The sequence below is a fragment of the Oncorhynchus clarkii genome, chromosome 18 (assembly GCF_045791955.1).
Source record: "Oncorhynchus clarkii lewisi isolate Uvic-CL-2024 chromosome 18, UVic_Ocla_1.0, whole genome shotgun sequence".
NCBI classification, from domain to species: domain Eukaryota; kingdom Metazoa; phylum Chordata; class Actinopteri; order Salmoniformes; family Salmonidae; genus Oncorhynchus; species Oncorhynchus clarkii.
This window is the reverse complement of record NC_092164.1, coordinates 58,398,208-58,542,386: the sequence shown is the minus strand read 5'-3', so window position 1 is coordinate 58,542,386 and position 144,179 is coordinate 58,398,208. Positions and strand designations below refer to the sequence as shown.

The 144,179-nt window shown below is 42.0% G+C and overlaps 2 protein-coding genes and 1 pseudogene across 2 annotated transcripts; 1 reads left to right on the top strand and 2 right to left on the bottom strand.

Moving 5' to 3' along the window:
* The window catches only part of LOC139372382 (syndetin-like), a 284,096-nt pseudogene extending 259,289 nt beyond the window's left edge, over positions 1-24,807 (top strand).
* A 63,190-nt stretch (positions 24,808-87,997) lies between these two features.
* LOC139372381 (coagulation factor V-like) lies at positions 87,998-95,125 on the bottom strand. The gene is made up of 2 exons (XM_071112092.1): positions 95,015-95,125; positions 87,998-89,152 (listed from the first exon to the last, which is right to left on the bottom strand). Exons 1-2 carry the CDS (start codon positions 95,123-95,125, stop codon positions 87,998-88,000), a joined length of 1,266 nt encoding a protein of 421 aa, XP_070968193.1.
* Positions 95,126-95,176: 51 nt separating this feature from the next.
* On the bottom strand, positions 95,177-143,342 carry LOC139372744 (calcitonin gene-related peptide type 1 receptor-like). The gene is made up of 15 exons (XM_071112540.1): positions 143,298-143,342; positions 137,974-138,133; positions 137,389-137,496; positions 126,163-126,266; positions 125,130-125,490; positions 123,885-123,995; positions 123,481-123,593; positions 122,597-122,688; positions 113,169-113,295; positions 106,050-106,203; positions 102,019-102,079; positions 101,805-101,871; positions 101,248-101,466; positions 100,137-100,178; positions 95,177-95,405 (listed from the first exon to the last, which is right to left on the bottom strand). The coding sequence occupies exons 1-15, from the start codon at positions 143,340-143,342 to the stop codon at positions 95,181-95,183; spliced, it is 1,989 nt and encodes a 662-aa protein (XP_070968641.1). The 3' UTR covers positions 95,177-95,180.
* Positions 143,343-144,179: the final 837 nt, after the last annotated feature.

Genomic DNA, 144,179 nt, shown 5'->3' with positions numbered 1-144,179 from the left:
GAACTGCTTTAACTCGGGGACATTTGTTGGTTTTCATTGGGTGTTACATAAATTAGTTTAAGAAACAAATGAAATAATTAATTGTTGTGTTATTGTTCACTCAGGTTCTCTTTATCTATTACATTTTGGTTGAAGATCTGATAAAAAAAATGCAAAAATAGAGAACATTTGAAATGGAGCAAATACTTTTTCGTAGCCCTGTACGATTGAAGTGGATTTAACAGATTCAATCAATAAGGGATCATAGTTTTCACCTGTTCAGTCTATTTCATGGAAAGAGCAGGTGTTCCTAAAGTTTTTCACACTCTGTACAGTTATAGTTATATATACAGTACCAGTGAAAAGTTTAGATCCACCTACTCATTCAAAGGTTTTTCTTTATTTTGACTATTTTCTACATTGTAGAATAATAGTGAATACATCAGAACTATGAAATAATACACATGGAATCATGTAGTAAACAAAAAACTGTTAAACATATTAAAATATAGTTTAGATTTTAGATTCTTCAAAGTAGCCACCCTTTGCCTTGATGACAGCTTTACACACTCTTGGCATTCTCTCAACCAGCTTCATGAGGTAGTCACCTGGAATGCATTTCAATTAACAGTTGTGCCTTCTTAAAAGTTAATTTGTGGAATTTCTTTCCTTAATGCGTTTGAGCCAATCAGTTGGGTTTGACAAGGTAGGGGTGGGCATACAGAAGATGGCCCTATTTGGTAAAATACTAAGTTCATATTACAGCAAGAACAGCTCAAATAAGCAAAGAGAAACAACAGTCCATCATTACTTTAAAACATGAACTTTGAAAGTTTCTTCAAGTGCAGTCACAAAAACTATCAAGCGCTATGACGAAACTGTCTCTCATGAGGACCGCCACAGGAAAGGAAGACCCTGAGTTACCTCTGCTGCAGAGGATAAGTTCATTAAATTGCAGCCCAAATAAATGCTTCACAGAGTTCAAGTAACAGACACATCTCAACATCAACTGTTCAGAGGAGACTGCGTGAATCAGGCCTTCATGGTCAAATTTCTGCAAAGAAACCACTACTAAAGGACATCGATAAGTCCAAATTTGAGATTTTTGGTTCCACCCGCTGTGTTTGTGAGACGCAGAGTAGGTGAACGGATGATCTCCGCATGTGTGGTTCCTACCGTGAATCATGGAGGAGGAGGTGTGAGGGTGCTTTCCTGGTGATTTATTGGGCATTCAAGGCACACTTAACCAGCATGGCTACCACAGCATTATGCAGCGATACACCATCCCATTTGGTTTGCGCTTAGTGGGACTATCATTTGTTTTTCAACAGGACAATGACCCAAAACACATGTCCAGGCTGTGTAAGGGCTATTTTACCAAGAAGGAGAGTGATGGAGTGCTGCATCAGATAACCTGGCCTCCACAATCACCCGACCTCAACTCTATTGAGATGGTTTGGGATGAGTTGGACTGCAGAGTGAAGGAAAAGCAGCCAACAAGTGCTCAGCATGGAAACTCCTTCAAGACTGTTGGAAAAGCATTCCTCATGAAGCTGGTTGAGAGAATGCCAAGAGTGTGCAAAGCTGTCATCAAGGCAAAAAGGATGGCTAATTTGAAGATGCTCAAGGATAAAATATATAAAATATATTTTGATTTGTTTAACACTTTTTTTGGTTACTACATGATTCCATATGTGTTATTTCATAGTTTTAATGTCTTCACTATTATTCTGCAATGTGGAAAATAGTTAAAATAAAGAAAAGCCCTTGAATGAGTAGGTGTGTCCACATTTTTGACTGGTACTGTAAATAATTGTATCTTACTGCTGTAGCTCACTGTTTGAGCTCTGTGGTAAAACCAACTCCCATATCTGGCTGATGTAGCCTGTGGTCATAGCTCACTGCTCCAGCTTTAACAGTTGGCCACTGAGCTAATGTCTGTGGTGCTATTAGCCTGTATCCAAAGAATGTCTATCTCTGTGTCTCCTGGTCTGTCAAAGCCAGCTCATCTATCCCTCTCTCTCTCTGTCACTGTTCTTTCAAAGCTAACTGGTGTATCCCTGTATGTCTTTCTCACTCACTGACTCACTCACTCTGGGCGGCAGGTAGCCTGGCAGTTAGGAGCATTGGGCCAGTAGCCGAAAGGTTGCTGGATCGAATCCCAGAGCTGGCAAGGTAAAAATCTATCATTCTGAGCAAGGCAGTTAATCTACTGTTCCCCGGGCACTGATGATGTGGATGTCTATTAAGGCATCCCCCCACACCTCTCTGATTCAGAAGACACATTTCAGTTTAATGCATTCAGTTGTACAACTGACTAGGTATCCCCCCTTTCTTTTCTCTCTCTCTCTGTCTCTCTTTCAGTCTCTCTGTCTCCCTGTTATCGCAAAGTGAATGTGTCTGTCCCCTTCTCTGAGTATCTGTGGTCTAACTCTCCGCTCTCTGTGTGTGGGAGGAAGGAGCAAGTCAAGCTAACTATTCCCTCTCTCTGTCCCCCTGTTATAGGAGTCTCTGGGGGAAGGCGGATCCAGCATCCAGGGTGGCCCGGTGGAGGAGAGGAAGGAGAAGGTGCCCAGCCCTCACCTCAGCCAGCTGGTTGTTCTGACAGCCAGTGAGACACTCTACGGCCTGGCCCAGAGGCTGGTCGCAACAGAGTCACTGTAAGAGATGGTCTTTAGACCCCCATTTGAAATCCTGTTTATATCTATTTAGAAGTCCCTAGAGGGTGGTGGCCACTGAGGGTCGTTCCAAATTAAATTATTCACAGAGCTCCAGAGTGTGACACTCTGACTTGGCTGTGCGAGTTATAAACTGTATTGGTAGCATCGATGCAAGCTGGACATTCTACACGCTCACCTCACTCCAAACCATGATTTGGTCAAACAATAATGTGCATTACCCTCATCATTACTGTAATAAAAGTCTCTGCCCTGCCCCTGTGCCTGTTTCGCTGGGGCCTGTTGCTGAGCAACCCACTGTCCTCCACACTCCGGGACACAAATGTTATGATTGTAGGCTGTAACATTTCAAAATCCGATTGGGAGAAAAACACAACTTTTAAAGTAACTACTGTTTTCACTGTTGAAGAGATCAGGGCTTAGGCTCTTAAGGGGTTTTAAAGGAAGGAAGAACGGAATGGTTCTTAGGGGAGAAGACATACAGCTGTCTAGCCCTGTGTGTAATTGTGCCGATCCCCCCCCCCCCCCCCCCCCCACACACACAGAGCAGTTACTGTAGCGGTGGAGGGGGCTTACACACCACCTAACCCCTCTGTCCTAGCACCCAGACATGCTCAGCATACAATACGCCATTTTGAATAAAGCCATTACTGACTATGGGAGCCTCGTAAAGGGCTGCTCTACCTTTAACAGCTCATTTAGCCATGCTTTAATGGAATAATCAATGAGGGCCCGCCACCCCAGGGTCCCTAAGCAAAGATCAAGATTATAGTTGTGAAAGATAAGTGCCTCTTGTCATTGTCTAAATTTATATAGGCATAACCCGATAAATGTCAGGGCTCTGCTTGTTATCTCTCCCTGTGGTAACCATGAGATTTGTGGTCATGGTGGGCTGACGATTCACAGATAATGTAATTTTTCGAGTCCATAAAAACAAACGTGTTTGCCCACTCTTTTGTGGGAATGTTGTCATATTAAAGCGAGGCAGGAGCAAGCTGTGTGTATGTCTCGTGGCATATTGGACATCACTTGCGCTCGTTAATGTTTGATGGTTGAGTGTAATGCAATCTGGAAAGGTAATGGTCTTTGTTGAGGTTCGAATTTTGTCCTAGATACTCATTTATTTGGCCCACATAGATTTGCAATTCGTTTCGATGTGTTTCAGGCCCGCTTTCAATTTCTTCTCAGTAGGCAGCTAGTTTCTACTGCAACAAGCACTTATTAATAAAGAATGTGTCAACACAATGTGGTTATGTAAGGATCATCTTGGATTACACATAACAGACATTCACATGTTTCGTTCATTTCTCTAACATCTGAAGGGGGCGTGTTGCATCACCAAATGAAAAACCCTGCAAGTGCAACTGTTGGTGCATGGATAAACGATTTCGATTCATTCTCTCCTTCTCTCTCATACGTATCTCTTCCCAACTGAACTTTCGGCTCCAGCTCCAGCCTACTAAATAGCATTTCCTGCTGCCCTAGGATGTATCCTAAATGGCACCCTATTCTCTTCATGGTGTACTACTTTTGACCAGAGCCTTGTTTGTCAAAAGTAGTGCACTATATAGAAAACAGGGTGTAATTTGGGACACATCCCTAGTCCGTAGTATACAATATTGTTTATTTAACAGTTCCCATACTGTTATAATGAGGTCCATTCATCTCTATGCCTTCCCCTTGCCTTGCGTTGGCCTTGTCGCACGGCCAGTCATTAACGCTTATCACCAGATTTGCACACTCAGTTGACTCTCTGCCCATCATTTAACTGAACTTATTTTCTTGAATTTTGTTTATGTAAAACAATTCAAAGGATAATAATAGCGTTGATCATGCTGACACATTTGAAAAATGTCTTCAATCCCCCCGTGCTCCATTTTTACACTAGACTAGCTTTTATTTTTGTTTCTATTGATTTTAATTAATAATTTTTTCCCCCACAACTATTCTATGTGGCTCAGTGTTTGTTAATGTATAGCTGTAGTGATGAAAACCCAGTGAATGTAAATACTCCCACTGTTTTAGGCTTCATGGCCTGATATGGTGCTGATTTAAACCAACAAGAAGGTGCATTATGACCTGGCCAAAACTCAATTTCAAGCTACTGTACATCCTACATCCTTCCACCTCCATCTGATGCTAGGACTGAAACTACCTCATTAATAAGCACAGGGGATCAAGAGAAGTTTCTAAAGCTCAGGAGAGAAAGGGGAAAATGGTCTGTCTGCAATATATCAATCCATTCAGCTAAAGCCCCTGCTCCCCTCTCCCCTCCTACCCCTCTCCGTACCCCTCTAACACTGCTTCAATCTCTGATTTGGTGGGCTTATCCGCCTAGCTAAAAGTCTGTACTGATTTCACTCTCTGCCTCTCTTCCCAGGGTGTTTCTGGCCGAGCAGTTTGAGTTCCTTCACTTTTCACCTGGATACTATGATGCCTGCAGCCAAGAAGCCGTTCCTCCAGCAGTTCTACTCACAGGTCAGTCAATCCACAACTCTATGGATGTATCCCAAATGGCACCCTGAGTAATCTTTTTTCAATGTCATCAAGGTATGAAATTATTGTTATTTTCAAATACAATCTCTTTTCGCGGTTAATTGTGAACCATTTTTAGTGTACAAATTATAATAATTATTACCCGCCCCCCCCCGACCATTTGCGCCAACAAAAATAGACCCGTGTCTGAATCTAGTTGCCTACACCTGTTATAGTAATTAGGATGCCAAATTACAAACGCACCCTACACTACCCTTCAAAAGTTTGTGGTCACTTAGAAATGTCCTTGTTTTTTAAAGAAAAGCAACTTTTTTGTCCATTAAAATAACATCAAATTGATCAGAAATACAGTGTAGACATTGTTAATGTTGTAAATGACTATTGTATCTGGAAACGGTTGATTTTGTATGGAATATAGGTGTACAGAGGCCCATTATCAGCAACCATCACTCCTGTGTTCCAATGGCACGTTGTGTTAGCTAATCCAAGTTTATAATTTTAAAAGGCTAATTGATCATTAGAAAACACTTTTGCAATTATGTTAGCACATCTGAAAACAGTTGTTCTGATTAAAGAAGCTATAAAACTGGCCTTCTTTAGACTAGTTGAGTATCTGGAGCATCAGCATTTGTGGTTTCGATTACAGGCTCAAAATGGCCAGAAACAAAGACCTTTCTTCTAAAAGTCGTCAGTCTATTCTTGTTCTGAGAAATGAAGGCTATTCCATGCGAGAAAGTGCCAAGAAACTGTAGATCTCGTACAATGCTGTGTACTACTCCCATTTTGAGCCTGTAATCGAACCCACAAATGCTGATGCTCCAGATACTCAACTAGTCTAAAGAAGGCCAGTTTTATTGCTTCTTTAATCAGAACAACTGTTTTCAGCTGTCATGTTATTAACTAGTGGTCGCGATCTCCTCTGACACACATGACCTTATCAGTGAGAGTGGAAATGACTGTTGACCACAAACTCTTCTCTATCAGCTTGATGTTTTTCAACGTGTGTGTACCATTACAGAGTCTTGAGGGTGCGTCAGAGTTTCACATTTTCAAAAAGGGACTCAAAATCAATATCTACCCTAAACGATTTTACACTTTCTAAAGTTCAATGCCTGGAGAAAATAACATTTGAACATTCTCAAATCTTTCTACTGACGTTTTTCACTTTTTCTGTCCTTACTTACTTTGTACACTGAGTAAAATGTACTGAGTGAGTATTGAATTGACACTGTCCTTGTTTATGGATGCGTCCTAAATGGAACACTATTCCATATACAGTATACTTCACTACTTCTGACCAGGGCCCTGATCAAAAGTAGTGCACTATGAAGGGTGCCATTTATGACACAACCACTGTTCTTGTTTATACCATTCTCCTTGTTATTCGCTTATAGACTGTCTCCACGGCCAGTGAGCTACGTAAACCCATATGCTGGGTTGTGGCGGTCAAGGCTTTAGACTACGAACAGATGCTGCTGCTGATGGCTGCAGTTAAGTGGGACATTAGGGAGATAATGTCGCAGCACAATGTGTACTTGGACGTCCTGTTAAAGGTAATGTGGCATGTGTGTTTTAGTATGTGTGAATGTAATGACTAAAATATGGTGAAGGACGTGTATGTGTATATTCCAGTAATGGATTACTTCATAAGGTCATGTCTGTTTGTCATGTCATTGCTGTAATAATACAGTGATGGATCAGGGTTCATGGCTGATTTTCCTGTATATATTTCCTGTAATAACCCTAAGAAGCTGTAAACTCCACATATAGAACGCATGCTGGCCTCTGAAACATAGTGGCGGTGTCACACAATCATGTCCAATGAGTTTATGTAGAGCTGACTTACTTACTTAACTTACTTAACCTGAAAAAGAGGTTTGTCTCTATAACGAAGTAGATAAATATAATAATTCCTTTAAAATGTATTTATTTCTATACAGTACCAGTCAAAAGTTTGGACACACCTACTCATTCAAAATGTTTTTCTTTATTTTAACTATTTTCTACATTGTTAAATAACACATGTGAAATCATGTAGTAACCAAAAAAAGAAACGTCCCTTTTTCAGGACCCTGTCTTTCAAAGATAATTTGTAAAAATCCAAACAACTTCACAGATCTTCATTGTAAAGGCTTTAAACACTGTTTCCCATGCTTATGAATGGACCAATGAACCATAAACAATAAATGAACATGCATCTGTGGAACGGTCGTTAACCTCTCTGGGATATGTGGGACGGTAGCATCCCACCTCGCCAAAAGCCAGTGAAAGTGCAGGGCGCCAAATTCAAAACAACAAAAATCTCATAATTAAAATTCCTCAAGCATACAAGTATTTTACACCATTTTAAAGATACAATACTCGTCCAGCCACAGCGTCTGATTTCAAAAATGCTTTACAGCGAAAGCACCACAAACAATTATGTTAGGTCACCACCAACTCACAGCAAAACACAGCCATTTTTCCGGCCAAAAAGCACAAATAGAGATCAAATTAATCACTAACCTTTGATGATCTTCATCAGATGACACTCATAGGACTTCATGTTACACAATACATGTATGTTTTGTTCGATAAAGTGCATATTTATATAAAAAAATCTCATTTTACATTGGCGCGTTACGTTCAGTAGTTCTAAAACATGCGGTGATTGTGCAGAGAACCACATCAATTCACAGAAATACTCATAAATGTTGATGAAAATACAAGTGTTATACATGGAATTAGAGATATACTTCTCCTTAATGCAACCGCTGTGTCAGATTTCAAAAAAACTTTATGGAAAAAGTAAACCATGCAATAATCTGAGTACAGCGTTCAGACAACAAAGCCGCCAAAAAGATATCCGCCATATTGTGTAGTCAACATTATGTTGAAATAGCATTATAAATATTCACTTACCTTTAATGATCTTCATCAGAATGCACTCCCAGGAATCCCAGTTCCACAATAAATGTTTGATTTGTTCGATAAAGTTCATAATTTATGTCCAAATAGCTTCTTTTGTTAGCGCGTTTGGTAAACAAATCCAAACGCACGTTCAGGTCCAGTCGAACGTCGGATGAAAAGTTCAAAAAGTTATATTACAGCCCTTAGAAACTTGTCAAACTAAGTATAGAATCAATCTTTAGGATGTTTTTATCATAAATGTTCAATAATGTTCCAACCGGAGAATTCCTATGTCTGTAGAAAAGCTAACTCTCTCGTGACCGCGCCTCAGAGCCTGTGGCACCCTGCCAGACACCTGGCTCAATCCCTTCTCATCCACCCCCACTTCACAGTAGAAGCTCAAAACAACGTTCTAAAGACTGTTGACATCTAGTGGAAGCCGTAGGAAGTGCAATATGACCCAATTTACACTGTATATTGGAATGGCAAAGAGTTGAAAAAGTACAAACTTCAGATTTCCCACTTCCTGGTTAGATTCTTCTCAGGTTTTCGCCTGCCATATGAGTTCTGTTATACTCACAGACATCATTCAAACAGTTTTAGAAACTTCAGAGTGTTTTCTATCCAATACTACCACTAATATGCATATATTAGCATCTGGGACAGAGTAGCAGGCAGTTTACTCTGGGCACCTTATTCATCCAAGCTACTCAATACTGCCTCCCTGTCACCAAGAAGTTAAGACACTAACAGCTTACAGATGGTAGGCAATTAAAGTCACAGTTATGAAAACTTAGGACACTAAAGAGGCCTTTCTACTGACTCTGAAAAACACCAAAAGAAAGATGCCCAGGGTCCCTGATCATCCGCGTGAACATGCCTTAGGCATGCTACAAGGAGGAATGAGGATGCAGATGTGGCCAGGGCATTAAATTGCAATGTCCGTACTGTGAGACGCCTAAGACAGTGCTACAGGGAGACAGGACGGACAGCTGATCGTCCTCGCAGTGGCAGACCACGTGTAACAACACCTGCACAGGATTGGTGCATCTGAACATCACACCCGCGGGACAATCCCTCCATCAGTGCTCAAACTGTCCGCAATAGGCTGAGAGAGGCTGGACTGAGGGCTTGTAGGCCTGTTGTATGGCAGGTCCTCACCAGACATCACCGGCAACAACGTCGCCTATGGGCACAAACCCACCGTCGCTGGACCAGACAGGACTGGCAAAAAGTGCTCTTCACTGACAAGTCGCGGTTTTGTCTCACCAGGGGTAAGGGTCGGATTCGCGTTTATCGTCGAAGGAGTGAGCATTACACTGAGGCCTGTACTCTGGAGTGGGATCGATTTGTATGTGGAGGGTCCGTCATGGACTGGGGCGGTGTGTCACAGCATCATCGGACTGAGGTGGTTGTCATTGCAGGCAATCTCAACGCTGTGCATTACAGGGAAGACATCCTCCTCCCTCATGTGGTACCCTTCCTGCAGGCTCATCCTGACATGACCCTCCAGCATGACAATGCCACCAGCCATACTGCTCATTCTGTGCGTGATTTTCTGCAAGACAGGAATGTCAGTGTTCTACCATGGCCAGCGAAGAGCCCGGATCTCAATCCCATTGTGCACGTCTGGGACCTGTTGGATCGGAGGGTGAGGGCTAGGGCCATTCCCCCCAGAAATGTTCAGGAACTTGCAGGTGCTTTGGTGGAAGAGTGGGGTAACATCTCACAGCAAGAACTGGCAAATCTGGTGCAGTCAATGAGGAGGAGATTTACTGTAGAACTTAATGCAGCTGGTGGCAACACCAAATACTGACTGTTACTTTTGATTTTGACCCCCTCCCCTTTGTTCAGGGACACACTATTTCATTTATGTTAGGCACATGTCTGTGGAACTGGTAATATTTACACATGTTAAGTTTGTGAAAAATGAACGCAGTTGACAGCGAGAGGATGTTTATTTTTTTCCTGAATTTATATGTTATATTTTAATTTCTTCAAAGTAGCCACCCTTTTCCAACAGTCTTGAAGGAGTTCCCACATATGCTGAGCACTTGTTAGCTGCTTTTCCTTCACTCTGCGGTCAAACTCATTTCAAACCATCTCAATTGGGTTGAGGTCGGGTGATTGTGGAGGCCAGGTCATCTGATGCAGCACTCCATCACTCTCCTTCTTGGTCAACTAGCCCTTACACAGCCTGGAGGCGTGTTGGATCATTGTCCTGTTGTAGGTTCTAATTCTCAGAGTATAAAACTCAATGGACACTATGAAAGCTTAACCAAGTTTATTCTCCCAGGGGGTCAATACAGCTGCATTAGACAAAGACATTTTCACACAAGCACTGATATTTAACCGTTCCTCAAGGCTGAGTCTCCTCTTACACATCTGTATAAAACATCATTCTTTACTGCTAGGCAGGCCACTAAGTGATATTGGCCATAAACTTTTGTTTCACCCTTAACGTGACCTGACCTGATCTCAACCCCTGTCCATCACTAATCCATGGCTCTCTCCCCTTATCAATGCCGTCAACATGTGATCGCTCCCCTACACTCAACACACAGCTATCATGGTGCCTGGTACCAGACTGTGTCTCTTCTCCTCCCAGAGTATCCCTCCCATAGGATCCCTGATAGCTAACAATAACATATCCTGACATAATGTAAATGTTATACATGACCCTCTCTCCCTCAGTGACATGAATAAGTATATTTCATGTTCTCAGAACCCAACAGCACAAACCAGAAGGGATGGCGTATCGCTGCATAATGCTGTGGTAGCCATGCTGGTTAAATGTTCCTTGAATTCTAATTAAATTACAAAGTCACCAGCAAAGCACCATCACACCTCAGCCTCTATGCTTCACGGTGGGAACCACACATGCGGAGATCATCCGTTTACCTAATCTGCGTCTCACAAAGACATGGCTGTTGGAACTAAAAATCTCAAATTTGGACTTACCAAACCAAAGGACATATTTCCACTGGTCTAATTGCTTGTGTTTCTTTCTTTGCGGCAATTTGACCATAAAGGCCTGATTCACACAGTGTCCTCTGAACAGTTGATGTTGAGATGTGTCTGTTACGTGAACTCTGTGAAGCATTTATTTGGGCTGCAATTTCTGAGGCTGGTAACTCTAATGAACTTATCCTCTGCAGCAGAGGTAACTCTGGGTCTTCCATTCCTGTGACGGTCCTCATGAGATACAGTTTCATCATAACGCTTTATCTTTTTTGTGACTGCACTTGAAGGAACTTTCAAATTTCTTGAAATTTTCCGAGTTGACTGACCTTCATGTCTTGAAGTAATGCTTATTTGAGCTGTTCTTGCAATAATATGGACTTAGCCCTATTTGGTAAAACACCATCTTCTGTATACCAACCCTACCTTGTCACAACACAACTGATTGGCTCAAATGCATTATTAAGGAAAGAAATTACACAAATTAACTTTTAACAAGGCACACCTGTTAATTGAAATGCGTTCCAGGTGACTACCTCATGAAGCTGATTGAGAAAATGCTAAGAGTGTGCACAGCTGTCAAAGGCAAAGGGTGTCAACTTTGAAGAATTTCAAAAATATATTTTGATTTGTTTAACCCTTTTGTGGTTACTACATGATTCCATATGTGTTACTTCATAGTTTTGATGTCTTCACTATTATTCTACAATGTAGAAAGTAGTACAAATAAAGAAAAACCCTTGAATGAGTCGGTGTTCAAAACCTTTTGACTGGTACTGTATATATTTTAATAGAATTGATTGTGTGGTGGAGCTGCGGACCCCTGACCATATCAGATTACACAATATACTGTATTGACATTACTTCTTAGCAAAGCATACTGTAACGACCCTAGCCTTTGTAAGCCCATTACCAAAGGAAATAGTAGTCATTCTCCTGGGGTGACCCATGTTCTCACCCCCCTAGGATGGTACTCTCTTCCACTGTTCCCTACTACAATAGCATTAAATGTTATATATCAACCCAAGTAAAGATCTCCCCAAGGCACTAGCAATTACCATAAATATTCTACAGGATTATGCAAGGCATCCTTTAGTATAGTAGCTCTCACTCTGTTGAAGATTGATGAGTTTACCATAGTAGTTAATGGGTTGAATTTACACTGAGCTTCCCCTGTTCTCAAAGCACTTTACATTGTCTACAGACAACTCAATCACAGATCTAATCTCATCTACAATACATGGCCAAAAGTATGTGGACACTTGCTTGTTGAACATCCCATTAATATGAGGTTGGTCCCCCCTTTGCTGCTGTAACAGCCTCAACTCTTCTGGGAAGGCTTTCCACTAGATGTTGGAACATTGCTGCAGGGACTTGCTTCCATTCAGCCACGAGCGTTAGTGAGGTTGGACACTGATGTTTGGCGATTAGGCCTGGCTCGCAGTCGGCGTTCCAATTCATCCAAAAGCTGTTTGATGGGTTTGAGGTCAGGGCTCTGTGCAGGCCTGTCAATTTCTTCCACAGCAAACACAACAAGCAATGTTTGTATGGACCTTGCTTTGTGCACGGGGGCATTGTCACGTTGAAACAGGTGCCACAAAGTTGGAAGCACAGAATCGTCCAGTATGTCATTGTATGCTGTAGTGTTAGGATTTCCCTTTACTGGAACTAGGGGGCCTAGCACAAACCATGAAAAACAGCCCCAGACCATTATTCCTCCTCCACCAAACTTTAAAGTTGGCACTATGCATTCGGGCAGGTTGCATTCTCCTGGCATCCACCAAACCCAGATTTTTCAGACTGCCAAATAGTAAAGCGAGATTTATCACTCCAGAGAAAGCGTTTCCACTGCTCCAGAGTTCAATGAGCTTTACACCATTCCAGCAGACGCTTGGCATTGCACATGGTGATCTTAGGCTTGTGTGCGACAACTTGGAATGGAAACCCATTTCATGAAGCTCCCAACGAACAGTTATTGTGCTGACGTTGCTTCCAGAAGCAGTTTGGAACTCGATAGTGACTGTTGCAACCGAGGACAGACGCGCTTCAGCACTCGGCGGTCCCGTTCTGTGAGCTTGTGTGGCCTACCATTTCGCGGCGGAGTCGTTGTTGTTGTTGTGCCTAGACTTTTCCACTTCACAATAACAGCTCTAGCAGGTCAGAGATTTGACAAACTGACTTGTTGGAAAGGTGACATCCTATGACTGTGCCACGTTGAAAATCACTGAGCTCTTCAGTACGGGCCATTCTACTGCCAGTGTTTGTCTATGGAGTTTGCATGGCGGTGAGCTCGATTTTCTAAACGGATCAGCAGCAGGTGTGACTAAAATAGTCAAATCCTCTAATTTGAATGGGGTGTCCACATACTTTTGTGTATTTTAGTTAAGCTAGACCACGTGACTATTTTGTGTTATCTTGAAAAGGGATTGGTACTACTGTTTCAATGCATTTGTTTATCTGTTTATAGCAAGTTTATAGCGGTTTCCCAGTTGGACAGCTTTGTATTTGTACCACAGTAGTTCAAGTTAAGTGCTGTTCTTATGGATCCCACAGTACAGCACACTTACAGTACCTCAAGGGAAACCAGCTAGGCACCACACATCCCCCATACATGGCCATCTCTCTCCTATTCCCCCTATGAACATTCAGTTGCACTGCAGGAAGAAAAACATCCCAAATACTTTTTGTAGTTGCAATGGCATTTTTTTTTCAGTGAGGCTTCCTGGTTAGGAACTAAAGATGACACCTCTCTTTTGAGACTGCCTATTTGAAATGTATTTGAAATGCAGTGAGATCTTTCAAATATAGATTATTTTTTAAATCAAATTTTCCAGTAATTCCGGAAGCACAAGGTCATCGATAACTTTTAATCTCTTTCAACATGTCGAGATCTTTGTTTAAAGTTTTCTGTTCTCATTCCCGTAACCACTCCGAGAGGTCTTCCGATATCAATTATTTGCCAGTTAGGATTTGAATAATTCATATAATGGAAGAAGTTTGGGGAGTTTAATGTAGATTCAGGAAGCTAAGTTTGAGGTTTGTTAAGGAAAGGTGAGTTTCTTAGGTCCTCTCTTGTAACTATCTCCAGGCTTAAAGTTCTCTTCCCAAATGAGTATCAAATCGTTATTCATTCCTTCAACTTATCCCATCATGCATTTTGCATGGGGACGTGTGGCTCGGCGTGGCGTGATGAGCATGAAGCCGGAGCATACGGAGAGAGGGGGCCCTAGTGTTGAGGAACAGATGGGGGTTTTGCAGTGGTAGCGTGACCGTGGGCCTTATTTGCGAGGCGGAAGCTAAGAGAATCCCCCAAATATGCATAAGCATTTCTGTCTGAGCAGCCATAGCTTTAAATCCCGAACCACATCGAGCAAACCACTACACAGCCTCCAATTCTAATGAAAAACTCAGGCTCACCTTTCTGGATCTGTGAATCGGCTGGCTGGAAGACGGCTCTCTGCGAGCATTATTAAGCCGCTCTAAGCCAAACTAATTATGTTGAAGCCAAATAGTCAGAGTAAAAGTGTCTGCCTCACTGACTTGATTTAAACGCATTTGCCATATTGATGATAGCAGCGGAGCTAAGAGTTTAATTTACACGACAAGATGAGAGTAACGGTCAGGCTGAGATGTATGCTGCTCATCCAATCTTTTTCTGAGGTAGACATAGTATGGTAGTGGTGTGCGGGTCAGCTGTTTGTTCACCTGCCCGCAATTGCTAATAACCCATCCCCCCGACTATATTTAATAACGTGAAAATCGGAGGCCTGCACCCAACTAATATAGAATATGTGCTCTAGGCTACAATCACAAAGGGAAAAACAATTTTTGGACACGGGGTGCAGGATTCCTTTTTACAGATTTAAATGTTTCTGCTTATAATTTGACATTTTAGTATGCTATTTGTTAGTCAACTTGTCTATAATTAGATACATGCAGCTTCTCATCTGTCATTATACGTATGTTGCCGCCAAATGTCCTAGAAGACTAAGTAAACCCTTGCTCACCAGAATATCATAAATCGATAGAATAATTACTTCAATCTAGTTCAACTTTCTGCTTCTTTCACAGAGCCAAGACATTTAGGGACTTGGGAGAAAATGCAGAAACTCAACCCTCCAAAAAACATAACTTTTTTTCTGTGCAAAACCGAAAGACATCAGTTTGACCGGTTGTAAGGAAATAGAAAGCTGTGAAAACGACCCATGTTTCTGATAAGGTTTCATTATGGCTTGGATGCATGTTTTATATGGCACTATCAGCTTTTATGATGCTGATAAAGATAGCACCTATACAGACAGTATCTAGCTGCACATTCACATTCTCTCAAGATCTGAAATGAATAAATAATATTTCAACACCAAAGAATGTGCCTACATTTGGTGTATCATTGAACTGCAAGAAATGCTGAGAGGTTATAGACCTACAGTCAGTGTCCAGATTTCAGTTTCCATTTAACCCATCTAAACAGTAGGCTACGGTTCCCTTGACGTGCGATAGGCCTATTTGAAGTCCCTTCTTGTGACTGTCGAATTTGTATAGCGCCTCACAATCATCACACATAACATAGCCTGCTATCATCCTCTTTTACCACTTCAACAAATCTTTCCCAAACATGACTTTTCTGTCCCTCCCTTCTCTTTATTTTCAACTCTCTATTTCACAGCTTTTCTCTTTTTGAATTAAATTCGGACCTTTTTGCCTCCGTGTATCGACGTTATCTTTTTCTGCCCGTTACCAAAAGCACTTGGCGGTTGGCGTGTAGGTTATTCAGCGTGCGTGCGTACAGTTGGTCCCTAAAGCTTAGGCTAATGCACTAATGCCAGATGGCCTAAAATAATAAAATAAAAACCTCAACGTAGCCTATATATATAAATTACACAATAATTACACTTTTATGGACTTTTTAAAGGTATTGTTTTATTTTTATTCAGCCCGCCCGCCCGTCCGCCACCCACCCTTCATCCACACAATATTTAATGACCCTAAACCCACCCGCACCGTGGATATAAGCGCGGGGAACTGCGGGTTATGAGTCAACCCATGCAGTATGGTTTATGATTGACAAGTTATTGATACAGGGTTGTATTTTAGAGGAGATTATGTATGTTGTATTCATGAGTTTGTGTTGAATATTAGCATCCGATATTGGCATATATTTGCATTTAGATTGGAAATTGTGTCAGGGCTATTCAAAATGTGAGCGTTTGATGGCACACATTTGTTGTTTGAAAATACATTGAATACAGTCCTTGGGTACTTTCATGCATCAAAATAATGTGTGGGAAAATCCATTTTTAGGTTTATGACTGTATGATGATTTTCAGATGCATTTTATTTCTCCTCGTGAATTATGCCAGTTCAGATGCAATAACTTTGTGACGGTTTTCTTCCGCTGAAGGATAGGAGGACCAAAATGCAGCGTGGTTAGTGTTCAACATCTTTAATATCGACGATAAACGAGAACACTACAAAATACAAAACAACAAAAGTGAAAACCGAAACAGTCCTATTTGGTGCAATGACACAAAGACATTGGACACAATCACCCACAAAATACCCACAGAATATGGCTGCCTAAATATGGTTCCCAATCAGAGACAATGATAGACAGCTGCCTCTAATTGAGAACCAATCTAGGCAACCATAGACCTACAAACTACCTAGAAAGGGGACAGCCCCATAAACATACAAAAAACCCTAGACCAGGTTAAAACACATAAATCCCCCATGTCACACCCTAACCAAAATAAATAATAAAAACAAAGATAGCTAAGGCCAGGGCGTGACAAACTTGTACAACCTTTTTAGTGAAAAATGTGTCACCTTCAATTCCCTTTCCGGTGTTCTGCAGTTTGCCAACATGAACCACTCCACCCTTCACCATAATTACCTCCATTCAAATCTAATTGAAAATTGCAGACTGTGTAACAAGCGTACAAGCTTCTGGTACAGTGAGTGAGTGAGGAAAACATTTCACCTTTTTTTGACACCCCAGTCTGTACTATTGTGGCGTTTGTATCAGCAACAAACAAGGTGTAAGAACACGGTGAAACATGTAGCTTTTGGCATATGGAGAGCGTCAGAGCGATGGGTCTTTGTGTCTAAAAAGCAACATACATTTTTTGGGGTGAAATGAAAGAAAAATGAAAAAGGCCTGACCAGCTGCATCAACACGTCCATGACTGATGTGTCTCTGCTGCTCATGTTGGAATGGAGCGCGGCCAGCAGCCATCTTGTATGGCAAGGGTTGCTAGGACATCTGTGGTGCAGGGGGAGTATTTGAGGGCTGAAAGTTTGGATGGATGTCTGCTCAACTGTGTTAATGAGAACTCATGTCGACTAACATTATTCACCAGCTCAGCTGTAGAACTGGGTGTTAGCTCATCAACACACAAAATACAAAGTACAATCAACAATACTAATGAAAGTATCTCTGCTTTAAAATATAGCCAACTAGTCGTGAAACCCAGAATGATGTCTTTGTAAAATATTTATCAGTTGACCAAAAAAAAACGAACAAAATGTTATGGTTTTTCTATTCCTCAGGAGTTTGAGGAGTTTAACAAGAGGCTGGGTGATGTGTCCAGACACGTCCGGGTCCCTCTGCCTGTGTCTAACGTCCTGTGGGAACACTGCATCCGTCTGGCCAACAGGACTCTGGGGGAGGGGTAAGTTGTTTACTTGCATATGAAAATACAGTGACTGATTTCTACATAAAACCAGGAATGTTTCATCAGATATCACCAGAGAAGCCAGTAGGCTTCAGAAGAAGAAGGAACAACTCCTGCATCCTTACTTTGATTTACAAAACAATTTAATTGATTTCTAGATAAAACACAGCAGATACAGTATACTGCAGCCTTCATCAAGGGGCTGAGTGGTGCCTGATGAGTCATGTTCATTCCATTTAATAAAACCTTTCCAAAAATAGTAAATAATGTCTCTCTGTACCCACTTACAGTTTATGTGATAGTATATTTCAAAGGTACGAATCAGCGATTTAAAAAAATATGTATATGCTTTTAAAAAAAATATATATATAATAAATATGTGTATGCTTTTTTTTATGAGCAGCAAAATGCTGCTGACTAGTTGTAATGCCAGCAAATATATTATGATAAGCACAGCAGGAAAAATAATATCTGTGAACATAAACCTACTGCTCATTCAATTATGGTTTATAGTGAGTTTATTACCACATGCTAATATGTACCTGTGGAATTGCGGGATTTACTGCCAGTGGATAGGAGATGTGTGGACATTTTAGCTGCCTCGTTCATCTCTTATTTTGACGTCTTTTTGGTCGAGGGGCCCGTTCCTTGCTCCCGGGGTACACTCGTAAATATCAGCTGGGACGCATGTCATAGGCTGAATACCTCAAGTGAGTTATTGAATAAGGCCGTATTGGAGCCCCTGTCGTCTCCCGCAGTAAGGTACGACCATAAGGTGCTTCGAGCCCCAACATCGATCAAGAAAAGTTTGATTCTCTGTTCTTTACTCCCCCCCCTATTTTTTTCTTCTCAAGGTTTGAACATCCTCTTGATGGAACATCTGCTTGTCATAAATAAGTAAAAAACAAAATGTTAGAGTACCGCAAAGGAACGCGCTGATTGCCTAGATAAGCACTCAAGACATGAGTGCTCCCAGCTTTTCTCCAGCTTTCTCTGACATTCTCCCGAGACAACTCCTCTTCAGTCCTCTTATCCCCTCCATATGGTAGCAACTAGCTAACTCTCTCTGCCTCCTTCTCCCCAACCCCAACACCATCCCAGGACTGTTATACGTTCTGTTATAGAGACCCCACAGGGAACATGTCTGACACGAGGCTGGCCTGAGTCTCCTCTAAACACTTGACACATCCGAAATGGCTCCCAAAACCACCTGCTCCTCTCCATTGCTAGTGAGTCAAAGGTTTGGGGCCTAATGTATTTTCCCTCAAATCAGCACTTGTACCCTTTCTCTGCACAGTGCATTGTTCATGGTGGTGTGTGTGGATGTATGCGTGCGTGCACTCTTGTCTGAGTGTGCGTGTGTGAAAGCATCTGTGAAATATAAGTACTGGCAGGCAGAGTTTTATACGGCCAGGTGAGACATCCTCTTTATGCCTGAGAGACATGGCATTAATAGGGGGGAGGGGGGGTAAAAAGCTTTCATAATGCCCCTGACCATCTTGTGATGAAGTGGGAAAAAGATGAGGCACAAGCACAACATCTATAAGAGTGTTAAATCGTGAAACCGGCAGGGAAGTGCGTACAGTGTTTTTTGCACCCAGGTTGATTGTGCTGAGCTTTACTGAGCCGGAAGTTCAGGGTTTTAGTTCTAAGGACAGAACTAGGGTTAGTTAGGGTTTTAGTTCTAATGACAGGACTAGGGTTAGTTAGGGTTTTAGTTCTAAGGCCAGGACTAGGGCTCCGGAGTGGCGCAGCGGTCTAAGGCACTGCATCTCAGTGCTAGAGGCGTCACTACAGACACCATGGTTTGAACCCAGGCTGTATCACAACCGGTCGTGATTTGGAGACCCATAGGGCGGCGCACAGTTGACCCAGCATCGCCCGGGTTTGGCTGGGTAGGCCGTCAATGTAAATAAGAATTTGTTCTCAACTGACTTGCCTAGTTAAATAAAGGTTCAATTAAAATAATATATAAAAAATATCACAATACAGTAGGTAGGAAAAGACACCCAAAAGTGTACAACTAACATGTAATAAACTGTACAGGGTCCTCTTCATTCTCTGCTCGACACATCACCATGGACATGATCTGTGTATCAGTATTAGACCTGTGAAGCTACTTCACAAGAGTCTGCCTCTCTCAGCTCCCCATCCCAGACTGGGATTAGTCTAGTCTCTGGTGCTCCCTCCCCTCCGTATCCCCAAGGTCCTGGTCTGACTGCATCCCAAATGACTATATATTCATTCCCTATATAGTGCACTAGTTTGGGCCATGTGGGCACTGGTCAAAAATAGGAATAGGGTGCCATTATAGACACAGCCTGAGTGTCACGGTACTGTGCATCCTATCACCTCCATCCCTCCACTATGGTAGAGTGGCCAGGCGTGGTCTGTTTGTCTGATACAGTATCTTCGCCTCCCACTCCCAACTGGACTCCTCAGAGAGGAGCTAGAGCCGCTTGACAGTCTGACTCACCACTCACCGTCTCACCCCAGGGGACTCTGGAAACCTCAGAGAGAGGAGGAAGGAGGGGGGAGATATAGATGTAGGGAGGTAAGGAGAGAGAGAAAGAGAGAGGGCAGGAGAAGGATGGAGAGAGAGAAAGCGAGAGAGGAGAGAGATGTAGACTCTGGCCGTATCTATTTCCCCCTGAAAGCAATAACAGCTCTGTCAGGACCAGAAGAAACATGGATGTCAGCAGCCACTGATCTGGTGGACTTGATTCCACTCCGTTACACACATACACAAACACAGACATACACAATCACACACACTCACAGACACACACATACACAAGGGAACAGTCAGATGAGACGGGCACTCCGACTGAGGATCCTCAAATCCAGATCTCCACACGGTGTGAAGAGACAGTTTGTGAAGTTATCAAGTGAACAATGAATATTAAGTATTTACTTGTTGGCCTTTTTACAAAACAAACCCTTGAACTGTCCGAGACAAAGAGTGCCTTGAAGAAAACTGTCTGAGCAGAATTAAGAGTTATTAGATTTATTAACTCTCTGTCGATTTCAGATTTTCTCCTTTGACATTTTTGTTTTTCATTCTTGTGCCTTGGGCATCAAGATTTCAAATGTCATGTTTTTAGAACGTTGCTCATAAACAACTTTGGATTCTGAAACGTCTCTCAACAAAAACTAAACTTATGTAACTTATTCTGTATCTTATTCTGTACTGTCTGACAGAAATAATACAAAATTCAACAAAGTCAACTTGTGTCTCCTGTTCCGTCATGTAGCTATGGTAATGTAAAGAAGTGCAGTACTGAAGGGCGGCCTCTGATGCAGCTGGACTTCCAGCAGTTCCTGATGAAGCTGGAGAAGCTGACAGACATGAGGCCCATCCCTGACTGAGAATGACATGGAGCAGTTCATCAAGAACCACAGGGTGAGGAATGCTCACGGCAGCTTTGGAGTTATCAGAATAATTATTCACTCAGTCTGCTCAATGTGCTTCGATTAATTCTACTTAGGAGGACGGGACTCACCCCGTTTACCAGCAATGTGTAGCACAAACATGGATATGTGTAGTAAAAACAATAATTAATCAGTTACTATAGCCAGCTGTGACGAAAGACTAAAGACTATCTGAGACTAAAGGCTATCTGAGATTGTCTGAGACTAAAGACTATCTGAGTCTAAAGGCTATCTGAGACTAAAGGCTATCGGAGACTAAAGGCTATCTGAGACTAAAGGCTATCTGAGCTTGTCTGAGACTAAAGGCTATCTGAGATTGTCTGAGACTAAAGACTATCTGAGATTGTCTGAGACTAAAGGCTATCTGAGCCTAAAGGCTATCTGAGACTAAAGGCTATCTGAGACTAAAGGCTATCTGAGACTAAAGGCTATCTGAGGCTAAAGGCTATCTGAGACTAAAGGCTATCTGAGAAAAGGCTATCTGAGACTAATGGCTATCTGAGACTAAAGGCTATCTGAGATTGTCTGAGACTAAAGGCTATCTGAGACTAAAGGCTATCTAAAGCTAAAGACTATCTGAGACTAAAGACTATCTGAGATTGTCTGAGCCTAAAGGCTATCTGAGACTAAAGGCTATCTGAGACTAAAGGCTATCTGAGACTAAAGGCTATCTGAGACTAAATACTATCTGAGACTAAAGGCTATCTAAGACTAAAGACTATCTGAGATTGTCTGAGACTAAAGGCTATCTGAGACTAAAGGCTATCTGAGACTAAAGGCTATCTGAGGCTAAAGGCTATCTGAGACTAAAGGCTATCTGAGAAAAGGCTATCTGAGACTAATGGCTATCTGAGACTAAAGGCTATCTGAGATTGTCTGAGACTAAAGGCTATCTGAGACTAAAGGCTATCTGAGACTAAAGACTATCTGAGATTGTCTGAGACTAAAGGCTATCTGAGACTAAATGCTTTCTGAGACTAAAGGCTATCTGAGACTAAAGACTATTTGAGACTAAAGGCTATCTGAGATTGTCTGAGACTAAAGGCTATCTGAGACTTAAGGCTATCTGAGACTAAAGGCTATCTGAGATTGTCTGAGACTAAAGGCTATCTGAGACTAAAGGCTATCTGAGACTAAAGACTATCTGAGACTAAAGGCTATCTGAGACTAAAGGCTATCTGAGACTAAAGACTCTCTGAGAATGTCTGAGACTAAAGGCTATCTGAGACTAAAGGCTATCTGAGACTAAAGACTATCTGAGACTAAAGGCTATCTGAGACTAAAGACTATCTGAGACTAAAGACTATCTGAGAATGTCTGAGACTAAAGGCTATCTGAGACTAAAGACGATCTGAGACTAAAGACGATCTGAGACTAAAGACGATCTGAGACTAAAGACTATCTGAGAATAAAGGCTATCTAGGACTAAAGACTGAGACTAAAGGCTATCTGAGACTAAATACTATCTGAGAATGCCTGAGACTAAAGGCTATCTGAGACTAAAGACTATCTGGTTTGTCTGAGACTGACTAAAGGCAATCTGAGACTAAAGACTATCTGAGACTAAAGGATATCTGAGACTAAAGACTCTCTGAGAATGTCTGAGACTAATGGCTATCTGAGACTAAAGACTATCTGAGACTAAAGGCTATCTGAGACTAAAGACTCTCTGAGAATGTCTGAGACTAAAGGCTATCTGAGACTAAAGATGATCTGAGACTAAAGGCTATCTGAGACTAAAGGCTATCTGAGACTAAAGGCTATCTGAGACTAAAGACTATCTGAGACTAAAGGCTATCTGAGACTAAAGACTATCTGAGATTGTCTGAGACTAAAGGCTATCTGAGACTAAAGACTGAGACTAAATGCTATCTGAGACTAAAGGCTATCTGAGACTAAAGACTATTTGAGACTAAAGGCTATCTGCGATTGTCTGAGACTAAAGGCTATCTGAGACTAAAGGCTATCTGAGACTAAAGACGATCTGAGACTAAAGGCTATCTGAGACTAAAGACTATCTGAGATTGTCTGAGACTAAAGGCTATCTGAGACTAAAGACTGAGACTAAATGCTATCTGAGACTGAAAGGCTATCTGAGACTAAAGACTATTTGAGACTAAAGGCTATCTGAGATTGTCTGAGACTAAAGGCTATCTGAGACTTAAGGCTATCTGAGACTAAAGGCTATCTGAGACTAAAGGCTATCTGAGATTGCCTGAGACTAAAGGCTATCTGAGACTAAAGGCTATCTGAGACTAAAGGCTATCTGAGACTAAAGACTCTCTGAGAATGTCTGAGACTAAAGGCTATCTGAGACTAAAGGCTATCTGAGACTAAAGACTATCTGAGACTAAAGGCTATCTGAGACTAAAGTCTCTCTGAGAATGTCTGAGACTAAAGGCTATCTGAGACTAAAGGCTATCTGAGACTAAAGACGATCTGAGACTAAAGACGATCTGAGACTAAAGACGATCTGAGACTAACGACTATCTGAGAATAAAGGCTATCTAGCACTAAAGACTGAGACTAAAGGCTATCTGAGACTAAATACTATCTGAGAATGTCTGAGACTGACTAAAGGCTATCTGAGACTAAAGACTATCTGAGACTAAAGACTAACTGAGACTAAAGGTTATCTGAGACTAAAGACTATCTTTGACTAAAGACTATCTGAGATTGTCTGAGACTAAGGGCTATCTGAGACTAAGGGCTATCTGAGACTAAGGGCTATCTGAGACTAAAGGCTATCTGAGACTAAAGGCTATCTGAGACTAAAAGCTATCTGAGACTAAAGGCTATCTGAGACTAAAGGTTATCTGAGACTAAAGACTATCTGAGATTGTCTGAGACTAAAGGCTATCTGAGACTGAAGACTGAGACTAAATGCTATCTGAGACTGAAGACTATTTGAGACTAAAGGCTATCTGAGATTGTCTGAGACTAAAGGCTATATGAGACTTAAGGCTATCTGAGACTAAAGGCTATCTGAGACTAAAGGCTATCTGAGATTGCCTGAGACTAAAGGCTATCTGAGACTAAAGGCTATCTGAGACTAAAGGCTATCTGAGACTAAAGACTCTCTGAGAATGTCTGAGACTAAAGGCTATCTGAGAATAAAGGCTATCTAGGACTAAAGACTATCTGAGACTAAAGACTAACTAAGACTAAAGGCTATCTGAGACTAAAGACTATCTGAGTTTGTCTGAGACTGACTAAAGGCTATCTGAGACTAATGACTATCTGAGACTAAAGACTATCTGAGACTAAAGACTAACTGAGACTAAAGGCTATCTGAGACTAAAGGTTATCTGAGACTAAAGACTATCTTTGACTAAAGACTATCTGAGATTGTCTGAGACTAAGGGCTATCTGAGACTAAAGGCTATCTGAGACTAAAGGCTATCTGAGACTAAAGGCTATCGGAGACTAAAGACTATCTGAGACTAAAGACTATCTGAGATTGTCTGAGACTAAAGGCTATCTGAGACTAAAGGCTATCTGAGATGGTCTGAGACCAAAGACTATCTGAGATTGAAGGCTCTCTGTCCATAATATGTGTACGTCTGTCGTCCCACAAGGAGTACTCCATGAAGCAGCTGGCCAACCTGGTGCACGTGTGTCTGGGCTCTCACATAAACAAGAAGGCCCGGCATAAACTCCTGGCAGCCATTGACGACATCGACAGACCAAAGCGATAGAGACAGACAGACATAGTTATTGTATTTAAGGTGGCTTCTAAACATGAGGCTCAATTTTAGAATGCCGAGGGTTAGAATCCTCACAAACCCAACAGGAACAGAAAAGAAACAATGAAACAAGAACTTCTGCTTATAAATACACTCATACAAGCATGTTTCAGTTATCTGACTAACTCAGTACATATAGGCTACAATTCTACATGCCCCTCGTGGATATCCAATATGTCATGTACTGTCATGTTGTGTCTTGTCTCTGTCCTTTCCCTTCACCCTGTCTCCCTCTGCTGGTCGTTGTTAGGTTACCTTTTCTCCCCCGCTTTCCCCCAGCTGTTCCTTGTCTCCTCTGACTACCCATTCACCCCGTTTCCCACCTGTTCCCTTTTTCCCTCTGATTAGGTCCCTATATCTCTCTCTGTTTCTGTTCCTGTCCTTGTCGGATTCTTGTTTGTTGTGTTTCATGCCTGAGCCAGACTATCGTCATGTTTGCTGTAACCTTGTCCTGTCCTGTCGGAATCTGCCGGTCTATCTGAGCCTACCTATGTTTGGTTATTAAAGAAGCTCTGTTTAAGTTAGTTCGCTTTTGGGTCCTCATTCACTCACCATAACAGAAGAATCCGACCAAGAATGGACCCAGCGACTTCGGATCCTCTCCACTCAGCCGTCGGGATCCAGGGAGCGATGCTAGGCAGACACGAGCAGGAAGTGTCTGCTGCTCGACATGCCGTTGAGACCCTGGCCACCCAAGTCTCCAACCTCACAGAACAGGTTCACCATCTCCGCCTCGATCCACCGGCCACTTCCAGGGCTTTCGAATCTCCGGAGCCCAGAATCAATAACCCGCCGTGTTACTCTGGGGAGCCCACTGAATGCCGCTCGTTCCTCACCCAGTGTGATATTGTGTTTTCTCTCCAGCCCAACACTTACTCCAGGAGCACTGCTCGTGTCGCCTACGTCATATCTCTCCTTATTGGACGGGCTCGTGAGTGGGGCACGGCAATCTGGGAGGCAAGGGCTGAGTGTACTAACCAGTATCAGGACTTTAAGGAGGAGATGATACGGGTTTTTGATCGATCTGTTTTTGGGGAGGAGGCTTCCAGGGCCCTGTCTTCCCTATGTCAAGGCAATCGATCCATAACAGACTACTCTATTGAGTTTCGCACTCTTGCTGTCTCCAGTGGCTGGAACGAGCCGGCCTTGCTCGCTCGTCTTCTGGAGGGTTTCCGCGCAGAGGTAAAGGATGAGATTCTCTCCCGGGAGGTTCCTTCCAGCGTGGATTCCTTGATTGAACTCGCTATTCGCATTGAGCGACGGGTTGATCTTCGTCACCGAGCTCGTGGAAAGGAGCTCGCGCTCTCCGTCGCCTCCCTCTCCGCATCACTACCATCTTCCTCTGCCGGCTCGGGTGCTGAGCCCATGCAGCTGGGAGGTATCCACATCTCGACTAAGGAGAGGGAACGGAGAATCACCAACCGCCTCTGTCTCTATTGCGGTTCCGCTGGTCATTTTGTCACTTCATGTCCAGTAAAAGGCCAGAGCTCGTCAGTAAGCGGAGGGCTACTGGTGAGCGCTACTACTCCTGTCTCTCCTTCAAGATCCTGCACTACCTTGTCGGTCCATCTACGCTGGACCGGTTCGTCAGCTTCCTGCAGTGCCTTAATAGACTCTGGGGCGGAGGGCTGTTTTATGGACGAGACCTGGGCTCGGGAACATGACATTCCTCTCAGACAGTTAAAGGAGCCCACGGCCTTGTTCGCCCTGGATGGTAGTCCTCTCCCCAGGATTCAGCGTGAGACGCTACCTTTAACCCTCACTGTTTCTGGTAATCATAGTGAAACCATTTCTTTTTTAATTTTTCGTTCACCTTTTACACCTGTTGTTTTGGGCCATCCCTGGCTAGTTTGTCATAATCCTTCCATTAATTGGTCTAGTAATTCTATCCTCTCCTGGAACGTCTCTTGTCATGTGAAATGTTTAATGTCTGCTATCCCTCCTGTTTCCTCTGTCTCTTCTTCACAGGAGGAGCCTGGTGATTTGACAGGGGTGCCGGAGGAATATCACGATCTGCGCACGGTGTTCAGTCGGTCCAGGGCCACCTCTCTTCCTCCACACCGGTCGTATGATTGTAGTATTGATCTCCTTCCGGGAACCACCCCCCCCCGGGGTAGACTATACTCTCTGTCGGCTCCCGAACGTAAGGCTCTCGAAGATTATTTGTCTGTAGCTCTTGACGCCGGTACCATAGTCCCCTCCTCCTCTCCCGCCGGAGCGGGGTTTTTTTTTGCCAAGAAGAAGGACGGGTCTCTGCGCCCCTGCATAGATTATCGAGGGCTGAATGACATAACAGTGAAGAATCGTTATCCGCTTCCTCTTATGTCTTCAGCCTTCGAGATCCTGCAGGGAGCCAGGTTTTTCACTAAGTTGGACCTTCGTAACGCTTACCATCTCGTGCGCATCAGGGAGGGGGACGAGTGGAAGACGGCGTTTAACACTCCGTTAGGGCACTTTGAATACCGGGTTCTTCCTTTCGGCCTCGCTAACGCTCCAGCTGTCTTTCAGGCATTAGTCAATGATGTCCTGAGAGACATGCTGAACATCTTTGTTTTCGTTTACCTTGACGATATCCTGATTTTTTCACCGTCACTCCAGATTCATGTTCAGCACGTTCGACGTGTCCTCCAGCGCCTTTTAGAGAATTGTCTTTTTGTGAAGGCTGAGAAGTGCACTTTTCATGCCTCCTCCGTCACATTTCTCGGTTCTGTTATTTCCGCTGAAGGCATTAAGATGGATCCCGCTAAGGTCCAAGCTGTCATTGATTGGCCCGTCCCTAAGTCACGCGTCGAGCTGCAGCGCTTTCTCGGCTTCGCGAACTTCTATCGTCGTTTCATCCGTAATTTCGGTCAGGTGGCAGCTCCTCTCACAGCCCTTACTTCTGTCAAGACGTGCTTTAAGTGGTCCGTTTCCGCCCAGGGAGCTTTTGATCTCCTCAAGAATCGTTTTACATCCGCTCCTATCCTTGTTACACCTGACGTCTCTAGACAGTTCGTTGTCGAGGTTGACGCGTCAGAGGTGGGCGTGGGAGCCATCCTTTCTCAGCGCTCCCTCTCTGACGACAAGGTCCACCCATGCGCGTATTTTTCTCATCGCCTGTCGCCGTCGGAACGTAACTATGATGTGGGTAACCGCGAACTGCTCGCCATCCGGTTAGCCCTAGGCGAATGGCGACAGTGGTTGGAGGGGGCGACCGTTCCTTTTGTCGTTTGGACTGACCATAGGAACCTTGAGTACATCCGTTCTGCCAAACGACTTAATGCGCGTCAGGCGCGTTGGGCGCTGTTTTTCGCTCGTTTCGAGTTCGTGATTTCTTATCGTCCGGGCTCTAAGAACACCAAGCCTGATGCTTTGTCTCGTCTCTTCAGTTCTTCAGTAGCCTCCACTGACCCCGAGGGGATTCTCCCTGAGGGGCGTGTTGTCGGGTTGACTGTCTGGGGAATTGAGAGGCAGGTAAAACAAGCGCTCACTCACACTCCGTCGCCGCGCGCTTGTCCTAGGAACCTTCTTTTCGTTCCCGTTCCTACTCGTCTGGCCGTTCTTCAGTGGGCTCACTCTGCCAAGTTAGCCGGCCACCCTGGCGTTCGGGGTACGCTTGCTTCCATTCGCCAGCGTTTTTGGTGGCCCACCCGGGAGCATGACACGCGTCGTTTCGTGGCTGCTTGTTCGGTCTGCGCGCAGACTAAGTCCGGTAACTCTCCTCCTGCCGGCCGTCTCAGGCCGCTTCCTATTCCCTCTCGACCGTGGTCTCACATCGCCTTAGATTTTGTCACCGGACTGCCTTCGTCAGCGGGGAAGACTGTTATTCTTACGGTTGTCGATAGGTTCTCTAAGGCGGCTCATTTCATTCCCCTTGCTAAGCTTCCTTCTGCTAAAGAGACGGCACAAATCATCATCGAGAATGTTTTCAGAATTCATGGCCTTCCGTCAGACGTCGTTTCGGACAGAGGTCCGCAATTCACGTCTCAATTTTGGAGGGAGTTTTGCCGTTTGATTGGGGCTTCCGTCAGTCTCTCTTCCGGCTTTCACCCCCAGTCTAACGGTCAAGCAGAACGGGCCAATCAGACTATTGGTCGCATCTTACGCAGTCTTTCTTTTCGTAACCCTGCGTCTTGGTCAGAACAGCTCCCCTGGGCAGAATACGCCCACAACTCGCTTCCTTCGTCTGCGACCGGGCTATCTCCTTTTCAGAGTAGCCTCGGGTACCAGCCTCCGCTGTTCTCATCTCAGTTCGCCGAGTCCAGCGTCCCCTCCGCTCAGGCTTTTGTCCAACGTTGCGAGCGCACCTGGAAGAGGGTCAGGTCTGCACTTTGCCGTTATAGGACGCAGACTGTGAGGGCTGCTAATAAGCGTAGAACTAAGAGTCCTAGATATTGTAGCGGTCAGAGAGTTTGGCTCTCCACTCAGAACCTTCCCCTTAAGACGGCTTCTCGCAAGTTGACCCCGCGGTTCATTGGTCCGTTCCGTATTTCTCGGGTCATTAATCCTGTCGCAGTTCGACTTCTTCTTCCGCGATACCTTCGTCGCGTCCACCCGGTCTTCCATGTCTCCTGCATCAAGCCCGTCCTTCGCGCCCCCGCTCGTCTTCCCCCCCCCCCCCCCATCCTTGTCGAGGGCGCACCCATCTACAGGGTCCGTAGAATTTTGGACATGCGTCCTCGGGGCCGTGGTCACCAGTACCTCGTAGATTGGGAGGGGTACGGTCCTGAGGAGAGGAGTTGGGTTCCCTCTCGGGACGTGCTGGACCGTGCGCTGATCGAGGATTTCCTCCGTTGCCGCCAGGTTTCCTCCTCGAGTGCGCCAGGAGGCGCTCGGTGAGTGGGGGGGTACTGTCATGTACTGTCATGTTGTGTCTTGTCTCTGTCCTTTCCCTTCACCCTGTCTCCCTCTGCTGGTCGTTGTTAGGTTACCTTTTCTCCCCCGCTTTCCCCCAGCTGTTCCTTGTCTCCTCTGACTACCCATTCACCCCGTTTCCCACCTGTTCCCTTTTTCCCTCTGATTAGGTCCCTATATCTCTCTCTGTTTCTGTTCCTGTCCTTGTCGGATTCTTGTTTGTTGTGTTTCATGCCTGAGCCAGACTATCGTCATGTTTGCTGTAACCTTGTCCTGTCCTGTCGGAATCTGCCGGTCTATCTGAGCCTACCTATGTTTGGTTATTAAAGAAGCTCTGTTTAAGTTAGTTCGCTTTTGGGTCCTCATTCACTCACCATAACACAATATCCACAAACATGCTGCTTACAGTTTCACTGTGTTTTGTAAGTTACCACAGAGATGCTCCATTCTCCTGTCCATCGTGAATAGAGTGTACATGTTTATGAGGAAGGACTCTGGGTTTTTAAGATAAACTACTTGAAATGCTGAATGATACTCCATGACGTTTTATTTTTCTCCTACTGTTTGTCTATAGCATAATGTGCTTCTGTAAACAGCTCAGGAGCAACGTTGACCCTGGGGAAAAACTGAATTGTTGAACATTTTCTTTTTGACTATAATGTGACAGATATGGCTGAGTTGAGAAAACAGACACTTTTCCATAGAAATCCAGATAGTGTATTTCTCCAGGTATAACATGCACTCACAAACACAGTTTCTGAAAAAGCATGGTATGTTAATTGAAGTACTTCCCTTTCATGTTACGCCTATGGAGACATCTGGTCTAGTGCCCTTTAAATGTCCATTAATGATGATGATGATGATGACAGCACTGTTTTTTGTGTTGTTCCAGTGGTGTGGGATGAAGTTACCCCAGACACTGAGCTTCGGTCAGTTTTGCGTTTCCCCCATTAATGGTTAAGGTTAGGATTGGGGGAGCGAAAGCTGATCCTAGATCTGTACCTAAGGGTATCTTCACCCCTGAGCTTGTTCCAGTCCAGGACTATTACTGTACCTGGGCTGTTTGTTATGTCCAAAAATGATTTATCCTGATACACCAAGTTAAAATTATATGTTGTCATCTTGTCTCTAATAAAATGTTCTGTTTTACACTGAGTGCACAAAACATTATGAACACCTGCTCTTTCCATGACATAGACTGACCAGGTGAAAGCTATGATCACTTGTTAAATACACTTCAATCAGTGTAGATGAAGGGGAGGAGACAGGTTAAATAAAACAATTCAGACATGGATTGTGTATGTGTGCCATTCAGAGGGGGAATGGGAAAGACTTTGCTGGGTTTTTCATGCTCAACAGTTTCCTGTGTGTATCAAGAATGGTCCACCACCCAAACGACTTCCAGCCAACTTGACACAACTGTAGGAAGCATTGGAGTTAAAATGGGCCAGCATCCCTGTGGAATGCTTCCACACATTGTAGAGTCCATAACCATTCAATATGTTCAAAGTCAACATTATACACAGTGTACAAAACATTAAAGGCACCTTCCTAATCTTGAGTTTGCCTTTTTTAAGGGCCAAAGGGGGTCTGCAACTCAGCAACTCAATATTAGGAAGGTGTCTTTAATGTTTTGTACACTGGGTATAATGTTGATTTTGAACATATTGAATGGTTATAGATGATATACTAGGTCTAACGTGCATCCGCTGCACTGATTTAGTTCCTAGTCATATCATAAGAAGGAGTTTAATTGTCCAAACACACAACCTCCACCATTGTCTCTGCATCTCTCCTTGTGATAAGATGACGAAAAATAGCAGTTTTTGACACCGAAACAACGTAACTGATTCAATAGTTTTTTGTTGCATTACGGTTCCAAGATGATAATGTAAATACGTTTTATTTCTGTTGTGTCAGTTTGGATTCCAGACTTTTTATACACGATATGTACTGGAAGTGTGCTATCTGTTTACTGGCGGTACTCTGTATCTGGTTGCCAAATGTAAAATAATATAAAATAAACGACATTATGATAAAGCTCAAGTGCACTATTGTAATTTTTTTAAATATATATTAAATCTTGGTGCTGTAGCCTAAATCAAGGTGATTATACCTGAACACAATAAACAGAGTTTAAATCCAGTCTTGTGCATGTTGTCTGACTTCTCCTTATTCTGCAGACAGCCAGACTTTATTAAAACTCAAGACAAAATGTAATCTCAACCTTTATTCCTTTACCTCGGTCAAGAATACCTCCAATCACCCATCTGTCATATGGCTGTCAACTAATACAATTATATTTTCAAAAACTATAGAATATTTCGTTCCAACCACACTCCTCAGCACCAGTGCTTTGCTGGCAGTTTATAATAGTTTTTATTTTCAATCACAATCCTTCTTTTCCCTCTGATTCCTGTTTCTGGTGGAATATGGGCAATGTAAGAAGAAGTAATGAATTTGCCTGCAGCGGGGGGGGGGGGGGGGGGGGGGGGGGGGGGGGGGGGTATAATCAATGACCAGTCAGAGAGAGAACAGAGCTGAGCTTCACACGCCTGGCTTTAATAGGGGAATGCTAGTAGCTGGCTGGTGGTCTGACTGACCTTGCTCCACTAGACACATTGCCCCTGGTCTGGTCCAAGCATTGACAGTGTGGGTGTTAAACCTGGACTAACACTACCCCTGGGGTCCTATCACTACACTAGGAAATGAGAGAGGGAGAACTTTTGGGAAACGAAAAGAGGCCGTATCTCAAGCGGCAAGAGGAATCCTTGAGAAGATTGAAAAGAGTAGGGTAAAGGGACGTGAAGATGAAATTCTGTTAGATGTCTTATCTAAAACCATTTCAATGGCTTTGCCTGACAATACATTAATCTCTTTAACAGTGTATCTATGGTGCTTTACTGGGCTGCACAGAGAGACATCTTAGCTCAATGAATGAGTCTCTCCTCCAGCTGTCCTAGGCCCTTAACCTCCCTGTTAAAGATGTACAGTGTAAGGTTGGAGCAGAGGCGGCGGTACGGAGGACTATTGATTTGGGAGGAGTCGTAAGTGGTGGGTTACTTTTCAATGACTTCGTGGAATACGTGCTCTTGCACTCTTGCACATTGTTGTGTGTGTCTGTACCTCAGGTGTTTGTGTGTGTGTGTGTGTGTGTGTGTGTGTGTGTGTGTGTGTGTGTGTGTGTGTGTGTGTGTGTGTGTGTGTGTGTGTGTGTGTGTGTGTGTGTGTGTGTGTGTGTGTGTGTGTGTGTACCTCACTGTGAGCGACAGGTCACATTTAGTTGCCTGTGTCATTGCAGTGTCCACTGGCATTAAGTCCTGCTTTAGTGTCTAAGACAGGACATGCAGACTCATAGATAGGCTACTGTGTACTGGCGTGCATCAGGAAAACTATTTATATTGTGTTGTGTAAACACTCTCTCCTTTTCCTCTCTGTCTCTAATGCACACACACACACACCGCTTACAACCTGTACAAACACAGATACCAAGAGATGTACCTGGACACCCAAGCATGACGTAGAACACCTCAGAAACACAAATAGCCAGGCGCAGCATACATCCACAAACACTCAGACAGAGACAGGAATACTGTTTTGGCTCCATCAACATGGTCATTCTGGTCCATTAGATGACTGTCACGGTCGCTGTCCAAAATGGCACCCTATTCACTTGCTAGTGTACTACTTTTGATGAGGGCCTGTAGGGCACTATAAAGTGCCTTCGGAAAGTATTCAGACCCCTTGACATTTTCCACATTTTATTAGGTTAAATCCTTATTCAAAAAAATAAATATTCCTCATCAATCTACACACAATACCCCATAATGACAAAGCAAACATTTTCTTCCGAAAAAAAACCCGGAAATAGCACAATTACATAATTATTCCGACTTTTACTCAGTACTTGTTGAAGCACCTTTGGCAGCAATTACAGCCTCAAGTCTTGAGTATGACGCTACAAGCTTGGCACACCTGTATTTGGGGAGTTTTTCCCATTATTCTCTGCAGATCCTCTCAAGCTCTGTCAGGTTAGATGGGGAGCATCGCAGCACAGTTATTTTCAGGTCTCTTCATGATGTTAAATTGGGTTCAAGTCCGGGCTCTGACTGGGCCACTCAAGGACCTTCAGAAACTTGTCCCGAAGCCACTCTTGCATTGTCTTGGCTGTGTGCTTAGTATCGTTGTCCTGTTGGAAGGTGAACCTTCACCCCAGTCTGAGTTCCTGAGCACTCTGGAACAGGTTTTCATCAAGGATCTCTCTGTACTTTGCTCCATTCATCTTTCTCTCAATCCTGACTTGTCTCCCTGTCCCTGCCGCTGAAAAACATCCCCACAACATGATGCTGCCACCATGCTTCACCGTGGGAATGGTACCAGGTTTCCTCCAGACATGACACTTAGCATTCAGGCCAAAGTCTTCAAGACCAGATAATCTTGTTTGTCATGGTCTGAGAGTCTTTAGGTGACTTTTGGCAAACTCCAAGTGAGATTTCTTGTGCCTTTTACTGAGGAGTGGCTTCTGTCTGGCCACTCTACTATAAAGGCCTGATTGGTGGACTGCTGCAGAGATGGTTGTCCTTATGGAAGTTTCTCCCATCTCCACAGGTTCTTGGTCACCTCCCTGACCATGGCTCTTCTCCTCCGATTGCTCAGTTTGGCCGGGTGGCCAGCTCTAGGAAGAGTCTAGGTGGTTCCAAACTCCACTGTGTTCTTGGGGACCTTCAAAGCTGCAGAAATGTGTTGGTAATTCCTTCAACCTCATGGCTTGGTTTTTGCTCTGATATGCACTGTCAACTGTGGGACCTTATATAGACAGCTGTGTGCCTTTCCAAATCAATTGAATTTACCACAGGTGTAATTGCAATCAAGTTGTAGAAACATCTCAATCGTGATCAACGGGAACAGGATGCATTTGAGCACCCAGCAGGCTGGGGCTCTAAGAAGGGTGAAAATACCCAGGAGACTGGGGCTCTGATGAGGGTGAAAACACACAGTGGCTTTCTCTACTGGGGTGTACTGGCTCAAAGAGCTGCAACGGCAATTCAACTTTTGGCGAAATTCCACGCAAGCTTGGGGGCTCCATGCCTTTGTAGGCCTAACTCCCAAGCCTCTCATCCATTCTATTCATTCCTATGTGGCCGACACAATGCTGTATCCTGGCACTGAATGTATTCTTCCACTAACACAAGGTCAGAGGAAATCTGTACTTAAGTCATTTGTAGCATGATGACAGTGTCTGCCATCAGTGACCTGTCAGGCCCCTGTCTGTCTGGATGTGTGGTACTGTTTTGACAGCAGGACTATGACTGGAAATGGTGATGCAACAGAGGAGGAGGAGAAGCATCCCTGGTCAATCAGAAATTATATAATGGCTCAGTGGTCATAGATCATAGGTAATCCCTCAAATTATATGTGAATCCCTCATGTGACCTGGGGATAATGGATACTCTTAGCTCCTAGTTCTCTAGCTTGTATAACAGGCTGGACAGAGAGTAGAGAGGGGTGAGAGCTGTATATCCTATGGTGAACCCGGCCAGCTCAATGACACCATCAGTCACTCACTCACAGTCAGGAGAGGAGTTAGTCAACTTGTCAAGCGTCTAAAATACGGACAGACAAGGTGGATACTAAGGGTTGAGGGGGGCCTTTAGATGGAGTCTGACAGAAATGTTCAAGTTAATTCCTTTATTTTACCAGGGAAGACATATTGAGACTTTTTTTTTGTGTGTTTTTTTAATGTTTAATTTTATCCCCTTTTTCTCCCCAATTTCATGGTATCCAATTATGAGTAGTTACTATCTTGTCTCATCGCTACAACTCCCGTACGGGCTCGGGAGAGACGAAGGTCGAAAGCCATGTGTCCTCCCAAACACAACCCAACCAAGCAGCACTGCTTCTTAACACAGTGCACATCCAACCCGGAAGCACCAATGTGTCGGAGGAAGCACTGTGCACCTGGCGACCTTGGTTAGCGTGCACTGCGCCCCGGCCCGCCACAGGAGTCGCTAGTGCGCGATGAGACAGAAACTATAGTTATGGCAAGTCAGTTAGGACATCTACTTTGTGCATGACACAAGTAAATGTTCCAACAATTGTTTACAGACAGATGATTTCACTTGTAATTCCAGTGGGTCAGACGTTTAAATACACTAAGTTGACTGTGCCTTTAAACAGCTTGGAAAATTCCAGAAAATTATGTAATGGCTTTAGAAGTGTCTGATAGGCTAATTGACATCATTAGAGACAATTGGAGGTTTTTCTGTGGATGTATTTCAAGGCCTATATTCAAAGTCAGTGCCTCTTTGCTTGACATCATGGGAAAATCAAAAGATGTCAGCCAAGACCTCAGGAAAAAAAATTGTAGACCTCCACAAGTCTGGAATTTGATCACCTACCAACCAGTAAGAATTCTGGCTTTCACAGACCTGTTAGTTTTTCTTTAAGAGGCCCTCCTGTTCTCCACTCATTACTTGTATTAACTGCACACTCAATCAAACAGACTCCAACCTCTCCACAATGGCCAAGACCAGAGAGCTGTGTAAGGACATCAGAGATAAAATTGTAGACCTGCACAAGGCTGGGATGGGCTACAGGACAATAGGCAAGCAGCTTGGTGAGAAGGCAACAACTGTTGGCGCAATTATTAGAAAATGGAAGAAGTTCAAGATGACGGTCAATCACCCTCGGTCTGGGGCTCCATGCAAGATCTCACCTCGTGGGGCATTAATGATCATGAGGAAGGTGCGGGATCAGCCCAGAACTACACGGCAGGACCTGGTCGATGACCTGAAGAGAGCTGGGACCACAGTCTCAAAGAAAACCATTAGTAACACACTACACCGCCATGGATTAAAATCCTGCAGCGCACGCAAGGACCCCCTGCTCAAGCCAGCACATGTCCAGGCCCGTCTGAAGTTTGCCAATGACCATCTAGATGATCCAGAGGAGGAATGGGAGAAGGTCATGTGGTCTGATGAGACAAATATAGAGCTTTTTGGTCTAAACTCCACTCGCCGTGTTTGGAGGAAGAAGAAATATGAGTACAACCCCAAGAACACCATCCCAACCGTGAGGCATGGAGGTGGAAAAATCATTCTTTGGGGATGCTTTTCTGCAGAGGGGACAGGACGACTGCACCGTATTGAGGGGAGGATGGATGGGGCCATGTATCGCGAGATCTTGGCCAACAACCTCCTTCCCTCAGTAAGAGCATTGAAGATGGGTCGTGGCTGGGTCTTCCAGCATGACAACGACCCGAAACACACAGCCAGGGCAACTAAGGAGTGGCTCCGTAAGAAGCATCGCAAAATCGCCAGTGTATCAAATACTTGTTCTCCCCACTGTATATCCACAGTAAAACTAGTGAATGAGGGAATGTTTTACTAGGATTAAATGTCAGGAATTGTGAAAAACTGAGTTTAAATATATTTGGCTAAGGTGTATGTAAACTTCCGACTTCAACTATATATACACTCACATATTACAATTCAAAAACACAGTCATGGGAAGCAAAATATCACAAATCACCCAGAAAATGAATACCTCAAGCAATAATCTAAACTACCAAAACATCAAGATTACATGTATTTTTTTATGCAATACGGTGCATTAAAACTAAAAGCAGATTTACCTAGCTCAATGGAGACCGTAGGAACCTCAATAGTTAACCAATCATGTGAACGGGTTAGGGAAGTCAGGTGTCTATACTTCAACAGCAAAGTTAGATAAGACAGAAGTTTATAAAGTAGGGCCTTGTAAACAAAAAGGGGTAATGCTCTACGGGTCTTTAGCGAAGTCCAGCTAAGGAGGTAATGATGAGTATCATAACTGTCAGAGAGTAAGGGTTGAGGAGACCTTCAGATGGAGTCAGACAGACAGACAGGGTGGTGACTAAGGGTTGAGGAGACCTTCAGACAGACAGACAGACAGACAGACAGACAGACAGACAGACAGACAACCAGACAGACAGACAGACAGACAGGCGACTAAGGGTTGAGGAGACCTTCAGATGGAGTCAGTCAGACAGACAGACAGACAGACAGACAGGGTGGCGACTAAGGGTTGAGGAGACCTTCAGATGGAGTCAGACAGACAGACAGACAGACAGACAGACAGACAGACAGACAGACAGACAGGCAGGCAGGCAGACAGAGACAGGGTGGAGACTAAGGATTGAAGGGGCCTTCAGATGGAAGTACTGCCATTTGGGAAGGAACATGTCCGTCAATTGATTGGTCAAACACTTGTGCGTACACACACACACCAAGGTAAACCATTACCCTTGAGAAAGTGCATTGGTATCCTTAGGCTTTGGGAATGTGGAAATGTTTATAATCAGACCAATGTATTTCCCTTTGGTCATTGGAGAGGGACATATTGAATGAGTATTTTATTAAAGCAAAGTTATTGATCTATCACAAATCAGACTCTTTCAAGGAAAGGCGAATCTATAGTCGATGCTTTCTCAAGCCCATGACAGGAGATGGGGTCCATTAGTTCCGTGAGATTTATGGAAATCAAAACTTACAACTTCAGGAAGTCGATGAGGAAATGATATCCAATGAGCTCGGACTCCAAAATTAAAATTCAATTTGTTCAATTGTTTAAAGAGGGGTAAGCTACAGTACATTACATTAAATCTGTATAATTATTTATATCAGAACCAACCAGGTGATACCCGACAGCCCAGTGCAGTGTTATTGTGATTACTACAGTTCAGGAGAAATGACATTTTATTGCAAACGAGGACATTTTATTGTTCTGGGTAGATTCATTCTGCAGTTTATAAATAGTAAAGACAGTCCTGCACTTCGTTAAACTTCCAGACTCCTTTTTCCCTATTACGATTATATATTTATTACATTTATTATTGTGAATAACCCTTGTCCCTTTGACATAATCAGCAATACAATTATTTTACTTGTATGGATAAGCTTGTATTATAGCCCAACTGTTGTCTCGTCTCTATAGTAACAAATCAAATATATTTATATAGCCCTTCGTACATCAGCTGATATCTCAAAGTGCTGTACAGAAACCCAGCCTAAAACCCCAAACAGCAAGCAATGCAGGTGTAGAAGCACGGTGGCTAGGAAAAACTCCCTAGAAAGGCCAAAACCTAGGAAGAAACCTAGAGAGGAACCAGGCTATGAGGGCTGGCCAGTCTGAAGTGTGTTATTGAATATGACGTTCTGCAGCATAAACTTTCATGGCACTTCTAACTGAATGTCATTACCACAGGTGCTGCTAATTTGGAGCTTCATTAGCTCGGCTACGGTGCCACAAATGGATTAGTTTTGTGTATACCTGTACGGTTTTGGTTTCATATTTGGCAGTAACTTCCGAAAATACATTTGATGTAATTTTTCCAATGTGTCTGAGACAGCATGAACATTTGAGATTAGGGAAACACTTTTTATTTCTAGAAAGCTCATATAATATTCCTCTGTCCCCATTGGTTATCATCCTGTTATCAAATCAAATTGTATTTGTCACATGCAGTGAATACAACAGGGGTAGACCTTACCGTGAAATGCTTACTTACAAGCCCTTAACCAACAATGCAGTTCAAGAAATTAGAGTTAATCAAATATTTACTAAATAAACTAAAGTTAATTTTTTTTTAATGAATTATTCAAAACACAAATCAATCAAAAAAAAAAAAAAAAAAGACAAATAATTGTTTTAAAGTATTATTGTTAACCTTATTTAACTAGGGAAGTCAGTTAAGAACAAATTCTTATTTACAATGACGGCCTACCCCGGCCAGACCCGGACGATTCTGGGCCAATTGTGCGCAGCCCTATTGGACTCCCAATCACAGCCGGATGTGATACAGCCTGGATATATACAGGGGTTACCGGTACTGAGTCAATGTGCGGGTGTACAGGTTAGTCGAGGTAATTTGTAAAGTGACTATTCATAGATAATAAACAGCGAGTAAATAGTCCGGGTGGCCATTTGATTAGTTGTTCAGCAATCTTATGGCTTTGGGGTAGAAGCTGTTATTGAGCCATAGTCATGAGTTAGTCATGTTATGTCATAGTCATGAGCCAGAAGTCATAGACTAAAAGGAGTAAATTTTTGGGGGCCTCTCTCTGACACCACCTAGTATATAGGTCCTGGATGTCAGGAAGCATGGCCCCAGCGATGTACTGGGCCGCATGCACTACCCTCTGTAGTGCCTTACGGCCCTCCTTTTCCTATAGTCCACGATTAGCTCCTTTGTCTTGCTCACATTTAGAAAGGTTGTTGTCCTTGCGCCACTCTCTGACCTCCCTATATGCTGTCTCATCATTGTCGGTAATCAGGCATACCACTGTTGTGTCGTCAGCAAACTTAACGATGGTGTTGGAGTCATGTCCACGCAGTCGTGGGTGAACAGGGAGTACAGGAGGGGACTAAGCATACACCACTGAGGGGCCCCAGTGCTGAGGATGAGCATGGCAGATGTGTTGTTGTCTACCCTTACCACCTGGGGGCGGCCCGTCAGGAAGTCCAGGATGCAGTTGCAGAGGTCCCAGGGTCCTTAGCTTAGTGATGAGCATTGTGGGCACTATGATGTTTTTTTTACCTTTATTTAACCAGGTAGTCTAGTTGAGAACAAGTTCACATTTACAACTGAGACCTGGCCAAGATAAAGTAAAGCAGTTCGATACATACAACAACACAGCGTTACACACGGAATAAGCAAATAATACAGTAGAAGAAAAGTATATATACAGTGTGTGCAAATGAGGTAAGATAAGAGAGGTAAGGCAATTAAATAGGCCATAGTGGCGAGGTAATTACGACATAACAATTAAACACTGGAGTGATAGATGTGCAGAAGATGATTGTGCAAGTAGAGATACTGGGGTGCAAAGGAGCAAAATAAATAAATAAATACAGTATTGGGATGAGGTAGTTGGATGGGCTATTTACAGATGGGCTATGTACAGGTGCAATGATCTGTGAGCTGCTCTGACAGCTGGTGCTTGAAGTTAGTGAGGGAGATAAGAGTAGTTAGCTTCAGCGGTTTTTGTAGTTTGTAGTTCGTTCCAGTCATTGGCAGCAGAGAACTGGAAGGAAAGGCCTTGGGGGTGACCAGTGAAATATACCTGCTGGAGCGCGTGCTACGCGTGGGTGTTGCTATGGTGACCAGTGAGCTGAGAACTATATGTTTGGCAGCATGAGTGAAGGATGCTTTGTTGCGAAATAGGAAGCAGATTCAATATTTCATTTTGGATTGGAGATGCTTAATGTGAGTCTGGAAGGAGAGTTTACAGTCTAACCAGACACCTAGATATTTGGAGTTGTCCACATAATCTAGGTCAGAACAGTCCAGAATAGTGATGCTGGACAGGTGAGCAGGTGCGGGCAGGGATCGGTTGAAGAGCATGCATTTAGTTTTACTTGCATTTAAGAGCAATTGGAGGCCATGGAAGGAGAGTTGTATGGCATTGAAGCTCGTCTGGGGGTTAGTTAGCACAGTGTCCAAAGAAGGGCCAGAAGTATACAGAATGGTGTCGTCTGCGTAGAGGTGGATCAGAGAATCACCAGCAGCAAGAGCGACATCATTGATGTATACAGAAAAGAGAGTCAGTCCAAGAATTGAACCATGTGGCACCCCCATAGAGACTGCCAGAGGTCCGGACAACAGGCCCTCCGATTTGACACACTGAACTCTATCAGAGAAGTAGTTGGTAAAACAGGCGAGGCAGTCGTTTGAGAAACCAAGGCTGTTGAGTCTGCCGATAAGATTGTGGTGATTGACAGAGCAGAAAGCCTTGGCCAGGTCGATGAACACGGCTGCACAGTATTTTCTCTTATCATATCGTCTGAGATCCCCAAAGATTGGAAAGCTGCCTCGGTCATCCCCCATGGACTTTACAGTGTCCCAAAACGTTTTTGAGTTAGTGCTACAGAATGCACATTTCTGTTTGAAAAGTCTTAGCTTTCCTAACTGCTTGTGTATACTGGTTCCTAACTTCCCTGAAAAGTTGCATATCACAGGGGTATTTGATGTTAATGCAGTATGCCACAGGATGTTTTTGTGCTGGTCAAGGGCAGTCAAGTCTGGAGTGAACCAAGGGCTATATCTGTTCCTCGTTCTACATTTTTTGAACGGGGCATGCTTATTTAAGATGGTGAGGAAAGCACTTTTAAAGAATAACCAGGCATCCTTTACTGACGGGATGAGGTCAAAATCCTTCCAGGATACCCAGGCCAGGTCGATTAGAAAGGCCAGCTCGCTGAAGTGTTTTAGGGAGCGTTTGACAGTGATGAGGGATGGTCGTTTGAGCGCAGACCCATTACGGACGCAGGCAATGAGGCGGTGATCGCTTAGATCTTGGTTGAAGACAGCAGAAGTCTATTCAGAGGGCAAGTTGGCTAGGATGATATCTATGAGGGTTCCCGTGTTTACGGATTTGGGGTTGTACCTGGTAGGTTCATTGATAATTTGTGTGAGATTGAGGGCATCAATCTTAGATTGTAGGATGGCCGGGGTGTTTAAGCATGTCCCAGCTTAGGTCACCTAGCAGCACGAGCTCTGAAGATAGATGGGGGGCAATAAATTCACATATGGTGTCCAGGGCACAGCTGGGGTCAGAGGGTGGTCTATAGCAAGCGGCAACGGTGAGAGACTTGTTTCTGGAAAGGTGAATTTTTAGAAGTAGAAGCTCGAATTGTCTGGGCACAGACCTGGATAGCATGACAGAACTCTGCAGGCTATCTCTGCAGTAGATTACCACTGCCCCTTTGGCAGTTCTATCTTGTCGGAAAATTTTATAAATAGGGATGGACATTTCAGTGTTTTTGGTGGTCTTCCTAAGCCAGGATTCAGACACGGCTAAGACATACGGATTGGCAGAGTGTGCTAAGGCAGTGAATAAAACAAACTTGGGGAGTGTTAACATGCATGAAACCAAGGCTTTTACGGTTACATACAGTTACAAAGTATTAACTTAAGGGGGCAGAATAATTTTGCACACCCAATTTTTCCGTTTTTGATTTGTTAAAAAAGTTTGAAATATCCAATAAATGTCGTTCCACTTCATGATTGTGTCCCACTTGTTGTTGATTCTTCACAAAAAAATACAGTTTTATATCTTTATGTTTGAAGCCTGAAATGTGGCAAAAGGTCGCAAAGTTCAAGGGGGCCGAATACTTTCGCAAGGCACTGTAAGTCAACAAATGAGTGCGCCTGGAGAATGGGAGTGGAGCTAGGCACTGCTGGGCTTGGATTGACCTCTACATCACCAGAGGAACAGAGGAGGAGTAGGATGAGGGTACGGCTAAAGGCTATAAGAACTGGTCGTCTAGTAAGTTAGGAACAGAGAGCGCTGAATGCTGAATTGTAGACAATGAACAGCATTCTCACATAGGTGTTCCTTTTGTCCAGGTGGGAAAGGGCTGTGTGCAGTGGGATTACTTGTATGTGTGCTAAAAGCTGAGCTTGTATATCGTCTAAGGTAGCCTCATGAAACCAGACTGACGTCATGATAACCCACATTCCCAAGTGAATGGAAAACGTGAATGCAGCGGTCAGACTGGTTTCACAAGGATGTATAATAGTGTCTCTGAGTTGGAATATGTGTCAATCCTGAGAGGCAGGGTCTGTACATGTGTAAGATCTTAATATGACCTACATTGTCACAACAAAGTAGTCCTGCAGCAAAAGGATTTGAACGTTTAGTCCATAGTGTTGTTTGATCTGTGGTCCAGCTATTAGCTGGACAAAAGTAGGCTACGTGAAAAGTGCAATACTGTTAATATACTCTAACCATGTGTTAGTGTGAGGTTTTAGTGAATTTATGTCAATCACAAAGCTCATCTGCATTTATAAATCATCTGCATATTAAAAAAAAAAGAGACTGATCAAATAAAGATCCTATATCTGTAGTCTACAGTGGAGTAATGCTATCAGACAATCCATCACTGTAACCTGTCTCTTCAGACGGATGGAACCATGGGGGGGACATGTTAAAGGTCACCCACTCTTGTCAAATAGAGACCTTGACGGGGGTTCACACACACACACACACACACACAGACACACAAACACACACACACACACACACCTAGTCAAGGGCTTTGTAAAGGTTATAGTTTTTTTTATCACTTTGGTACTATTTTCACAAGTACAGAATGTGGTACATTTTCACAACTCTTAAAACAAAACTCAAACTGGTAACACAGCTAGTCTTTCATGCAAAATCTTTCATTGTTCATTTATTTGGATTGTAAATATTTATTTCCACACAACCATTGATTCACAATATAAATGTATTGTGAAATGTAATGACAATGTTTGTTTAATCACCAAAACACAGCATAATGATATATTTTCAATTGTCATTTTAACTACCAGTTTATCCAATTGCAAACAATGCAAGATACTCGTTACAAATTGCCCTTAGAAGTGCTGAAAGTAATACGCAACAGTACAGTAATTACAGTAGATTACATAGTTTTCACATTCAGCAATACACCAACAAAACAGAAAATCTTCAATTTCCATAATATCATTAAAATATATATATATATATATACAGTGCCTTGCGAAAGTATTCGGCCCCTAGAACTTTGCGACCTTTTGCCACATTTCAGGCTCAAACATAAAGATATAAAACTGTATTTTTTTGTGAAGAATCAACAACAAGTGGGACACAATCATGAAGTGGAACGACATTTATTGGATATTTCAAACTTTCTTAACAAATCAAAAACTGAAAAATTGGGCGTGCAAAATTATTCAGAAACCTTAAGTTAATGCTTTGTAGCGCCACCTTTTACTGCGATTACAGCTGTAAGTCGCCTGGGGTATGTCTCTATCAGTTTTGCATATCGAGAGACTGAATTTTTTTCCCATTCCTCCTTGCAAAACAGCTCGAGCTCAGTTAGGTTGGATGGAGAGCATTTGTGAACAGCAGTTTTCAGTTCTTTCCAGAGATTCTCGATTGGATTCAGCTCTGGACTTTGACTTGGCCATTCTAACACCTGGATATGTTTATTTTTGAACCATTCCATTGTAGATTTTGCTTTATGTTTTGGATCATTGTCTTGTTGGAAGACAAATCTCCGTCCCAGTCTCAGGTCTTTTGCAGACTCCATCAGGTTTTCTTCCAGAATGATCCTGTATTTGGCTCCATCCATCTTCCCATCAATTTTAACCATCTTCCCTGTCCCTGCTGAAGAAAAGCAGGCCCAAACCATGATGCTGCCACCACCATGTTTGACAGTGGGGATGGTGTGTTCAGCTGTGTTGCTTTTACGCCAAACATAACGTTTTGCATTGTTGCCAAAAAGTTCAATTTTGGTTTCATCTGACCAGAGCACCTTCTTCCACATGTTTGGTGTGTCTCCCAGGTGGTTTGTGGCAAACTTTAAACAACACTTTTTATGGATATCTTTAAGAAATGGCTTTCTTCTTGCCACTCTTCCATAAAGGCCAGATTTGTGCAATATACGACTGATTGTTGTCCTATGGACAGAGTCTCCCACCTCAGCTGTAGATCTCTGCAGTTCATCCAGAGTGATCATGGGTCTCTTGGCTGCATCTCTGATCAGTCTTCTCCTTGTATGAGCTGAAAGTTTAGAGGGACGGCCAGGTCTTGGTAGATTTGCAGTGGTCTGATACTCCTTCCATTTCAATATTATCGCTTGCACAGTGCTCCTTGGGATGTTTAAAGCTTGGGAAATCTTTTTGTATCCAAATCCGGCTTTAAACTTCTTCACAACAGTATCTCGGACCTGCCTGGTGTGTTCCTTGTTCTTCATGATGCTCTCTGCGCTTTTAACGGACCTCTGAGACTATCACAGTGCAGGTGCATTCATACGGACACTTGATTACACACAGGTGGATTGTATTTATCATCATTAGTCATTTAGGTCAACATTGGATCATTCAGAGATCCTCACTGAACTTCTGGAGAGAGTTTGCTGCACTGAAAGTAAAGGGGCTGAATAATTTTGCACGCCCAATTTTTCCGTTTTTGATTTGTTAAAAAAGTTTGAAATATCCAATAAATGTCGTTCCACTTCATGATTGTGTCCCACTTGTTGTTGATTCTTCACAAAAAAATACAGTTTTATATCTTTATGTTTGAAGCCTGAAATGTGGCAAAAGGTCGCAAAGTTCAAGGGGGCCGAATACTTTCGCAAGGCACTGTATATATATACACACACATGTAATTGCAACATAGGTGTATTGTCTGTAATCAAATGTAAGAAATTAAATGAAGCCACTTAAAATAATTAAAATAAAACAATGTTTAGCAAACCTGTCTTGCAATAATTTGCGTCAAGCCTGTCTTGCAATAATTTGCGTCAAGCCTGTCTTGCAATAATTTGCGTCAAGCCTGTCTTGCAATAATTTGCGTCAAGCCTGTCTTGCAATAATTTGCGTCAAGCCTGTCTTGCAATAATTTGCGTCAAGCCTGTCTTGCAATAATTTGTGTCAAGCCTGTCTTGCAATAATTTGCGTCAAGCCTGTCTTGCAATAATTTGTGTCAAGCCTGTCTTGCAATAATTTGCATCATGTCTCTCTTGAGCGTTTGGCCAAAAAATCTCATTCACATCACAGTGAATGTCCTCATTGTTAATGCACCGTGGGAAAAACCTTTTGGCATGACGAATCCAAGCTTGATAGTGGTATGCATTGATGTTCCACCTTGCTGAAAATAATTCCTCAATACGTTTGAGGAAAGGAGTGGGGGCAGGTACAGTGTGGGCAGGTACAGTGTGGGGGCAGGTACAGGGTCACCAATGGGCCTGGATGGACCCGAAACCTACAACTGAACCTGAAGCCTGAACCACCTGGTGGAACCTGACAAATAAAAATAAATGTATATATATTTTAATGGTCACATACACATGGTTAGTAGATGTTATTGGTCACACACATGGTTAGTAGATGTTATTGGTCACATACACATGGTTAGTAGATGTTATTGGTCACATACACATGGTTAGTAGATGTTAATGGTCACATACACATGGTTAGTAGATGTTAATGGTCACATACACGTGGTTAGTAGATGTTAATGGTCACATACACATGGTTAGTAGATGTTATTGGTCACATACACATGGTTAGTAGATGTTATTGGTCACACACATGGTTAGTAGATGTTATTGGTCACATACACATGGTTGGTAGATGTTATTGGTCACATACACATGGTTAGTAGATGTTGTTGGTCACATACACATGGTTAGTAGATGTTAATGGTCACATACACATGGTTAGTAGATGTTATTGGTCACATACACATGGTTAGTAGATGTTAATGGTCACATACACATGGTTAGTAGATGTTAATGGTCACATACACATGGTTAGTAGATGTTATTGGTCACATACACATGGTTAGTAGATGTTGTTGGTCACATACACATGGTTAGTAGATGTTAATGGTCACATACACATGGTTAGTAGATGTTATTGGTCACATACACATGGTTAGTAGATGTTAATGGTCTCATACACATGGTTAGTAGATGTTAATGGTCACATACACATGGTTAGTAGATGTTATTGGTCACATACACATGGTTAGTAGATGTTAATGGTCACATGCACATGGTTAGTAGATGTTATTGGTCACATACACATGGTTAGTAGATGTTAATGGTCTCATACACATGGTTAGTAGATGTTAATGGTCACATACACATGGTTAGTAGATGTTATTGGTCACATACACATGGTTAGTAGATGTTAATGGCCACATACACATGGTTAGTAGATGTTAATGGTCTCATACACATGGTTAGTAGATGTTAATGGTCACATACACATGGTTAGTAGATGTTATTGGTCAAATACATATGGTTAGTAGATGTTATTGGTCACATACACATGGTTAGTAGATGTTAATGGTCACATACACATGGTTAGTAGATGTTAATGGTCACATACACATGGTTAGTAGATGTTAATGGTCACATACACATGGTTAGTAGATGTTAATGGTCACATACACATGGTTAGTAGATGTTAATGGTCACATACACATGGTTAGTAGATGTTAATGGTCTCATACACATGGTTAGTAGATGTTATTGGTCACATACACATGGTTAGTAGATGTTAATGGTCATATACACATGGTTAGTAGATGTTAATGGTCTCATACACATGGTTAGTAGATGTTATTGGTCACATACACATGGTTAGTAGATGTTATTGGTCACATACACATGGTTAGTAGATGTTATCGGTCACATACACATGGTTAGTAGATGTTATTGGTCACATACACATGGTTAGTAGATGTTAATGGTCACATACACATGGTTAGTAGATGTTAATGGTCACATACACATGGTTAGTAGATGTTAATGGTCACATACACATGGTTAGTAGATGTTATTGGTCACATACACATGGTTAGTAGATGTTATTGGTCACATACACATGGTTAGTAGATGTTATTGGTCTCATACACATGGTTAGTAGATGTTATTGGTCACATACGCATGGTTAGTAGATGTTAATGGTCACATACACATGGTTAGTAGATGTTAATGGTCACATACACATGGTTAGTAGATGTTATTGGTCACATACACATGGTTAGTAGATGTTATTGGTCACATACACATGGTTAGTAGATGTTAATGGTCACATACACATGGTTAGTAGATGTTATTGGTCACACACATGGTTAGTAGATGTTATTGGTCACATACACATGGTTAGTAGATGTTATTGGTCACATACACATGGTTAGTAGATGTTAATGGTCACATACACATGGTTAGTAGATGTTAATGGTCACATACACATGGTTAGTAGATATTAATGGTCACATACACATGGTTAGTAGATGTTATTGGTCACATACACATGGTTAGTAGATGTTAATGGTCACATTCACATGGCTAGTAGATGTTATTGGTCACATACACATGGTTAGTAGATGTTATTGGTCACATACACATGGTTAGTAGATGTTGTTGGTCACATACACATGGTTAGTAGATGTTATTGGTCACATACACATGGTTAGTAGATGTTAATGGTCACATACACATGGTTAGTAGATGTTAATGGTCACATACACATGGTTAGTAGATATTATTGGTCACATACACATGGTTAGTAGATGTTGTTGGTCACATACACATGGTTAGTAGATGTTAATGGTCACATACACATGGTTAGAAGATGTTAATGGTCACATACACATGGTTAGTAGATGTTAATGGTCACATACACGTGGTTAGTAGATGTTAATGGTCACATACATGTGGTTAGTAGATGTTAATGGTCACATACACATGGTTAGTAGATGTTAATGGTCACATACACATGGTTAGTAGATGTTAATGTTCACATACACATGGTTAGTAGATGTTATTGGTCACATACACATGGTTAGTAGATGTTAATGGTCACATACACATGGTTAGTAGATGTTAATGGTCACATACACATGGTTAGTAGATGTTAATGGTCACATACACATGGTTAGTAGATGTTATTGGTCACATACACATGGTTAGTAGATGTTAATGGTCACATACACACGGTTAGTAGATGTTATTGGTCACATACACATGGTTAGTAGATGTTATTGGTCACATACACATGGTTAGTAGATGTTAATGGTCACATACACATGGTTAGTAGATGTTAATGGTCATATACACATGGTTAGTAGATGTTAATGGTCATATACACATGGTTAGTAGATGTTATTGGTCACATACACATGGTTAGTAGATGTTAATTGTCACATACACATGGTTAGTAGATGTTAATGGTCACATACACATGGTTAGTAGATGTTATTGGTCACATACACATGGTTAGTAGATGTTAATGGTCACATACACATGGTTAGTAGATGTTATTGGTCACATACACATGGTTAGTAGATGTTATTGGTCACATACACATGGTTAGTAGATGTTAATGGTCACATACACATGGTTAGTAGATGTTATTGGTCACATACACATGGTTAGTAGATGTTAATGGTCATATACACATGGTTAGTAGATGTTAATGGTCACATACACATGGTTAGTAGATATTAATGGTCACATACACATGGTTAGTAGATGTTAATGGTCCCATACACATGGTTAGTATATGTTAATGGTCACATACACATGGTTAGTAGATGTTAATGGTCACATACGCATGGTTAGTAGAACCTGTTGGATCTCTAGGGGCGCTTTTTCATTTTTGGATAAAAAACGTTCCCATTTTAAGCGCGATATTTTGTCACGAAAAGATGCTCGACTATGCATATTCTTGACAGTTTTTGAAAGAAAACACTCTGAAGTTTCAGAATCTGCAAAGATATTGTCTGTAAGTGCCCCAGAACTCATTCTACAGGCGAAACCAAGATGATGCGTCAAGCAGGAAATGAGCAGAATCTCTGAAGCTCTGTTTTCCATTGTCTCCTTATATGGTTGTGATTGCGCAAGGAATGAGCCTACACTTTCTGTCGTTCCCCCAAGGTGTTAGCAGCATTGTGACGTATTTGTAGGCATATCATTGGAAGATTGACCATAAGAGACTACATTTTCCAAGTGTCCGCCTGGTGTCCTGCGTGGAATTCGGTGCGCAAACGCCAGCTGCTTGTACTTTTCCATTTGATTGAGGGGAGAAACCATGCTTCCACGAACGATATATCATTGAAGAGATATGTGAAAAACACCTTGAGGATTGATTCTAAACAACATTTGCCATGTTTTCAGTCGATATTATGGAGTTAATTTGGAAAAAAGTTCGCGTTTTGAGGACTGAATTTTCGTTTTTTTTTTGGTAGCCAAATGTGATGTAGAAAACGGAGCTATTTCGAATTCATAAAGAATCTTTTTTGGAAAAACTGAGCATCTGCTATCTAACTGAGAGTCTCCTCATTGAAAACATCCGAAGTTCTTCAAAGGTAAATGATTTTATTTGAAGGCTTTTATGTTTTTGTTGAAATCTTGCGTGCTGGATGCTAACGCTAATGCTAACGCTAAATGCTACGCTAGCTAGCCACTTTTACACAAATGATTGTTTTCCTATGGTTGAGAAGCATATTTTGAAAATCTGAGATGACAGTGTTGTTTACAAAAGGCTAAGCTTGAGAGATGGCATATTTATTTCATTTCATTTGCGATTTTCATGAATAGTTAACGTTGCGTTATGGTAATGAGCTTAGGTCTGTAAATAGAATCCCGGATCCGGGTTTGTTAGACGCAACATTAATGGTCACATACACATGGTTAGTAGATGTTAATGGTCACATGCACATGGTTAGTAGATGTTATTGGTCACATACACATGGTTAGTAGATGTTAATGGTCACATACACATGGTTAGTAGATGTTAATGGTCACATACACATGGTTAGTAGATGTTAATGGTCACATACACATGGTTAGTAGATGTTAATGGTCACATACACATGGTTAGTAGATGTTAATGGTCACATACACATGGTTAGTAGATGTTATTGGTCACATACACATGGTTAGTAGATGTTATTGGTCACATACACGTAGTTAGTAGATGTTATTGGTCACATACACATGGTTAGTAGATGTTATTGGTCACATACACATGGTTAGTAGATGTTATTGGTCACATACAAATGGTTAGTAGATGTTAATGGTCACATACACATGGTTAGTAGATGTTATTGGTCACATACACATGGTTAGTAGATGTTATTGGTCACATACACGTAGTTAGTAGATGTTATTGGTCACATACACATGGTTAGTAGATGTTATTGGTCACACACACATGGTTAGTAGATGTTATTGGTCACATACAAATGGTTAGTAGATGTTAATGGTCACATACACATGGTTAGTAGATGTTATTGGTCACATACACATGGTTAGTAGATGTTATTGGTCACATACACATGGTTTGTAGATGTTAATGCGAGTGTAGCAAAATGCTTGAGCTTCTAGTTCTAAAAGTGCAGTAATATCTAACAAGTAATCTAACAATTTCACAACAACTACCTTATATACACAAGTGTAAATGAATAAATAAGAATATGTATATATAAATATATGGATGAGCGATGCCAAACGGCATAGGTAAGATGCAGTAGACGGTATAGAGTACAGTACATACAGTTGAAGTCAGAAGTTTACATACACTTAGGTTGGAGTTATTAAAACTCGTTTTTCAACCACTCCACAAATATCATGTTAACAACTATAGTTTTGGAAGTCGGTTAGGACTTCTACTTTGTGCATGACAAGTACATTTTCCAACAATTGTTTACAGAAAGATTATTTCACTTATAAGTCACTGTATGACAATTCCATAGGGTCAGATGTTTAAATACACTAAATTGACTGTGCCTTTAAACAGCTTGGAAAATTCCAGAAAATGATGTAATGCTTTAGAAGCTTCTGATAGGCTAATTGACATCATTAGTCAAATGGAGGTTTATCTGTGGATGTATTTCTAGATCTACCTTCAAACTCAGTGCCTCTTTGCTTGACATCATGGGAAAATCAAAAGATATCAGCCAAGACCTCAGGAAAAATTTTTTAGACCTCTACAAGTCTGGTTATTCCTTGGGAGCAATTTCCAAATGCCTGAAGGTACCACGTTCATCTCTACAAACAATAGTACGCAAGTATAAACACCATGGGACCACGCAGCCAATCTTCCATTCAGGAAAGAGACTCGTTCTGTCTCCTAGAGATGAACGTACTTTGGTGCGAAAAGTGCAAGTCAATCCCAGAACAACAACAAAGGACCTTGTGAAGATGCTGGAGGAAACAGGTACAAAAGTATTTATATCCACAGTAAAACAGCAAAGAAGAAGCCACTGCCACAAAACCAATCATGTCATGGCTTTAGAAGCTTCTGATAGGCTAATTGACATAATTTGCATCAGTTGGAGGTGTACCCGTGGATGTATTTCAAAAACTCAGTGCCTCTGCTTGACATCATGGGAAAATCATAAGAAATCAGCCAAGACCTCAATAATTGTAGACCTCCACAAGTCTTGTTCATCCTTGGGAGCAATTTCCAAATGCCTGAAGGTACCACGTTCATATATACAAACAATAGTACACAAGTATAAACACCATGGGACCATGCAGCTGTCATACCGCTCAGGAACGAGATGCATTCTGTCTCCTAGAGATGAACGTACTTTGGTGCGAAAAGTGCTAATCAATCCCAGAACAACAGCAAAGGACCTTGTGAAGATGCTGGAGGAAACAGGTACAAAAGTATCTATATCCACAGTTAAATGAGTCCTATATCGACATAACCTGAAAGGCCGCTCAGCAAGGAAGAAGCCACTGCTCCAAAACCGCCACAGAAAAGCCAGACTACGGTTTGCAACTGCACATCTTAAGGACAATAAAGTCAAGGTATCGGAGTGGCCATCACAAAGCCCTGACCTCAATCCTATAGAAGGTTTGTGGGCAGAACTGAAAAAGCTTGTGCGAGCAAGGAGGCCAACCCACCTGACTTAGTTACACCAGCTCTGTCAGGAGGAATGGGCCAAAATTCACCCAACTTATTGTGAGAAGCTTGTGGAAGGCTACCCAAAACGTTTGACCCAAGTTAATCAATTTAAAGGCAATGCTACCAAATACTAATTGAGTGTATGTAAACTTCTGACCCACTGGGAATGTGATGAAAGACATAAAAGCTGAAATAAATAATTCTCTCTACTATTATTCTGACATTTCACATTCTTAAAGTAAAGTGGTGATCCCAACTGACCTAAGACATTTTTACTAGGATTACATGTCAAATAAATTTTTCTAAGGTGTATGTAAACTTACGACATCAACTGGGCATATGAGATGAGTAATGGAGGGTATGTAAACATTATATAAAGTGGCATTGTTTAAAGTGAACTTCTTATGGCTGCAATCCCGTTAACGGGAGCGAGATGACAACAGCCAGTCAAAGTGTAGGGCGCCAATATCAAAACATCAAAAATCTCATAATTAGAATTCCTCAAACATACATGTATCTCATACCATTTTAAAGCTATTCTCGTTGTTAATCCCAGCACAGTGTCTGATTTCAAATATGCTTTACAGCAAAAGCACCACAAACGATTATGTTAGGTCACCACATAGCCACAGAAAAACACAGCAATTTTTTTCCAGCCAAAGAGAGGAGTTTCAAAAAGCACAAATAGAGATAAAATGAATCACTAACCTTTGATCCTCATCAGATGACACTAATATGACTTCATGTTAACAATACATGTATGCTTTGTTTGATAAAGTTCATATTCATAGTTACATTCACTAGTGATTTTGCATAGCCACATCATTCAACAGAAATACTCATCATAAATGTAGATGATAATACAAGTTATACACATGGAATTATAGATATACCTCTCCTTAATGCAACCGCTGTGTCTGATTTCAAAAAAACCCTACGGAAAAAGAAACCCATGCAATAATCTGAGACGGCGCTCAGAAGTAAAAAATCACAATAGCCGCAAGCATGGCGTCGACATAAACTAGAAATTACATGATATGTATTTTCCCTTACCTTTGATGATCTACATCAGAAAGCACTCCAGGAATCCCAGGTCCAAAATAAATGTTTGTTTTGTTCGATAATATCCGTTATTTATGTCCAAATACCTTCTTTTGTTAGCGCGTTTGGTATACATATCCAAACGCTTATTCTGGTCAGCGTTACATCTGACAAAAACTTCAAAAAGTTATATTACAGGTCGAAGAAACATTTCAAACAGAATCAATCATTAGGATGTTTTTAAACATATATCTTCAATAAAGTTCCAACCGGAGCATTCATTCTTGTCTTCATGAGCAATGGAACACAAGTGGGTACCATGAGGAATAAGCGTGATCAGAAAATGGCTGCTTGATGGACACCTGATACATTCTGCTCTCATTCACTCCCACAACACCATAGAAGTCTCATTAAAATGTCTATTATTGGTTGACATCTAGTGGAACACCTAGGCAGTGCAACATAATTTATATATCAAGGGGATTTCATTGGGGGCTCTGGTGAATACATACAAAGCTCAGATTTCTCACTTCCTGTTTTGATTTCAACTCAGGATATTGCCTGCCATATGAGTTCTGTTATACTCACAGACATCATTAAAACAGTTTTAGAAACTTTTGAGTTTTCTATCCAATACTAATAATAATATGCATATATTAGCAACTGAGACTGAGGAGCAGGTCGTTTACTTTGGGCAACTTATTCATCCAAGCTACTCAATACTGCCCCAAACCATAAGAAGTTAAAGTGGCTAGTGATACATTTATTACATCCCATTTTGTATTATTAAAGTGTCTAGAGATTTGAGTCAGTATGTTGGCAGCAGCCACTCAATGTTAGTGATGGCTGTTTAACAGTCTGATAGCCTTGAGATAGAAGCTGTTTTTCAGTCTCTCGGTCCCAGCTTTGATGCACCTGTACTGACTAAGCCTTCTGGATGATAGTGGGGTGAACATGCAGTGGCTCGAATGGTTGTTGTCCTTGATGATCTTTTTGGCCTTCCTGTGACATCGGGTGGTGTAGGTGTGCTGGAGGGTAGGTAGTTTGCCCCTGGTGATGCATTGTGCATACTTCACTATCGACAGGATGCTCTCGATTGTGCATCTGTAGAAGATTGTGAGTGTTTTTGGTGACAAGACAAATTTCTTCAGCCTCCAGGATCTTAAAGCTTTCCACCTTCTCCACAACTGTCCCATCGATGTGGATAGGGGGGTGCTCCCTCTGCTGTTTCCTGAAGTTCATCAGCTTCTTTGTTTTGTTGACTGTGAGTGTGAGGTTATTTTCCTGACACCACACTCTGAGAGCCCTCACCTCCTCCCTGTAGGTCGTCTCTTCGTTGTTGGTGTTCAAGCCTACCACTGCAGTGTCGTCCACAAACTTGATGATTGAGTTGGAGGCGTGCATGGCCACGCAGTCATGGGTGAACAGGGAGTACAGGAGAGGGCTGAGAACGCACCCTTGACAGGCGCCAGTGTTGAGGATCAACCGGGTGGAGATGTTGTTTCCTACCCTCACCACCTGGGGGTGGCCCGTCAGAAAGTCCAGGACCCAGTTGCACAGGGCGGGGTCGAGACCCAGGGTCTCGAGCTTAATGACGAGTTTGGAGGGTACTATGGTGTTAAACGCTTAGTTATAATCGATGAACATCCTTCTTACATAGGTATTCCTACTGTCCAGATGGGTTAGGGCAGTGTGCAGTGTGATTGCAATTGCATCGTCTGTGAACCTATTGGGGCGGTAAGCAAATTGGAGTGGGTCTAGTGTGTCAGGTGGAATGGAGGTGATATGCTCCTTGACTAGTCTCTCAAAGAACTTCATGATGACGGAAGTGAGTGCAACGAGGCGATAGTCGTTTAACTCAGTTACCTTAGCTTTCTTGGGAACAGGAACAATGGTGGCCCTTTTGAAGCATGTTGGAAGAGCAGGGATTGATTGAATATGTCCATAAACACACCAGCCAGCTGGTCTGCGGATGCTCTGAGGACGCGGCTGGGGATGCCGGCAGCCTTGCGAGGGTCAACACATTTAAATGTTTTGGAACCGGGCCGTGTCAGTGGCACTGTGTTTTCCTCAAACCGGGCAAAGAAGTTGTTTAGTTTGTCTGGGAGCAAGACGTCGGTGTCCGCGATGGGGCTGGTTTTCTTTTTGTAATCCGTGATTAACTGTAGACCCTGCCACATATGTCTCATATCTGAGCCATTCAATTGTTACTCTACTTTGTCTCTATACTGACGCTTAGCTTGTTTGATTGCATTGTCGAGGGAATAACTACACTGTTTGTATTCGGTCATGTTTCTGGTCGCCTTGCCATGATTAAAATCAGTGGTTGGCGCTTTCAGTTTTGCGCGAATGCTGCCATCAATCCATGGTTTCTGGTTGGGGAAGGTTTTAATAGTCAACGTGGGTACAAGATCACCGATGCACTTGCTAATAAACTCGCCCACCGAACCAGCGTATACATCAATGTTGTTGTCTGAGGCTATCCGGAACATATCCCAGTCCACGTGATCGAAGCAATCTTGAAGCGTGGAATCAGATTGGTCGGACCAGAGTTGAACAGACCTGAGCACAGGCGTTTACTGCTTTAGTTAGAGTCTATAGGCTGGGAGCATCAAGGTGGTGTCGACGTCAGATTTGCCGAAAGGAGGGTGAGGGAGGGCTTTGTATGCGTCGCGGAAGTTAGATTATCAATGATTCAGAATTGTTCCAGCCCAGGTCGCCCATTCGATATGCTGATCAAATTTAGGGAGCCTTGTTTTCAAATTAGCCTTGTTAAAATCCCCAGCTACAGTAAATGCAGCCTCAGGATATGTGGTTTCCAGTTTACATAGTGTCCAATGATGTTCTTTCAGGGCCGTCGAGGTGTCTGCTTGGCAGGTATATACACGGCTGTGACTATAATTGAAGAGAATTCTCTTGGTAGATAATGCTGTTGGCATTTGATTGTAAGGAATGCTAGGTCAGGTGAACAAAAGGACTTGAGTTCCTGTATGCTGTTATGATCACACCACGACTCATTAATCGTTAAGGCATACAGCCCCGCCCTTCTTCTTACCAGAGAGATGTTTGTTTCTTTTGGAACAATGCGTGAAGAAACCAGGTGGCTGTACCTACTCTGATAAAGTATCCCGAGTGAGCCATGCTTCCGTGAAACAGAGAATGTTACAAACTCTGATGTCTCTCTGGAAGGCAACCCTTGCTCGAATTTCGTCTACCTTGTTGTCAAGAGACTGGACGTTGGCAAGTAGTATACTCGGGAGTGGTGAGTGACGTGCCCGTCTACGGAGCCTGCCCTAAGACCGCTCCGTCTGTCCCTTCTGTGGCGCCGTTGTTTTGGGTGGCCTACTGGGTTCCGATCCGTTGTCCTGGGTGGTGGTCCGAACAGAGGATCCACTTCGGGAAAGTTGTATTCCTGGTCGTAATGTTGGTAAGTTGACGTTGCTCTTATATCCAATAGTTCTTCCCGGCTGTATGTAATAAGATTTAAGATTTCCTGGGTAACAGTGTAAGAAATTATACATACAAAATAAAATGCCACATAGTTTCCTAAGAACGCGAAGCGAGGCGACCATCTCTGTCAGCGACATCATTGTCCCACACAATGAAATAGGGGACCCCTTCACCTTGACAGGCCTTCTGAATTTCATTGAGAAACACAATAAGGTGTGCAGCGTTGTAGGATCCAAGTAATGGCCTACGCCCTACCACACTATCTTCAGAGATAGCTGCGTACATAGAGCTGTTTCCCCCACGTTGTCCAGGCACTTTGACACCCCTGTTGGCCGATGAGGTTCCTCCCACGGCGCCGAGTTTTGACCAGGTTGAAGCCCGCTTCATAAACAAAGATATACTTGTGATGGTTCACAGCAGCGTCCAGCACCATCACCCTCTAAAAATGTATTTTGGTTAGTTATTTTTACAGTATAGTTCCAGCGTGATGTTGTGAAGTAGCATGTACATTAATAGTAACAGTAATACAGTATATAGTTCTGTACCTGAACATACTTGGCCCACAGTTGTTTCACTCTGTCGTTGTTTCTCTCAAAAGGCACCAGGTAAATGTGTTTCATAGATACCTAGTGTCTCAGGTGATTGTTGGTAGGTTGATGGATGCCACTTTGGTAAAGGTGTCATCGTTCTCAATGGCCTGCTTTATTGAGGACAGCCATAGTCATTCCTGGCCCTCACCATTTCCACCGCTGTCCACTCCTGCTGGCCGGTCAGCACACGACCACCACCATGGGGTCTTCTGTCAATTCTGAGAGTAGAACAGAGTCTACTGTCTATAGATCATACTGGAAGAATACTGGAACATGATTTGTGAATGGACATGCATTACAATATGTTATTTACTGTAAATGTAATGGTAAAGCATAGTGCATATCCTGCAAATTTACCAGTTTTCTTGGTGAAATGTTCTCATGATCTAATAGATAGTTGATCTTTTCAGATTGGGGTGAATTAACCTAACTAATCAGCCTCTACCATGGTAAGGCCTCTGTTTACCACATGGTCAACGACGATGGTCCTGGCTTCATTAGACACAACAGATCCCTGCCGTCTGCCTCCCTATCTCTCTCTGATGTCCACCTCTTTGACGGGGCCTATGCCCAACTCTTTGACCTCTTTGATAGGGCCCTTGCCCACCTCTTTAACCTCTTTGATGGGGCCCATACCTTCCTCTTTGATGGGACCCATGCACACCTTTTTGACCTCTGATGGGGCCCATTTCCACCTCTTTGACCTCTCTGATGGGGCCCATGCCCACCTCTTTGACCTATTTGATGGGGCCTATGCACAACTCTTTGATGGGGCCCTTCTCCACCTCTTTGATGGGGCCCATGACCATCTCTTTCATGGGGCCCATGCACACCTCTTTGATGGGGCCCATGCCCACCTCTTTGATGGGGCCCATACCCACCTCTTTGATGGGGCCCATGCCCACCTCTTTGATGCGGCCCATGACCACCTCTTTGATGGGGCCCATGCCCACCTCTTTGATTGGGCCCATGACCACCTCTTTGATGGGGCCCATGCCCACCTCTTTCATGGGGCCCATGCCCACCTCTTTGATGCGGCCCATGACCACCTCTTTCATGGGGCCCATGCCCACCTCTTTGATGGGGCCCTTCTCCACCTCTTTGATGGGACCCATGACCATCTCCTCTTGTCCATGAGCTCTTTGATTTCTTCCCCTGTCCATTCTGCTCCATGTTGAAAGAAATTACAAGTGTTCATACTCCCCCTTTTATATGGTGACCAATTGTAGTTACCACTATGTAAAGTCAATTAGCAATAACCAGTAGTCATTATGTATGGTTATCATGTATCATACATGTCATTTAGATGTTTATACTTTACAAACACACATTCTATTTCTGAAGTTCTCAAAATCCATATATAGTAGACAAACCAGTTTAAAATCTATAGGTTAACCAAATGGTTAAGTGGTTAACAATTAAGCACAGTTGGATTACGTGATGGTCAAATCTATTTAAACAATATATGGAAAGTATTGTGAGCATTGCATTGTGAAAGGCAATTACTTAATATGAATGGGATTTCTAGATGAAACACTGATTAGGTTTGGTGAAAAAGTGTGTGATTTTGTGTGTTGTACTTAGTCAATTGAATTTTTTTTTTTAAATAACAGCCTTTTTGATGATCTGTTATGAGTTTTGTACTAAGAGTTGTGAGATTTTACCACATACTTGTGAAAATACTACCAAAGTGATAAACAGTAAGAGGGAGAGATGATGACGGAAAAAGGCACAAACCGTTTCGCTATGGTTTGGTTTATCACTAGTACCGGTAAACCGATTGCTCCTTCAAGCACCATTGAATCTAAACACACAGTTGTCTAAATGGGTAACAATTTTCTACAGTTTTACTGAATAGGGTATCGATGATACGGTGGATCTATTCTAAGGGATACTATTACCAAGACACGTGCTAGTCGATTGGTACTCCTGATGGAACCAGTGTGGACCACTCAGAACTGTGGATCTTGACATGTACGTACATAAAAGACACAGTCTGCATTCATTTTTTCTTTGCCCTCATCATTTTGTTAATAACATTGCTCAAGTTTACAAAGGAATCAATTGTCTTCCTTGTGAAGTGGATATTGAAGTTATTTTCAGTAAATGACAGGTTATCGTTGGAAATTAGATTGGTCAAATGTAAAAACGTGAAGACCTTTAGAAGAGGAGCTCCCAGCCTTAATGAGAGAGCTGTGAACACAGAGTCCACACCAAATGGCACATTACTCACTATATAGTGCACTACTTTTGACCAGAGTCCAATGTGCCCTGGTCAAAGTAGTGCACTATATAGGGAATAGAGTGCCATTCGGGATGCAACCACAGGCCAATTTCCTCCCTTCTCAGACCAAGCCATTTGTCTAGTTCTCAAGTCAATTTGTTGTCAGTGCTTCAGATCTGGAGGATTAGAACGAAGGAAATTGAAAAACCGGTCAACTATTATTTTATTTGTCTGTTTCATCTGTTTGTTTGTGCCTTTGTCACATTGACCCTGGAAATACATTATATTCTGTTTTTCCCCTATTTTATTCTGTTCTTTAATAGTTGTATAAAAGTCTGTATGCTGATTCCCTACTGAGCTACTGTTGTTTGCCGGCACTTAGTTTGTTATTTGTTCTAAATTATAAATAACAGAAAAACAGACGTATGACGTGTGTACAAGATAAATGAATATTCATGCTACGATAACCAAAACAAAAAACACCCAAATAGATGGTTTTAGATAGATAATTCCATGGTCTCCGGCCTTGCTGCGTTGCCTGTCACAAAGCTACTTAGCAGAGGGATGAATTTTGGCTAGTGGGACAACAAAAGTTGGCTCTCTCTTTTGTATTGTGTCTAGGAATCCAATTCAAATAGTTTTGTCAGTATTGTCAGCAGGGGTGTTATTTATTTATTTATTATTAACACAAATGTGCCCTGTCCTGTAGAAGCAACACCATTGATTCAGACTGTAGACCAATAAGATGTGCTCTCTTAATTTGATCACGCTATTGTCGCAGAGAATTTTCCTGCACCGCAAGAATTGCAAACTTGTAGTGTATTGGATTTTTAAACAGGCTTCTACATTTTGTCATTTCCACTTTAAAATGTCATACTTGATTTGCCCTAATGAACAATAAATAAATCCCTACAAAAAAATGGCTATGAATTAAAATCCACATAATAATTAACTGTTGCTGTAGGATTATATTCCTGTTGTGAGAAACGGGTCAAATTTAAGATAGCAGATCTGTATAATGTAAAATTATAGTTAAAATTTAGAATGTATAGAACAGGACAGGTAAGGTCAAATAGCCATGAAATATTGGACCATTATACAGTGGGGCAAAAAAGTATTTAATCAGCCACCAATTGTGCAAGTTCTATTAATTTGCAAATAAATTAATAAAAAATCCTACAATGTGATTTTCTGTTTTTTTTTTCTCATTTTGTCTGTCATAGTTGAAGTGTACCTATGATGAAAGTTACAGGCCTCTCTCATCTTTTGAAGTGGGAGAACTTGCACAATTGGTGACTGACTAAATACTTTTTTGCCCCACTGTATATCCTGCCCTAAAACAAAAGCTGTCAATGTTTTTGTTCTGGTTGATATCTGCTGGGCACTGTCAATACGTTGAGAAACATCACTGTGATGTTGTAACAATTTGCTCTGTTATTTTGTTAGTTAATGACGGCTGATGAATTCTCCCTTTGGGTCAAAAGTGTTCACTGTCGTCAATGATCCATACAGCTACTCTAAGATATCTCTTTGTGTTTTGCAGTAAGCTAGTCTTTTGACTGATTGTAGTCTCGAGCAGAGGAGTCATACCCATTGAAACTGAAAATGACTCTGTCACCTTTCTCCATTTGCAGGGTAAAAAACATTTTAGACAGAATTGCTTCAAAATATATTGAATTTGGCTATCCGTACCCTTTAAAGGAATGGCTGTGTCCTGTGTCCTATATACTGTATACAAGCCAATGTACAGCCTGTTTTCTCTTTAGTCCATTATATGACTAATATAGCTGCAGTCTGACCTTTTACAGTAACAGACAAATCCAACATGGCAGTTAGATTAGGTTTGCATCGAACAGACAAAAAAGCATTTTGGGGCTTCAGCCGACCTGCCTTACAGAATGTTACCCTTTGAATGGCACAGATAACATCCCAGGAATATAGAGGTATATATCCAATATATATATATGTGTGTGTGTGTGTGTGTGTGTGTGTGTGTGTGTGCACAATGCCACATCTGGTAGATGGCACGTCCTATCAGAATACTGTTGGTTTGTTCAAAGAAAAAGAAACCGAGACGAATACTAAAATCGAATACAATGAACTTTCTTAGCCTTTTGAGTGTAGGGGGCATTATTTTGATGTTTGGATGAAAAACATACCCAAATAAAAACTGCCTATTTCTCAGGTCCAGAATCTATAATATGCATATAATTGTCAGATTCTGATAGAAAACGCTCTAAAGTTTCCAACACTGTCAAAATTGTCTGTGCCTATAACAGAACTGATATTGCAGGCGAAAACCTTAGGAAATCCAACCCAGAAGTGTTTTTCCTGAAAGGTTCAATTGACTGCCTTCGCTCCATTTAAAGGAATATCAAACAGATTCATTTTCCTATGGCTTCCCCATGGTGTGAAAAGTCTTTAGACATAGTTTCAGGCTTTTATTTTGAAAAATGAGCGAGAAAGATCACATCGCGTCATTGTATGGCTGGGTGCCAGCAGCGTTTTGCTTGCGCAACAGCTTGGAGCAGACATTTTCTCTCTCTCTCCTATTGAAGAAGATACAGTCCCTGTTGAAATATTATAGATTATATATTGTAAAAACAACCTGAGGATTGATTATAAAAACGTTTGACATGTTTCTACGAACTTTAAGGATACTATTTGAAATTTTAGTCTGCGTGGTCGTGACCGCTCGAGCCTGTGGATTTCTGAACATAACGCGCCAACCAAATGGAGGAATTTTGGATATAAAAATCATCTTTATGGAACAAAATGAACATTTATTGTGTAACTGGGAGTCTTGTGAGTGCAAACATCCGAAGATCATCAAAGGTAAGCGATTCATTTTATTGCTTTTCTGACTTTCGTGACCAATCTACTTGGCTGCTAGCTGTTTGTAATGTTTTGTCTACTGAGAGAGATGTCCTTACATAAACGCTTGGTATGCTTTCGCCAAAAAGCTTTTTGGAAATCTGACACGCCAGGTGGATTAACAACAAGCTAAGCTGTGTTTTGCTATATTGCACTTGTGATTTCATGAATATTGAATTTGGCCCTCTGCAATTCAGTGGATGTTGACGAAAATGATCCCGGTAACGGGATGGGTGCTTCAAGAAGCTAGTACTCACAGCACAGTTGCCTGGCACTAACTCTATTCCATCTGTGGATTAAAAGACGACAGCAACACAGTTGCAGTGGGCAAGACTATTTGGTTGTAGAGTCCATCATGGACTACTTACTACACAATCTACTGTCTGTCATGGACCACTGAGTGTTGTTTAATGACTTGATCCAATATTGACTTAATTTCTCTCTTTATTTTTATGACATTTGTATTCTATCCCATTCATTTCCATTAGTGTGTTGTCTCGTAGCTCAATGCTTATTTCCAGCTTCCCCCTTTTCCACTTTTCCCCACGGAAAGCCACGGCCTTAAGGTTCACTGAAGTGACTCAACCTAGTCAGAGTGAAGTCAACAGAAAATTAATGTTTAACTGGACCTGAGCAAATCTGAAACCGTGAAAGTGTTTCTTAGAATGGCATTTACACAGGGTTCTGCTTTGAAGCTGACACTGACACTGTGTGTGTGTGTGTGTGTGTGTGTGTGTGTGTGTGTGTGTGTGTGTGTGTGTGTGTGTGTGTGTGTGTGTGTGTGTGTGTGTGTGTGTGTGTGTGTGTGTGTGTGTGTGTGTGTGTGTGTGTGTGTGTGTGTTTACTTAACCTTGTGTGGACCAGAATTCCCCAGTAAAAAAAAATTGACCAACTGAAGACATGTTGTTAGTCCCCACAAGGTCAAATGTTATTTCTATTGGGTTCGGGGTTAAGGTTAGAATTAGTGTTAAGTTTAGAATTTAGTAAAGGGTTAGGAGCTAGGGTTAGTTTTAGGGTTAAGGTTAGGAGCTAGGTTTATGGTTAGAGTTAAGGTTAAGTTTTGGGGTTAGGGTTAAGGTTAGAGTTAGGATAAGGGTTAGAGTTAACTGTGTGTCCAAGACTATGTGTGTGTGCATATGCATGTTTGTGTGTGTGTGTGTGTCTATACCACTGCTCTCTAATGGACTGTTTTAAAAGCCCTACAGAGTGCAGGAAATCTCACATTCAGCACTCTTGCCGTCTAGATTAAAAGACTTTAGTGAAAAGCACAACTGAGGGATCCCTGCCAGCAAGGCACATGAAGAGAAACACATAAATCCTCCATCTCTCTCTACGTGTGCAGTTCTCTGGCCCTGGACTGTAGAGGGATATATCTAGTTCTGGTCCTGGAATGTAGAGGGATATATCTAGTTCTGGTCCTGGACTGTAGAGGGATATATCTAGTTCTGGTCCTGGACTGTAGAGGGATATATCTAGTTCTGGTCCTGGACTGTAGAGGGATATATCTAGTTCTGGTCCTGGACTGTAGAGGGATATATCTAGTTCTGGACTGTAGAGGGATATATCTAGTTCTGGCCCTGGACTGTAGAGTAATATATCTAGTTCTGGCCCTGGACTGTAGAGGGATATATCTAGTTCTGGCCCTAGACTGTAGAGGGATATATCTAGTTCTGGTCCTGGACTGTAGAGGGATATATCTAGTTCTGGTCCTGGACTGTAGAGGGATATATCTAGTTCTGGTCCTGGACTGTAGAGGGATATATCTAGTTCTGGTCCTGGACTGTAGAGGGATATGTCTAGTTCTGGTCCTGGACTGTAGAGGGATATATCTAGTTCTGGTCCTGGACTGTAGAGGGATATATCTAGTTCTGGTCCTGGACTGTAGAGGGATATATCTAGTTCTGGTCCTGGACTGTAGAGGGATATATCTAGTTCTGGCCCTGGACTGTAGAGGGATATATCTAGTTCTGGACTGTAGAGGGATATATCTCATTCTGGCCCTGGACTGTAGAGGGATATATCTAGTTCTGGTCCTGGACTGTAGAGGGATATATCTAGTTCTGGTTCTGGACTGTAGAGGGATATATTTAGTTCTGGTCCTGGACTGTAGAGGGATATATCTAGTTCTGGCCCTGGACTGTAGAGGGATATATCTAGTTCTGGACTGTAGAGGGATATATCTCATTCTGGCCCTGGACTGTAGAGGGATATATCTAGTTCTGGTCCTGGACTGTAGAGGGATATATCTAGTTCTGGTCCTGGACTGTAGAGGGATATATCTAGTTCTGGTCCTGGACTGTAGAGGGATATATCTAGTTCTGGCCCTGGACTGTAGAGGGATATATCTAGTTCTGGACTGTAGAGGGATATATCTCATTCTGGCCCTGGACTGTAGAGGGATATATCTAGTTCTGGCCCTGCACTGTAGAGGGATATATCTAGTTCTGGTCCTGGACTGTAGAGGGATATATCTAGTTCTGGACTGTAGAGGGATATATCTCATTCTGGCCCTGGACTGTAGAGGGATATATCTAGTTCTGGCCCTGCACTGTAGAGGGATATATCTAGTTCTGGTCCTGGACTGTAGAGGGATATATCTAGTTCTGGACCTGGACTGTAGAGGGATATATCTAGTTCTGGCCCTGGACTGTAGAGGGATATATCTAGTTCTGGTCCTGGACTGTAGAGGGATATATCTAGTTCTGGTCCTGGACTGTAGAGGGATATATCTAGTTCTGGTCCTGGACTGTAGAGGGATATATCTAGTTCTGGTCCTGGACTGTAGAGGGATATATCTAGTTCTGGACCTGGACTGTAGAGGGATATATCTAGTTCTGGTCCTGGACTGTAGAGGGATATATCTAGTTCTGGCCCTGGACTGTAGAGGGATATATCTAGTTCTGGTCCTGGACTGTAGAGGGATATATCTAGTTCTGGCCCTGGACTGTAGAGGGATATATCTAGTTCTGGTCCTGGACTGTAGAGGGATATATCTAGTCTGGCCCTGGACTGTAGAGGGATATATCTAGTTCTGGTCCTGGACTGTAGAGGGATATATCTAGTTCTGGCCCTGGACTGTAGAGGGATATATCTAGTTCTGGTCCTGGACTGTAGAGGGATATATCTAGTTCTGGTCCTGGACTGTAGAGGGATATATCTAGTTCTGGTCATGGACTGTAGAGGGATATATCTAGTTCTGGCCCTGGACTGTAGAGGGATATATCTAGTTCTGGACTGTAGAGGGATAAATCTCATTCTGGCCCTGGACTGTAGAGGGATATATCTAGTTCTGGTCCTGGACTGTAGAGGGATATATCTAGTTCTGGTCCTGGACTTTAGAGGGATATATCTAGTTCTGGTCCTGGACTGTAGAGGGATATATCTCATTCTGGCCCTGGACTGTAGAGGGATATATCTAGTTCTGGCCCTGCACTGTAGAGGGATATATCTAGTTCTGGTCCTGGACTGTAGAGGGATATATCTAGTTCTGGACTGTAGAGGGATATATCTCATTCTGGCCCTGGACTGTAGAGGGATATATCTAGTTCTGGCCCTGCACTGTAGAGGGATATATCTAGTTCTGGTCCTGGACTGTAGAGGGATATATCTAGTTCTGGACCTGGACTGTAGAGGGATATATCTAGTTCTGGCCCTGGACTGTAGAGGGATATATCTAGTTCTGGTCCTGGACTGTAGAGGGATATATCTAGTTCTGGTCCTGGACTGTAGAGGGATATATCTAGTTCTGGTCCTGGACTGTAGAGGGATATATCTAGTTCTGGACCTGGACTGTAGAGGGATATATCTAGTTCTGGTCCTGGACTGTAGAGGGATATATCTAGTCTGGCCCTGGACTGTAGAGGGATATATCTAGTTCTGGTCCTGGACTGTAGAGGGATATATCTAGTTCTGGCCCTGGACTGTAGAGGGATATATCTAGTTCTGGTCCTGGACTGTAGAGGGATATATCTAGTCTGGCCCTGGACTGTAGAGGGATATATCTAGTTCTGGTCCTGGACTGTAGAGGGATATATCTAGTTCTGGCCCTGGACTGTAGAGGGATATATCTAGTTCTGGTCCTGGACTGTAGAGGGATATATCTAGTTCTGGTCCTGGACTGTAGAGGGATATATCTAGTTCTGGTCATGGACTGTAGAGGGATATATCTAGTTCTGGTCCTGGACTGTAGAGGGATATATCTAGTTCTGGCCCTGGACTGTAGAGGGATATATCTAGTTCTGGACTGTAGAGGGATAAATCTCATTCTGGCCCTGGACTGTAGAGGGATATATCTAGTTCTGGTCCTGGACTGTAGAGGGATATATCTAGTTCTGGTCCTGGACTTTAGAGGGATATATCTAGTTCTGGTCCTGGACTGTAGAGGGATATATCTAGTTCTGGACCTGGACTGTAGAGGGATATATCTAGTCTGGTCCTGGACTGTAGAGGGATATATCTAGTTCTGGTCCTGGACTGTAGAGGGATATATCTAGTTCTGGCCCTGGACTGTAGAGGGATATATCTAGTTCTGGTCCTGGACTGTAGAGGGATATATCTAGTTCTGGTCCTGGACTGTAGAGGGATATATCTAGTTCTGGTCCTGGACTGTAGAGGGATATATCTAGTTCTGGTCCTGGACTGTAGAGTAATATATCTAGTTCTGGCCCTGGACTGTAGAGGGATATATCTAGTTCTGGACTGTAGAGGGATATATCTAGTTCTGGCCCTGGACTGTAGAGGGATATATCTAGTTCTGGTCCTGCACTGTAGAGGGATATATCTAGTCTGGTCCTGGACTGTAGAGGGATATATCTAGTTCTGGTCCTGGACTGTAGAGGGATATATCTAGTTCTGGACTGTAGAGGGATATATCTAGTTCTGGCCCTGGACTGTAGAGGGATATATCTAGTTCTGGTCCTGCACTGTAGAGGGATATATCTAGTCTGGTCCTGGACTGTAGAGGGATATATATAGTTCTGGTCCTGGACTGTAGAGGGATATATCTAGTTCTGGTCCTGGACTGTAGAGGGATATATCTAGTTCTGGCCCTGGACTGTAGAGGGATATATCTAGTTCTGGTCCTGGACTGTAGAGGGATATATCTAGTTCTGGCCCTGGACTGTAGAGGGATATATCTAGTTCTGGACTGTAGAGGGATATATCTAGTTCTGGCCCTGGACTGTAGAGGGATATATCTAGTTCTGGACTGTAGAGGGATATATCTAGTTCTGGTCCTGGACTGTAGAGGGATATATCTAGTTCTGGACCTGGACTGTAGAGGGATATATCTAGTTCTGGACTGTAGAGGGATATATCTCATTCTGCCCCTGGACTGTAGAGGGATATATCTAGTTCTGGTCCTGGACTGTAGAGGGATATATCTAGTTCTGGTCCTGGACTGTAGAGGGATATATCTAGTTCTGGCCCTGGACTGTAGAGGGATATATCTAGTTCTGGTCCTGGACTGTAGAGGGATATATCTAGTTCTGGTCCTGGACTGTAGAGGGATATATCTAGTTCTGGTCCTGGACTGTAGAGGGATATATCTAGTTCTGGTCCTGGACTGTAGAGGGATATATCTAGTTCTGGCCCTGGACTGTAGAGGGATATATCTAGTTCTGGACTGTAGAGGGATATATCTAGTTCTGGCCCTGGACTGTAGAGGGATATATCTAGTTCTGGACTGTAGAGGGATATATCTAGTTCTGGCCCTGGACTGTAGAGGGATATATCTAGTTCTGGCCCTGGACTGTAGAGGGATATATCTAGTTCTGGTCCTGGACTGTAGAGGGATATATCTAGTTCTGGTCCTGGACTGTAGAGGGATATATCTAGTTCTGGTCCTGGACTGTGGAGGGATATATCTAGTTCTGGTCCTGGACTGTAGAGAGATATATCTAGTTCTGGTCCTGGACTGTAGAGGGATATATCTAGTTCTGGCCCTGGACTGTAGAGGGATATGTCTAGTTCTGGTCCTGGACTGTAGAGGGATATATCTAGTTCTGGACTGTAGAGGGATATATCTCATTCTGGCCCTGGGCTGTAGAGGGATATATCTAGTTCTGGCCCTGGACTGTAGAGGGATATATCTAGTTCTGGACCTGGACTGTAGAGGGATATATCTAGTTCTGGTCCTGGACTGTAGAGGGATATATCTAGTTCTGGTCCTGCACTGTAGAGGGATATATCTAGTTCTGGTCCTGGACTGTAGAGGGATATATCTAGTTCTGGCCCTGGACTGTAGAGGGATATATCTAGTTCTGGCCCTGGACTGTAGAGGGATATATCTAGTTCTGGTCCTGGACTGTAGAGGGATATATCTAGTTCTGGACTGTAGAGGGATATATCTAGTTCTGGCCCTGGACTGTAGAGGGATATATCTAGTTCTGGCCCTGGACTGTAGAGGGATATATCTAGTTCTGGCCCTGGACTTTAGAGGGATATATCTAGTTCTGGTCCTGGACTGTAGAGGGATATATCTAGTCTGGCCCTGGACTGTAGAGGGATATATCTAGTTCTGGTCCTGGACTGTAGAGGGATATATCTAGTTTTCGCCCTGGACTGTAGAGGGATATATCTAGTTCTGGTCCTGGACTGTAGAGGGATATATCTAGTTCTGGCCCTGGACTGTAGAGGGATATATCTAGTTCTGGTCCTGGATTGTAGAGTAATATATCTAGTTCTGGCCCTGGACTGTAGAGGGATATATCTAGTTCTGGTCCTGGACTGTAGAGGGATATATCTAGTTCTGGTCCTGGACTGTAGAGTAATATATCTAGTTCTGGCCCTGGACTGTAGAGGGATATATATAGTTCTGGTCCTGGACTGTAGAGGGATATATCTAGTTCTGGACTGTAGAGGGATATATCTAGTTCTGGCCCTGGACTGTAGAGGGATATATCTAGTTCTGGCCCTGGACTGTAGAGGGATATATCTAGTTCTGGCCCTGGACTTTAGAGGGATATTTCTAGTTCTGGTCCTGGACTGTAGAGGGATATATCTAGTCTGGCCCTGGACTGTAGAGGGATATATCTAGTTCTGGTCCTGGACTGTAGAGGGATATATCTAGTTTTCGCCCTGGACTGTAGAGGGATATATCTAGTTCTGGTCCTGGACTGTAGAGGGATATATCTAGTTCTGGCCCTGGACTGTAGAGGGATATATCTAGTTCTGGTCCTGGACTGTAGAGGGATATATCTAGTTCTGGTCCTGGACTGTAGAGTAATATATCTAGTTCTGGCCCTGGACTGTAGAGGGATATATATAGTTCTGGTCCTGGACTGTAGAGGGATATATCTAGTTCTGGTCCTGGACTGTAGAGGGATATATCTAGTTCTGGTCCTGGACTGTAGAGGGATATATCTAGTTCTGGTCCTGGACTGTAGAGGGATATATCTAGTTCTGGTCCTGGACTGTAGAGGGATATATCTAGTTCTGGTCCTGGACTGTAGAGGGATATATCTCATTCTGGCCCTGGACTGTAGAGGGATATATCTAGTTCTGGTCCTGGACTGTAGAGGGATATATCTAGTTCTGGTCCTGGACTGTAGAGGGATATATCTAGTTCTGGCCCTGGACTGTAGAGGGATATATATAGTTCTGGTCCTGGACTGTAGAGGGATATATCTAGTTCTGGTCCTGGACTGTAGAGGGATATATCTAGTTCTGGCCCTGGACTGTAGAGGGATATATCTAGTCTGGTCCTGGACTGTAGAGGGATATATCTAGTCTGGTCCTGGACTGTAGAGGGATATATCTAGTCTGGCCCTGGACTGTAGAGGGATATATATAGTTCTGGTCCTGGACTGTAGAGGGATATATCTAGTTCTGGTCCTGGACTGTAGAGGGATATATCTAGTTCTGGTCCTGGACTGTAGAGGGATATATCTAGTTCTGGTCCTGGACTGTAGAGGGATATATATAGTTCTGGTCCTGGACTGTAGAGGGATATATCTAGTTCTGGTCCTGGACTGTAGAGGGATATATATAGTTCTGGTCCTGGACTGTAGAGGGATATATATAGTTATGGTCCTGGACTGTAGAGGGATATATCTAGTTCTGGCCCTGGACTGTAGAGGGATATATCTAGTTCTGGACTGTAGAGGGATATATCTCATTCTGGCCCTGGACTGTAGAGGGATATATATAGTTATGGTCCTGGACTGTAGAGGGATATGTCTTCTTCTGGTCCTGTTTGTATGGACATCTCTAGAGGTTTCGAGTTTAAAGCTGAATTCTGCCCATATCAGTTGGGGTACCCGCCTGAATAAACAATGGTCTGTCATGTAACTTTGTGATTTCCAGACTTTTTGAGAAGAGCCACCTGGACTGTAGGTGTCTCTGTCGGTGATAGATGTGTGCTAATTGATGTGGGAATGGGTGGACCCCTTTCCCCACTTATACCCTGAAGTACAACTAGTCAGACTCAGAACCACTATACCAGACATGACCATCAGAATGGGAACCTGACTTGGAGGAACATATTTTCGTAAATCTAAATCTTCTACTGCTGTCTGTCTGTCTGTCTCTCTAACTGTCTCCCTGTCTGTCTGTCTCTCTCTAACTGTCTCCCTGTCTGTCTGTCTCTCTCTCTAACTGTCTCCCTGTCTGTCTGTCTCTCTCTCTAACTGTCTCCCTGTCTGTCTGTCTCTCTCTCTAACTGTCTCCCTGTCTGTCTGTCTCTCTCTCTAACTGTCTCCCTGTCTGTCTGTCTCTCTCTCTAACTGTCTCCCTGTCTGTCTGTCTCTCTCTCTAACTGTCTCCCTGTCTGTCTGTCTCTCTCTCTAACTGTCTCCCTGTCTGTCTGTCTCTCTCTCTAACTGTCTCCCTGTCTGTCTGTCTCTCTCTCTAACTGTCTCCCTGTCTGTCTGTCTCTCTCTCTAACTGTCTCCCTGTCTGTCTGTCTCTCTCTCTAACTGTCTCCCTGTCTGTCTGTCTCTCTCTCTAACTGTCTCCCTGTCTGTCTGTCTCTCTCTCTAACTGTCTCCCTGTCTGTCTGTCTCTCTCTCTAACTGTCTCCCTGTCTGTCTGTCTCTCTCTCTAACTGTCTCCCTGTCTGTCTGTCTCTCTCTCTAACTGTCTCCCTGTCTGTCTGTCTCTCTCTCTAACTGTCTCCCTGTCTGTCCCCCAGCCCTGCGGTTTGCATAGTCAAATGTATTTATGTGTCTCCTGTCCATGATATTTAAGTGATGAAATATCAATGCCTTTCGCATCTGGCATGTGTTCGTGCTTGAATTATTCTAAATGTTAAACCAGACAACTCACCTTCAAGTCTGAGCCATTTTAACATGCATTCTCCATTAAATGGTATTGTGTTTCTCCTCCGTACTTTATCCGATGTGTGTATCTAGTATTAGGGAAATGCCGTCTGGCCCAAACACCAACCAGCATATATATACAATAACATGCTCTCACAATCTCAGTGCAGTATCAGACGTCCAAACCTTTGTCCATAAACGTCAAATTTTGAAGGTTAAGTTTAGGTATTCATTCTGAATGGTTAAGTTAAGGGTTAAGGTTTGGGTTAGTTTTAAAACAAAAACAAACAAAAAAAATCCTAACACTGGGATTGAGCACGCGACCCTTGGAGCCGGAGCTCATGGCTTATGCCCATTTTCACCCCCATCCACAATGCCCTAGCAAAACCCAAGCCTACTTGATGCAGATAACGCTCACAGTTGCCCCTAGTGGCCGATTTAGAAGTCATCTCCTGACGTGCTGCTTACTTGGAGGGACGTCTAAATTCGCAGTGGATCTTGAGCAACCTGGCTGATATTCCAGGTGGAAACATATGGAAACATGCTTTGTTGGTTTTCATCTAATAGGTGTGACTGATGTATTAGTTTTCTCCAAAGATTCATGGGATTGAATGATATCAATGTATCTGTCAGGGCATACAATCTCCTCATCTATTGTTCAATTGTTGTCCAATGTGTTGATTGATGTTTAATGCGAGTGCATGAGTGCATGAGTGCATGAGTGCATGAGTGCAGTACATAAAAACGGCCACAACATTTTATGAATATATTTATTTCTCCCCGCTCTACACTCCAATTATGTTGGTCATTGTGAAATTGTTGTTGCGTTTCCTTCTACGAAGGCACTGATGATTTTTTCTTTGAAAAAATGATGAGCACTTTATTTTTTTATTTTATTTTTTTATTTCACCTTTATTTAACCAGGTAGGCCAGTTGAGAACAAGTTCTCATTTGCAACTGTGACCTGGCCAAGATAAAGCAAAGCAGTGTGAACAGACAACACAGAGTTACACACGGAGTAAACATTAACAAGTCAATAACACAGTAGAAAAAAAAGAGAGTCTATATACATTGTGTGCAAAATGCATGAGGAGGTAGGCAAATAATTACAATTTTGCAGATTAACACTGGAGTGATAAATGATCAGATGGTCATGTACAGATAGAGATATTGGTGTGCAAAAGATCAGAAAAGTGAATAAATTAAAACAGTATGGGGATGAGGTAGGTAAAATTGGGCTATTTACCGATAGACTATGTACAGCTGCAGCGATCGGTTAGCTGCTCAGATAGCAGATGTTTGAAATTGGTGAGGGAGATAACAGTCTCCAACTTCAGCGATTTTTGCAATTCGTTCCAGTCACAGGCAGCAGAGAACTGGAACGAAAGGCGGCCAAATGAGGTGTTGGCTTTAGGGATGATCAGTGAGATACACCTGCTGGAGCGCGTGCTACGGGTGGGTGTTGCCATCGTGACCAGTGAACTGAGATAAGGCGGAGCTTTACCTAGCATGGACTTGTAGATGACCTGGAGCCAGTGGGTCTGGCGACGAATATGTAGTGAGGGCCAGCTGACTAGAGCATACAGGTCGCAGTGGTGGGTGGTATAAGGTGCTTTAGTAACAAAACGGATGGCACTGTGATAAACTGCATCCAGTTTGCTGAGTAGAGCGTTGGAAGCTATTTTGTAGATGACATCGCCGAAGTCGAGGATCGGTAGGATAGTCAGTTTTACTAGGGTAAGTTTGGCGGCGTGAGTGAAGGAGGCTTTGTTGCGGAATAGAAAGCCGACTCTAGATTTTATTTTAGGTTGGAGATGTTTGATATGAGTCTGGAAGGAGAGTTTACAGTCTAGCCAAACACCTAGGTACTTATAGATGTCCACATATTCTAGGTCGGAACCATCCAGGGTGGTGATGCTAGTCGGGCGTGCGGGTGCAGGCAGCGAACGGTTGAAAAGCATGCATTTGGCCGAGGTTGGAGTAGCCAGTAGGAAGGCATGACCAGCCGTTGAGAAATGCTTGTTGAAGTTTTCGATAATCATGGATTTATCGGTGGTGACCGTGTTACCTAGCCTCAGTGCAGTGGGCAGCTGGAAGGAGGTGCTCTTGTTCTCCATGGACTTCACAGTGTCCCAGAACTTTTTGGAGTTAGAGCTACAGGATGCACATTTCTGCATCCTGCATCTGTTTTTGTGCTGGTCGAGGGCAGTCAGGTCTGGAGTGAACCGAGGGCTATATCTGATCTTAGTTCTGCATTTTTTGAACAGAGCATGCTTATCTAAAATGGTGAGGAAGTTACTTTTAAAGAATGACCAGGCATCCTCAACTGACGGGATGAGGTCAATATCCTTCCAGGATACCCGGGCCAGGTCGATTAGAAAAGCCTGCTCACAGAAGTGTTTTAGGGAGCGTTTGACAGTGATAAGGGGTGGTCGTTTGACTGCGGATCCGTAGCGGATACAGGCAATGAGGCAGTGATCGCTGAGATCCTGGTTGAAGACAGCGGAGGTGTATTTGGAGTAGCCTGGTCCCAGGTCTGTTTGTATTGTGTTTCAATGACCATGGGAGTTGGCTGTACAGCACAACAAGATCTGGAACCAGGCTACACTCACTGATCCTGATCTTGTCATACTGAAATTGATTCATCCTTCTGACGCACAATCAATCCTAAGAAGTCGGACTTCGTTTTCCCTATTTATGCATATGTAATCTCCAGTTCACAGCAGGGTGTCACAGTCACAGCTACCTGACTCAAACTTCACAGTCTATATATTCCTTACACTAGAGTCCCTTCAGGTATACCACAACAGTCCTAAGAATGGATTTTGTTTTCCTATTTATGCAGATCTAATCTTCAGTTCACACGGGTGTCACTGCTGCATTACAGTACCGGACTGAAGCTTCACATGAAGGAACGGGAGAGGGTGTATAGTACTGCTCGTGGTGACAGGCATACAGTAGCTTTGATCTACTACAGGAGGGAGAAATGCAAGTCGGGTTTACATTTCTCACCAACAAATCCTCAGATTTACCTCTCTGCCGCCCCCTCTCTCCTCCCTCCTTCCTCCTCCCACTCTCCTCCACTGCCTCACACTCCTGTCATCTCATTCATCATTGGGATTATAATTCGCTACACCTTCAGGGCCTTCGTGTCTTGGAGCAGATTGGCAGCAGATCACACCATCTGAGTGGGATACAATGGAGGTAGGGTCTGAGGAGAAATAAATGATTTCCAACCTGTCTCCTGAGTCCCGAGATACCTTTAAAAACATCTGTGTGTGGGTAAAAGTAAAATTTCCTCTTGAATTTCCATTCTTAGGTTGAAAAACGTTATCTTTCATCAGTAGCCTATGCCAGGTAGCCTAGTGGTTAGAGCATTGGGCCAGTAACTGAAAGATTGCTGGATCAAATCCCTGAGCTGACAAGGTAAAAATCTGTTGTTCTGCCCCTGAGCAAGGCAGTTAACCCACTGTTCCCCAGCCACTGACGACATGGATGTTGATTAAGGCAGCCCTCCGCACCTCTCTGATTCAGAGGGGTTGGGTTAAATGCAGAAGACACATTTCAGTTGAATGCATTCAGTTGTACAACTGACTAGGTATCCCCCTTCCCCATTGTCTGTGCTGTACCAGCAGAAAACCCACCAAACTCCATCATCCATAATGAGTGATCCTTAGGATATCTGAGACATTTGGCCTGAAAAAGATGATTACAGAGCCTCCACTCAGGCCTGACAGGGATATAGTGATGTCTTAGATATTGGTGCCTGAGGCAGGCCTGAATGGCTTTCAACAACAACTCCAATCTCTGGGTGCTGAGCAGCCCCAAACTGCCCTGGTCTGTAGCCCTCGGAGAAAACACTTCCTTTAGATAAGTAGGAGGCCTTGCCTGCAACCATTAGTCCACACACACACACACACACACACACACACACACACACACACACACACACACCTACCTACAGTAGCTCTAGCTAATTTCCATTAAAGTTGCCGTCTAGCTGACTAGCCTCCAGACACCTTTCAACCTGGTGTTCATTGAAGCTAGCAGATGATGAATTTATACTTGCGGAATATCAAACGGAAACAAGTTATTGCTGCTCCCGCTGTGCCTGGGACACCTCGTAAAACTGTTGTAGCACCGTGGAGGATGAGGAATGTGGAACTTGGATTGAAATGTCTCAATCTGTACCCTTCTAGAATCTAACCACTGATGTTCAAGGCTCCACGTTCCCCTCAGACCAAGCATTAGCCTTACCTAAACATGTGATCCTATTTCATCATAGTTTACACCCAAATGGCACCCTATTCCCTATATAGCGCACTACTTTACACCCAAATGGCACCCTATTCCCTATATAGTGCACTACATTACACCCAAATGGCACCCTATTCCCTATATAGTGCACTACTTTTGACCAGGACCCATAGTGCTCCCATAGGGCTCTGGTCAAAAGTAGTGAACTATGTAGGGAATAGGCTACTATTTGAAACCTATTTGAAATATGGACAGCATTGAGTTAAGTAAAAACCCATCCGTCTCTGATTGAGATGTCTATCCCTGGTTAATAATGGTATGACACTAAATTAATGACAAAACAATTGGCTTTATGAATCTCAGCCATGAGAGCACAGTCAATTCTTTATCCATCTACTGCTGCCTGTCAATCTATTTCACAGTTGTCCTTTGCTGTGAGCATGGGGCGGAATAGATAAACACCAAACCAGGCAGTCATATCTATTTATACAATATCCTGGAGAGCATTGCTACAGTACAAGGCAAAGGGTTTAGGCCCATATAGCTGTTTGCCATTTTAAACTTCAAACAGACTTGAACTTGAGGTTAACTAAACTCTTCCATTTGATTATCCATTATATAATATTGTGTGGCCCCTATAGCCTCACTCCTAACAATTCCAAGTTTATCCGAAATAGTCATCATGATGACATCAGCACGTGTGAATGCATGAATATCTCAACGGTTGGTTATGCAAACATTCTAAATGACCTCTGCTATTCAGATCACAGGACTATGCAGTTGTCAGAGATAAACATTTACAGGACTCTGTGTGTGTGTGTCTGTGTGTGTGTGTGTGTGTGTGTTTGTGTGTGTGTGTGTGTGTGTACATGTGCGTGTGTACTTTAGCTTTGTATCCCCTTTATAACAGAAAAATTACTCTAAACGAATTAACTAATTTGTTAAAAACAATAAACAACATCATGTTTAGTAGCATGTAGTAATCCCAGCTTGTTTAACTAAGTGTTAGGACAATGTAATTATCTGCAAAATGATGTTCCCTTTCCCAGTGGCTTCTTCTAGTAACACTGCAATTAGTGGCACTGTCAAAATTATTTCCTCCACACAAAAACACAGGGATTAAATTGTTCCTGTCATAACAAATTAGCATTAACGAGTCTAATCATCTCATCTCTGGTAGATTGGTGGCTTCACTGAGGGCTGGTAAGAGATACTGTAGGAAGGGTCTTTCACAACTCACACACACACACACACACACACACACACACACACACACACATGCACAGACACTCACAAGCATGCGCACACACACACACACAAAAGGACCTGAAATTATGTGTTCTGAGAAGCTACAGATGTAGGATCGTAATTTGAGCCAGTTTGCTACAACAGGAAAATAATCCTGCAGCAACAGGAAATGTAAATTATTATGTAGATTGTAATTAATGGAATTTTTTTAGGTTGATACATTTTCAAAGTGGAAGTTACAATCTTTAGAAGCCTTTTTATTAAGCCTTAAATAGACTCCTGCAACAACAGGATGATCAAATTATGTTCTGTTCTGCTTCTGTACTCACCAGAAAATTAGCTATTTATCTGGCAAAACTGGTAATGGCATAATGCGCCCACAAGTATTATTAGGGAGGTAAGAGGATGGCAGTTATCATGTGGAACATAAGTCTACAATCCACTGCCAGATACAGATTCTGAGTTTACTCATGGTAGAGCATCAACAGAGTGGTTCGTTTCAACCTATAGTCAACCATCTTATTAGTACTGAAACATTTACCATCTGTAAATATCTCATCGTTTTCTCTGTTCTCTAGTATAGATGAGACTCTAGAGAGACTCTGTGTTTAGACAGCCGTGACTTGACTTCAGTTCAGAGCCGGCTCCACGGGGTGGCAAAGCCGGGCATGGACCTCCACGTTAGAATTTGTCCCCCCCCCCCCCCCCCCCCCCCCCCCCACACACACACACACACACACACAAACATACAGTTTTGTTTCCCCATAAACATAACAAATGGCATATGCATTAAAATGCCCGGTTTTGCCAATGTAGTGTTGTCAGGCCTGCCAGTAGCACAGACCGGGACAGAGGCTGTTTTTTTATTTCTTAACCTTTATTTAACCAGGGAAAAACATATTGAGACCTAGGTCTCATTTGCAAATGTTCCCTGGGAACAATACAGAAAATACAATTATACACAATTTAGAACACAAAATTAAATAAATAGCAAATATTATATGCACAATAAACAATCAAACCAAACAAACACATTTATCAATATAAAAATCCCTAGCCTTTCTCCTAAATTGACCCAGAGACAACAACATGGTGATCTGAGGGGGGGGGGGGGGGGATATAACATTACCATATTTAGTAGTTAAAATCTCCAAATGCATTATGATTAGGCACCTAGCCATGCAATGTCATATGGTACAGCCTTCATTACCTTGTTTAGGAAGCTCATTGGATCCCACCCAGGACGAGGTCAAATTGACCCTTTATTTCTCAGAGGGAAAACAGTTGTCACTTTTCTGGACAGCTACAGTTAATAATAGACTAGATAGTACAGTCGTGGCCAAACGTTTTGAGAATAACACAAAGATTCATTTCCACGTTTGCTGCTTCAGTGTCTTTAGATATTTTTGTCAGATGTTACTATGGAATACTGAAGTATAATTACAAGAATTTCATAAGTGTCAAAGGCTTTTATTGACAATTACATGAAGTTGATGCAAAGAGTCAATATTTGCAGTGTTGACCCTTCTTTTTCAAGACCTCTGCAATCCGCCCTGTCATGCTGTCAATTAACTTCTGGGCCACATCCTGAATGATGGCAGCCCATTCTTGCATAATCAATGCTTGGAGTTTGTCAGAATTTGTGGGTTGTTATTTGTCCACCCGCCTATTGATGATTGACCACAAGTTCTCAATGGGATTAAGGTCTGGGGAGTTTCCTGGCCATGGACCCAAAATATTGATGCTTTGTTCCTCAAGCCACTTAGTTATCACTTTTGCCTTATGGCAAGGTGCTCCATCATGCTGGAAAAGGCGTTGTTCATCACCAAACTGTTCCTGGATAGTTGGGAGAAGTTGCTCTCGGAGGATGTGTTGGTACCATTCTTTATTCATGGCTATGTTCTTAGGCAGAATTGTGAGTGAACCCACTCCCTTAGCTGGGAAGCAACCCCACACATGAACGGTCTCAGGATGCATTAAAGTTGGCATGACACAGGACTGATGGTAGCGCTCACCTTGTCTTCTCCGGACAAGCTTCTTTCCGGATGCCCCAAACAATCGGAAAGGGAATTCATCAAAGTAAATGACTTTACCCCAGTCCTCAGCAGTCTTGTACCTTTTGCAGAATATCAGTCTATCATTGATGTTTTTCCTGGAGAGAGGTGGTTTCTTTGCTGCCTTTGCAGATTTTGTGAAAATATATATTTGTGTCATTCTCAAAACTTTTGGCCACGACTGTAGCTACTAGCTTTTATAAGTTTTGGTAGTGGCGAGCTGAATAATTATAGCTGGCTAATAAGCATGGATATCCACCATGTTGAGTGCGATGCCGAGCTCATGGAGCAGCCTTCTGCCCTGACCACCGAGTTTGAGGAGCCTAGCAGCAAATGTAGTACCCACCCATCCCCCACACTGTGTGCTGACCAACAAGATAGAGAAGAGACATGGCCTAGCACCAACAGCACAAGGGTAACATTACAACCAGCACCTGCACCTCCGTTACCTCAGCAACTAGGATCTGATGACCTGTTGGATATAAACAAACTGAACCAGTGGAAGCAGAGTTTATTGATTCTTGCAAAGTGAAATCGCAACAACAAACGGACACCCCACACCTTTGTCAGCAATGCTGACTGAGCTGTTGGCACTGAAACATGTATTTGGATGAACATTTGGGACATCTACAGCAATGTGTGACACTTCTTTCTCCACTCTGAAGAACACAGACACAGCATGTTACATCAACAAAAAGCCCAGCTTGTCCAGCTGGCATTTGAGAGAGAACTGACAAGTACATTTCGCCACGAAGGAGAATGGAATCAGAAACTTCTCATGAGGTTCAACACAGCATGGAGGAGGCTGCAACTCATCTAAATGGTAAGCTGGCATGGCCCTGGTCGCCATGCCAGAATGATTACTTCATTGGTTTTCCCTCATGTAAGCCTGGTTGTTTGGCAGATTTTTTATGTAACATATAGTTTAAGCCTTTGCTTTTTCTTCAATGCATCTTTTAAATTCATTTAATTGCTTGCTTTTGCTGGTCTAATTGCTATTGATAGATATACAGTTTTGTGTTATTTGACGGGTATAAGGATGATGACCAATGTAGCATATTGTTTGTGCTTTGAGGTGATGCTGAAATTGGCAGTGCCAATTAAAGTTATCCTTTCATTGTGCTGATGGGAGTGTGGTGGCCGTGTGGTGCAAGGACAACAACCTCTCCCTCAACGTGATCAAGACAAAGGAGAGGATTGTGGACTACAGGAAAAGGAGGAGCGGGCAGGCCCTCATGCTCATCAACAGGGTTGCAGTGGAGCAGGTTGAGAGCTTCAAGTTCCTTGGTGTCCACTATCATGGTCCAAACTCACTAAGACAGATGTGAAGAGGGCACGACAAAGCCTATTCCCCTTCAGGAGACTGAAAAGATTTGGCATGGGTACTCAGTTCCTCAAAAGGTTCTACAGCTGCACCATCGAGAGCATCCTGACTGGTTGCATCACTGACTGGTATGACAACTGCTTGGCCTCTGACCGCAAGGCACTACAAAGTGTAGTGTGTATGGCACAGTACATCACTGGGGCCAAGCTTCCTGCCATCCAGGACTTCTATACCAGGCGGTGTCAGAGAAAGTGTCATAAAAATTGTCAAATACTCCACCCACCCCAGTCATGGACTGTTCTCTATGCCACCGCACGGCAAGCGGTATCGGAGTGCCTAGTCTAGGTCCAAAAGGCTTTTTAACAGCTTCTACTCCCAAGCCATGACTCCTGAACAGCTAATCAAATGGCTACCCAAATGGCTACCCCCTTTATGCTGCTGCTACTCTCTGTTTATTTTCATATCACCTCAATTACCTCAACTAACTTTAAAATGTACCTTTATTTAACACACAGATTTTTTTGTTGTTGATTTTTTCAAATTTAACTAGGCAAGTCAGTTAAGAAGAAATTCTTATTTACAATGATGGCCTACCGGGGAACAGTGGGTTAACTGCCTTGTTCAGGGGCGGAATGACAGATTTTTACCTTGTCAGCTTGGGGATTCGATCCAGCAACCTTTCTGTAACGGGTCCAACACATTGACTCTGTACCGGTACCCCCTGTATCTATATATATATATATCTATAGACTCGCTATTGTTATTTTACTGCTGCCGATTCATTATTTGTTACTTTTATTTTCTATTTTCTACTTAGCAATTTTACACTTAACCACTTTTTTTTCTTAACTTCTTAAAGCATTGTTGGTTAAGGGCTTGTAAGTAAGCGTTTTGCTGTAAGGTCTAAACCTGTTGTATTCGGAGCGTTTGACAAATTTCATTTGATTTGATTTGGCAGTAGCCTTCTGTCCATGGTCCTGAATCGATGGTTACAGAGTGTTCTGTTTTAATGAGCACATCTTGAGCTACCAGTCTTCGTGGGGCCTCTCTTCAACACTGTGTGCTTTCTTTCAAAAGGACACTTGTTGTGTATATGGCTGTATTTCCAGTTGTGGAAAAAGTACCCAATTGTCATACTTGAGTAAAAGTAAAGATACCTTAATAGAAAATGTCTCAAGTAAAAGTAAAAGTCACCCAGTAAAATACTACTTGAGTAAAATTATAAAAGTATTTGGTTTTAAATATACTTAAGTATCAAAAGGAAATGTAATTGCTAAAATGTACAAGTACAAGTTAGAATAATTTCTAATTCCTTATATTAAGCAAAGCAGATGGCCACATTTTCTAGTTTGTATTTATTTACAGATAGCCAGGGGCACACTCCAACTCTCAAACATAATTTATAAACGGAGCATGTGTTTAGTGAGTCCTCCAGATCAGAGGCAGTAGGGATGACCAGGGATGTTCTCTGTTTAGTGAGTCCTCCAGATCAGAGGCAGTAGGGATGACCAGGGATGTTATCTTGATAAGTGTGTGAATTAGACCATTTTCCTGTCCTGCTAACATTCAAAATGTAACAAGTACTTTTTGGTATCAGGGAAAATGTATGGAGTAAAAAGTACATAAAGTAAAAGTAGTCAAAAATATTAAAGTAAAGATACCCCAAAAATGACTTAAGTAGTACTTGAATGTATTTTTGCTTAAGTACTTTATACCACTGTGTATTTCAGATGTTGCATTGTAGGACCAATAGCATGTGTAACATACTAAAATCAGTAGGCAAACTTTCACTCTGTTATGATTGATTTGTATTATACAATCATTGTGTGATAGGCTACTGTAAAGGTCATGTGAATACTAAGAAAATTACACAGCCTACTTTTTTTCCCCCTCCCTGTGCTCTTGCTATAGCATGTGTGTGTGTGTGTGTGTGTGTGTGTTTCTCTCTGACACATCAGCTATGACATTAGAATATACACTTAGTTTGATTTAGTTTGCTCCTCTGAAACTCCCACACATAACATTTTACCCTCGTTGTGTAGTGTCACAAAAATGTAGCCTGTAGTTCTAATGTTTGAAGTTTAATCTGAAGCCTGTAAGAATATTTGATAAGCTAGTGGTGGTGCTCATCCTGTCAGCTGATCTGTGCGTGTTGGTAGGCACAAATGATGTGTAGGCATACGTAGCCACGGCTGCATTTCAGATACACGGCAAAATGGGCTGTTATTATTTAAAGTGACGGTTGTTGATGTTTTGCTGGACGGTTGCAAGGTTGGTTGCAAATTTACATGCGAATGGTAGGCCTATTTGGGCATTATTTTTGTTAAACATTTCACAAAGCTATACACAGTGTCACAATGACGCCATTTTTAGACTGCTGGCTGGTGGCAATGATGTGAATACATGTTCAGTAATTACAGTTGGAAACATTGCAGTTTGTACCTGAACCTGCATGGCAGGAGCCATCCTTGTGCTCTCTCCCAGCTTCGATAGAAAGTTGTTGTGCGTGAAACCAGTCTATTAATGACCAATAATACAGCCAGTCCACCCTCAAAACACTATCTTATTAGGGATTGTTTCATTATTCAGTCTATTATCTTTAGCTATATACCGTATTTAGCTGCTGTTTATACATTTTTTTAAATAAAAATTGCACTTCAAATAGCCTAACAATGAGGAAAAAGTAGTCGGCTTGAGGATAAATTCAGCCACCACTCAGCGGGTTTTGTCTGGCTAATAGCCTACACAAATGGGCTGCAATATTCAAGGTAAATGTAATTCAATAAAATTAAATCCAATTTGAGAGACTCCCCTAGTCTTCTGAAGTCCTCCTTTTTTGCGTCCAAATGTTTCCACCACGGCCTGTAGGTCCAGGTTGCAGGCCCGACTGTTTTCTGTACTGAGAATTGCCAACAATACTGTCGTTTCTGAGACTGGAGATGGCATAAAGAACTACCTAAGAAGCATCAGGCTCTCGTACTGATATCCTGTATGCTTTTGAATTGAGTAAGCACTGTCGCCGCTGTAGCCTTGACTACGGCAGTTGTTCACTGAGATCCCCTTATATTTTCCTCTTTTTCAAGGCCTGAGGAACTTTTTCAGTCACATTCCTGAAGCCCAAGAAACAAACCCTTCGCTTCCTAGTGCATATGGAAATTAAAAAGGTTTAAGAATTACTTTTGGAAGGTTACTGTCAAAATTATTTATTACATTTAAAAAATAAGGGCATTGGCCCCCAGGGCTTGTGGCCCCCAGGGCTTGTGCCTCCCCCCCAGCAGGAGAATAACGACGCAGCAGAAGAATAACGGCGCAGCAGGTGAATAACGGTGCAGAAGGAGAATACCGGCGCAGCAGGAGAATAACGACGCAGCAGAAGAATAACAACGCAGCAGGAGAATAACGACGCAGCAGGAGAATAACGACGCAGCAGGAGAATAACGACGCAGCAGGAGAATAACGATGCAGCAGGAGAATAACGGCGCAGAAGGAGAATAACGACGCAGCAGGAGAATAACGGCGCAGAAGGAGAATAACGACGCAGCAGAAGAATAACGACGCAGCAGGAGAATAACGGCGCAGCAGGAGAATAACGGCGCAGAAGGAGAATACCGGCGCAGAAGGAGAATACCGGCGCAGCAGGAGAATAACGGCGCAGCAGGAGAATAACGGCGCTGCAGGAGAATAACGACGCAGCAGGAGAATAACGACGCAGCAGGAGAATAACGACGCAGCAGGAGAATAAAAAAACGTATCTTAAGTGATATTCGAAAACCATTACATTTCCAGACTGGTCAATTTGCCGCTCCTGCTTCTCCCTCTTGCAGTTTCAAAAGCACTAGGTTGATTATGAATGGCATCAGTAGGTTGATTATGAATGGCAGCACTAGGTTGATTATGAATGGCAGCACTAGGTTGATTATGAATGGCATCAGTAGGTTGATTATGAATGGCAGCACTAGGTTGATTATGAATGGTAGCACTAGGTTGATTATGAATGGTAGCACTAGGTTGGTTATGAATGGTAGCACTATGTTGATTATGAATGGCAGCACTGGGTTGATTATGAATGGCATCAGTAGGTTGGTTATGAATGGTAGCACTAGGTTGGTTATGAATGGCATCAGTAGGTTGGTTATGAATGGCAACAGTAGGTTGGTTATGAATTGCAGCACTAGGTTGGTTATGAATGGCAGCACTGGGTTGGTTATGAATGGCAGCACTAGGTTGGTTATGAATGGCAGCACTAGGTTGGTTATGAATGGCAGCACTATGTTGGTTATGAATGGCAGCACTAGGTTGGTTATTAATGGTAGCATTAGGTTGGTTATGAATGGCAGCACTAGGTTGGTTATGAATGGTAACATTAGGTTGGTTATGAATGGCAGCACTATGTTGGTTATGAATGGCAGCACTAGGTTGGTTATAAATGGCAGCACTAGGTTGGTTATGAATGGCAGCATTAGGTTGGTTATGAATGGCAGCACTTTGTTGGTTATGAATGGCAGCACTATGTTGGTTATGAATGGCAGCACTATGTTGGTTATGAATGGCAGCACTATGTTGGTTATGAATGGCAGCACTATGTTGGTTATGAATGGCAGCACTATGTTGGTTATGAATGGCAGCACTATGTTGGTTATGAATGGCAGCACTATGTTGGTTATGAATGGCAGCACTATGTTGGTTATGAATGGCAGCACTAGGTTGGTCATGAATGGCAGCACTATGTTGGTTATGAATGGCAGCACTAGGTTGGTTATGAATGGCAGCACTATGTTGGTTATGAATGGCAGCACTATGTTGGTTATGAATGGCAGCACTAGGTTGGTTATTAATGGCAGCACTATGTTGGTTATGAATGGCAGCACTAAGTTGGTTATGAATGGCACCACTATGTTGGTTATGAATGGCAGCACTATGTTGGTTATGAATGGCAGCACTAGGTTGGTTATGAATGGCAGCACTATGTTGGTTATGAATGGCAGCACTATGTTGGTTATGAATGGCAGCATTAGGTTGGTTATGAATGGCATCACTATGTTGGTTATGAATGACAACACTAGGTTGGTTATGAATGACAACACTAGGTTGGTTATTAATGGCAGCACTATGTTGGTTATGAATGGCAGCAGTAGCTTGCGATGGATGACAACATGCAGGCTTTCCACCCAGTCTGTGGTGTTCGTTTGTCTATAGTCCCATCCCCTGCTTTACAAATATACATCCTCACTAAAAAAGATGCTAATATAAATTGAAAGTAAATGTTACATGAATGGATTAAGGGGTGCTCCTAGGGACATTATTGAGTTATTTCTACTTAATAACGGGCTACTTCAAGATTTTGGCAATGAGGCCCTTTATCTGCATCCAGTATGATGAATTTAGAGGTAGTTTCGTGAGCCAATGCTAACTAGTGTTAGCGCAATGACGGCGAAGTTTATGGTATCTACTACAATGCTCGCAGATACCATAGACATCCAGGCATTGTGCTAATGCTAGTTAGCAACTTCCTTCAAACTGCACGCAGAGACAAGACATTTCCAAAATCCTGAAGTATCCTTTAAATATCAAAGGATTTTCATCATAATACCCAATAAAGATTATCACACTGTGTTTATTGTAGCTATTGTAACACTCCCTAAAATCAAAGGATTTATGCTACTAAACTCAATGTTGATGATTAGACCGTGTTCGTCGTATTGTAATCCTTAAGGAGGGAGTTATTTCATGTGATGATCACCACTGTTCAAGGTCTCAGAAGACATCTGAGGGATGCTAATTTGACAGCGAGACACACACAATCAAGTACCATTTAAAATTCAATAACAGTGTTATTGTTGTGTGTTTTGTTAATAATTCGACAGGCTCTTCAAAACGTGGGAGGATGGGATCAGAAGCAAGCCCAGGGACAAGACAAAGCTCTGATGCCAGAGAGGAGTGTGCTTCACTTTACAAAATGGCAATGTGTTTTTATGGCCTGTGTGCATCTTCTGTTGTCATTGAAATTGTGTAAAATAACACAATAGATGAATTAGACAACAGGAAGGGCCTGTAGTGACAGACGTCTGTAAGCTAAGTATGTGGTTGTCCTACTGTGTATGATGAAGTCATATCGCTGAGTCTGCCAGCATCCCAAATTGCACTCTATTCCCTACATAGTGCACTACTTTTTACACATAGTGCACTACTTTTGATGAAAGCCCTACGGGCCCTAGTCAAAAGTAACTATATAGGAAATAGGGTGCCATTTGGGACGCAAACTTTCTTTAAGGGGAAAGTCAAGATTTGTCATTTCTGGTCAGAAAAGCATAATTTCTAGCATCACCAGATAGTGGCGACCAGATTGACCACATCTTTGTGGTGTCTTTGGCAGGAGATCCGCTATATCAGCAGGCAGCTAACAACACCAGGATATGGAGGAATACCAAAATAAAACTGCTCCATAAACAAATCTGGAGAAGGTCTGTAAATCCATTAAATGAGCCTTAGGAAATTGGAAGGGAAAAAGGAAGGAAGGAAGAGGGAACGAGAGGAGACGTGGCTGGGTCTAGCGTCTCAGCTTGGGAGGGAACGAGAGGAGACGTGTCAAGGTCTGGCGTCTCAGCTTGGGGGGAACGAGAGGAGACGTGCCAGGGTCTGGCGTCTCAGCGTGGGAGACTAGAGGAGACACGGTGGGGTCTGACATCTCAGCGTGGGAGACTAGAGGAGACACGGTGGGGTCTGACATCTCAGCGTGGGAGACTAGAGGAGACACGGTGGGGTCTGACGTCTCAGCGTGGGAGACTAGAGGAGACACGGTGGGGTCTGACGTCTCAGCGTGGGAGACTAGAGGAGTCACGGTGGGGTCTGACGTCTCAGCGTGGGAGACTAGAGGAGACACGGTGGGGTCTGACATCTCAGCGTGGGAGACTAGAGGAGACACGGTGGGGTCTGACGTCTCAGCATGGGAGACTAGAGGAGACACGGTGGGGTCTGACATCTCAGCGTGGGAGACTAGAGGAGACACGGTGGGGTCTGACGTCTCAGCGTGGGAGACTAGAGGAGACACGGTGGGGTCTGACGTCTCAGCGTGGGAGACTAGAGGAGTCACGGTGGGGTCTGACGTCTCAGCGTGGGAGACTAGAGGAGACACGGTGGGGTCTGACATCTCAGCGTGGGAGACTAGAGGAGACACGGTGGGGACTGACGTCTCAGCGTGGGAGACTAGAGGAGACACGGTGGGGTCTGACGTCTCAGCTTGGGAGACTAGAGAAGACACGGTGGGGTCTGACGTCTCAGCGTGGGAGACTAGAGGAGACACGGTGGGGTTTGACATCTCAGCGTGGGAGACTAGAGGAGACACGGTGGGGTCTGACGTCTCAGCGTGGGAGACTAGAGGAGACACGGTGGGGTCTGACATCTCAGCGTGGGAGACTAGAGGAGACACGGTGGGGTCTGACATCTCAGCGTGGGAGACTAGAGGAGACACGGTGGGGTCTGGCGTCTCAGCGTGGGAGACTAGAGGAGACACGGTGGGGTCTGACGTCTCAGCGTGGGAGACTAGAGGAGACACGGTGGGGTCTGACGTCTCAGCGTGGGAGACTAGAGGAGACACGGTGGGGTCTGACATCTCAGCGTGGGAGACTAGAGGAGACACGGTGGGGTCTGACGTCTCAGCGTGGGAGACTAGAGGAGACACGGTGGGGTCTGACAGTTTGGGAGACTAGAGGACACAGAGATACCCAACCAAGAGGAAGAGAACAAAATGCTCTCCAACAACAACAAGGGATTTGGAGTCCCTTTATCGCATGGTAAGTTCCCCACTTGATTATTCCAAGGTAGGATACAAAGATAAAATAATATCTGAATTCATTATGGAAATAGAATGCACCCCAAATGGCACCCTTTATAAATAACACCCTTTATACTCTCTATACAGTGCACTACTTTTGATCAGGTCACATAGGGCTCTAGTCAAAGTTAGTGCACTATTTTGGGAATAAGATGCCAATAAGGTGCAGGAGAGCAGAGTGTTGTGCTCTACTGGTGTTGAAGTCAGGTGCAGGAGAGCAGAGAGTTGTGATCTTCTGGTGCTGAAGTCAGGTGCAGGAGAGCAGAGAGTTGTGCTCTACTGGTGTTGAAGTCAGGTGCAGGAGAGCAGAGAGTTGTGATCTTCTGGTGCTGAAGTCAGGTGCAGGAGAGCAGAGAGTTGTGCTCTACTGGTGTTGAAGTCAGGTGCAGGAGAGCAGAGAGTTGTGCTCTACTGGTGTTGAAGTCAGGTGCAGGAGAGCAGAGAGTTGTGATCTTCTGGTGTTGAAGTCAGGTGCAGGAGAGCAGAGAGTTGTGCTCTACTGGTGTTGAAGTCAGGTGCAGGAGAGCAGAGTGTTGTGCTCTACTGGTGTTGAAGTCAGGTGCAGGAGAGCAGAGAGTTGTGCTCTACTGGTGCTGAAGTCAGGTGCAGGAGAGCAGAGAGTTGTGATCTTCTGGTGCTGAAGTCAGGTGCAGGAGAGCAGAGAGTTGTGCTCTACTGGTGTTGAAGTCAGGTGCAGGAGAGCAGAGAGTTGTGATCTACTGGTGCTGAAGTCAGGTGCAGGAGAGCAGATAGTTGTGATCTACTGGTGCTGAAGTCAGGTGCAGGAGAGCAGAGAGTTGTGATCTACTGGTGCTGAAGTCAGGTACAGGAGAGCAGAGAGTTGTGATCTACTGGTGTTGAAGTCAGGTGCAGGAGAGCAGAGAGTTGTGATCAGGCGCACACTTTATTCGGCAGAAGCAAACAACAGACGAACACAACAGTGTCCAACAAACCTCCAGCCAAAGGCAAAAGTGCAAAGCGCGACAAAGTCACAAATAAGGAAAAATGTTTAACAATTAAACATACTCTGGGTTGAAACATAGTACCTGGGGAAAAACCAGCTAGGCGCGTCAATACAAAACACGTAACAAAACAATCCCACACAAAGACATGGGGGAACAGAGGAAGATATGCAGTTGATTAGGGAATGTAAACCAGGTGTGCGGGGAACAAGACAAAACAAATGGAAAAATGAAAAATGGAGCGGCGATGGCTAGAAGGACGGTGATGTCGACCGCCGAACGCCACCCGAACAAGGAGGGGAGCCGACTTCAGCGGGAGTCGTGACAGGTGATCCCTCAATAAGATCTGCTGTGTGGGGTTGTGCATCAATACAATCCTTATGACTGAGTAAATGGCTTTCAATAAACAGGTTAAACGGTACGTTCCTGCAACAGTAAAGTTTGATTATTTTCCCCCATTGTGTATGAATAAATACAGAGACAAATGAATATGAACCTGCTCCATCTTGACCAGGAGTCTCATTGCACACTGCTTCATTTTCCTCTCCACTTTCAAGTTGAACACTATCATTTAATGATTCAGTTTCATGGGTTGGGGTTTTCCTATATAAGATATTGTAAAACAGCTATTTGAATAGCAGCTATTTGAAATCCAACATCATTGTTACTGACTTACTATGGTATAGCGGTGCTATAAAGAACCAACAGACCTTGAAATTGTCCTTAGTGTAATAGACGCTGCATAGTTGCGGAGGCTCTTAGAAAAGCAAAAGCTTGGCCTATTAGGATGATAACAACCAGATTCTACTGATGAGAATAACTGTCCTTTTCAGAGGACAACTGGGATCTGATGTGCCCAGACTTTAACTGTATCTCCAATGGCACCCTATTCCCTTCATAGTGCACTACTTTTGACCAAAGCCCTATTGGCCCTGGTCGAAAGTAGTGCACTATATATGGAATATACAGCCTTTGTGTTGTATAATGTGTGTCAGAAGCATTACTGTATGACGGTTGATGAATGAGAGAGCAGGAATATAAATGAAGTCAATCTCACGATACATCGTTTCCATCACATACTCACAATGCAAATCCTCTCAAACTTAAATGTGTATTTTCTCCGGACAGACTAGATTTTAAAGTATGACTAAACCATTTAGGGGGGTCATTTAAAGTATGCCTAAACCATTTAGGGGGGTCATTTAAAGTATGCCTAAACCATTTAGGGGGGTCATTTAAAGTATGCCTAAACCATTTAGGGGGGTCATTTAAAGTATGCCTAAACCATTTAGGGGGGTCATTTAAAGTATGCCTAAACCATTTAAAGTATGCCTAAACCATTTAGGGGGGTCATTTAAAGTATGCCTAAACCATTTAGGGGGGTCATTTAAAGTATGCCTAAACCATTTAGGGGGGTCATTTAAAGTATGCCTAAACCATTTAGGGGGGTAATTTAAAGTATGCCTAAACCATTTAGGGGGGTCATTTAAAGTATGCCTAAACCATTTAGGGGGGTAATTTAAAGTATGCCTAAACCATTTAGGGGGGTAATTTAAAGTATGCCTAAACCATTTAGGGGGGTAATTTAAAGTATGCCTAAACCATTTAGGGGGGTAATTTAAAGTATGCCTAAACCATTTAGGGGGGTAATTTGGGTACAAAATAATACAGTGGGGATTGTGATGTTGAGGTATTTTAAAACTTTTAAATCCAGTTTCTTCTGCTCCCTTTAAAACACACACACACAGACACACACACACAGACACACACACACACACACACACACACACACACACACACACACACACACACACACACACACACACACACACACACACACACACACACACACACACACACACACACACACACAAAGGTTTGTTCCTACGTCCTACAGGTTGCATAGAATTGTAGGAAAGAAAGAACAGACACAACAGGGAATCTTTTAGGAATATATTTCTGATTGAAATAGCTTTTAAACAAACAGCTGGTCACTTTGTGCATTTTACAAAACACTGTTTTTGTTTTCTTTGAAATAACGCCACACAAAGCACTTAAGAGGTCGAGAGCCAAACACAAGCGAAACAAAATAACCAAAAACTGCGGTTGAAACATTTCACATCTATTACACACACAAACTCTGCTGTCATGTTGACATGGGCACAGGACAACATGACCATGAACATACTAAATATACAGAAATGATAATATTCCCTCAAATTAAAATAAAAACCTTTAACATGTTATTCATATCCAGAACAAATAAACCTCAAAAGATGGATGGATCAAAACCTTTTTTAAATCCACTTCACAGGGGTTAAATCCTTCTCTGGAATCAAACAGATTAGCTGTTAGAGACCTCATCAAATGGCCTTCTTCTCACTTTCCAAACTGATCACCGTGTCAAATCTTCCATGCTGGCCCGACATCAGCAAAGACATTGGAAGCAGTATTAACATTGGCGTAAGTGTAAAGATTTACTTTATCTTGGCCTAATAGAATTTGAAGATGTAAAATAAATTAGATTGGCACAATTAACTGTATTGTCCCCAAAATAAAATGTGTCTTCAGCATTCAGGTCAAGATTAGTCTGCAATGAGTCTGGGCACCTGGGGCCTCATTTATAAATGGCATTGTATGCACAATTTAGGATTACATCTGTGCGTACAAATCTTGATATAAATGAGGCCCCTGGTTGTCATCGGTACTGAAGTACCTGTACCTGTCTACAGTAACATACTGCTACGTTATATCCAGATCAGGGCTGCTCCAGAGCCACTCTTCCTTTCTGAGAGCCACTGGACTTAAATCCTAGCAGATGTCTATCTTTAAAAACCATGTGAAGATGGGAGTAATCTGGACATCAGAAGGCCCCAAGGCTCATGGATCACTATCTGCATTTTACACACTGATAAACACACACACACACGCACACACACACATGCACGCACGCGCGCACATGCACGAGCGCACACTCACACACATATCTCTTTTAACTCAATACAAAGCAGTGTGCTGAGCCATTTCGTTCAATTTCAATGGTTTTCAGTGTCCATTCTAGAAATCAATTTTGGTTGTGCAATTTACAAAGGAACACATTTGAAGGTTAAAATGTACATTTCTATGAAACAGAAGGGGCTTGTTGAGGAGACCACCTGCAAGCAGTGACGGTAAACAAGAGATTGCGTTTCTATTCCTGACTCCTTAAGACAGCCTTTGTGACGCAAAACCAAAATCACACTCCTAGAAATTAGCCTGCGCTACCAGATTAGCTAAGAGCAAAGGATTCCACATGACACTTTCTGAAATGCCTCAAAGACTTTCATTCAGGATCCAAGAGCATTATAATTTAAGGGCATGATATATTACAGATGTAGGATCTTCATTTGATTTGAACTTTCCTGGGGTTTAAAATCAAATCAAATTGTATTTGTCACAATGCTTCTGAAGTTTGTAATTTCAACTTTGAAATTTCAGACTTGATTTATCCTTGCAAAAAAATTATCAACCCTGACAAAAAAATGTCTATTCATTATAATCCATGTAAAAATGTACATTTCCTGTTGCCGCAGGATTATTTTTCTGTTGTAGCAAACTGGCTCAAATTAAGATCCTACATCTGTAGGTGAATGAAAATACATATTCTGTAGTATTCACCACAAGAGAGTTGTTTGAAATAGCCCTCAGTTAGAACGATTTAACAGATTCTGTACAATGGAAGGAAAATGCTTCTTCGAGGTAATCATGTTTTCAATTTAGATAATTGTATTGAAAATTATAATTGTTGATATAGCAACACTGTGCAGTTAGCCTTAATGTATTTACTAATTGTCTCTCCTTATTCCCTGTATTTCGATTCATAAACGATTTGAAAAAGAAAATAAATTTGAACACAATTCAAATGGCCTTAATTTAAGCACAAAACATAACGATTCTTCGGTAGCCATACAAGCTTCGCTTTAGACCTTTTGGCAAATGGACACGGTAAACAACAGACTATTTCACTGAAATAGTCTCCCCTCTAGAGCCATGTGGTACTCAAAATGGCTTCTAAATGCGTTACCTATGTCATTCTTTTTATTTTAAGTTAATCAATCCTTTTTACTCTCTCTCTTGAGTCCATATCAAGGCGTTCTGTATCTTCTGCACTCTTTAAATCCAGGCCTTGTGACAGAAACACCACAAGAACAGTCAGCAGCTGTACGAACAGCAAAGCAGTCTGGCGGAGCTAACTAGCTTCACAGGACAGATAGCAGGTATTTAAAGAACAAGTCGTTGACAAGAACAAAAACATTTAGTCCGAAAAATAGAATCTTCTAAAACACCCTTTGACACTTTTAAAGTGAAACTGGTGAAACAAATATGTACAGGATTCCAGAGCTTAGGTATAGGGAGCCGTTGTCAACCTTTGAGCTCATGTGTCATGGACACTGTCGGTCGCTTCAGTGTTGGATTCAGGTCACGCAGTGCATGCCGATGGCAGCCGAACCCACACATCCTTTGGTATAGACGAAGCAACAATACAGTTTCATCATCATCAACATCATCCTCAACGTCCCCATGATGTGTAGGAAGAGCTCCACAAATAGCAGCCACAAATAGCAGCTTTAGGATGTGCCACATTTCAAACTCGACTCCCGTTTCATGTATATCTTATAATGTTTTTAAAATCAGCCACAGCAGCAGCAATGTCATGTAAAGAAGCATCAGCCATCGTTGGCCAAGTCATGGGAGAGATACTGTATCACTGTATCACTGTCCAGACACACACGGTCTTCTCCTTCACAGTCTGGGGCTTACCCCCTCGTTCTGTCTCTGAGATGTGGAAACGCGGCGGGACCGCTGGGTTGTTTCGTGTTAGATAGTAGAGAAACGTCTCCATCTTGATTCCTCTACTAACTCTTTTCTCCTCCCACACTCAGACTGCCTCCCACTTGTCAGGCGTACATCTCCCCTGTCTTAAGAGCCACCAGCTCAGAGTCCTCAGAGGTGTGTCTGCCGTTTAAGTGTTCGCTGTTGCAGTCGTGGTGGTACATGAAGGCGGGCACCTCAGTGATTGACGTGGCGGTGTAGGAGGTAGAGCGCATGGACCAGTGGTCCCTCCGTCTCTGACCCCACTGGGCCTTGTACTGAATCCATTGTCGCTTCATAGCCGCCTGCACCTGAGAAAAAGGAATATTCATATTATAAACTGTATTCTCTAATGGGTGAGTACACACACAAATGGATAAACACACACAGAGTGAGAGTGAGAGAGTGAGAGAGAGTGAGAGAGAGTGAGAGTGAGTGAGAGTGAGTGAGAGTGAGTGAGAGAGTGAGAGAGTGAGAGAACAACCATATTAAGCCACTCTTGGAGGACAATGGATGTACATAAAACTTCTTTATTATTATAATCGCTGCATTTCAGCTGTTGCCTTCATCGGGGTTTTACAGACACACAGAGAGACTCATTAGGCACGGACACTGTCACCTCACAGCAATTTAGCCCCTCACTGTCACCTCACAGCAATTTAGTCCCTCACTGTCACCTCACAGCAATTTAGTCCCTCACTGTCACCTCACAGCAATTTAGTCCCTCACTGTCACCTCACAGCAATTTAGTCCCTCACTGTCACCTCACAGCAATTTAGCCCCTCACTGTCACCTCACAGCAATTTAGTCCCTCACTGTCACCTCACAGTATTTTAGTACCTCACTGTCACCTCACAGTATTTTAGTACCTCACTGTCACCTCACAGCAATTTAGTCCCTCACTGTCACCTCACAGCATTTTAGTCCCTCACTGTCATCTCACAGCATTTTAGTCCCTCACTGTCATCTCACAGCATTTTAGTCCCTCACTGTCACCTCACAGCATTTTAGTCCCTCACTGTCACCTCACAGCATTTTAGTCCCTCACTGTCACCTCACAGCATTTTAGTCCCTCACTGTCACCTCACAGTATTTTAGTACCTCACTGTCACCTCACAGCAATTTAGTCCCTCACTGTCACCTCACAGCATTTTAGTCCCTCACTGTCACCTCACAGCAATTTAGTCCCTCACTGTCACCTCACAGCATTTTAGTGCACAGCCACACATTTTCATCAATATGCATGATCATTAAATCAATGTAATGTGACTGAGCTCAGGAAATGTGGATTCATATGATAAATGTTAATGGCAGTTTTTAGACATGAAGAAACAGAATTGAATCACAATTTCCTGTGATTAATTGAAGGACAATAGCTTCTCCTTACTGAGTTTAGTGCAGGTAGAGTAGATTGATGAATTTATGCTCGCTTAGCTGCTGTTCCTCTTTTGAAAATCACCAAGTTAGTAAATTATACATTATGAGAGTATGAAATTATTCAGCACAGCACAAATCTGATTAAGAAAAAAATGAAAACCAGAGAATTATCTTGTGTGATAACTTTATGCTGCATGAATGAGCGTGCACTCTAAAAATGGAAAGCAAAGCAGTGTTTGACATAGTTCTCTCAGAAGAATGGCCTGAGCCAGCACAGGGAACATCTAATTCCTGAACAATGCCACACTAATTATTGAGTGAAAATGAGGACAGGACACACTGCACTCTCCCATGATCTAATGATGCAGAGCATGTCAACAACTAGCATTGAAAATCGAGTAAAAATGACATTCGCCTTTCTTTTCTTCAGTCTGACGTTTTTAATCATACTTTTGAATACTAGTTGTTCCTGCCAAAATCAGCACCAGGACCTAGAGACACATTGCTGGGCACAGGATTTCACTTTTCTTTTTAAAAACTACTTGCACTCTGGTCCAAAGTAGTGCACTATATAGGGAATAGGGTGCAATTTCAGACGTAACCTAGAAAACATAACAATAAGTACAACTTTTTTCCTCATTGGCGTAACTTGACAAAGAGTTATTCAACAGACTGTGTAGCTAGTGCCGAGTCCCAAATGACACAGCTATTCCCTTTATATTGCACTACTTTTGACCACAACCCTTAGGGGAAAAGGTGCCCATAGAGAATGTATGGAATATGGTGTCAATTGGGACACAGCCTAGATCTAGGCAGTTTGGCCCCAGAATCAAATTGTGCAATGAACTCATCTCCAAAAATGAATGTCCCAAATTAGGAGACAGTAAAAGCCATTATGCTGCAAAGCAAACAAACATTCCCTTACTGTGTCAATGCGTCTTTTATCCCCCCCGACACTGCTGAATCGGTTCTACGGACACGTCAAACTTGGTTTACGAGAGCCGATGGAGATGCTGATGGGGCCTGGTTGCTCACGCATGAGCTAATAATTGACCTGTTTTCCCGGTCCAGAAATCATTTCCTACGTATAAAATATTACTAAACACTGCGCCTGATGGCGAACGAACACTATGTTAATTCGCTGTGTTTTTGTCAATGCCAGATTCAACCTCATGCTGTGTATTCAAATAAGGTCTCTGTTTTTCTGGGTGTGTGCATTGTTTTTCTTTCTACTTTCTCAAGCGAAGAAAATGCTCAGGCGCTCTTTCTCCTGGTCTGGGCTCAGACTGGCCAAGCAGTACCTAATGCAACTCCTGACCTATTAAATGTATTCTCTCAATGTATTTTATTAACTCACTGGGTGGGTGGGCCTATGTTAAAACCTCTGGCCGTTCTGGATCACAGCATCTACAATATGACCTAAAAACAAATCAAATGGTCTCTTTAAAAAAAAAAAACAGTAATGTCCTTAAAAATTAAAAAGTTCAAGTTTGTGTTGGTGACTCTAGATTATGGACATCCGCTGTCAGACAGCAAACAACTGCAGGCTGAGGTGAGTGAGCGACAGACAGACAGACAGACAGACAGGGTGGATGATTCGCCCCAGAGATGTTCAAGTGTCTGAGATGGACCTAGTGCTGTTGGCTCTGCTACTGTACAAGAGTCAGCTGACTCCATAGATTCAGCGCAGTAATGCTCTCTCCAACTAATTGGTGACAACTCTATCACCACGGGCCACTTGTCAATGTATGAGGCCCCGGGTTCAATCCCCGGTACCTCCACAATTGTTCAGGGCGGCAGGTGTGCATGGATCAAATCCCGAGCTGACAATGTAAAACTCTGTCGTTCTGCCCCTGAACAAGGCCCACTGTTCCCGGGAAGGCTGTCATTGTAAATAATAATTTGTTCTTAACTGACTTGACTAGTCAAATAAAAACTTTAAAAAACAAAAATCTATGTTGTTATCAGGTGCACAAGATGGCTGTCTGTTGACCTGGAAATGGTGTGCATGACGGGACAGCTGAAATGGTGTGCATGACGGGACAGCTGAAATGGTGTGCATGACGGGACAGCTGAAATGGTGTGCATGACGGGACAGCTGAAATGGTGTGCATGACGGGACAGCTGAAATGGTGTGCATGACGGGACAGACGAGTCCTGACAGCTGAAATGGTGTGCATGACGGGACAGACGAGTCCAGACAGCTGAAATGGTGTGCATGACGGGACAGACGAGTCCAGACAGCTGAAATGGTGTGCATGACGGGACAGACGAGTCCTGACAGCTGAAATGGTGTGCATGACGGGACAGACGAGTCCTGACAGCTGAAATGGTGTGCATGACGGGACAGACGAGTCCAGACAGCTGAAATGCCACCAGGCAGCAATGAGCTGTTTCATTGGGGTCTGACTCATCATTCCCTAAACATGGCCAATTAAAACTATACTTGCCAGAGGTTCAATTAAAGCTGTACTTTACCAAAGAGATTAGAGATTCTATTAAAACTGTACTTTACCAAAGAGATTAGAGATTCTATTAAAACTGTACTTTACCAAAGAGATTAGAGATTCTATTAAAACTGTACTTTACCAAAGGATTCTTTTAGAGATTCTATTAAAACTGTACTTTACCAAAAGGTAAGATTTCTTTAGAATTTCAATTAAAACTGTACTATACCAAAAAACAATGTACCAAAGTATAAGGGTTCTTCAGAGGTTCAGTTAAAAAGGTACCATACCAAAGGGTAGGGTTTTTCAGAGGTTCAGTTAAAACGGTACCATACCAAAGGGTAAGGGTTCTTCAGAGGTTCAGTTAAAAAGGTACCATACCAAAGTATAAGGGTTCTTCAGAGGTTCAATTAAAACTGTAATATCACCCAAAAAACTTTACTTTACCAAAGGGTAAGGGTTCTTCAGAGGTTCAGTTAAAAAGGTACCATACCAAAGGGTAAGGGTTCTTCAGAGGTTCAGTTAAAAAGGTACCATACCAAAGGGTAAGGGTTCTTCAGAGGTTCAGTTAAAACGGTACCATACCAAAGGGTAAGGGTTCTTCAGAGGTTCAGTTAAAAAGGTACCATACCAAAGGGTAAGGGTTCTTCAGAGGTTCAGTTAAAACGGTACCATACCAAAGGGTAAGGGTTCTTCAGAGGTTCAGTTAAAACGGTACCATACCAAAGGGTAAGGGTTCTTCAGAGGTTCAGTTAAAACGGTACCATACCAAAGGGTAAGGGTTCTTCAGAGGTTCAGTTAAAAAGGTACCATACCAAAGGGTAAGGGTTCTTCAGAGGTTCAGTTAAAAAGGTACCATACCAAAGGGTAAGGGTTCTTCAGAGGTTCAGTTAAAACGGTACCATACCAAAGGGTAAGGGTTCTTCAGAGGTTCAGTTAAAAAGGTACCATACCAAAGGGTAAGGGTTCTTCAGAGGTTCAGTTAAAAAGGTACCATACCAAAGGGTAAGGGTTCTTCAGAGGTTCAGTTAAAAAGGTACCATACCAAAGGGTAAGGGTTCTTCAGAGGTTCAAGCTTAAACTGTTACTGTATACTGTCTACTGTACCTCAACAAACAAATTATATAAGAGTACAACTGAATGGGAAGTTGCTGGTTTCCACAGAGTGAAGAAAGATATTCTGTGTGTTGTGTGTTGTGTTAGTACAGTAGTGCTTACCTCGCCATTGAAAAAGCAGAATATCGTTGCCACTAGTAATCCCTGGAGGGAAAACAAGACAATTACACACTCTTAGAAAAAAAAGTTGCTATCTAGAGCCTAAAAGGGTTCTTCGGCTGTCCCCATAAAATAACCCTTTTTGGTTCTATGTAGAACCCTGTAAAAAAAAAAAAAAAAAATGGTTATTTTATGGGGACAGCCGAAGAACCCTTTTTTCTAAGAGTATACCTTATGTCAGACCAGAGCTTTGGTAAGGACTGTTCTGCTAGCATACAATCAATTGCCTTACATACCTGGTAATGCATTAATATATGCATGACGTAGTCATTACCTGGTAATGCATTAATACAGTCATTAGCTGGTAATACATTAATATAAATATGACCCGGTAATGCATTAATATATGCATGATGTAGTCATTACCTGCTAATGCATTAATAAAGTCAATATCTGGTAATACAGTAATATAGATTTGACCTGGTAATGCATTAATATATGCATGATGTAGTCATGACCTGGTAATGCATTAATACAGTCATTACCTTGTAATGCATTAATAAAGTCATGTTCTGATAATACATTAATATAGATATGAGCTAGTAATTCATTAATATATGCATGATGTAGTCATTATCTGGTAATACATTAATATAGATATTACCTGGTAATGCATTAATATAAGCATGATGTAGTCATAGTCATTACCTGGTAATGCATTAATATAAGCATGATGTAGTTGTAGTGATCAGTTTCATTACCTGGTAATACATTAGTATATGCATGATGTAGTCATAGCGATTACCTGGTAATGCATTAGTATATGCATAATGTAGTCATAGCGATTACCTGGTAATGCATTAGTATATGCATGATGTAGTCATAGCGATTACCTGGTAATGCATTAGTATATGCATGATGTAGTCATAGAGATATCCTTGGTAATGCATTAGTATATGCATGATGTAGTCATAGTGATTACCTGGTAATGCATTAGTATATGCATGATATAGTCATAGCTATTACCTGGTAATGCATTAGTATATGCATGATGTAGTTATAGCGATTACCTGGTAATGCATTAGTATATGCATGATGTAGTTATAGCGATTACCTGGTAATGCATTAGTATATGCATGATGTAGTCGTAGACCTCCCCCGCCAGACGGTTCTCTGGCCTCCAGGGGAAGATGACAAACTGGATGCCCAGGAGAGGGACCAGGATCAGCGTAGCCCTCACTGCCTTCATGTACATGTTAGACTCTGCCCGGTGGGTGTCCCTCAGCTTAGTAACCAGCACCCTCACGATGTTCAGCAAGAAGAACAGATTCACCTGGGAAAGAAAGAAGGGATTTTATAAACGTCTGAACATGGTTGCTGTGTCTGAAAGGGCTGCAATCTAATCAGATTATAATGATTTTGTCTAAACAATGGAAGTCTAAACACCAGCATAGGACACAATTAGCTTTGATTGATGTGTTGCACATTCAACAGTATAACAATACATGATTTTTGGTCCAATGATGGCTACCTACGTATTAAGTTTTGATCTAGAAGAACATCCATGTACAATTATGTTCTACCTGCCACCAAAAATAGTTCTTCAAAGGATTCTGCTATGGGGACAGCCAAATAACTTTCTAAGGTTCTAGAGTGTAGGATGTAGCTTACGAGCAGCGCTGCCATGATGGGCCCATGGACCACGTAGAGCAGGTGGGTCTCGACACTCATCCAGCAGCTACAGGAAGGAGAAACATTCTCCGTCACATAAGTCTACAAACAGACAATTAATTATTCTTCCTTCTCCTTCTAGATCTGTTTACTGCAGCCCACCACACAGCTGCTCTGTTTATTTACAATACTAGTGCAGAGGACCATCACTCACTTGTCATCAAAATACTTCTTCCTTGCCACGGCATGAATGGATGCAGGCACTAAGGGAAACCCTGGGAACCAGAAGAAAGACTCTGTAAGGACATCTGCAAAATGTCAATTAATCAATTCATGAATCAATCAATGAATGATGTTATGTGTATTATGATGTAAACATCTACAATGTGGTTATTACAGTAATTAGCATGTAATTCCTCAGTTATAAGAGTAACTTCTTGTATATCTTCTGTATTTTCGATAGAAGAGGATAAAGGGGAAGTTCACTGAAAATACAACTGAACATGAACACAGACAAGGTAAGTGGAGAAATCATGTTCATTTGTATTTTGAGCCAACTATCCCTTTAAGGCTGTTAAGCATAATTTAAATACCCTTTAAGGTGAAGATACCTGGCAGAGCAGACAGCCAATGGAAGCCCTTCCTAAATTCAAAACAAGCTTATACTATCCTATAGGTGTAGGATCTTAATTTGACCTATATTGTCACAACAAAAATAATCCTGGAGCAACAGGATTTGAACGTTTAGTCCATAATAATGCTTGATCGGTGGTTAGGCTATTAGCTGGCCAACAGTAGGAGACATACTGTTACAGTTATACTGTTACCGTGTGTTAGTGTGGGTTTTCAGTGAATTTATGTAAATCACGAAGCTCATCTGCAATACCTGTGGTGTAAGAAATTTGTTGGCAATAAAAGTGATCAAATTAAGATCATCCTCATCATGCTATCCGCTACATGCTGAACAAGAATAAACCCACACTGAGCAATTTCCTCTAATAATCCAGTCTTGTTAAATCCTTCTCCATTAACAACACAACCATACCAGTGTTTATTGGGGGTTTCATCTTAGCTGGGCCATAAACAGATTAAACAGATGAATCTGAGCAGCGGGTCTGTTTAGAAGTGATTTATCAAAGCTCTACGGCCATATTGGCTACAGATGGACTAGCTGGATGTCCTCCCTCCATTCCTCGGGTGGCTGTGTGAAAGACACTGTAGCTTCTGCCCCAAGGTTATATCACGGCATCTTTAATAATGGCCGACCATTCACAGTTATCGTATCACTTATCGGACAGGCAGGGCTCATATTATAACACATCACTCCTCCATTGAAGAGGGGGGAGAACAGAACAGACAGCACGTTAACAGCAGCTATCCAATAGGAAGAGCTACTAAAGCTGTCAATCTGATACAGGGTTTGGTGGGGTTGACACACAGGGAGTGTTGCAGTTAACAGTGACCTCAGGGTTGTCTCTGATCCTGTGTCCCGACACAGATTGTGTCCCATTGTGTTGTGTGACACACAAGCTGATCTATGTGTGATTCAGCGATGGTGGGAGCTGTTTACAATGTTATTTTATTTCTACAGTGAGTACAGGGTGATGAAATATGAAGATCGGCTATGAATCATGATATAGGAGCGCAGAGGCCTCCGAGGCTAGGTGAGTTTATGGTTTTGAACACACTATAACATACAACAGGTTGCTCTGAAGACTTATTGCTGTATCATGTTACCTCAGACGTCATTAGAATAGATAGAATAGACAGTGAAATACATGACCTAAAAACAGATTGGCAAGTTCACAAGGATATGAGTTCAATTCCAGCAAGGACATCTGGTTTGTCCGTTGAATAAAATCATTTTAGCTAAACAACTGCAGAATACATATAATGTAACATGTTCAAACGTAAAATAAAGCAATAACAAAAGGGAATAATTATCATGACTGACCATCAAGTGAATCATTTAATTACTGTGTGAGAATGCTGTTTTGGTGACTTGTTTTCATAAAAGCAGATGGGGAGAAGAGGAAGTATGTACACTACTGGTCAAAAGTCCAGGTGACTACCTCATGAAGCTGGTTGAGAGAATGCCAAGAGTGTGCAAAGCTGTCATCAAGTGGCTATTTGAAGAATGTCAAATATAAAATAGATTTTAGTAGCGCTTCCCTTCCTCTTCTTTCTACTAAGGTACACAATAGTACATTTTGGTAGACAGAAGGTGCTCTTTGGTAAAAGGGGTGAATTGGTCATCAAAAAGATAAAAGAAAAAAGAAGGGAGGACCAAGGCACTCTTCATATAATTAATTAAAACGCCTTTATTTGTATGGCGTGTTCAATAGAAACAAGGTTTTAAAAATCTGACGCGTTTCGGCTGCATGGCCTTCGTCAGGGAATACAAAGAAATAATACAATGTCCTCTTTTGAACAGCTTTTCCAATCAGCCCTAATTTGAAGAGGGAGTGGTTACAAAATTGACCATGATAGTTTGTTGGTGATGTGGACACCAAGGAACATGAAGCTCTCAACTTGCTCCACTACAGCCCTGTCGATGAGAATGTGGACGTGCTCGGCACTGTAGTCCACTGTAGTCCCTGTAGTCCACGATCATCTCCTTTGTCTCCTAATTTGGGTAAATAAAAACCCCTATTACCTATTCCTGCGCATGTCTCCTGGTCCCTTTATTCCAAAGTGACAAATGGGCTTTGAGCACACTATTATGTTGAATGCTGAGCTGTAGTCAATGAACAGCATTCTCACGTAGATGTTGCTTTTGTCCAGGTGGGAAAGGGCAGTGTTGAGTGCAATAGAGATTGTGTCATCTGTGGGTCTGTTGGGGTAGTATGCAAATTGGAGTGGGTCTATGGTTCATGTGAGCCATGACCAGCCTTTCAAAGCACTTCATGGCTATAGATGTAGTCATTTAGGTAGGTTACCTTGGTGTTCTTCCGCACAGGGACTATGGTTGTCTGCTTGAAACACGCTGGTATTACAGACTGGGTCAGGGACAGGTTGAAGATGTCAGAGAAGACACTTGCCAGTTGGTCAGCGCATGCTCGGAGTACATGCCCTGGTAATCCAACTGGCCCTGCGGCCTTATGAATGTTGACCTGTTTAAAGGTCTTGCTCACATCGGCTATGGTGAGCGTGATCACACAGTTGTCCGGAACAGCCCTTATGCATGCTTCATGTGTTGCTTGCCTCGAAGTGCACATAGAAGTCGTTTAGCTCGTCTGGTAGGCTTGTGTCACTGGGCAGCTTGCGGCTGGGCTTCCCGTTGTAGTCCGTAATAGTTTGCAAGCCCTGCCACATCCGACGATTGTCGGAGCCGATGTAGTAGGATTCAATCTTAGTCCTGTATTTTATGCTTTGCCTGTTTGATTGTTCGTCTGAGGGCATAGCGGGATTTCTTATTAGCGTCTGGGTTAGAGTCCTGCTCTTTGAAAGCGACAGATCTCACCTTTAGCTCAGTGTGGATGTTGCCTGTAATCCATGGCTTCTGGTTGGGGTATGTATGCACGGTTACTGTGGGGACAACGTCATTGATGCACTTATTGATGAAGCCGGTGACTGAGGTGGTATACTCCTAAGTCCCTGAACATATTCCAGTCTGTGCTAGCAAAACAGTCCTGTAGCTTAGCATCTGATCACTTCCGTATTGAGCGAGTCACTGGTACTCCCTGCTTTAGTTTTTGCTTGTGTGCAGGAATCAGGAGGGTAGAATTATGGTCAGTTTTGTACCTGCCTCTGTGTGTGGAGTAAAGGTGGTCTAGAGTTATTTTTTTCTCTCTGTGGTTGCACATGTAATTAGCTGGTAGAAATGAGGTCAAATGGTTTTAAGTTTCTCTGCACTAAAGTCCCCGGCCACTAGGAGCGCCGCCTCTGAATGATTTTGATGGGAGTGGACCCTCTTACTTCGACTATTCCACTCTGCAATTAACCTTTTGCACTGCTTTCAATTGCTGGCTATAACTAATACAGCCTTATTGCATACATTTTAGGTTTTTAGTTTAAAGGGAGTCAGATGAACTTGCGGATACCATTTTTATGTCTCTGCGTCCAGTATGAAGGGAGTTACAGGTAATTTCGTGAGCCAACGCTAACTATCGTTAGTGCAACGATTATAAGTCTACCGGAACAGCTAGCATAAGTAGAAAAATGCCTTAATTGCCAAAATCTCACACTATCTCTTTAAGCTAATGGGATCCCTGATCTGTGGTTAAGGCGGGTAGTAAGACTCACCCCAGCCTAGGAGGTAGTACCAGTGTAGATGCTGCTCCTCGGCGAACACAGCCACCACAATGAGCGTGTGCAGATAGATCCCCTCACACAGCATCCAGAAGTAGTTACAGCCCAGCATGTACATGTGGAAGAAGTGCAACACCTTACAGCCAACCTGCAGGGGATTAGGATCACAGAGAGTCACACAGAGATAACAACAACACCAAATAACAATAACAACAACACGAAGCCCAATGCTCAAACAGCCCTGACACAAAATTGTTAGTGGGGGTATTGTGATTTTCCAATAGGAGGACGTTCATCATTTTACCCCCTACTGCTGGAGCGTATCCCTTGCTCCACTTTTCTCTAGGTTATTGTAACTGCAGCACATTGTATTTCTTTTACAAGAAAAATGTACTGCAAAGTAGCCTAAATCCTGTTCAATAATATCCACACATTCTTGTCAGTCAACACTATGCTATCATGTCTCTTTCTGTCAAATGGCACACTACTGCCTACATATGGGCCCTGGTCAAAAGTGGTGCACTATATACAGTAGATGGGTTAGCTGACAATGTCACGAAAACGATACGCACGCTTCAATGTGGCAGATGTCTGTGTGTTGTTGTGAGTCTGGATGACCAGATAGTTACCAACAATGACAAAAAACTATGTGGGGAATCGTAAGTGACTCGTTTCATCTTGATCTTGATAAAATGTCTTGTTTTGAGGTGTTTTGACTGATCAGTGCTAATATGGCTCAAATTCGCTAGCTAGCTAACCCAACAACTGTAACAATGTATTTGAGACAACAAGTGCTCATTGTGCACATTTATTTATGTTTCCAATGAATATTGTAAAAATATATAGTTTACATGTTGTCAACAATCTAAGCCAACCAGTCTGTTTTGCCCCATAGTTGCACACGCATCGGATTTGTTGTTAAATAATCAACCCGTCTATAGAGAATATGGTTCCATTTGGAACGGGCCCATGTAGATTCATTGGCTCCTCTAGGTGTTGAGATTTGTTGTTAAATAATCAACCCGTCTATAGAGAATATGGTTCCATTTGGGACGGGCCCATGTAGATTCATTGGCTCCTCTAGGTGTTGAGATTTGTTGTTAAATAATCAACCCGTCTATAGAGAATATGGTTCCATTTGGGACGGGCCCATGTAGATTCATTGGCTCCTCTAGGTGTTGAGATTTGTTGTTAAATAATCAACCCGTCTATAGAGAATATGGTTCCATTTGGGACGGGCCCATGTAGATTCATTGGCTCCTCTAGGTGTTGAGATTTGTTGTTAAATAATCAACCCGTCTATAGAGAATATGGTTCCATTTGGGACGGGCCCATGTAGATTCATTGGCTCCTCTAGGTGTTGAGATTTGTTGTTAAATAATCAACCCGTCTATAGAGAATATGGTTCCATTTGGGACGGGCCCATGTAGATTCATTGGCTCCTCTAGGTGTTGAGATTTGTTGTTAAATAATCAACCCGTCTATAGGGAATATGGTTCCATTTGGGACGGGCCCATGTAGATTCATTGGCTCCTCTAGGTGTTGAGATTTGTTGTTCTCAGCACTCTGTCTCGGAACATGTGTGCTGATCTGATTCTGGAATTGGTAGCAGCTACATTACATTTACATACAAGTACAGCACCAGTTAAAAGTTTGGACACACCTTCTCATTCAAGGGTTTTTCTTTATTCGTTATATTTTATACATTGTAGAATAATAGTAAAGACATCAAAACTTTGAAATAACACATATGGTATGTAGTAACCAAAAAAGTTTTAAAACAAACCAAAATCTATTTTAGATTCTTCAAACTACCCTTTGCCTTGATGACAGCTTTGCACACTCTTGGCATTCTCTCAACCAGCTTCACCTGGAATGTTTTTCCAACAGTCTTGAAAGAGTTCCCACGTATGCTGAGCACTTGTTGGCTGCTTTTCCTTCACTCTGCGGCCAACTCATCCCAAACCATCTCAATTTGGGTTGAGGTCAGGTGATTGTGGAGGCCAGGTCATCTGATGCAGCACTCCATCACACTCCTTCTTGGTCAAATAGCCCTTAAATAACCTGGAGGTGTGTTGGGTCATTGTACTGTTAAAAAACAAATGATATTCCCACCAGGTGGGACGGTGTATCGCTGCAGAATGTTGTGATAGCCATGCTGGTTAAGTGTGCCTTCAATTCTAAATAAATCACTGACAGTGTAACCAGCAAAGCACCTCCACACCATCACACCTCCTCCTCCATGCTTCACGGTGGGAACTACACATGCGGAGATCATCCGTTCAACTACTCTGGGTCTCACAAAGACATGGCGGTTGGAACCAAAGATATCAAACTTGGACTCATCAGACCAAAGGACAGATTTCCACCAGTGTAATGTCTAATGTCCATTGCTTGTGTTTCTTGGCTCAAGCAAGTCTCTTAATTAGGAAGGCCTGATTGACACAGTCTCCTCTGAACAGTTGATGTTGAGATGTGTCTGTTACTTGGACTCTTTGAAGCATTTATTTGGGCTGCAACTTATGAGGCTGGTAACTCTGCAGCAGAGGTAACTTTGGATCTTCCTTTCCTGGGGCGGTCCTCATGAGAGACAGTTTCATCACAGCTTAACCCATGGTTTTCGCGACTGCACTTGAAGAAACTTTCAAAGTTCTTGAAATGTTCCGGATTAACTGACCTTCTCGTCTTAAAGTAATAATGGACTGTTGTTTCTCTTTGCTTATTTGAGCTGTTCTTGCTATAATATGGACTTGGTCTTTTACCAAATAGGCTATCTTCTGTATACCAGCCCTACCTTGTCACAACACAACTGATTGGCTCAAACGCATTAAGAAGGAAATACATTTTGATTTGTTTGACACTTGTTTGGTTACTACATGATTCCATAAGTGTTATTTCATTGTTTTGATGTCTTCACTATTATTCTACAATGTAGAAAATAGTAAAAATAAAGAAAAACCCTGAATGAGTAGGTGTGTCCAAACTTTTGACTGGTACTGTATGTCTTCTCGACTCTTGTCCCTGAGGTCCGTATACGCAGCCTTCAGAACCTCTTAGCCATACAGTGGCCACTGTTTTCTTGAGGGCCTTCAATGTTGCAGAAATTCTTTGCTCCAGAGCACTCAGGACATCAGACTGGGGTGAAGGTTCACCTTCCAACATAACAATGACCCTAAGCACATAGCCAAGACAATGCAGGAGTGGCTTCGGGACAAGTCTCTGAATGTCCTTGAGTGGCCCAGCCAGAGCCCGGACTTGAACCCAATCAAACATCTCTGGAGAGATCTGAAAATAGCTTTACAGTGAAGCTCCCCATCCAACCTGACAGAGCTTGAGAGGATCTGCAGAGAAGAATGGGAGAAACTCCCCAAATACAGGTGTGCCAAGCTTGTAGTGTCATACCCAAGAAGCCTCAAGGTTGTAATCACTGCCAATGGTGCTTCAACAAAGTACTGAGTAAATGGTCTGAATACTTAAGTAAATAAAATACTCTTTAAACCCTGTTTTCACTTTGCCATTATGTGGTTTTGTGTGTAGATTGATGAGGACACATTTTAATTTAATACATTTTAGAATAACGCTGTAACGTAACAATGTAGAAAAAGTGAAGGGGTCTGAAAACTTTCCCAATGCACTCTCCTCCTCCTCTACGTCTTTTACCCTCCTCCTCTACCCTCATCTACCCTCCTCCTTCTTTACCCTCCTCCTCCTCTACCCTCATCTACTCTCCTCCTCTACCCTCATCTACCCTCCTCCTTCTTTACCCTCCTCTACGTCTTTTACCCTCCTCTACCCTCATCTACCCTCCTCCTCCTTTAGCCTCCTCCTCTACCCTCATCTACCCTCCTCCTCCTTTACCCTCCTCCTCTACCCTCATGTACCCTCCTCCTCTACCCTTATGTACCCTCCTTCTTTACCCTCATCTACCCTCCTCCTTCTTTACCCTCCTCCTCCTCTGCCCTCATCCACCCTCCTCCTCCTCTACCCTCATATACCCTCATCTACCCTCCTCCTTCTTTACCCTCCTCCTCTACCCTCCTCCTCTACCCTCATCTACCCTCCTCCTTCTTTACCCTCCTCCTCTACCCTCATCTACCCTCCTCCTTCTTTACCCTCCTCCTCTAACCTCATCTACCCTCCTCCTTCTTTACCTTCCTCCTCCTCTACCCTCATCTACCCTCCTTCTTTACCCTCCTCCTCCTCTACCCTCATCTACCCTCCTCCTCTACCCCCCTCTACCCTCCTTCTTTACCCTCCTCCTCCTCTACCCTCATCTACCCTCGTCCTCTACCCTCCTCCTCTACCCTCATCTACCCTCCTCCTCTACCCTCCTCCTCTACCCTCCTCCTCTACCCTCCTTCTTTACCCTCCTTCTTTACCCTCCTCCTCTACCCTCATCTACCCTCCTTCTTTACCCTCCTCCTCTACCCTCATCTACCCTTCTCATTCTTCACCCTCCTCCTCTACCCCCCTCTACCCTCCTTCTTTACCCTCCTCCTCCTCTACCCTCATCTACCCTACTCCTCCTCTACCCTCCTCCTCTACCCTCATCTACCCTCCTCCTCTACCCTCATCTACCCTCCGCTTATACCCTCATCTACCCTCCTCCTCTACCCTCATCTACCCTCCTCCTCTACCTTCCTCTACCCTCCTCTACCCCCTCCTTTACCCTCATCTACCCTCCTCCTCTACCCTCATCTACCCTCCTCCTCTACCCTCATCTACCCTCCTCCTCTACCCTCATCTACCCTCCTCCTCTACCCTCCTTCTTTACCCTCCTCCTCTACCCTCATCTACCCTCCTTCTTTACCCTCCTCCTCTACCCTCATCTACACTTCTCCTTCTTTACCCTCCTCCTCTACCCTCATCTACCCTCCTCCTTCTTTTCCTTCTTCACCTCCCTCCCTCCCCCCATCCCTCCCTCCCTTCATGACTCCTGGCCCTTACATGGAGTCCAGATGTGCCATTACAAGTATGCTGAAATACAGTTCACTCATCACTAAGGTCTGTTGGTGTGATCTAAACGCTTCATTTTTCTCACCAATTCATAACCACATTTACCTCAACTTGAATGCCCAACTGAGGCGTCCAGCCTAATGTAACGGGACAGGCTGTGTGTTTAAGTTACTAATGTCTGACAAAGTGTGTGTCTCATGTCTTGGGCCTAGTCCTTCGTTTGGCCTGAGCACTAGGGATTCACTCCTCCCGCTTCTGGCAGACTTGGAGTCTCTACTGTGATCCGCCAGAGAGAAAGAATGCTTGTTCCTTTTTGTTCAGAGAGCACCTAGTCTATTCTCCCAAAAGAGTACCACATCCCTAAATCACACATGCAGAACACAGACCGACCCAGTCTAAATTTGGCGCTCCAGAATTTCAACATGTGCAGTATGTGCAACCAACTGTGATGGGATTTTTTTTTGTTCCACCCCTCGATATCAAGACCATGTTGTCTGAGGTGTGAAAGACAAACTGCAATTTAGTTCTCCCGCTTCTCAAAGCAATCAGATTATAATACATTTAGGACAGATTTGGAAAGATGGTTCTGAGCCAATGCTGCTAGAACATAGCTATTCATATTGTACGGTCGGGTTAAATAATGATCATTCATGGACACTGCGACTTCAGATATGACTCAAGGTTTAATCAGAGCAACCAAACATCTTCAGTGGACAAATAAAAGGAGAAATCATATGAACAGAGAGCTGGCACCTGCTATGGCACCAGACCCTAAACTGAGGAGATATCCCAGCAACCCCTGCTCTATAAACCAGAGCCCCAGCATTCGGTATCAAATTAGGCGTTTTCCAATTACATTCCCACAATATTTATTGTGAAAGCTGTCATTCCTTCCTCCCTGTCAGTTGGATCACCAGGGTCAGCTGGTATATCTGAGGAAACAAAAAAACCTTCCACTGTGAATATGCCAGATGGATTAGGCTTGAAGTCTGTTTTTCCAGTGAGAACATGATGGTACGGGGAGAAGAGAAGAAGAGAGGCTAGAAATCAAACCCAGACGGGAGTTATTTTCTTTGACTGGATAAACTGAAGGACATCTCTAAAGTGATGATCCAATCGAGAGCATGATAACAGGACCTTACTGTGTACATTCAACCAGGAGTTTTTACTAACCATGTGACCTAACCAGGAAAAAACGAATGTATCTACTCAGTAAGGTTACCCAAGTGTAGCCATTTCTCTGGATCAAGATCTCTGACATTTTCTAGCTTGTTTTTGAATTACTATTAATACTTTTTTGGGGAACAGACTCAGCAACTTGCACAATACCATAATCAAATCATTTCCTCAAAAGGTGGACAATAAAAATGGCTCATAAAATACAATACCTAAAGCACCAGAAAGGGATGATCCCAGACACAGAAACGCTACATTCCATAGAGGCAGATTTACCATGTTCACCTTAACAGGCCTCAGGATTCAAAGAATTCAGCTCTGACTTAAACTCAACGAGTGGCAACTGTTCAAAAGTCTGACAGAGGACAGAAGTCTTTGAGTGCTAAGAGAAGGATAACTCTGGGCTGTTTGTGCACACAACAAGATATGCAAAAAATACTCATGTCCTAACGAACACTCTTAAAAAAACATCTGCACTCAGGTTGATTGAAACTGATAGTAAACTCATTTGAATGAAGTGAAACCGAGCTCGAAGGCTGTGTTATGTTTTAAGAATTAAAAAAAATATTATTTTGAAAATATCATGCAGTGAAAGCCTGAGAGTTATCTATCCTCTTCCCCTTAAATTGTTTTCATTTTATAGATGAAATGTGTGAGACTTACTGGATTTTATAGATAAAATGTGTGAGACTTACTGGAATTTATAGATAATGTGTGAGACTTACTGGAATTTATAGATGAAATGTGTGAGACTTACTGGAATTTATAGATGAAATGTGTGAGACTTACTGGAATTTATAGATGAAATGTGTAAGACTTACTGGATTTTATAGATGAAATGTGTGAGACTTACTGGATTTTATAGATGAAATGTGTGAGACTTACTGGATTTTATAGAGGAAATGTGTGAGACTTACTGGAATTTATAGATGAAATGTGTGAGACTTAATGGATTTTATAGATTAAATGTGTGAGACTTACTGGATTTCTCTCCACTACATCTGTGTTGTTGACCACTGCTATGAGGTAGATGAGGGTAAGGGCGGAGTTGAGGACATAGGAAACGAAGAGGTTCTTATGAAGCGTGATCCTTTGGCAGCTCAGGTTCCTGAGTGAAGACAAACATACAGCATAAATAATAATGTTAACATATGATATGTGTCTGGCTGTGGTTACCCAAGCAGACATTCACAGAGAGGACAACAAAAAACATTTACAAAATTATTGTTATTTATTTTATTAGGATACCTAATAGCTTTTGCAAAAGCAGCAGCTACTCTTCCTGGGGTCCACACAGAACATAAAACATGACATAATACAGAACAATAATAGACAATAAAAGCTCAAGGACAGAACTACAGTTGAAGTTGGAAGTTTACATACACTTAGGTTGGCGTCATTAAAACTTGTTTTTAAACCACCCCACAAATTTCTTGTTAACAAACTATAGTTTTGGCAAGTCAGTTAGGACATCTACTTTGTGCATGACACAAGTAATTTTTCCAACAACTGTTTACAGACAGATTATTTCAATTATAATTCACTGTATCACAATTCCAGTGGGTTTGAAGTTTACATACACTAAGGTGACTGTGCCTTTAAACAGCTTGGAAAATTCTAGAAAATTATGTCATGGCTTTAGAAGCTTCTGATAGGCTAATTCACATAATTTGTGTCAGTTGGAGGTGTACCTGTGGATGTATTTCAAAAACTCAGTGCCTCTGCTTGACATCATGGGAAAATCATCAAATCAGCCATGACCTCAATAATTGTAGACCTCCACAAGTCTGGTTCATCAATTTCCAAATGCCTGAAGGTACCATGTTCATCTGTACAAACAATAGTACGCAAGTATAAACACCATGGGAACATGCAGCTGTCATACCACTCAGGAACGAGATGCATTCTGTCTCCTAGAGATGAACGTACTTTAGTGCGAAAAGTGCTAATCAATCCCAGAACAACAGCAAAGGACCTTGTGAAGATGCTGGAGGAAACAGGTACAAAAGTATCTATATCCACAGTTAAACAAGTCCTATATCGACATAACCTGAAAGGCCGCTCAGCAAGGAAGAAGCTACTGCTCCAAAACCGCCACAGAAAAGCCAGACTACGGTTTGCAACTGCACATGGGGACAAAGATAGTACTTTTTGGAGAAATGTCCTCTGGTCTGATGAAACAAAAACAGAACGGTTTGGTCATCATGACCATCGTTATGTTTGGAGGAAAAGGAGGAGGCTTGTAAGCCGAAGAACACCATCCCAACTGTGAAGCACGGGGGTGGCAGCATCATGTTGTGGCAGTGCTTTGCTGCAGGAGGGACTGGTGCAATTCACAAAATAGATGGCATCATGAGGTAGGAAAATTATGTGGTTATATTGAAGCAACATCTCAAGACATCAGTCAGGAAGTGAAAGCTTGGTCATAAATGGGTCTTCCAAATGGACAATGACCCCAAGTATACTTCCAAAGTTGTGTCAAAATGGCTTAAGGACAACAAAGTCAAGGTGTTGGAGTGGCCATCACAAAGCCCTGACCTCAACCCTGTAGAAAATTTGTGGGCAGAACTGACAAAGCGTGTGCGAGCAAGGAGGCCTAGAAACCTGACTCAGTTACACCAGCTCTGTCAGGAGGAATGGGCCAAAATTCACTTCAATTTATTGTGGGAAGCTTGTGGAAGGCAACCCGAAAAGTTTGAACCAAGTTAAACAATTGCAATGCTACCAAATACTAATTGAGTGTATGTATTCTTCTGACCCACGGGGAATGTGATGAAAGAAATAAAAGCTGAAATAAATCATTCTCTCTACTATTATTCTGACATTTCACATTCTTAAAATAAAGTGGTGATCCTAACTGACCTAAAACAGGGAACTTTTTACTTTACTCGGATTAAATGTCAGGAATTGTGAAAAACTGAGTTAAAATGTATTTGGCTAAAGTGTATGTAAACTTCCAACTTCAACTGTATATACACTTACAATAAGAGCATCAAAATTAAAAAGGTCCTGTAGTGAAACATAATATAGGCAATGAAGCCAAAAGATGAAACTGGTTATCATATTTTCTAGAGTGAAAATATTCATGGAATACTGTGGAGTACATAGGCTATATCATTTTAATAGTGTACAAGACATTAAGAACACCTTCCTAATATTGATTTGCACCCCCTTTTGCCCTGAGAACAGCCTCAATTCATTGGGGCATGGACTCTACAAATGTCAAGCGTTCCATAGGGATGCTGGCCCATGTTGACTCTAATCCTTCCCACAGTTGGCTGGATGTCCTTTGGGTGATGGACCATTCTTGATACACACAGGAAACTGTTGAGCATGGAAAAACCCAGCAGCAGTTCTTAACACAAACAAACTGGTGCGCCTGGCACCTACAACCATGTTTTGTTCAAAGGCACTCTTTTGTATTTCACATTCTCCGCATGTCTCAATTGTCTCAAGGCTTGCAAATCTGTCTTTAACCAGTCTCCTCCCCTTCAGCTACACAGGGACTTTAGCTTTCACCTGGTCAATCTATGTCATGGAAAGAGCAGGTGTTCCTAATGTTTTGTACACTCAGTGTAAATCGTTAGTATATGAAATATGAAAAATCCGTTCACAGTTGATATTCACAGATTACAGTATCTTCTACAAAGCTGGAGGTCTATTATTATTACAATTAGCCATAATAAAACGTGTTTTCATCCATTCTGCATGTTGCCATAAAAACTGTAAAATGAACATATTTCATCCTAACAAAAATATTCCGACCTTTGATGTAGTAAACAGGACAATAAATAACATAAACCATTGGAACAACTAACTCTGGCCCATAATGACTTAGTCAGATGTTGCAGTCGTCTGTGAAATAGGTTCAAACAGAGAGTCATTAGAATGAAATGTTTGAACCAAGGAACCTCATATACTAAATCAAGATTGCCATTGTAGTCAGAGCATGCTGTAAACTGGTATAACAATGGACAACAATTCATAACTTTCTCTCAAGCAACACAAAAGGGGCTGAAATCATTTGCTTTGGTTCACCCATGTTAAATACTAGCACACACGACTTCCAACAACAAGTGGAATCACACCCTATTGAGAATCACACCCTATTGAGAATCACACCCTAAACAGATTATTAACAACTCTATTGGAGGCCACTGTGGAGCTTCCTGATCATCACGGATCAGCAGTCATCAAAGCCTCAAAACATCAAGCCTCAAAACATCAAATTATTCTCTTTTCTATCAAAGGTTAGGAAAGTAATGTTTCCAGTTTTTCATCAACCAGGCTTTCTAAAACAAGCAATTGATAACATTTTACTGCAGTGGGCTAAATCAGGGTCACACAGTCTTTCTTGATAGTCTTAAACAAATCTACTTGAAACAAAAGTATCCACCTCACACATGGTTATGGGCTTAAAAAATAAGACACCTGTACCATGTCAGATTTAGAGTTTAAATGTATTCCAGTTTGCATCCCAATATTACACTTTATATACATCAGAGAAGACTGAAATATAACAAAACTGTTTGACATAGAAACACCGGATTTTTTGGCTGTTTTTTTGTAATTATGTTTATTAATTATGAAATTATGAAAAATATTAACATTCCACCCATGAGGCCACTAGAGGGTGTTTTGGTCATTTGACTGCAGGAAATGGTGTTTACTGGAGTGAAATAGTGAAAACACTTTGTGTCTAACGTGTGTACACTTCAGCAACAATGTCCTGTTATCTGTCTCCAGTCATTAGCTAATGTTGCAGTCTTAATGTACATGTCTGGTTTATAGAAGAAGGAGAAGGGGATCTCAGTATGGCAGCATTAGTAAGGGTTCTGGGTCAGTAGTGTGTTGGAGAACAAGGCTACCATTAAATGACCCGATACAAGTAAAAAGACAAAGGAAGTGTCTTAACAGAATGTCTTCAAACTAGGATGAGTAGAAAATAGGACAGAATCACTTTCTTTACTCCAAGGTGTTCTCTGGCCACACCTAAACAAGCAACAACATTTAACTTCCTGCCATTTAACTGCCTGGCATGAGGAAACCAGGTTTTTAGGCTAAAATGTCCTGGTACTCTGTAAAGTTCATGATTGTCAGATGACATGAAACTAGAGGTCTTTAACCATGCACACCAATGGCAGTTTTGTCCTTCACAAGAACAATGCATATGCAGAAAATACCCCAGCCCTACTGTACAATATGGTGGTGCATCTTAGATGCTACGCTGCAATTTTTCTTTCACTGGACCTGGGGCTCTTGTTGTGGTCAACGCAACGACATCATGAACTCTGTCAACTACCAGGGCATGTTCGCAAAAAAAATTGTTTTCTCTGCCAGGAGACTAAAAGTTGTCTGCAAGTGACTGTTTCAGAAAGACAATAACCCCAGGCACACATCAAATCCCACAAACAAATGGTTAACTGACCACAAAATCAACATCTTGAACCCCATTGAAAACCTGTGGTTTGAATTGAAGAGGGCCGTCCATAAGCACAAACTAAGGATATCAAGGATCTGGAAAGATTCTGTATGGAGGAATGGTCTAATATCCCTCGCCATGTGTTCTCCAACTCATTAAACATTTGAGAAAAAGTCTCTGTGCCATTATCCTCACAGGGGAAGGGTGCTTGAGTACTGAAAACAGGGGATCCAATCAATTTGATCCATATCTTTGTTTTTTTATTACTTGTTAAAAAAGAACTTTCTCTGAGAAAAATCATGATTAGTATTAGTATAAAATATTATTCTTTATTTTAAAAAATGAGCATTGAATAGCTCAGTATTTGTATGATTTATTTTATACAGGCTTTTTTATTAATCTTTATCTAGGGATCGAATAATTCTGGACAAAACACACAACCATTTTTGACAACTGCATCATGTAGGACAGGCTCAGATAACCAAGTGATGCAGTATTTTTAAAGCTAACCCAACTGTATTTTTCCACGGCTAGTCAGAGTATTTTTATTGGCGAGCCCTGGCAGTGCTGAAGTGGAGGCCATAAATAAGAAGACAGTGCAGCTGTACCGCATCAAATGCCACTGTAAACTGCACATCTGGAAAGTCTAATACAACATTACGACTTTAACGTTGCAAGAGATCAGCCTTTAAATACATTGCCATGCTTATAAAAGTGATGCTCCCTTAAAATCAATGCTTTGCTTACTACCTATAAAACTTCATGGAGATAATAATTAGCTGATCGTGTTGGTCTTCCGTTAGAGCTTTACAATGCCAAGAAAGGATGTATTCTATTCTCTTCTTGTCAAGACACAGATACAGAGTAGTTTGAGCGTTTTACTTTTTGCTATTACAATGTGCACCTGCACTCTGTCTTACAGGGTTGGTGTCAATTCGGAACTTCTAAATTTAGCCTAGTTCAATTCAACCCATGAATTGAAATTTGAATTGGCCATACCACACAGGAAGCAGAATTTCAATTGAATTAAAGGAAGCAGAATGTAATTTAAACCAATTCAAAGAAATTCAACTGAGACATTAAACATATTTTGTCTCCTTCCTTTGACAAATATTTTGCTAAAATCTCCTGCATCTTCTTACTAACGAATACAGATACCATTTCAAATATTATTTGAATTATAACTCAAATATGTACAGTATTTTGTTTGTAATTTGGTTATGAGATGTTAGGTTGTACTTTCCATTCTAGAGTGAAAGTGGATTATGAATTGTTAACCTACAAAATGATCCTAGAATATTTCCAGACCACTGTAATTATTTCAAACCTTTTTTCTGAGGTTGCGTTTTAGAAATGCAATGTGTCAAGGACATGTTAAACATAGTGTTGGCAACCATACATGATGTCAAAATGAATTCAAATTCTGCTTTTTCTGGGAGGTGGCCAATTCATGAAATTAATTGGAATTAATTCGCAATAGTACTCGTTACATTTGGAATGCTCAGGCAGGACAGCAACATGGTCCAATTCAGACACCTACCAATATAACGTGTTGACACCACTACTGCCTCTGATCTGACCAACCCACTAAACACAAATACTGTGTTTGTAAATGATATCTGAGTGTTGGAGTGTGCCCCTAGCTGTCTGTATTTGATATGTTTTTAAGAACATTGTGCCGGCTGGTTGGCTTAATATCAGGAATTTTATGTATAGCTTTTACTTTTACTCAAGTATGACAATTAAGCACTTTTTCCACCACTGACTGCGCCAACTTTTCCAAGTCAATAGTAGCCAATGTAATGCAGAAAAGTTGTTTTGGTTCCTGCAGTTATATCCCCCATGAGGTGTCTTTGAGGATAATGGCCTGAATTTAAAAAGCATGTCAAATAAATGTGATGGTCATACTGCAGGATCATTGCTACGGTGAAAGATTGGGCTATAGGGACATATTCATACATATGGAACGTTCCTTCACAATCTGCTTTGGATCATTTGATTGTCATACAGCCTTTTCTGAGTATTGACGTACTCTTGACTTCTCAAACTTTTCTTTACAATCTGTTTTTGAAGAATTGATTTTTTTTAATGACTAATCAGCATTTGACATTATCATGGTAGAGTCAATTGCTTGCACATTTCTATTGCTCTGAGGTGATTTCAGACCTTCTCAGTCATCATAACTCTCTCCTTAGGTTTGATTTAACCACCTTTACTGACCTCTACTCCATTAAAATTCACCAGTTGTTTTCCTTACTATGCAGTTCTTCCTTAAGTGTGTACTCTCAACCTATATTTAGTAAGATAAATCAGGAGGGATTACCATTAAGGTTGCCCTACACTTAAATAAGAGCACAGCCAACTCATTCTTTAAACTGTCCTGAATTCATGTTTCTTTGGTCATGAACTCTTAAATGTACAGGAAATGAATCTGCTTTTAAAGTAGTAGCACAGAAATAAGCCAGCATGAAATTAAAAGGACGTGAGTATCAGAATGAGTAAAACACTCAGAGACACTGTTACTGCTCCTAAATATGAGTTTCACTAGGGTAGCGTGGAGGTCAAGGTCCATAATCCAATGCAGCTACAGTAACAAACCAAGCTTATTTGCGGACGTTCAGCTTCTAAAAATCTTAACATGAAATGGTGTATGATAATCATAATGTCAAATATTCTAAGGCAGAAAACTCATTATAAAATGTAAAATAATTGAATCATTTTAAAATAGTCACTGTGAAATGTAATCGTTGTAACATTTTCCATCACTATTGAAGAATATGTGATCTATCCATTTACAATATATTAGGAAATCCCGAAGAGCGGAAAAAACGATATTATCCAATCAAAATGTCTTCCCTTCAAATGCTACCCAACTCAATCACAGAAAATGACAAATTGTAAACCAGAGTGTTGTGTGGAAATGACAAACACAATCTGTTGAATAGATTTCCCTAAATGTGTGGAGAACGCATTTAGGCTTAATGTGAAGATGACATTTTCACAGGTCTGCACTGCCAGTGTTATCTCAGTGGAAACACACAGCCATCTTTACAATTCAGTTATCTCAGAGGAAACACACAGCCATCTGTACAATTCGGTTCTCTCAGAGGAAACACACAGCCATCTGTACAATTCCGTTATCTCAGAGGAAACACACAGCCATCTGTACAATTCGGTTATCTCAGAGGAAACACACAGCCATCTGTACAATTCAGTTATCTCAGAGGAAACACATCGCCATCTGTACAATTCAGTTATCTCAGAGGAAACACACAGCCATCTTTACAATTCAGTTATCTCAGAGGAAACACACAGCCATCTGTACAATTCAGTTATCTCAGAGGAAACACATGGCCATCTTTACAATTCAGTTATCTCAGAGGAAACACATGGCCATCTGTACAATTCGGTTATCTCAGAGGAAACACACAGCCATCTTTACAATTCAGTTATCTCAGAGGAAACACACAGCCATCTGTACAATTCAGTTATCTCAGAGGAAACACATCGCCATCTGTACAATTCAGTTATCTCAGAGGAAACACACAGCCATCTTTACAATTCAGTTATCTCAGAGGAAACACACAGCCATCTGTACAATTCAGTTATCTCAGAGGAAACACATGGCCATCTGTACAATTCAGTTATCTCAGAGGAAACACATGGCCATCTGTACAATTCGGTTATCTCAGAGGAAACACACAGCCATCTTTACAATTCAGTTATCTCAGAGGAAACACACAGCCATCTTTACAATTCAGTTATCTCAGAGGAAACACATGGCCATCTGTACAATTCGGTTATCTCAGAGGAAACACACAGCCATCTTTACAATTCAGTTATCTCAGAGGAAACACACAGCCATCTGTACAATTCAGTTATCTCAGAGGAAACACATCGCCATCTGTACAATTCAGTTATCTCAGAGGAAACACACAGCCATCTTTACAATTCAGTTATCTCAGAGGAAACACACAGCCATCTGTACAATTCAGTTATCTCAGAGGAAACACATGGCCATCTGTACAATTCAGTTATCTCAGAGGAAACACATGGCCATCTGTACAATTCAGTTATCTCAGAGGAAACACATGGCCATCTGTACAATTCAGTTATCTCAGAGGAAACACACAGCCATCTTTACAATTCAGTTATCTCAGAGGAAACACACAGCCATCTGTACAATTCAGTTATCTCAGAGGAAACACACAGCCATCTTTACAATTCAGTTATCTCAGAGGAAACACACAGCCATCTTTACAATTCAGTTATCTCAGAGGAAACACACAGCCATCTTTACAATTCAGTTATCTCAGAGGAAACACATGGCCATCTGTACAATTCGGTTATCTCAGAGGAAACACACATTCAAGGAGAAATATATAATGCCGTCTGAACTGTAGCAACCACAGTCATCACCGCCATCGTTTTCATCATATTTATCACCACTATCATCATCCTAATTTTCCTCAGGATTAGGTGCGTCATCATCTTCTTCATCTTTATCATCGTCGTCGTCACCATTATCATCTTCATCACTTGTTCAAGTGGGAAAAAAGTGTTAAGAGTCCCAAGACAGACTACTCTCCCTGATCAAACCAGTAGTTTGTTTCATAAAGAAAGCAACCCAAGACAGATTACTCTCCCTAATCAAACCAGTAGTTTGTTTCTTAAAGAAAGCAACCCAAGACAGATTACTCTCCCTAATCAAACCAGTAGTTTGTTTCATAAAGAAAGCAACCCAAGACAGATTACTCTCCCTAATCAAACCAGTAGTTTGTTTCATAAAGAAAGCAACCCAAGACAGATTACTCTCCCTGATCAAAGCAGTAGTTTGTTTCATAAAGAAAGCAACCCAAGACAGATTACTCTCCCTAATCAAACCAGTAGTTTGTTTCATAAAGAAAGCAACCCAAGACAGATTACTCTCCCTGATCAAACCAGTAGTTTGTTTCATAAAGAAAGCAACAGCAGCATCTATATTTACCTGAAGTAGAAGAATATAGCCAGAGAGATCAGGAGGGAGGCTATGGATAAGGCATGACCCACAATCGCCATGTAGTACAGGATATAGGCCATCTGGAAAATACAGATACACCCTATATTCAAACAAATAAGACTATACAGTAGTGCATCAAGGACATTCATGAACCGTTAACCCTGACTTCCATTTGCTACCTTGATGTAAACAAAATATGAAAGAGGGGAGACTAGGACATGGCCTTAAGGTCTGCAGCACAGATGGTTTTAATCCATCTTCTAATCAAGGTGTGTCTGAGCCATGCTTGAATAACGAATAGTCATAGCGTTCTTTGTGTCTTCACAAAGGTATTTTTAAGAAACCGGCGCTAGATGCAACAATCAGTGTTCTTTATTGGTCTGACATATTTATCTGTCTGTGTCACATTGATAGAGTCAGACGTTGTACTATGCATTGATAGAGTCAGACGTTGTACTATGCATTGATAGGGTCAGACGTTGTACTATGTATTGATAGGATCAGATGTTTCACTATGCATTGATAGGATCAGATGTTTCACTATGCATTGATAGGATCAGATGTTGTACTATGCATTGATAGGATCAGATGTTTCACTATGCATTGCTCAGAAATGTTCCTCTATGACTTCCTACATATCATGATTGTAAAATGTAATTGTGTGTAAGCGTAGGTACATTTTACTGCACCATATTTCCCATATCTAGCTCAATTTGACCAATTGTTCCCCCCTTGGTCTCCTCTGAATTGAATATAACTGTATTATCGCCTTTTGAAAATGTCCCCTTATTGTGATTTGTAAAATAGGATCAAGTGTATGCTATAAATAGCACATGTATGGGATTGATGGATCACTCAGTGACAAACCTTACCTTCAGCTTGCCAGTAGTGTGGAAGTTACACAGCGTGTAGTTGGACCACGTCCTATTGGAATCTGGGTGGCGGAACCACTGTCCTGATTCGCTACAGGTCTTTGTAGCTTTTTCTGATGAAACAACGAAGTAGGATTAATAATACACACTTTGAATATGTTTAACACTTAGCCACTTAAACAGAAACACTTAAACTGTACATGGCCGTAAAGCTTTGCAACCACTTGACACCATGAATAATGAATTAAACGCTATGAATACTTCAAATTCAAGCCAAGTTCCACAGCGATGCATTTATCACAAAGAGTTAACAAGTCAGCATGGGAGAATCAGACATACCAGTACTTTGACTTTATTGATTCTTGCTTGCAGTTTAACAAATGCCTCTTATAGCCAGGCCTTACCTGTGGAGTCGAAGTCACGGAAATAGTTTGGGCAGTTCTGCCAGGTGACTGTCCCAGCAGGTGTATCATCCCAGCACAGCCAGCCATCCCAGGTCCGGTTACAGTACAGCCCTGCGCCGCCAGCAACACACAACCAGACACAACACACTAATGAAGACTCATTGTAAATACACTATGTTGCTGGGTGAAAACAACTGTACATGAACCATTTGGCCACACTGTCGTCTGTCTACTGGTATAGTATGTTTATATCCGAATTCTGAACAGTGTCATTGTTTGTCTCTGTGACTTGTGATCGTACCTGTCTATATGGGTTCTTCTGATTGTGTGCTGTAACCCTGAAATGACTGAAAGTATTTTATTATATTCAAATTATATTTAAGCAATAAGGCCAGAGGATGTGTGGTATATGGCCAATATACCACGACTAAGGGCTGTTCTTATCTCCACAAAATAACTCTGGAGCTCTGTCAGAGTGACCATTGGGTTCTTTGTCACCTCCCTGACCAAGGCCCTTCTCCCCCGATTGCTCAGTTTGGCCGGGCGGCCAGCTCTAGGAAGAGTCTTGGTGATTCCAAACCTTTTTTATTCAATAATGCTGGATGCCACTGTGTTCTTGGGGAACTTTAATTCTGCAGAAATATTTTGGTACCCTTCCCCTGATCTGTGCCTCAACACAATCCTGTCTTTGAGCTCTACAGACAATTCATTTGACCTCATGGCTTTGTGTTTGCTCCGACATGCACTGTCAACTGTGAGACCTTATATAGACAGATGTTTGCCTTTTCAAATCATGTCCAATCATTTACATTTACCACAGGTGGACTCCAATCAAGTTGTAGAAACATCTCAAGAATGATCAATGAAAGCAGGGTGCACCTGAGCTTTTTTTAAAAAAAACTGTTTTCGCTTTGCCATTATGGGTTGTTGTGTGTAAATTGATGGAAAAAAAAATATTGAATCCATTATTGAATCCATGTTTCGTAACAAAATGTGGAAAAGGTCAAGTGGTCTGAATATTTTCCAAATGCACTCTATCACAAACCGCCAAGGAGCCTGATTGCTATTATAAACTGGTTAACTACATAATTAGAGCAGTAAAAATAAATGTTTTGTCATATCCGTGGTATACGGCCTGATATACCATGACTTTCAGCGAATCAGCATTCAGGGCTCAATCCACCCAGTTTATAATCTGGAATAATCCCACACACTGAGTATTAAAGTAGTGCACATCATCACTACCTGATTTGTTATATGGCTGGTCTCTGTTCATCTTCTCAAAGCATTTGTATTGACCGTTGATGATCTTCTTCCTCTCCTCCTCCTCCTGACTGACCCTGGGGCTGACTGGAGTCTCCACAGTGGGCTCCACAGACCCTGGCTCTAGCAGACCATGGGGAGTCACATTCTGGCTGAATGGAGTCTCCACAGTGGGCTCCACAGACCCTGGCTCTAGCAGACCATGGAGAGTCACCTTCTGTCTGACTGGAGTCTCCACAGTGGGCTCCACAGACCCTGGCTCTAGCAGACCATGGAGAGTAACATTCTGGGGAAGAACAACATGTAACGGGACAGACACCATAAAGAAACACACAGAATACAGCTTGAGGATTTCTATTTGTCAACAGGGAACAGTATCAGTGACTATATAAACAAAGATGGGTAGAATACAGAGTGAGGATCAGTGACTATATAAACAAAGACAGTTTTATAATTTTTTTATTCATTTGCAAAAAAATCTAAAAACCTGTTTTCACTTTGCCATTATGGGTTATTGTGTGAAGATTGATGAGAAAACATAATTATTTAATCCATTTTAGAATAAGGCTGTGGCAGTGACTAGAATACAGCGTTAGAATTTCTATTTGTCAACAGCGAACAGTATCAGTGACTATAAAAATGTAGATAAATAAGTAATAGAAGAAAAACAAGCAAAAAAACAATACAGACAAGATACAGAATAGGTAGGTGGGCCCAGAGTTGTTCCGGATCTAGAGACTAGACAAGGAAAAACTCCTGGCTCTAATTATGGCGTTAAACTATCAAAGGAATAATAACAGGGAAACACAACAGACAACACAATAACAGTCCTGCCTACACACCCAGACTGCATTCCAAATGTCACCCTATTCATTAAATAGTGCACTACTTTTGATCAGGGCCCATGGGGTTCGTCATAGGGCATAGGGTGCCATATGGGACTTATTCCCAGTCCCAGACAGACCTGTACTTTTTTGACCATTAATCAACAGAGAACGAATCAATCTCCAATTACCTTTAATTTGTCCTTGGAGAGCGTCAGACATTTGGACCAGGTCCTATTAATGGAGGGACTTTGGACCCAATTACCAGATTCATCACAATATTTTGACACTTTTCCTGCAAAAAAAATTTAATGGTAATTGTTAGCAGTGTAATTTGAGCTATGAGTAATGGTAACTTGGCAGCTGCTGAATCCATCAGTGTGATAGGGGCAAGACATGAAGCCATTGCTATAGCTCTGCTGACTGGACTGTAATATCAACTGTCGAGTCAATAGTTAGGCTTTTAGTGTTATCTCATTTTGCTGTCAGACACCTTTTATTTATTTATTTAGAAATACAATACCGTTCAAAAGTTTGGGGTCACTTAGAAATGTCCTTGTTTTTGAAAGAAAAGCAAAACAATTGTTCATTAAAATAACATCAAATTGATCAGAAATACAGTGTAGACATTGTTAATGTTGTAATGACTATTGTAGCTGGAAACGGCAGATTTTTTATCGAATATCTACATAGGCGTACAGAGGCCCATTATCAGCAACCATCACTCCTGTGTTCCAATGGCACATTGTGTTAGCTAATCCAAGTTTATAATTTTAAAAGGCAAATTGATCATTAGATCAATATGTTAGCACAGCTGAAAACTGTTGTTCTGATTAAATAAGCAATAAAACTGGCCTATAGACTAGTTGAGTATCTGGAGCATCAGCATTTGTGGGTTCGATTACAGGCTCAAAATGGCCAGAAACAAATAACTTTATTCTGAAGCTCATCAGTCTATTCTTGTTCTGGGAAATGAAGGCTATTCCATGTGAGAAATTGCCAAGAACCTGAAGATATTGTACAACGCTGTGTAATAATCCCTTAACCAGAACAGAGCAAACTGGCTCTAACCAGAATAGAAAGAGGAGAAGGAAGCCCCGGTGCACAAATTAGCAAGAGGACAAGTACATTAGAGTGGAAAGGAAAGAAATTCCACAAATGAACGTTTAACAAGGCACACATATTAATTTAAATGCATTCCAGTTGACTATCTCATGAAGCTGGTTGAGAGAATGCCAAGTCTGTACAAAGCTGTCTTCAAGGCAAAGGGTGGTTACATTGAAGAATCTCAAAAATAACACTTTTTCAGGTTAGTACAGGATTCCATATGTGTTATTTAATTGTTTTGATGTCTTCACTATTATTCTACAATGTAGAAAATAGTATGTGTAGGTGTGTCCAAACTTTTCAATGGTACTGTATGGTAGACCGCTGCACCACTCTGGAGGCCCATATGTTGTCATTTCAATAACATATATGCTTTCATATTGTAGTATCATATCAAATGTATGGTTTACCAAAACAGTGGTGGGGTGGCGGCTTTGCTGTTGTTTGCACTGCAGATTGCCCTTTTAAGTGTTATTTTGTTTCCCCTCACTACTCAATTGAGCATCACTGCATTCTATAACACTGAGAGCCAGCTCCTAGCCATTCCATAACACCGAGAGCCAGCTCCTAGCCATTCCATAACACTGAGAGCCAGCTCCTTGCCATTCCATAACACTGAGAGCCAGCTCCTTGCCATTCCATAACACTGAGAGCCAACTCCTAGCCATTCCATAACACTGAGAGACAGCTCCTTACCATTCCTTAACACTGAGAGCCAACTCCTAGCCATTCCATAACACTAAGAGCCAGCTCCTTGCCATTCCATAACACTGAGAGCCAGCTCCTTGCCATTCCATAACACTGAGAGCCAACTCCTAGCCATTCCATAACACTAAGAGCCAGCTCCTTGCCATTCCATAACACTGAGAGACAGCTCCTTACCATTCCTTAACACTGAGAGCCAACTCCTAGCCATTCCATAACACTAAGAGCCAGCTCCTTGCCATTCCATAACACTGAGAGCCAACTCCTAGCCATTCCATAACACTAAGAGCCAGCTCCTTGCCATTCCATAACACTGAGAGCCAGCTCCTTGCCATTCCATAACACTGAGAGCCAACTCCTAGCCATTCCATAACACTAAGAGCCAGCTCCTTGCCATTCCATAACACTGAGAGCCAGCTCCTTGCCATTCCATAACACTGAGAGCCAACTCCTAGCCATTCCATAACACTAAGAGCCAGCTCCTTGCCATTCCATAACACTGAGAGCCAACTCCTAGCCATTCCATAACACTAAGAGCCAGCTCCTTGCCATTTCATAACACTGAGAGCCAGCTCCTTGCCATTCCATAACACTGAGAGCCAGCTCCTTGCCATTCCATAACACTGAGAGCCAACTCCTTGCCATTCCATAACACTGAGAGCCAACTCCTAGCCATTCCATAACACGAAGAGCCAGCTCCTTGCCATTCCATAACACTGAGAGCCAGTGGTGTAAAGTACTTAAGTAAAAGTACTTTTTGGGTATTTGTACTTTACGTTACTATTTCAATTCATGGCAACATTTACTTCACTACATTCCTAAAGAAAGTAATGTACTTTTTACTCCATACATTTCTCCTGACACCCAAAAGTATTCGTTACATTTTGACAGGAAAATGGTCCAATTAACACACTTATCAAGAGAACATCCCTGGTCATCCCTACTGCCTCTGATCTGGCGGACTCACTAAACAATAATGCTTAATTTGTCAATTATTTCTGAGTGTTGTCGCGTGCCCCAGGCTATCTGAAAAAAAAAAATGTTAAAAGGATTTAGACTTGTACTTTCGATACTTGAGTACATTTTAGCAATTACATTTACTTTTGATACCAAATACTTTTAGACTTTTACTCAAGTAGTATTTTACTGGGTGACTTTCACTTTTACTTGAGTCATTTTCCATTAAGATATCTTAACTTGTACTCAAGTATGACAATTGAGTACTTTTTCCACCAGTGCTGAGAGCCAACTCCTTGTCATTCAACAAATTCACGACCAAAGCTAAAAACACTTAAGATTTAAGTCATGGGCATCACATAAGTTTTTATTATACCAGACTTAAGGGGAACTCTTTTCTGCTGTAATCCTTAAAGTGTGAGTTGAATCTCCTGTTGATTAATGCCAGAGATCACGATGTTCCCTCTCTGGGAGTACGCTAACCCAGCAACCTGTCCTACCCCAGCAGCTAATCAACGGTTACATAAAACCCAGCAGAGCTTTCACAGACATCTGGCTTCAACCGAGCCGATGAAGGATGACCTCATTAGGAAGCTTGCTGCATCACCAGCCATAATAATCTAATTGCAGTTGTAAAGTGTCACTGGTCAGATCAGGGCCCATTTGCAAAAAAACATCTCAGAGTAGGAGTACTGATCTACGATTAGTTTTGCCTTTTAGATCACACTGATTTAAATGACATGCACATAAATGACAAAACCTGATCCTAGATTGGTGTGTTTGATACATATGGCCACTGGGCTGCAGATCTAGAACCAGGTCCCCCCTGTCCAGATAATCATATTCATTATGATCTAAAAGGTCAAATTGATCCAAGATCAAAACTCAGGTGAACCCAGGTGCAGAAAGGATAAGGGAAAGGGAAAGTAAAGGGGGATACCTAGTCAGTTGCACAACTGAATGGCTTCAAACGCATTTAAACCAACCCATCATTCCGTATCATCTCCATAATCTGGCCTCTAGGCCTCTAGATATAGTCTCTAGACACCCTTATCATCTCTATAATCTAGTCTCTAGACACCCTTATAATCTCTATAATATAGTCTCTAGACACCCTTATCATCTCTATAATCTAGTCTCTAGACACCCTTATCATCTCTATAATCTTGTCTCTAGACACCCTTATCATCTCTATAATATAGTCTCTAGACACCCTTATCATCTCTATAATCTAGTCTCTAGACACCCTTATCATCTCTATAATCTTGTCTCTAGACACCCTTATAATCTCTATAATATAGTCTCTAGACACCCTTATCATCTCTATAATCTAGTCTCTAGACACCCTTATAATCTCTATAATATAGTCTCTAGACACCCTAATCATCTCTATAATATAGTCTCTAGACACCCTTATCATCTCTATAATCTTGTCTCTAGACACCATTATAATCTCTATAATATAGTCTCTAGTCACCACTACCATCTCTATAATCTAGTCTCTAGTCACCCCTACCATCTCTATAATCTAGTCTCTAGTCACCCTTATCATCTCTATAATCTAGTCTCTAGACACCCTTATCATCTCTATAATCTAGTCTCTAGTCACCACTACCATCTCTATAATCTAGTCTCTAGTCACCCCTACCATCTCTATAATCTAGTCTCTAGTCACCCTTATCATCTCTATAATCTAGTCTCTAGACACCCTTATCATCTCTATAATCTAGTCTCTAGTCACCACTACCATCTCTATAATCTAGTCTCTAGTCACCCCTACCATCTCTATAATCTAGTCTCTGGTCACCCCATCATCTCTATAATATAATCTATAGTTACCCTTATCATCTCTATAATCTAGTCTCTAGACACCCTTATCATCTCTATAATATAGTCTCTAGACACCCTTATCATCTCTATAATCTAGTCTCTAGACACCCTTATCATCTCTATAATATAGTCTCTAGACACCCTTATCATCTCTATAATCTAGTCTCTAGTCACCCCTACCATCTCTATAATCTAGTCTCTGGTCACCCCATCATCTCTATAATATAATCTATAGTTACCCTTATCATCTCTATAATCTAGTCTCTAGACACCCTTATCATCTCTATAATATAGTCTCTAGACACCCTTATCATCTCTATAATCTAGTCTCTAGTCACCCCTACCATCTCTATAATCTAGTCTCTGGTCACCACATCATCTCTATAATATAATCTATAGTTACCCTTATCATCTCTATAATCTAGTCTCTGGTCACCCCACCATCTCTATAATATAATCTATAGTTACCCTTATCATCTCTATAATGTAGTCACCCTGTGAAGCAGAAACCGAGGCGGCGGATCAGACAGTGAAGAGACAGACAGGATGTTCAGGTGCTCACTTCTCTTAGAACTTTTATTGACAATAGGTGCAGGACGAATTGAACAATAAACTTTGTACAGAAGGTAACAAAAAGGACGTTGAGAAAGACTTGAATAAATCAAAGATATTCTCAGTTTTAACTATTCGGGCAACAACTCTTTGCTTATAACCAAACTCAGGTATAACTCTACTCTAGCCAACATGTTGCCTGCCCAGCCTGCCGTCCACCAGGCAAAGGTCAACTGAGGACCTAAGAACTTTTTACAGGAACTCCCTTCCGCTAGGAATGTTCCATCACGATAGCCCCAAAACACATTTCTACCATAAATGTGTAATTTCCCATGGACATACAGTATATCATAAACAACAGTTTTACATAAACACACACAACAATAACTTCTTCTTTAAGTCTCACAATACACATTCATGAAGTTATTCACCCCCGGGATAATTCATCACTTTGTTAATTCCCACCAAACAATAAATGTTCCTTGATGACTCGTAGACTAATTTGCGCTTTGTGTAATGCACACCGGCACTTCAACAAGGAAACAAACACATCAGGTAGGTTACATTATATGATTAGTCTCTACCAACAATTAGATCGTTATTCCTCTAATATATTTCACATTGCTAGAGCATGTACATTTTAAATTGGAAGCTTTATACACTGTAGAAACATAGTTCACAAGTTATATTGCTTTAGTAACTGGCGTGCATAACAAACACTCGACTTACGTCAAAGTATTGTTGGGAAACGGAATGCGGTACTCTATCCAACATATTCTATTTTGTTTCAGGATTCTTGGCTATACCTTGAAGAGATACAATAAAGAGTCTTTCTCCAACCAATCATTTGTTTCATTGTCTATAAATCACGGACATGCGCTCCATGACATACCCCTATCATCTCTATAATCTAGTATCTAACCACCCCTATCATCTCTATAATCTAGTATCTAACCACCCCTATCATCTCTATAATCTAGTATCTAACCACCCCTATCATCTCTATAATCTAGTATCTAACCACCCCTATCATCTCTATAATCTAGTCTCTAACCACCCCTATCATCTCTATAATCTAGTCTCTAACCACCCCTATCATCTCTATAATCTAGTCTCTAACCACCCTTATCATCTCTATCATCTAGTCTCTAACCACCCCTATCATCTCTATAATCTAGTCTCAAATCACTCCTATCATCTCTATAATCTAGTATCTAACCACCCCTATCATCTCAATAATCTAGTCTCTAATCACCCCTATCATCTCTATCATCTAGTCTCTAATCACCCCTATCATCTCTATCATCTAGTCTCTAGTCACTCCTAACATCACTTTCCTGAAGTCGTGGACTTCAGTAAACAGCAGAGCCCCTATCCACATAGAAGGGACAGCAGTGGAGAAGGTGGAAAGTTAAGTTCCTCGGAGTACACATCACAGAAAAACTGAAACGGTTCACCCACATCACCACTTCAACCTCAGGAGGCTGAAGAAATGTGGCTTGTTACCCAAAACCCTGACAAACTTTTACAGATGCACAATCGAGAGCATCCTTTCGGGCTGTATCACAGCCTGGTACGGAAACTGCACCGCCCTCAACCGCAAGGCTCTCCAGAGGGTAGTGCGGTCTGCACAGCGCATCACTGGGGGCAAACTACCTGCCCTCCATGACAACTACAGCACCCGATGTCACAGGAAGGCCAAAAAGATAATCAAGGACAACAACCACCCGAGCCACTGCCCGTTCACACCACTACCATCCAGAAGGCAAGGTCAGTACAGGTGCATCAAAGCTGGGACCGAGAAACTCTCAAGGCCATCAGACTGCTAAACACCAATCACTAACTCAAGAGAGGCTGCTGCCTACATTGAGACCCAATCACTGGCCACTTTAATAAATGGTTCACTAGTCACTTTAAAAAATGCCACTTTAATAGTGTTTACATACAGTTGATGTCGGAAGTTTACATACACTTAGGTTGTAGTCATTAAAACTCATTTTTCAACCACTCCACAAATTTCTTGTTAAGAAACTATAGTTTTGGCAAGTCAGTTAGGACATCTACTTTGTGCATGACACATGTCATTTTTCCAACAATTGCTTATAGACAGATTATTTCACTTATAATTCATTGTATCACAATTCCAGTGGGTCAGAAGTTTACATACAATAAGTTGACTGTGCCTTAAACAGCTTGGAAAATTCCAGAAAATGATGTCATGGCTTTAGAAGCTTCTGATAGGCTAATTGACATAGTTTGAGTCAATTTATGTACCTATGGATGTATTTCAAGGCCTACCTTCAAACTCAGTGCCTCTTTGCTTGTCATCATGGTAAAATCAAAAGATATCAGCCAAGACCTCAGAAAAAAATTGTAGACCTCCACAAGTCTGGTTCATCCTTGGGAGCAATTTCCAAATGCCTGAAGGTACCACATTCATCTGTACAAACAATAGTACGCAAGTATAAACACCATGGGACCATGCAGCTGTCATACCGCTCTGTCTCCTAGAAAATAATGTACTTTTGTTCGAAAAGTCCAAATCAATCCCAGAACAACAGCAAAGGACCTTGTGAAGATGCTGGAGGAAAAGTATCTACATCCACAATAAAACAAGTCCTATATCGACATAACCTGAAAGGCCGCTTAGCAAGGAAGAAGCCACTGCTCCAAAACCGCCATAAAATAGCCATACTATGGTTTGCAACTGCACATGGGGACAAAGATCGTACTTTTTGGAGAAATATCCTCTGGTCTGATGAAACAAAAAAAGAACTGTTTGGCCATCATGACCATCGTTATGTTTGGAGGAAAAGGGGGAGGATTGCAAGCTGAAGAACACCATCCCAACCGTGAAGCACGGGGGTGGCAGCATCATGTTGTGAGGGTGCATTGCTGCAGGAAGGACTGGTGCACTTCACAAAATAGATGCCATCATGAGGTTGGAAACGTATGTGGATATATTGAAGCAACATCTCAAGACATCAGTCAGGAAGTTAAAGCTTGGTCGCAAATGGGTTTTCCAAATGCACAATGACCCCAAGCATACTTCCAAAGTTGTGGCAAAATGGTTTAAGGACAACAAAGTCAAGGTATTGGAGTGGCCATCACAAAGCCTTGACCTCAATCCTATATAAAATTTGTGGGCAGAACTGAAAAAGTGTGTGCGAGTAAGAAGGCCTACAAACCTGACTCAGTTACACCAGCTCTGTCAGGAGGAATGGGCCAAAATTCACCCAATTTATTGTGGGAAGCTTGTGGAAGGCTAGCCAAAATGTTTGACCCAAGTTAAACAATTTAAGGCAATGCTACCAAATACTAATTGAGTGTATGTAAATTTCTGACCCACTAGAAATGTGATGAAAGAAACAAAGGCTGAAATAAATAATTCTCTCTACTATTATTCTGACATTTCACGTTCTTAAAATAAAGTGGTGATCCCAACTGACCTAAGACAAGGAATTTTTACTAGGATTAAATGTCAGGAATTGTGAAAAACTGAGTTTAAATGTATTTGGCTAAAGTGTATGTAAACTTCCGACTTCAACTGTATCATACGTTACTCATATCACATGTATATACTGTATTTTATACAATCTACTGCACCTTGCCTATGCCGCTCAGCCATCGCTCATCCATATACTGATATGTACATATTCTCATTCACCCCTTTAGATTTGTGTGTATTTGGTAGTTGTTGGGGAATTGTTAGCGATTTCTTGTTAGATATTACTTGTTAGACATTACTGCACTGTCGGAACTAGAAGCACAAGCATTTCTCTACAGTCGCATTAGCATCTGCTAACCATGTTTATGTGACCAATAAAATGTGATTTGATTTTATATAATTTAGTCTCTAATCACCCCTATCATCTCTATAATTGAGTCCCTAGTCACCCCTAACATCTATTTAATCTAGTCTCTAATCACCACTAACATCTCTATAATCTAACCTCTAGTAACCCCTGTCATCTCTATAATCTAGTCTCTAGTCACCCCTTTCATTGCTATAATCTTGTCTCTAGTCACCCCAATCATCTCTGTAATCTAACCTCTAGTCACGCCTAACATCTCTGTAATCTTGTCACCCCTATCATCACTATAATCAAACCTCTAGTCACCCCATCATCTCTGTAATCTTGTCACCCGTATCATCTCTATAATCTAGTCTCTAGTCACCCCTATAATCTAATATCTAGTCACCCCTATCATCTCTATAATCTAACGTCTCGTAAACCCTATAATCTCTACAATCTAGTCTCTAGTCACCACATCATCAATACAATCTAACCTCTAGTCACCCCTAACATCTCTATAATCTAGTCACTAATCACTACTATCATCTATGTAATTTAACATCTAGTAACCCCTAACATCTCTGTAATCTAATATCTAGTCACCCCTATCATCTCTATAATCTCACCTCTAGTCACCCCATCATCTCTATAATCTAGTCTCTAGTCACCCCTAACATCTCTATAATCCAATCTCTAGTAACCCCTATCATCTCTGTAATCTAACCTCAAGTCACCCCTAACATCTCTGTAATCTTGTCACCCCTATCATCTCTATAATCTAGTCTCAAGTCACCCCTAACATCTCTGTAATCTAGTCTCTAGAGACCCCTAACATCTCTATAATCCAATCTCTAGTAACCCCTATCATCTCTGTAATCTAACATCTAGTCACCCCTATCATCTCTATAATATCACCTCTATTCACCCCATCATCTCTATAATCTAGTCTCTAGTCACCCCATCATCTCTATAATCTAACATCTAGTCACCCCTATCATCTATATAATCTAGTCTCTAGTCCCCCTATCATCTCTGTAATCTAACCTCAAGTCACCCCTAACATCTCTGTAATCTTGTCACCCCTATCATCTCTATAATCTAGTCTCAAGTCACCCCTAACATCTCTGTAATCTAGTCTCTAGAGACCCCTAACATCTCTATAATCCAATCTCTAGTAACCCCTATCATCTCTGTAATCTAACATCTAGTCACCCCTATCATCTCTATAATATCACCTCTATTCACCCCATCATCTCTATAATCTAGTCTCTAGTCACCCCATCATCTCTATAATCTAACATCTAGTCAACCCTAACATCTCTATAATCTCGTCTCTAGTCCCCACTATCATCTATGTAATTTAACCTCTAGTAACCCCTGACATCTCTGTAATCTTGTCACCCCTATCATCTCTAAAATTGAGGTTCTATTCACTCCTAACATCTCTGTAATCTAGTCTCTAGTCACCCCTAACATCTCTATAATACAATCTCTAGTAACCCCTATCATCTCTGTAATCTAACCTCTAGTCACCCCTATCATCTCTATAATTGAACCTCTAGTCACCCCTATCATAATTTAACTTCTAGTAACCCCTAACATCTCTGTAATCTTGTCACACCTATCATCTCTATAATTGAGTCTCTAGTTTCTAGATTTGATTTGATTTGATTTTGATTTGATTTGATCTCTATAATCTAGTCTCTAGTCACCCCTAACATCTCTATAATCTAGTCTCTAGTCACCCCTATCATCTCTATAATCTAACATCTAGCCACCCCTATCATCTCTATAACCTAGTCTCTAATCATCACTGTCATCTGTCATTTAACCTCAAGTCACCGCTATCATCTCTATAATCTAGTCTCTATCCACCCCTATCATCTCTATAATATAACCTCTAGTCACCCCTAACATCTCTATAATCTAACATCTAGTCACCCCTATCATCTCTATAATCTAACATCTAGTCACCCCTATCATCTCTATAATCTAACATCTAGTCACCCCTATCATCTCTATCATCAAGTCTTTAGTCCCCCTATCATCTCTACAATCTAACCTCTAGTCACCCCTAACATCTCTATAATCTAGTCTCTAATCATCACTGTCATCTGTCATTTAACCTCAAGTCACCCCTATCATCTCTATAATCTAGTTTCTAGTCACCCCTATCAACTCTATAATGTAATCTCTAGTCACCCTTATCATCTCTATAATCTAGTCTCTAGTCACGCCTATCATCTCTATAATCTAGTCTCTAACGTCTAGTCACCCCTATCATCTCTATAATCTAGTCTCTAACGTCTAGTCACCCCATCCTCTCTATAATCTAGTCTATATGTACCCCTATCATCTCTATAATCAAGTCTATAATCACCTCTATCATCTCTATAAACTACCCTATCACCTGTGGCCTGGCCAATTCCCTCTGCAGAGATTGTATCATTTATCAGTGTTTAGTCTTACCAGAGATGTCCAGGCCAGCGTAGTCTGGGCAGTTCTGTGTGGCGTAGGTCCCCACCGGAGTCTCATCCCAACACAGCAAGCCATCCCACATACGGCTACAGAACACACCTGCATCAGTGAGAATGACTTTAATGTCTATGCCTATATATTTACAAAACTTTAGGCTACCTCCCTATTGCTAAACCATGCGTTAACAATTCATGTCGAAACCTTTTATTTACATTTGAGTCATTTAGCTCAGTGCCTCTAACACTTTCCATACGCCTAATAGCTGAGATGCATTTAGCATTTAGCATTTAGCATTTAGCATTTAGCATATGCTCTGGTACTTTTACAGTTCTATATCACTGCACTTGGGTCCTGGTAACAACATGTCTATTACCTATAGCATCAATGAAGCACTGATTACACATCCATCCACTAAGCATTACGCAATCAAGGTCATAGCATCAACACAAGTGCTTTCTCAAAGAGCCCTAGTAATCAGATCCCAGTCTCCTAGTAACTATTGTGATTAGATTAAAAGGGTAATCTGGTATTGGTACATCCATCTTTGGACTTTGAAATTATTGATTTGTACTTTACCTGTTCTGTTGTGCTGCTGATCTCGGCTGAACAGTTCAAGACATTTGTATTGGCCCTCGGTCATGGTCTGCCTCTCGTCCTCCATTATGGTCAGGACAGGCCTGAGAGATGTGTCTGGGCTAGCAGGCTCAGAGCTGGTCTCCCTGGCAAAGGTTCCGCTCTGCAAAGACATAACAACCACTTCATCTTACCAGAATAGAGCTATCGAACACCAAAGTGACTGGCTAGTGATGTACTGTACGTGTAGGTTACACTTAGGCTGTGCTGCCCTGAAACTAATCGCCCTGAGCTTAATCAAGTTGTGTTGTGACTATTGGCATGCTTGTCTTTAAACAGGCAATGTGTAAGGGTCTGGTACTAGAATGAGTAATTCTATTGCTATGGTTTAGTATTGGTATTGTGAGAGTGATTTATTGACAGTATACTCCCACATGCGTTGCTGATTCATGCTAAAAGCAATAGACAAATAGTCTCATCTTGTGCTTTTCTCAAGTGAGTGTCACAATGCTGTACTTGAAATGTGTGTTGGCGTGGTTACAGATGACTAGCATACAAGAACCCTTATATGAATAGAATGAGAGCCTCTCTCTGATCCTGTCTGTTCTCCTATTGTGTGGTTTGGAAAAGAGGCTTGAAAACCATGGGAGCTCATCTCGTCTCCAAAGCTGATATACTGTAGATAACGCTTCTCTGCACAAAGACGAGAAGGAAATCAAGATTCAAATAGCAGCTGTGTCCAACAACGTGTCGTTGGGAGTGTGACTCATCTCTCCTAATATTTTGACAAAGAATAAATCCACTCAAAGTGCCAGGGTTTGTCCTCTCTCTCTCATTCTCTCATTTTCACAAATTTTTCCTCTCTCTTTCTATGATCAGTGAGCAGAAGATGTGTACATGAACGGGTATTACTCCTTCATATAAATTAACTAAGCCATCATGAAATCCAGCCATGTGCTATACTCATTTTGAGTATATTGTATGTTCATTTGGGCCTTTGGAAATATGTTTCTCTCTCTCTCTCTTTCTCTCTCTCTGTGTTTCTCTCTTTCTCTTTCTTTATTGCTCTCTCTCTGTGTTTCTCTCTCTTTCTTTCTTGCTCTCTCGCATACTTTAATTAATTTACATTAATATTAACACAATAGCTTGGAAAGACTCGCTCGCAAACAGCTCCACTCGCCCCACCCTCCTCCCTCCTCCCTCCTCCTCCCTCCTCCTCCCTCCTCCCTCCTCCCTCCTCCTCCATCTCTCCTCCCTCCTCCTCCCTCCTCCCTCCTCCTCCCTCCTCCTCCCTCCTCCCTCCTCCCTCCTCCTCCCTCCTCCTCCCTCCTCCCTCCTCCTCCCTCCTCCCTCCTCCCTCCTCCTCCCTCCTCCTCCCTCCTCCCTCCTCCCTCCTCCTCCATCTCTCCTTTCTCTTTTTTATTACTTTCATCTCTCCTCGTTTAACTTTCAGAGCCTTCTTTTCCTTTTCCAGGAAAATGTACATCAGTCTTACCTGACAATTCAAAGCATACTGAGCTACAGACACTAAAACAAAATGAAGGAGGGGGAGATTTAGATTTTCGTCTGAGAGTTTTCGGAATATTGATGATGTCCCATGTAGCAGTTTAGCAGCCGTACATATGATGTCACTCCAAACATTGAAGTAAATGACGTCATACATACGACCACCAGGCCACCACCAATGTCAGCTTTAAAGCTAAAAAAAAAAAAAAATCCCTTTCAGATAGTGAGTAAACCTCACATGTCTGTAAAGGTCATTCCTCTTTCATTTCTTCCACGTATCCTGCTGAAATAAGAGAGTTACTGAAATAAGAGAGTTACTGAAATAAGAGTGTTACTGAAATAGAGCTTTACTGAAATAGAGCTTTACTGAAAAAGAGTGTTACTAAAATAGAGCTTTACTGAAATAGAGCTTTACTGACAAAGAGTGTGACTAAAATAGAGCTTTACTGAAAAAGAGTGTTACTAAAATAGAGCTTTACTGAAATAGAGCTTTACTGAAATAGAGTGTTACTGAGAGCTTTTCTGGAAACAAAGAAAACAAACGCAAGTGCATGAACATCTGAGAGATTAAAGAGATCCGTATGAATTTACCTTCTTACACTCAGCCAGACAGGCAAATTTAATTTAATATATTTACATGGTACGAACACTTATCGACAGCCAATTCATCATAATTTACAGATGAATAGAGGACCCAAGGTACAAAGGTATTATTATCAGTACAAAGGTTTCTAGTAGATCCAACCTGTTGCTGTACCGATCAAGAAGTTCACCAATACAAATAAAGGCGAACATGTGAAACAAAACACCTAGAATCCAATTTGTTGACAAATAAAACTCATTTCTACATGCCTTACCTGGGCATGTTCAATATCAAACTGTAACTACATGAATACTCTAATAAATTACCATCACCATCATATCACTTTGCATCTCATGAATATTTAATTTGGCTGATATCTTCTGACTTGATAACAGTGAGTTTCAATGTCATAAAGAAACAAACAGCAAAGACCCTGGCATTTGTGCTGAAGGTAATTTGTTTTCTGTCTACGGCAGCTGACCATTATGGGTTGAAATAAAGTATGATGACGGTCGGTACACACGTGGGGAAGCATCCACACACACACACACATACACACACGCACACGCAAACGCACACGCACGTGCACGCGCACGTGCACGCGCACACGCCCGCGCACACGCACACGCACACACACACAAACCAGCCTCTGCCATTCATAGACAGTACATGCAGAGATTTAGCATCATGGGTGAAAGACCTCCAGGCTTTTAGGTCATCCATTCCACTGGGCACAAACTGGTTGAATCAACGTTGTTTCAATGTAATTTGTCAACGTATTGTGACATCGAATCTGCGGGGAAAATACATTGGATTTGCAAAAAGTCATAAACGTAAACGTTTTGTTTTGAGGGTGAAATTTCAACAATAGGATTATGACATCATGGTAACCAATTTCCAACATAGACAACCTTGCATAAACCTTGAATTTGAACTTTTGAAACAATGTCAGATCTTCAACGTTATACAGTATCTATTACCAGAAAAACAATAAGCTGGGTAGCACCTCTTACTGGAGAGTTGATCTGTCTACAGCTGTCCTTTGGTTTCCCATCCAGGGTTTTAAAGGTGCTACACATAGGATTTCTTGTTGTTGAATTTTTGCATTGTAAATTCCGAAGATGTCCATAATATATCTGTAGTAATAGTGGAATGATAGTGTTTCACAGTATTACTCACCCACCAGTGTTGTTATTGGCTGTGATATTCACCTATTGATTTCTCCCGCCAGAGCGAAATCAGTTGTCAAAATGGGAACGCTGTGTTGACTTTACGGCTGTGTTACATTAGCTAGTGGAAATCGGGCCATCGGACCAATCGGGCCAAGCGCCAATGACGCTCTGTAATTTCCTGATTGTTAAAATTCTACACGCTTTGCTCAATTTCAGTTTGTGAGAAAACAGGCAATTAATAGTGTAGGAAATCATTGCACTACCATCTAAATCGCTGTGAAATATATTTTCAATAACAAAAAATATAATTTTTTACAGATGGTGGCCCAAAACCGAAAGTAAAAGGCTCAAGTGCGAGTTTCCGCCATGTTAGGGGGACATTGGATGAGGGGGAGGGGAGATTTGTTTTGAATGCAGCCTAGTGCTGTCGCTTCCACATCGGGGAGAAGTTCAGAGAGATTGTAGGTAGGTGTAGTATCTTTAACCAAGCCCTGACTACTACCACTGTGCTGTCGCTTCCACATCAGGGAGAAGTTCAGAGAGATTGTAGGTAGGTGTAGTATCTTTAACCAAGCCCTGACTACTACCACTGTGCTGTCGTGAGAATGATTTACTGAGAGATCTACACTTAATAACTAAATAGATTCCCTGTTGCAATCAAACTCATTCCAAAGAGTAGGTTTAACAGAGCAAATGGAACGTAACAATACTTTATAAGTCATATCATGAATGATACATTTAGGCCTATATACAGTAGCATTTGCCAAGTCATCAACAGCTATTGTTTCAATTCAACCCAGAGTTCAACTAAAAATCAACAATATATAAAGGCCTAGTGTTTCAAGATTTGGTTGATTTCAAATTGAATCTACAAATTAATAATTCATATGTTGGATTCACATCTCTATCTCAGCCAAATATCTAAGTTAAATAATAGGCCTAAATCAGACTTTATTTGAAGAGTATTCCAAGTTTGATTTGAAGTCCTATTCTTTAACTTCGAATCCAACATATTATTAATTTGTGTAACAAACTGGATATTGAATTGTGTTTGGTTGTCAACACAACCAAAGATCAACATTTGAAGGAGATAGTTCCATCTGTGCCACTGCATTAGTCTGGCTATGATTCCAGTTTGTGTTCAGGAAGCATACAAAGGTTGCAGGTCTGTGGAGATCTTCACAATTGCTTTAATAATCTTTGCAGAATCTCGAACAGCATTGATTACTTGGACCATGTGTGGTATTTTCATCTTGACTGCACACCAGTTCATTTGGTTGTGTTATTAAATAAAGCACAGTAATAACACATTAAGTTGTTGTATTTAACCTGTATTTAACTAGGCAAGTCAGTTAAGAACAAATTCTTATTTTCAATGATGGGTTAACTGCCTTGCTCAGGGGCAGAACAACAGATGTTTACCTTGTCAGCTCGGGGATTCGATCTTGCAACCTTTTCGGTTACTAGTCCAATGCTCTAACCACTTGTGGTTTTGTATAAATACAAATGATCTGATATTGCATTCTCATTTTAACTTTGTTGTGCTTTTTAATTTGAAAGCACAGTGATAACACATTTAGATGACAACTAAACCAAAAATCTGATATTATTTTTTTCATTGGAATTTGGTTGTGCTTTTAGATGGTTAAAAAACAAGACACATTTAGAATTCAACACATTTCTGGCTGTTTCTTTGAGTGGGTGAATAAAGGTTGAAATCTCAATGATCAACGTCTCAACAATCAACGTCTCAGCCAAACATTACCCACATTTCCACGTTGAAATTCTGTAATGTGCCTAGTGAGATGCTCCTAGTTGCCAAACTGAACCAATTAGTGGTTGACCTGATGTAGTTCACTAAGCCGTTAATCTATCTGATTTTCTCTATTTGTTAAAAACCAGCAGAAAGTATTGCAGTTTATCTTGGACATTTACCGCACAAATCATGTACAATTTGGTTTTAAAAAATGACAGTAATATATAAACTACATTACAGTAATGAACACTGCACAAAAGTAATCTACCAACAATTATTTGTGTTAATGAGAAGCTGAAGATGGACTCACCACCAAGAAAGATGTCAGAAGCCAGTAGGAGCTTTTTAACCCCATACTGTCTGGTCCCAGTCAAGTCTGTGGAGACAGAGAAGAGAACATACTGTTGTTTAAAATGATGTCAACTCAAAATGTGTTTTTCTAACAGAAAATTGGGTAAACATATGAACAGAACCGGGTTGTTGTTTTGAAATACGATAAGGCAGCCATGAGTTTGGACTGCAGAACAACATTCATTATGCCTGAATGCAAATATACTGCAACAGTGGTTCCCATAAGTTTTCCTGTGCTGGGTTGCATTCATGGGGAGGGAGGGAGAGAGAAAATGATTATACTGTCAACAGCATACTGCAGAGGTGCTTCTTTCTCAAGTTGAGTGGCTGGACTGTCATGCCTGGGAGTAATATTTATTATATTTTAATTGTACCTTTATTTAACTTGGCAAGTCAGTTAAGGGCAATTTCTTATTTACAATGACAGTCTACCCCAGGCCAAACTAGGACAACTGTGCACCACCCTATGAGACTCCCAATCACAGTCAGTTGTGTTGCAGGCTGGATTTGAACCAGGGACTCCAGTGAAACCTCTTGAGCTGATATGCAGTGTTTTAGACCACTGCTCCACTGCGCTAATCCAGTCCATGAAAGTTAGATTAGAATTCCCCTCAGGTCTCTACTTTGGACCTGCAGATCCCCATTGTAAGCCCATTATCTGCTGTGTTACGCCAATCAGTGTGCAGCTGTTAGATTTTCACACCTCACTGGGGCTCCACAGCAGGTTCTGCATCAGTGATCATGTCATTGTGACTGACTTTGGAGGTTGGACTGGGACTGGGGGAGTGTGAGTTCAGTCTAGGTAGGATAACGGTCTAGAGAGGTATAACGTTTCTTTGAT

What these genes read in the sequence shown, in the direction of transcription:
- LOC139372744 (XM_071112540.1), bottom strand. Translation starts at nt 143,342, where the DNA reads ATGGGGTTAAAAAGCTCCTACTGGCTTCTGACATCTTTCTTGGTG. An exon ending in TTCTGACATCTTTCTTGGTG is followed by an intron (nt 138,134 to 143,297) that starts GTGAGTCCATCT and finishes ATGTCTTTGCAG; the next exon opens with AGCGGAACCTTTGCCAGGGA. An exon ending in TCTCCAAGGACAAATTAAAG is followed by an intron (nt 125,491 to 126,162) that starts GTAATTGGAGAT and finishes GAAATCCTCAAG; the next exon opens with CTGTATTCTGTGTGTTTCTT.
- LOC139372381 (XM_071112092.1), bottom strand. Translation starts at nt 95,125, where the DNA reads ATGGAGACGTTTCTCTACTATCTAACACGAAACAACCCAGCGGTCCCG. An exon ending in AGACTGTGAAGGAGAAGACC is followed by an intron (nt 89,153 to 95,014) that starts GTGTGTGTCTGG and finishes TGTGTCCTCTAG; the next exon opens with TCTCCCAAACTGTCAGACCC.